We start from the raw sequence: 144,179 nt of genomic DNA, 5'->3' as shown, positions 1-144,179 counted from the left end.
TTGCCATTTCATTCCTTTATGATAAAACCTCAAGCTCCCATCCACACCAGGAAAGAGGAAAATGCCAGAGGAAATATGATACCATTTGGCTCCATTTTTCTTTTTTCATCTTCCCTGTAGATACTGGACATGTTACCAGGTCTCTGAACACTGGGTTTTACACTGACAATGTTTTTAGGATATTACCTCATTAGGACATATTTTCTTCAGTCTGCAAAGAGAGCTTGCATTCTGAGTTTTGGAGAGTTGACACATTAGGCATCTTTCCACTTTTAAAAGGGAGCAGGCTCATGTAGTAATGACTTGATATACAAAAACGACTGTTTTCTTTTGAGAATAATTTATTGTTCTGGAATTTGTATTTTCCAGGAGAAGCTAATGTGCTAACTTTTGAACCTTTGGATACATGAGTTCAAATTTGGCCCACAGTAAGTAACAAGCAACAACGTTTGGCCTGGTCTCAAACTATTCTCTGGGTTTCTGCATCATCATACCCCACGCACAACTCAACACCATTAACACACTGAAAACATCTGCTTAGATAAAGATCCCAGATTTGGGAAGAGAGGATCGCCAAATACTCTCAATACCTCACTATTGGAAACCAAAACTTACCACTGATGTTCAACAGCAAAGTCAGAAAACTATTTGAGATTCACATAGATTATCGGAAGCTGACCAATGGGTTCTAGAATTCTTTATAGAAGTCTGGATTATTATTATTTTTTTTTTTACTGCACTGTTCACTTACATTAAAACTGTTTGTCCACTTGGGTGGGTCCCTTTCTGAAGTTAAATTTGTGAAGACATATCTCTGCAAGAAATATATGTTGTAGGTTTCAAATTGGTGCAAAATGTCCTAGGTCCTTGTGGACTTAAACACAACCACAGATGTTCTGGAATGTGGAAAAGGATTGTGTTTAAAAACACCAGAGGGTAGACTGGTCACAGTTTAAAACTATGTGGAATCATTTTCAGTAACTTTCTTGTCTTGTTTTTAGCAACCCATATCCTCCACATTTTCCACCCTTTAAAAAGAAAAAACTCAAAATGTTTCAGTAACAGATGGAGGACATTTAAATTAAATATTAAGCCTAAAATCATTTCCTGAGAGAGTTTCTTTAAAGTCTGGTATTTGCCTTAAGTATGGAGCCTATCATCTTACAGAAGCCTATGAAGGCAATTTACCTCTCATCTTAGCTGCTCATAATTGTACCCATTTCACAGACTAATATTTCATTTTATATTGCTTCAAAACCCTGCAACAGATACATATATTCTAGTTTATGGATCAAGAACATTTGAAAGAAAACAATGGTCATCTTTCTTAAAAAAATGTCCCTCAGACACAACATTGTACATGAATGTGTAAGAGCAAGTGCACATGGATGTGTGTTTAGGAGCAAGGGTGAAGAGAAAATAGGAGAGTTCAAAGTTGCCAGTTTCAAACCCCAAAGGGATATGTAAAAAAAGAGAAAAAATCTTTAACAAGACAAAAAAACCTGTTATATTTGAGGGAAAAACTATGAGCAAAGGTGTAAAGGTCATGGGGAAAATGATAGAAAGAAGATTCCATATCACACTTGCATGCCAAGTTCCTTGTGGAATAACTGCACAGTCCGAGAGCCACACCTTCTTTTCCATAGACCCAGTTCAGCTTGGAATCTGTGGAGAACACAGAGCAAAGTCAGGCTGTATCAACATCTGTCCTGGACCGAGGAGACAGAAACAGAGATGCAGAGATACAGGATGCAGGAATGTAGTCCATCAAAGTGCCTTACACCAAACTCCCACTACTCCACAGCAAGCCCAGAGATGAGGCTGAGCTGGGCTCAAAATTAACTATTGCTGAGGTCTGAGAGCCAAATGGAAGGGACAAAGCAGGTTGGTGACTGTAGACCAAAACTGAATAATAGGCACCTGGTTCCTGGCACTCTGGCAAATCTCTAATTTTATAGCCAAGACATTTTAGAGCTAAAGGAGTGGAAATTTACCTAGTCCTATCTTCTAACTGTTTACTCAAGGATGCAAAGTGGTAAAAGGGCTCCAGAATCTTGTTCCAGTTCAGTCCCACTTCAGTGTAGTCCTACCACCCCATGGTGCTTGTGAGTTAGTGGATACAGAAGGGGTCAAGCCAGTGGCAGGCCTGGTGAGGCCTCCGGCTAGTGCTGAGTGGGTCCTACGTGGCTCTGTACCTTGAAGTAAATGGAGGGTCTACAGCCCTAAATACCTCACCTGCTTTTTTTCAGTTTCCTCTGTATGATACTGGAATATACCTGCCTTCCACAGCCTTCAGAAGCTGATAGAACTAGTGTAAGAAAGAAAAATATGCAGTGAATGTTGAGTGAAAAAAAAAGCCATTTCATAAAAATAGTTTCTCAAAAATCAGTTTGCCAATTAATAGTTTTCTAAGTATTCTTTAAATACATTAAGTGGGGCTGAAATCAGCTTCAGATAGTTTTCAGCTCTTTGTTACAGTGGCTGTATGTAACATCATTTCCCTGAGTATTCTACAGTGACTCCCATCTATTCCGTGGTGGTCAGGGCAACCTATTCTTGGGTAGATGCATAGCAAAACAAATGCGAGAAAGAAAAAAGGAGGCTTAAATTATCTATCTCCTTAATTATATAAATCACAGAAAGATAACTATAGAAGGGCCCTAAAACTTTTCCCTAGTCTATAATTTTTTACTATAATGATGTAAAGTCAGGAGAGGTAGCAGTTTTTGCAAAAGGTTAATTTTCCCTGATTTCAAACATCTTACTCCCAGGCAGTAAAATGTCATTTCAATTAGGAAATATAGAAGATAGTAGATGGTAGGGTTGTTTTTAATGTTACATTGGCAAAATAAAATATTAACATTTCCATTTGATGGTAATTGAGCTTCTCTCTCAATTCCTTATGCATAAATGCAATAATAATTTCCCTATCCTCATAGAAGGGTTGTGAGGATCAGTTAAAATAATGAATACAAAAGTAGTGTAAATTGATTTAGGTAACACATGTCAGAGCTCATTACCATTATGACAACCAATTAACTGTACTGTAGGCAAGAAGAAGCAATGCAAGTGTCCTAGTGGTGAAGATAAATAGCAATGTATTCGAAATAGATTTGACTCTATTGGTAAGATAAATGCTGTTGGAATTTTTTAACGGGGAAGGCTGCTTTTCAGTTAAAGTTCACATGGAAGAACTTAGAGGCAGTGTGATCTGGGAATGTTTCGGCTTTTTCTCTAGAGGCAGTAGGTGCATGCTTTTCATTGAGCAGAAACTCAAGGGGAACGATAGAGAGAGAAATAAGCAAACTCTCAGTGAAGGACCGTGAATCTGGCCAGCCGAAGGGGAAGTTCACTGTCAGGAGAAGTGGGTAATAAATTTCAATACATTAGGGGAAACCAGTTGATGATGGGCAATGAAAGTCAAACTGTGACACTGGTACGTGCCCTGAAAAACATTAAGGAGTCACAACTGACCAAGGAGTCACAACTGACCCAGGAGTACAAAGGGAGGAGGGAATTTTTCAAGATAAGAATTCTATGCTCAGTCCTCATACACAAGCCAAAATAACAAACTCTTGATATCTGACTTCTTTGGTATATTTTTATAATAAATGTATTCTTTAAAATACCATTTATTTACTCAGATGAATGAATATACAAATCTTGTTAGCATCTTTTTATTAGAAGAGTATTTGGAAAGGATACATATATGAAGGACTAAATTATAATTTTCTTGAGTCTTTTCATCTCATTTAATCCTTTTGCTTGCCAGTAATGAGAAATAGCAAATACACCAGCAGAAACACTGAATTGGAAGGCAGAATACCCAAAATCCTGTCTGAGTTCTGCCACTAATTAACTGAGAGGAAAAATCATTTAATCTTTCCATGTTGGCTTCCTCCTTTTTAAAATTATGAGGTTAAATATGTGCATCTCTAAGGTGTATTTTTAAATTATGGGGTTAAAGAAGTTAACCTCCAAGATTTTTTTCCAGCTTTAACATTTTCCGATTGTAATTTCTTAGTCCTGTGATATTGCAGTGAGTTGTCGACTACCTGGCCTAAGCTGTCATAGATAAAAGTACTTTGGGAAAAAAGAAAGGAATCTGTCTATTAAACTTTGGAAAATGGGATCTGTTTTTTCACTTTTGTATAAAGCTATTTTTACAGATTGGTTTCAGCATGATTCAGGAGATGGAGCCTATGGAATTAAATATTCTAAATAAAAGAAAGTACTAAATCTCATTTGAATCCATGGGGAAAAATGTTAATGGAAAGAAAGAATATTTAAAATAAAATAAAGTACAACTTGTAAAACCTAACCTCTGCGAATGCTATAGAGTCCTTTTTTCCACAAATTCTGTTTAGAGAACATTTTTCCATTAGGGAGATATACATATAAGCATGTGTCTATGTACATATAAACACACAGATGTGCAGAAACTGCACACATACCTAATGTGTATGTGTGTGTGTGAGAGAGAAAGAGAGAAAGAGTGATATGCACATATTGTAGAAAATAAAGTTGAATAGAGTATCCTTCATCCTTGGAGCTATCAGGCCTACCAAACTACTGAATATAGAAAGAAATATGGTCACTAATAGGTTTCATCTACTTAGAAAAATTAAGTCAGTTGTTTGCATCTTGAAGGCATTATAGTTTTAAGCTCAAACATCTACTTGATGGTTCACCTTACTTTTAAAGAGAACTTAATACGTTTCCCAAATTTAGAGTCTTAAAAATGTATATTAATGCTTATTGGCCCTTGGGAAATTGTTCTAGGAATATGACCTATCAAAAATCAGAGACTATAGTTGATAAAAAACTGAATTCAAAGATGTACCTCTGTTGTTATTTTTTGTTTGTTGTGATTGTTATTTAAAGAAAGAAAGATGACACTAAAATGTTTAACCAAGAGCTGCAGTTTGTAGGAACTAAAAGGTAAGTACATTTATCACACTTATTTCATGTCATGGGATGCAATTCTGAGCTGTGCAATTTAAATTGATATAGATTATTTACATTGGGTTCAGAGGAAACAGCTGCAGGCATCTGTGGAAAAGACAGCAAAACAGATTCATTCACCAGAGTGTTCCACTCTTCAGCCATGGCACACTAGGGTGTCACCGCTTATTGGCATTCCCGGATATTGAGCACCCAGGTTTCTCAGCAGCAGGTTGAGCCTGAGCTTTCAGTAGGTCAGGTCCAGCCTCAAACAACTCCATCTGCTCCCCCAACATGCCATACAAACATCATTTTCTATGTGTTCCATCTGCAGAGAGCTAGGAAGTACGGGTTTCATTTATACTTGAGAAATACACATTACAACCTAGAAACCCATATTCAGAAGAGAAGCAAAAAGTACCAATCAAACATTCATTCGACTTCCTTCCAAACACCTTAATATCCTGAACATTGACAAAAAGTAAATGTGCATTTGGAGTAGCTCCTAAGTACCTACAGACTCCAAATGTCACATAGTAAATAGTGGGACCAGCTGTTTTCATCATTTCACAATATAAAAACCGTAAGCCCATTTCCCAAGTGATTTTTGCAAATCCACACAGAGACATCAAATTAGGCAAGGTCTTACGGAATCTAACCGAAAGCATCCTATGAACTAGAAGCCACTGGGGAGATGCGCACTGAAACCTTGCCCTCATGTGCCACTCTGCTGCAGGAAAGCTATGATTCAAAAGCCCTCCCTGTTTGCTCTTTGGGAGGGCTGCACACCTCATCAGCTAATTATTGGAACTCTGATAGGGAGTAATATTGGAGTGGTAGTTAGAAGAATAAAGATCTGACTTGTTTTCTAATGACAAACTAGTATCCTGAGAATGTAGAGCACTTACTAATAATGATTACATTATAAGAGCATATTTTCCATTTCTAAATCAGAAAGATTTATGAAGCTGTGTGGTCATGCCTTGTAGCTGATGTTTCCAATGAAGAATAATATAATTTCCTAGGGCAAATCACACTGATGTGACCTAGAGACATTTCTGTTTTGTCACAACAGCATTTAATTTGAACTGAAATTAGCCAGAATTACACCATGTTCCTGGCAAACGGTATGATCCAAAAATATCACCATGGCAACATGTGTATTCTATCAACAAGCCCCCCTTCGTATTTTTTAAGGTCTCATTCTATGAGTAATTCTGAAATGCATGAAAAAAATGTTCAGAATGCCTACCTGGTGCTATAAGGTATTTGTAGTTCAGTTTAAATGACATGCAAAGTTTTTGAACAATGTATTTTCTCTTTACTTAAAGAAACATTTACTTGCCCATTTAGGCCAGATCCACTTTGTAGATGTAGTGAGAGGTCCCAGAGATGTTTTATATGACCAAGTGCTGAAATTCATTTTCTTTTTACTGTTTCTTTCACCACCTTCTAAGAAATTACATGTTCATTCCAAGGAGTTAGGTCTCAACTGACCATGGGAAGGTAATTTTTAGAAGTTTACTTCTTTAAGCTAAAAGAAATCATAGAGGAAACAGTGAAAGTTCATATTCTCAAAGAGGCTTTAGTTCTCACTTCAGTAATCGAAAGAGAAATCTCTTTTGATTTTATATATGAAATGGTTATAATCGGCTATTCATAGTTTTGAAGCAGTTCATTTCCTGCCTTCATCAACTAGGTTTATTAGATGTTTCTAGAAATAACAATTTTTACAGGGACGAATTTGAAAAATGATAATTAAATGTATTACACCGTCCCATGCAGGTTGATGCATGGTGATTAAAAGGGAAAGAAGGGGAGAAAAAAGGAGACAGAAGGTAGAGGAAGGGAGATGTTATACAATGGGCATTGGATAATAACAATTGAGTCTCACAGAAAAAAAAAAACACTGATTTTCCTGAAAAAAGAATAAGAGTTATATGATGCTGGACACAAGTGTTTGTGGGTAAAAGATAAATAATGATGATAATAACAATGATGATGGGAAATTGTTTCAAAAAGTTGTAACTTGGTAAAGACTTGAAATGTTCTCATCTGAAGTAGTGGCCATGTGAAGATCATATGTGGACACTTCAGTTTTTCTGTGTATAATAGGTTTCAGCTTGAGACCCTTAGGAATGAAAACAGGATTATTTTGTATGAAAAGAGTACGTCTGATTTATCATGTTCAGGGTACAGCATAGGAATAATGACCTTTTCAAAGATGTTACTTTATGTTTTGTCAGTAGATTAATAATCTAGAAAGCCAAACGCTATGTGTAAAGTCATTTATTTTTCAGTTAGAATTGAACTTCTTAACTGTATTGCATTTTCACTTACAACAACCTACTTCTGGGTTCTATGGCCTCATTGGAAATAACTTTTTGTTTGTTTCTCTCTGTTTGTGCTTGTTATCTTTCTGCTTGTTTGTATCTTGTTCCATTAAGTTTATAGCAATGAGGACAGTGACCCATATTTTATTTCCTTTAGTAGAATGCTTCTTTATTCTTTGATAAACAATAATTCATAACTTGTGGGAATTTTTTTTCACAGATGGATGGAACTATTTTTTGTTTAAACTATGACAACTGAAAGACTTTCTTCAGTATAGCATTCATTAACTCAGCAACTATTTAAGTAGTAACTCTACTATGCTAAGTGTGATGACTGTCAGGGGATAGCCAAGTGTAAGCAAAATACACATGGTCCCTGTCCACCAAGACATATATCATGCAAACATATAGTGACACTTCTAATGACAAAGATTGAATAAAGGCTGTAAACAAGGGATGGGGCTAGATGATAAAAGTATGGGGCACAGTTGGAAGCTAGCAAAGGACTCCCTAAAGTTTAACCTGATAATTGAAGATTAGTCAAACTTATTCAAAGAAAGAAAGTGGATAGGATGGTGGCCAGTAAAGAAAGTGTGTAAGTAGGGGAGTCAGGGACCTGTATTGTTAAGAAATAGGGGAGAACAGCGAGAGATGAATTCAAAGAGAGATGGTCAGGGGTTGGAACGGGAAGGGCTCTGCAGGCCTTAGGAAGAGGTTTGGATTTTATTCTAAGAGTGAAGTGGAATGACTGGAGAATAGTGAGAGTGATATAACATGATATATATATTTTTTAAATCACTCTGGCTATTCTGCAGAAAGGATTAGAAGGGAGCATGAGTATATACAAATAAACCCAATTAGAAGACTACAGTCCAAGCAAGATATAATTGTGGACTCAATTAGAGGCGTGGCAGTAAAGGTGGAGAAAAGTCAACAGATGTTAGTTATCTTTTGGAGATAAATCAACAGGACTTGATGTGACGACAAATCTGGGAAGAATAAAAACCAAAGATGACTCTCAGGTTTCGTGCACTGGTAGGCAGTCTTCCTTCCTCTTGGCATCCACATTCTTGTGTGATTCCCTCCCACACTGGAAGAGTGTTGGTCTGTGTGAGCAGCAAAAAACAGAAGTGGTGGCCTGTGACTTCCAACGCAAGGTCATAAAAGATGCCATAGTTTCTGCTTCACTCCCTCCCTCCTGGATGACTTGCTCCTGGGGAAAAGCCCTATGAAGAGTCCTATGTGGCAGGAAACTGAGACAGCAAGGAACTGAGGCTTTTTGCTAAAATTCACGTAAGGGGACGGTTTGGAAGCAAGTCTTCTAGGCCTACTAGAGCTTTCCAACAATTAGCCCCAGCCAACATCTTGACAGCTACTTCATGAGGGAGCCCAAGCCAGAACCAGCCAGCTAAGCTGCTGTTGAACTCCTTATCCACAGAAACTGTCAGATAATAAATTGTTCTTTTAAACTACTAAATTCTTGGTAATTTGTAACACAGCAAAAGATAAGTAATACATTTGCTTAAGAAATTAGAGGTTCTATTTACTAAGCCATCAAGGACTAGGGAAGAAACACATTTTTAGGAAAAGATCAAGTACTGGCTTTACACATACATATAGAACTGTGTGTTCTCTGAAATATTCTAGAGTGGATGCTATGCAGAAAGCAGAATAAATGAATATGAAATTCAGAATTGTAATCTGAGCTGATGCTAGATATATTTGGGAATAAAAGCATACAGATGATAATTACAACCTTAAGAGGAGAGGCAATCACTTAGGAAGAGTATGACATACTAAGAGAGAGGAGGAGAGGGTCTAGGAGCACCAATACCTAGATGTCTGTATATTTGCACCTCTTTTGCACCACTTTAGTCGATTTGACTTTCCTCTTATGCCAGCCACTGCCAGGGTACCCTCTGCATGAACTCTTCTCCAGCCTTTGCACAGTACAAACTGACAAGGCCTCTTATCAGCCCACACTGGAGCTTCTCTGCTGCACTGCCAGGAACCACTCAGCCCTCATGCAAGGGCAATGGGGAAGTCAGGAGATGTTATTGCCCATGGGATCACCAATTGGAGAGCCAGAGATGACAGGTAAATGCTTCTCCTTGCATTTCTGAGGCAGACGTCCCGAGATGCATTTCAGAGGGCTCCTACAGGGTCTAGGACTAACTTCCTGAAGTGGTGGCAACTCATTTCTGCACTGGTTTTCCATCTTTTCCTACGGTCTTCTCCTGTCTCTCAACAGTGCTCCCTGGGATCACTACCCAAATAAACGAGCTGCCTGCCAGCTTTTATCTCTTTTCCAGGAAAGCCAGGCCAGGATTGTCTGGAAGAAAAGGACCAACTGAGGTAGCTCAATAGATGTTAAAAAGAAGCCAAAGTGGGAACACCAGGAAATGAATGTCACAAACAACAAGAGAAAATGAGGGGTCAATTCCATTGAAGGGTACTCAGAGGGCTGGTCAAACAAAGGAAGTTGCACACTTCACTTTGCATCAAATTTTCATATCACCTGACCTTCATGGCAGCCTTATAAAGTAAGCAAGACAAAAGTTATTTATCTCAAGATCTCGGTAAGGCTAGCACATCCAGAAATGTTAAGTGATGTGTCCAAGCTTACGTGTTAAGGGTCCCCATGTTCTGATTCCAGTTCATTTACTTCACAAACCATCGCTTATACCACAGTTGTCGGAAATCAGCTCCACTGAGTATGTGTAAACCTCATCATTTATAAGATTTAATTGCAGACACATGTTGGCAACATGTAAGTAGCTGAAATTCTAGAAGTTCTCTGAGAAATTTTATATTGTAGAAAATTGAAGTTTTTTTTAAAGGACTTAAATCTGACAAAATAATCAAAAGGTGTTACAAACGGCAACTATTTTACAGCTACTAAAAGTTCACCTAATAAAAATTGTAGGAAAGCAAAAGAAAAAACTGCCAGATTCTTACTGAAGACTGAGGCCTCAGCAACTGAGATTTATTTCAACACTCCGTTACTTGAGAAAATCTCTAGACTAAGTAAATCAGATAACTTGAAAATTTAGATTACGGTTGTTCACATAATTGTTGGGGTTTGAGGATGCCCAGTAAATGACACTCCTTTTCCCTGAGTTCTGAACAATTGCCTGAATTCTGAATATTTGAAAGAGGAAGCAGTCAATCAGAGAGCAAAGTGCCAACAATATGTAATAGCTAAATTAGAGGACATGGTTTAGATAGGCAGCCACTGGGCATTTTACCAGTCAAAGCCCCCACCAGCCTGAATCTAGGCCTTGTGAAAATATGTATCCGCAATACACACAGTATTGCTGCTGGACAGGTCAGGCAAGGGAGAAAAGAGAGAAACCCCACTGTGTACATTTTACTAGATTTGCCTTCCCAATGAAGAAATGTTAACTAATAGATGTCACATGCCAATCAGAGGGAGAAAGGGACAAGGAGCAGGAGTGTGTAAGGAGTGTGCAAGGAGCAGGAGTGTGTAAGGAGTGGGGCAAAAAGCCAGGTGCGCTACTCCACTGCACAGCATTTTCCTTTGCAGATGAAACTAGTAACAGGGAAGGATCCCAGGCTAGTCCTGGTCATCTGGAACTCTACCTTCAATGAGAGGGTTGAGTTAGGAGGAAACATGCGGCCGATTGGAGAGAAGGTGGCATAAAGAATACGGCATAGCCTTCAAGGGAAGTATAATTTCGATGCACACAGTTGCGGGCACAGAAGCACACACCTGTTCACCCGGGAGTCTCTGGGGAGTAGACAGTTCATCTCCTACCAGGTGCTGACCAGCAAGCTGAATGTCCTGCACTTTGCTTCCTTCATGGCAATAAATTGCCTGAACATGCTTACATCCTATCCTTTTCCATACCACAAAACCTATCAGCCTCACCATGTTTATAACACCCTTCTTGCAGGTAGCCAGTTCTGATAGTCTGAAACAGACACTGATTTAATCCCTGCTAAACCTTTGTTAATCAGAACAAGAACTTTATTTCTAAACAAAACTCCTTTGATGTTTTTAAAAAGAAGTAAGTCTCTTACCCAATTCTAGAAACTTCACCTAGAAACTGCAAGGTGTGTTCCATGCAACAAATGCAATATAAAATAACCATAAAAAGGGAGTGAGGCACATGGAAACACGGGGAAATATCAGAGCAAATAATTGAAATAAAGAAAACCATGGGGATAAAAATTCACTCTTCACCCTTCATAATTAATAGTAAACCTGTGATCATTAAAGACAGTGTTGCTTTATCCATGCAATGAAACACAAATCAGCAAAATGTCTCTTCCTATACAATTTACAGTGTTGTCCCTTTAATTCCGTGAGCAAAATTCTGACTCCAAGAAATACATACTAGTGATTTTTATCTTTGAGGCTAACCACATTTGCAAGCTCCCAATACTAATAGCAACATTTAATATATGCTTGATACTTTTGATACTTTCACCTTTCCTTTCTCCGGCTACATTCCAGGGCAACCAACATAGACCATGAAAATTATTTTAGGTAAAACATTAGAATAAAATATACTTGGATGCCTAAATACAAGTGAGGAAAAACATCAGGGTAAATCTCTAAACCAGCAAAATCTGTTATTATTATTGAGAATCTGTTCCTGGGACTTTTTCCTGCCCTTTGAGTTTTAATACATAGCAATATAATCCATGTACTTCAAGTTGGCCATAGTTTATTGATGAAAGAAAAGATTTCATAAATCTGTGTTTATTAACTACACTGTATTTAAATACAAAACTTTCCATACATATAAACACCCAAAGAGTTGTTTTTGCTGGTGCTGGCTTATGTGTGTTGCTCTAACGACCCCCTTCTGTAGCCCTGGTAGCTATTTTTAGTGAGTAACTGACAGAGAAAAGCTATGCCTGTTGGACTTTACAGTTGCTAGATAGTCTAATTGATAATTTGGAGTCAAAGATAATGAGCAAGAATGTTTTACTTAAACTATTTTGAAGAACACTTTGTGTATAAACTGAGCATTCTTTCTGAGTGCTTTATCTGCTGGTTTGCACTCGATTTCATCCCATGCAGGATCCTGCCTACATACGCTGAGTAAGTGAAGGCTACTGAAGACCTGCCTCTGTCCTCTGTAGCTGCTGTGTCCTGGGATCATGACATGGTGGAGGCAACAGTGCCCCACACTGAAGGAGCTTGCAATTCCTGCTTCCTGAAGACTGACTTATTCTGCAATTTCTCAGCATGCTATGTGCACATTTCAATCTGAACCCTCTTAACAGGATATTATTTTATTCTTTGCTCTGTTTCAAATCAATCAAAAATTCTATTCATTTCCATCAGGTACCCTACATTGAGTGGGGCTCTGAAGGAGACCTGAAAGCCCCTTCAAACAAAGCCCCTGACTTTAAAAAAATCTACAGTCCAGTTTTGGGAAAAAGACTCATGCATAAATGAAACACAAAGCAATAGAATTGCTGTGCTTCTGTATATATGTTACTGGTACCGATCACATCAACTTACTGAGCAGCTTTTCTAGACTCTGTGCCGAGTGCTTTCCAAACTCTATCTCATTTAATCTTCATCCCAACATGGTAAGGTAGGTTTTATTATTATGCCCACTATACAGGTGAGCAAATGAGACTTGTAGGAACAATCCTGCCTGAAGTCACGCCATTAATAAACACAAAGAAAAGACTGGAATTTAAGCTTTCCTAATGCCTCTACCCATACCCTCAGCCACAGGGAGATGGAGGCTGGCAGGTGCAAGGCAGACGTTGCTGGGGTCCATAGTAAGCAAAACCAAAAGAGATTTCATGTTAAGACTCAAGATCAAAATCCATTTTTTGGCTGGAAGAGGCAAGGCTGGGCCAGGTTAGTGTGAATCGAGGCACAGTTCTGAGTCGTTTTAATTCATTTAAAAGACTTAACTCCTGAGGAGACAATACTGAACCTGTCTCTGACCTGTCAGAGGGGTCATCTGGCCCTTGAATGTGTGAAAAGGAGGAAGAGAGAAGCCAGGAGCAGGCAAGGTCTGGCATACTGAGCCCCTCTTCTCAGGATTCCTGGGTCGGGGAAGCAGTAGAGCAGCTTGTTACCCTGATTTTATCTACACAAGAACTTAATAGGCTGAGTGTTCACTCAATGAATGAATGACAGGGCTGTCGTGATCTAAATGATCACCGTCTGAGGTCATGACTGTATCTCTCTAAACTCTATAGTGGGTATAAATGAAAAAAAAAAATGAACTGAAGGCTTTTCAAGCATGGTGTGAGCTCCTTGTTATGACTGAAGGTTTTTTAGGACAGGAAATGGGTTTTTCAAGGTTTCAGTAATGTGAACCACCTACATAAACTGCCCTGGAGGAAACTGCATGGGAAATCATAGGTCTGAGAGCCACTTTCCTTTTTCTTCATCATCACTGACCTGAGGACATCAAAACCTGCCATTGCTGTCTCATACTGCAATGGAAGTATTCCAATAACCAGAGGATTAAATACTTTTTATGTTGCCATCTCTTCGCTTATCTCTTAACCTTCCTTTAGAAAGAGATGGCTGGTTCTGCAAAATCACGTTCCTATCACTCTGAGGTTTAATCACATTCCTATCACTCTGAGGTTTTCATTTATGTCCTGCAGAATCAGGAAGATCATTTAGACTAATGCGTTTAATCCACTAATCCAAGCAATGCTCCTCTGAGCATGTTCAGGGTCTGAGAAGATATTTGTTCTTTGCGAGGTATTATTTTGTGCATCCTGTACTTGCTTGTAGACTGTGCTTCAGAGCTGCCAAGGCAGGTGGGGTTGGTGGCGCAAGCCTCCCTGAATGCTAGAAATACTTGGTGGGAGCTCCAGAGGTAAAGGTGCTTCTCTGTGGGTGACACTGACGACGGGACCCCTTTCACTGGACACAGCCAGATTTACCGCCGGTTTCTGGAAAGCACTAAAGCAGAAAGAGAGTCCCGGCCTAGCAGTCAAGGGGCACGCAGGCCATTCCTAGCCTACTGACTCAGTATTTGACTGGGGACAAGTGGTTTAACTGTACTCAGATTCTTCAACCCTAACGTCAGATGAAAATAGTGATTAACATGTTTTAGTGCCTTCGGCATCTCATCTGGTAAATTAGGCTCTTTCTGATCTAGAGAAGTGAAACGACCTGTCCAAGGCCAAAAGTTCCTTAGTACCCAGGCAGAGAGGGGTTCTCAGGATTCCTGTCTTGTAGCCCTGTGCTCTGTTTTCTCTACTGTCAGCATGGCACTGCTCCCAGCCCTGGTTGGAGGAAATGCTTTAGAGCAGTTTTTGAACACAGTTTAAAGAACACGTGCTTTTGCTGAGTGTTCAATTTCGCATTTTGCAAAGTTATAGACCAATGTTTCTTTTTAAGACAAATGTTAAAAATATATAAATAAGCTGCTTCAGGCTTGCAAATAAAGCTTTGTAAACTTGAATTTCATCCTTGTTTAGAAGCTGACTCGGGCTGGATTTTATTCAAATTCCTGTTCTAACTCAAAAGGAAAATGGCTCCCAAATGTTAGTCTCTCAACGCCTGTGTTCCACAGCAGCCAAAAGGTCTTGGGATTTCAAAGATCCATTCAACTCCGAAGCGGAGAACAGTGCCTTGAATATGCAAAAGTTCACATTAAGTTCTCAACAGCCATTTGTCCATTTGTTTGTAAATCTCTTTGAAAATCCAAGTTGTCTAAGATCGTTTTAAGCGTGTAGCTTTCCACATATTTTCACCTAATAGAAGTATGAATTTATCTTTATATCTTTAAAACCAAGGACACTTTTCTTTGCTGGCATAGGATATACCAGGCATCTTTTCCAAGAGTCTGGTATTGTCTACACTGACGATCTGTTAGGGAGTTCACTCATTTTGGTAATCTCCACAAGCTGGAGGCAACTCCTTAGCCACTTTGGTGTCTACACTGGCTGCCTTGTTCCTATGTTGATGTCCCAATGAAGAAACCAATCAGCAATACCCTCAACATGTTTAGTTTTTCAGTCCTTGAACCAATGGCTAGCCATCTCTTGAGTTAATATTAGGCTCAGAGGCACTGTTACTGGTCCTGATCGTGTAGCTGTGTGCTTCAAGTTTTCCATCGTTTCTCTGTAGCAAATATGATTGCTTGAATTTACTCCCCACTTCTTCATCCATAGCAGAATTCTAATTCATCCCACATATTCATGCCTATGTCATGCAGCCATGTATCTTCCAGGAAGTAAGACATTGTCTCACTCCTGCCACCCCAGTTTCAAGAATGGGACTGATTAATATATTCACACTAAGTGTTGAGACTGATTCATAATTAGACATGGACATAAAACATAAAAGAAGTATGAATGAAAAAACTACATTACAGACCAATGGGTAGCTCAAAACTCAAGAATTAAACACCTGCGTAACTACTAACATCTGTGTTGACTGGCTTTTGTTCCTGACTTGAAGGGTCCTAAGAAGAGATCTTTGCATATTGTTCTTAGCCTGTTAATGAGTTTTTATGAGGAGCGTAAAGAATTTTTACCCCTGGATAATTCACCTTGCCCAGTTTATATCTCTTATCTTGTAGAGGAGAGAATGAAAAGCTGAACTCTTTGATCATATATGGTGAGATTGGCAGGAGGGATTGATTGCACTATAGAGTCTGATACACCTTAAAGAGTACAGGTTCCTATACCTTAAAACTGCTGAAATATTCACAGGATGTTGGGTCCATTACATTGAAAAGACATGTAAAAAAAATGTAATTGTAGAGAATAAAAGATGAATAAAGAGAAAGAAAGAAATGTATATGTATATATATATATATATATATATATATATATATACCCATAGAAAGAGGCCATTCCAAACAGAAATAGTGATTTTGTTTAGCAAAATTATCAGAGAAGAGCAACAATATTTTTGTTTATTTGTTTTGGAGCATCTTTGATGAGATAGCATTTAAACGCTGAATATATAAAATAAAATGCCATTTAACAATATTAACCAGTTCACTCCCCGCACACAGCATTTCCTGTATCCCTTTGGTCCTCCACCGCTTCAGGTGCTAAGGTTTGTCTCTAGAACTTTTTGCCTCAGGGAAGGAATTTGACAACAAAAGGCAGAATGTTCTTTCTGCCTCTTTCTGGCTTTTGAGTTTCAAAACACTGAAGTTCTCAGTGACTGGAAAGGACTCCTAGGGTGGATAAAATATTTTGGAGAAGACATCCTGAGTCAGAGCAAATATTCCTCATCCCTTATTTCCCACCCCACCCTGGGCTTCAGACTAAGGGCAAACAAAATCCTCAGGTTGAAAGGGAAATGAGCATCAGAGATAAGCTGTGAAAGAAGAAAGCTGGGTGGTTTTAAAACATGGCTCCAAAATTCTCTGACAGTTCTCCTATTGAGAGGTAAGAGTCTATGTCCCCTTACCTTGAACCTACGGGCATTTGATTTCTTCAACCAATAGAGTATGGCAGAAATGACTTATGTAACTTCTAAGGCTGGGCCATTAAAGGTAATGCAGCCTCCACCTTATGTTTTAGAAAGCCAGCTCTTGGTGCCAGGAACAGCCATGTAAGAATGCTGACTACCCGGAGGCAGCCATGTTCAAGGAAGCCAAACCACACGGAGAGGCTGTAGTAGGAGCTCCAGTCAGCAGTCCTGGTGTTCAAGCCATCCCAGCCCAGGCCGCAGACATCTGAGTGAACGAGGCATCCGATGACCCTGGTCCACGGCCACTGAGTCTCCCCAGCTGAGAACTAGACATCAGAGAGCAGAGCCACCGTATCTGCTGTGCCCTATGTAAATTCCTGAACCACCAAATTCTATGAGATAATAAAAGGCATTTAACCTGCCAGATTTTAAGCTAATGTATTATGAAGTGATAGTAATTAGGAAAGAGGAGATTGCTTCCCTGTCTGAACAATTCCTCATGGAGGATAAACCTCTCAGATCACAGCAAAGGAGACCATGTCCATCTCCAGGATAAAGACACAGGAAGATCAAAGTCCCCAGTGAAGAAACACCCCAGTTAAGTATAGGCACACAGGGCCCGATATCGGGTCACAGAATTGGCCTATTCTCTATGTAACAAGTACCCTAGAGTGACCCCCATACAACTCCCACAGAATCCCAACAAATTCCTACTCATCTATCAAAACCCAGTGCCAAAATGACCTTATCTGTGAAAGTTTTGCCATTATGCCCAGGCCAAGCAGAGTGAGTTCTTTCCTTATCAATACCTCTATAGCTTTACTTCATGCTTCAGTTCTGACACTTCTTATGCAGTGGTGTAATCATTTATTTATATGTCTCCGTCTTAGAATTCTGAGCTCCTTAAGAGCAATGTATTCATCCAGTATAGCGTAGTGATTGTTAAAATGCTAGCTCCCAATGAATCATGCCTCTCCACATCCATGATCTCATTTAGTTCTCCCACATTGACTCTAAGCTTGGCTATACGATTTGTTTGGGGCAGTAGAACACTGGTCCCATGTGCAGCATGCAGAGGCTTTAAAAATGCTTATGAAGTAGGGCTTGCCTTTCCTCTTGAAAAAGTTCAAGCAAGCATGCTGGACGCAAGGCTCAGCAAACAGCCAGCATCGACGGCTGGACTTGTGAGAGAGGCCATTTGGGACTGGCCAGCCTCCACCTGACTTGCAAACTGAACATGAGCCCTTGAGTGAGCGTAGCCAATGTTTTCTGGAGAAGAGATGAGCCATCTCAGCAGAGCCCTGTCCAAACAGTAAGGACCACTGCGGCATGTAGGAGGACCACACAGATCTCACACAGGCTAGTTGGGCAAACGGAAGGCAGGATTCGGAGACAGTGCTCTTGGTTGGGAATAAGGCACTGTGGGCAGAGACCAGGAAAGAAACAGAGTGGGACAAGTAGGAGTGGGGCTGCTTAGACGTATTCACTGACACACTTGTCCACTAGTGCATATCCTAGACATTTTTCCTTCAACATTGCCCTTAAGGTGTTTTAGGGTGCACTCTTTTAGCTTAATTTTAGACTGTACCTATGACATGAACTTGCCAATTCAGGGGAGAGGAAGTAATCCAGCTTATTCAGGGAAAAGAGTATTTACAGCATGGATATGTGGTTTGTATAAAGGTCTTACCTTTGACTGGCTACTTTGATGCTGTTAGAGACGGTGACAATCCACTCCCAGGAACATTTGGTATTAGGAACTGTTTGATGATACCGGTGTCACTTTGAAATTAGAGGCCATCCCTCATTTTCTCACTGCTCAATTCCTTCTCAAAAGAACTCGACAGATCAGATTAGCAGTGCATTGTTTCTCTATAATTCTCTGGTTACTCTAACAGAGTCAGGGCAAATTTGAAGAGAAGAAATGCAAACCAGCTTGAGGCAGGAGTGCCCAATTTGATCAAAATGAAATGCAACCATCGTGGGTTCGAGTTTGGTGGTCCAAACCATTGGAATGTTTCAAAGACATCTAAAATGCAATGCCAGTGTTGTTTTATTTGGTTTGGGGTTTGTTATCCTTTTATGTTAAACAGGAGTTTGGAAAAATTGCATGAAAGACTCACTGTCTATTTTCATGGATGCCTACATACCAAGTAGCCAGTGTTACTGATAAAGGAAAACTTCAAATGTACGTGGACAAAGTCTCTACTCACCTACCTCTTGAACTTGGAGGAAGCCAAGGATGAATCACATCTGATCTTCATTTAGCCTTCTACCTCACAGGAGCAATTCCTTCTGAGGACTAGATTCAGAGCCTTCAAACTGCACTTAAAACCGATATTCGCCTGGATCCTTCTGCAGTGTCCTATGTAATACCTTTGTTGAGTCCTTTGTGCATCAAGGTAACTCTTCTTGAGGCTGGACCAAGGGTTGAGTTTAACACCATCCAGATCTTCTTAAAGAAGACAGAGGAACTATACCCTGTGTTTGGACCCTAGAGAAATAGTACACCATAATCCAGGCTTGGAGAGGGGAAGTTAAGTTCCGAATCCAGGGCTACAAGTTATAGCTTTGTGATTCACCAAAACATATTCTTTCCAATATATTTTTTCAAGTATTTTATTTTGTTTGTTTAGCTCATATAGCAAAATAAGTCTTGTCAGTCAAGACAGACTTCAAACTGCCTGCGCCTGTTAGAAACGTTTCATTAATAACATGTGTTTACCATTGAGAGACGTAGACTTTGTGTGCTAAGATTTTGTTTGTCAGTCATTCATTGGAACCCCACTGTTAATAGCATACAATGGTTTGTGGTTATGCCACAATTCAACCCAGGTTTAAAAATACAAACTAGAGCCCTGGTGGTCTAGAAGGAACAGGGAGTAAGGGAAGGTATTGGCTCAACCTGCTTTGTGGGCTGGTGGCTTGGAATGCTTTACAAACTAATCAAATTTATTGACTATGATCCTAAGGAAAAAAAATATCACATGCTGGGGTGTGCATCCTGGTTGGACTGCAGTTTGGTGAGGTTCTGAATGTCTGAACGGGGGGAGACAAGGCAGCTATTTGGCATTCCTTTCCACAAAGACAAATTAGAAACAGATATCACAGAATATGAGATTTTTATTCAACAGTCTAATAAGAAAAAGAGATTTTTCCCCTATAGTTTTCATTTAACTGAATGTTCAGATAAGTTAACAGAATTAATACTGTGCTAGGCCAGATAGGCAGTGAAAATTCTATTAATTCAGTAGTTTGAGCTGTAGTGTTCCAAATGAAGCATGTCGAAAAGAATCGATTTTGCACATAGTATCATTTTACCTTCATTGGGCTGTCTGAAGGCTAGTTAGGATCAAACACTGCTAGCTATATATGCACTTAGGGCAGATTTATAATCCAAGGGAAAAAAATTATATTTTGCACAGATCTACATGTAAAATGTTCACATAGAATACAAGAAAACATAGCTATCTGCAGTAATGGACAGAAAATGTCCTTGTGTTGTGTTTAATAAGCCACCTCAGTTATACACTGTGTACTGAACCATTAATTGTTGCTATATGATGTGTTTATGAAATCTCATAGTCATGGAAATAACACCATGATCCTAAACATTTGTGAAATCTTTTATCACATGTGCTTAAAACCAATTTTCCAGTTGCTTACAATGTATGCTTCAAGAAATATTTGTATTTCAAAATAAAACAAGATCACATTTTGAGAAAATTTAGCCCATTAAATGTATGTTAAATTTAAAAAAAGTTATATTAGCCCATCCTCAAATTATGTCTTTACAATTCCTAGAAGCGAGGAGAGATTTCATAACTTTAAAACTTTAATGCTTTGAATTTGTTTTCCTTCTATCACTTTTTTAAAAAGAAAAAATAAAAGAATGTATCTAGAGAGACAGTTTACTGCATCCATTTTCCAAGTTCTGATATTTAGAAAATGAAGAATAGGAGACAACATCTGTTAAACTCACACTTCACGTTCCAAAGTTAAAGTCAACACCCCCTTAGCCCCCAAGTATGACTTGTGCACATGTTCTCTGTGCAGCAATATGCTAGGAAAATGAAGGACACAAAGGTGAAAAAAACAGACTACCTCTGAGGAACTGATCATTTAGCAAAGTACAAAAGTCCTAGTGGTTCTTAGACATATTCTTCAATATCTGAAGGAGGAGCATTTCTGTCACTTACTTTTACTCATATGTGATTCTTGGAGGTATTGTATTGACACTTTGATTTTAATAGGACCTGTGTATGCAAACATTTTTCTGTAATTACCTATGATGGAAACATAAAACGGGAACAAATAGTATTCAGGGTAAATGGTCCTTTCCCAGGGATGAGGGGAGGCAGAACACATAGGTGATGAATATGAGGCTGGCTGAAGGTGAAAAATAGTTGACCCAACCTTGACATCCACACCGAAGGAAAAATTTCTAGAAACTGTGTCCCCTGCTTAACCTCTGACCATGTCATAATACAATCAGCTTTAATCCAAACTTCTAGTTGGTCCACTATAAAACAACATTTTGGGGTTGTACAATATTTAATAATATGACAAGAATTTATTTTGTCTTGTGAGGAAAGTAATCATTTCACCAAATCACTTTACAGCCAAGGTTTTTTTAAAAAACATGCCTTATTTATAAGATTTCACATAGTAAATTCCATTTTCCAGGGAGTATATCTATTCATTCATGTTATTGTATAGACAGCTGTAATCTGCTGTGTTTTTTTCCAACATGAATCTTAAGTTGGATTTAAACCAATTCTAGATTAATATAATAAATAATACAATGTCATGTATTGATTTTGTTTAACTAAAAATATCCCTATTATAGAATCTTGCGACTCAGTTCTTGAGAAGACTCTTAAAGGTAAATTTTAGACTTAAAATAGTACTGTTTATCACCATCCTCGCTGTGTTGTCAGAAACTGAAAATGATTTTTCTGGCTTATTATTTTCAGAAGACTGACAGTTTCCTGAAGGAGGCCATGGCTAATGTCAACTTGACATTGAAAACTATACAGTGCTCTTACTGTTGTAACCATCTTTGCTAAGATTTTCACATTGTTTAAATCTGCAGATGGGAATCCTTTGATGCTAGTATGATTTCAAAAATCTCTCCATTATTCCTGTGACCCCTGGGGGCAACTATTGCTTGTCCAACATTATGACTGGGAAGAGTAAGTTGCAAAATGTTCAGTGATTTCTGGGAGTTTGATACTTAGATTCTATTTATGGAATCACATTACCTCTTTTCAAAGCTTAATAGAGCATCATTCTTGCTTTATAGTTTTGCCTAATTAAAATTAAGAATTTCTCTTAATCAAAACATAATATGAAGGCCATAAAAGGACAACTCACTGAGTGAGAAAAGATATTCACAATATGTGTAGATCATTAGGGACATACACAGAGCTCCTACAAATCAATAAGAGAAATGCAGAAACTCAATAGAGAAATAGGTTAAAAGATTAGAAGAGGATATCCAAATGGCCAGTAAACCTACGGAAATATTCTCAAATTCATTAGTCATCAAGAAAATGTAAATTAAATGACAATGAAATACCACCAGTCTGGCTAAAACAATAAAGCCAAAAAATTCCAAGAATTGGCAGAGATATGAAACCAATAAATATATGCATGTATATTTGTATATAACAAAATACATATTTGAATTTACCAAATGACGAAACTAGAATGTTTGTAGCAGCACTATTTGTAATAGTCCCAAACCAAACTGGGTCTATATAGATACTCTATCAGTGATAGAGTATTTAAATAAATTGTGGCATATTTACTCAGTAGAATTTTATACAACAGTGAGAATGAATAATCTACAAGCATACACAGCAATAGGGTAAATCTTGCAAAAAAATATTCAGCAGAAGTCATCAGACCAGAAGAGTATCTGGTGTATGATCCCATTTGTATAAACTACAGAACGAGGCAAACTGAGCTCTGCTGCCGGAAGTCAGGGAGGTGGTTAATCTTATGACTAGAAAGGAACATGGGAGGGTTTCTATGGTGTTGGTTATGTTTGTTTTTGATCTAGGTACTGGCTTCACAAATCTGCTCAGTTTGTGAAAAACTCATCAAGGTATACATTTAAGATAAATACACATTTCAATATATGTATTCTCTATCAATAAAAAGCTTTAAAAATAGCTTTGTCTTCATATTGCCTAGGAAAACAATTATCATATATCTTTTCTATTGTCAAAGTAATCATTATGAAAGGTGAGCTTGATAGTTGACAAAATCAAACATATAGACTTCCAGTTCATTTCATTTTAACCAACCAGTGAATGGGAGATCATCTCTTTTCCTTCTTTCCATTCCTCCTCAAACTGGACCCCATTTCATAAGTTATGAAATCCTTCTTTCATCTCAGAGGACTGGCCTTGCTTCACAATGATGATGAGGAGGAGGAGGAGAGACAGACCAGTCTTTCAAAAAAGAGATGGACATTGATATAATCATCTACCCAAGTGTGGACCCTTCCTTTACAATCCATGCCATGTTTATACTTTCAAGGATCTGTTTGGGAGAACCCAGAAGTTCATGGCTATGTACCACAGTTTGAGGGCCAAACTTCCTTCCTCCACTTCTTCCTGTCTTTCCTTCCTTCCTTGATTTTATTTATTTACTGAGTGAAAAAGAAACATTAAGCAAATTTTGTCTAATTCTGGGAAACAACATTGTACCAATTCTCCTACCTAGATTAGTGTCATCAGTAAGTCATTCATGTACCAGTTGCTGTTTCAAGCCAGGGAGGAAGCGAAGGCAATCCTTGTGGTGAGGGATATGGCAAAGAAGAAGCAGAGCTGGAACATAAGTATTTCTGCCATTTCTACACCTTGATAATGAGACCAGGAGAGCACCCTTGTCCTGTAAAGAGTTTTTAACACCTTAACACAGGGAACCTGCCAAATCAACACTTCCTTTCTCGATGGACCTAATTAATCTGCATAAAGATGAGCAATAATTCCTCTCACTGAAAGCCAAGGCATGATTATCAGAAATTTAATATACTTCCTTTCATGGTTTATAACCAAATTAGTGGCAAAACAAATGGAGCAAAGCATCTTCAACACTATCATTATTAAACTGACAGCTGGGTTCTGGGAAGCATCCCAGACAGCGGAGTCCAGTGACCTCAATCACATGTCAGAAAATGTTATTCATATGCCCTTAATCCCTGGAAGCATAAGACATAATGTCACAAAGACAAGAGCTGGTTGGCCTGATTAGAGATTTCCTACCACCCACAGAAGTCTTTATCCACAAATTCTCCTTACTTGACTCTTGAGTGGATAAGTAGGGACTTGTTTGTACATCAAAAAGGCAAGAGTTGTACTGATGTGTTTTAAGAGATTACTCTCTTAAGAGTACTATAAACCTAAACAGTGAAAATTGGAAAAATAAAAAGTATCTTTGACATTTCTTTTACTCTAGAATGATTGCAAAATTAGTTTGAGATTTCCACCAAATCCCTATCACCTAAAATTTTATTCAGCTATCTATAAAAACATGTAACACATATATTAAGGCAAACCCTCAATTTACAATGACTTAATCTAATACAAATTTGTCTTCCTACATTTGAAATGTTGATGTTCCCCCTAGAGTTAGCAGGTGATTGTCCCCCATGTGGTGATTCAGAGACCCAGAGTCCCTCCATCTTTGGATCCACCATTCCTGGGACCTGTCCCCATTATCCGCATTGAGCTGGAAGAAAGGGAAAAATAGTAGAAGGCATACCTGCTACTCAACAAGCCAACTCTGAAACTTCTGTTCATATTCTGTCATTGAAGATCAACTGTATGGCTGCCTGAGATGGAAGGAAAGGACTTGGGAACTGTAGTTCTTGGCCAAGCAGTCACCTCTGAGTGATAATACCCCATCTTGGGAGGGGAAAGATGGGTTCTGGTGGACGCCTGACCATCTGTGTCACCACTATCTTCACCAACGTTGGTAGTAAATTTTACCATCAGCCAGGGTAATGAGTAAACTTGTTATTTCAGTTAAAAATGGAAGAGAGAAGTGGATTAGGGAAAGGTAGAGGTTAGAATCAGAGATTTGAGGCTGATCATGATTTTTCACCTCTACTTAAGAAATAGCCACAGCAACACACTTTTTAATTCATCAACCCAACTAGTGCGGAGAAGACATCTCTTAAATTCCAGATCTAGGCTTTATGGACACAGCAGTGAACAAAACAGAAAGCCTGCGTCCATGAAGCACCCATTCTAATGTAAGAGTCAAAGAAGAAGCAAATACACAAACAGATACATAATGTCACATAGGGATAAGTGCTGTCAAGAAAAGTAAGGACCACAAGGTGGCTGCTAATGGCAAAAGTCATATTTTCAATGGTGAGGTCGAGAAGGTCTCTCTGGGAAGGTGACAACTGAGCAGAGATCAAAAAGAAGTGAGGGAATGGCTCATTAGAACACCTGAGGGAAAAGCAAGGCCCTCAGGCAAAAGCAAGCTTGACTCCTCCAAGGAAGAGCAGAACGGCCCGTCCCTCTTACCAGGGCTGCGTGGGCCGATTTATGCCATTCATGCAGGTCGGCTTAGGAAAGAAGCACTGGGGAGTGGGAAGAGAATGACTTTCGAATCAAAAGACACGGATCGATCAAAAATGGAGTAAGCCACTTAGAGCTGGTAGTAGTTTTGGCAAATCATTAACATATTTGAGCCTATGTTTTTTTCATTAGCAAAGTGAAAATTTTTTTCACCTGTTGCATTGAATTGTTATGAAGCTTCTATGAGATAATGTACATAAATTACTACTACATAGAACATGGCAAGCAATCAATAAATATGAATTACTTCTACTTTTACACCCAATCCCGAAGTTAGTGAATGGGAGATGATCTCTTTTCCTTCTTTCCATTCGTCCTCAAACTGGGCCCCATTTCCTAAGTTATGAAAGCCTTCTTTCATCTCAGGGAACTGGCCTTGCTTCATAATGATGATGAGGAGGAGGAGAGACAGACCAGTCTCTCTAAAAAGAGATGGACATTGATATAGTCATCCACCCATGTGTTGACCCTTCCTTTACAATCCATGCCATGTTTCTATATTTAAGGATCTGTCTGGGAGAACTCAAAGTTTATAGCTATGTACCACAGTTTGAAGGTCATACTTCTAAGTAGGCCTCCTCTCCTTCTATTCTATCTGTGCTCAGTATTCATTTACTTAAAGCTCTGGGAGAGACTGTTGTCCTTTGGAAAAGTGTTGGGGAAAGATGAGATTAGGGTTTTGGGGGTTTTTTTCTTCTCAGACTTCCTTTTGCAGATTCTCCATTTGCCTTGTGACTTGACTACGGCCAATAAATTTCTGCATTTGTTGGCATGCTAATTTAGTTTGCTTTAGCACAAATACAAATCTAAAAGTCCTACTATGCTTCCATTGGAACAGAGCTATATTAGCCCACCAACTACAATTTGAATTAATCTGTGTGCACTTCTTTGTGTGCCATTTTGAGAGTACAGTTCCCACTTCTTTTAGGATGGGAAAGCGTATACATGTACTTCTGAATTTGGCTCTTTGACTTAGTCATTTGACAGCAACCTCCTCAAGTCTCCCTCACTAGTAAGTCTTCAGCTTTGTAAGACAGAACTCAGTGCTTCCTGACTTCAAGGAGGCACCTAGTTGTTCTCAGGAGTACAATGCACCACAAGTTATTCAACATTTAATACCTATACCCTAGAGGTTGTGAGTCTCTTTTTCACAGTGGCCGTAGCTTTACTATATGAGTAGCACTTTCAGATATGTTTACGGAGTACTTCTGACTAGATTTTATAATCACGAATTCATTTTACTTGCTTGGAGTCAAATTAGGTCTTCCTTCTTCCTGGGACCTACCAGTCCTTTTGCCAGCTCTCCTGCATCTCGGGCACTGAGACATATTTTGGTAACTTCGTATTTGAAAACACTCATCAATTGAAATTGAGTTGGAACTCCAATCCTAGGACTTCAATGAGACAAACAGAACATCCGCAAGTATGGCAATGGGGATATTTGCATTTTGAGAAATTGAAGACATACTAGAGCATCCCTGGCCTCTGTACCAGCAAGAGCCCATTCTCTTAAAAAAGTGAAGCTGGTTCCTAGAGAACGGCTATGTTGCCTTAGCCTGAAAAGCTCTGCCCAGCTGCCTTCCTCCCTCGAGCCCCAGGAGCTCCCCTTGAGCTTTGCCCCTTCCATCAGGATCTTGCTTCAAGTGAATCTATGCAAAGATGCTTTCAGAAACATCTGCACTCTCTCATGCGGGAAAACAAGCAGAGCGGATATCCTGCAGAAGGAAATACCAGTAAACATTAAAACATCAGGAAAGACATTTGTTGGGGTATCTGCAGACACTTCTCAGGACTAAATAAATCCACAAATATGCCCCACTTCTTGTAGAAGCTATTGAAACTCTGTAAATGCTGCAGAAAACTTCTGTTTTTGTTTTACATCTCCAAATGCCAACCTCTGGTGCGTTGGGGCAGGGCCTAGATTTCATGGTGCAAGTAAAAAATAAACATTTGCACCAACTTTTCTTTCCAAAAACATCTTCAAATTCCTCATGAATCTTGGACTGTAGTACAGTTGACTAAGAAAGCACTGTGCCTTGTACATACTAAGTATTTAATAAATATCTGCTAAAAAACCAGTGAATTTTAGAATTAGAACTTTCTTTAGAGATTATCTAGCCTAGGCACGTATTACCTTTGATAAAGTGGGAAAACTGAAAACCAAAACCATCTTAATGATCATCAACAAAGAGGCCTGGTAATTACATTTGATTTTCTACAAAATACTTACTCTAGGAAACACATGGAATTGTTTGAAAAGAAATCAAAGGATAATGTCTTGATCCTATACTTAATTCGTTGTACTAAATGAGTACTCAATATTTTTTTAACCAATGACAAGTTTTATTTGAACATAAAAATAATTAATATGGAAATCTCATGCATTTTTCTGAGGTTCTTTGGCATGTATAAAGAACATAATGAATAAAATACATGTCAACTACAAAAATTTTTAAATAAATATCAAAGACTATAAAAAGGAAAATAAGAACAAATTGTTGTAGTCCTGCAACAAAGATGTACGTAGTTAATATTCTGATGTCTTCACATTGTCTTCTTTGCATTTTTTGAATAAAGTCTCTTTATATTCTCTATTCTGCTCAGTTAATATTTTATCGTCAACCTTGTCTGACTGTGATAGCCAGCATCCAAGAAGTCCCTCAATTGTCCCGACCTCCCAGTGTTCACACCTTTGTGTAACCCTCTCTCATACTGTATCAGGATCGGTCTGTGCGATTAGTAGCATATGCCAGAATGTCACTTCTAAGATTAGGTTACATGTGGCTTCAGCTTCCATACTGAGCTGGTTCTCGTTCTTTCTCTCTCTCTCTCTCATTGCTTTCTTTCTCTGGGGAAAGCAAGCTACCATACTGTAAGCAGCCTTTTGACGGCATCCACATAGTGAGGAATTGAAGCCTCCAACCACCAGCCAGAAAGTCTGCTGCTAACCATGTGCCTGCGACTGGAAATGGCTTCTCCAGCCCCAGTCAAGCCTTGAGAAGCCCCAGTCAAGACTTGGTGAACAATGTACTGCCCGTTGAGACTGGTTAATTTCCACACTTTTCACGGGAGCCTGCTAACTGCTCCCTGCTACTTTCTCCTCCTCCTCTCCCTAATCCACCTTCTCTCACAAAGCGCCTTATGTTTTAAACGTATAAATCAGAAGACATCATTTTCTCAAGCCCCAGTCAAGCCAGCAGCCCAACTGAAATCTCACGAGGCATCCTGAGCCAGAAACACCAAATAAGCCACTCCCAGATTCCTAATCCTGAGAAATTGGGTTAGATTATATATGTTTGTTATTTTAAGTTAATATGCTTTGGTGTGATTTGTTGTGTAGCAAGAGAAAATTAATGCATCCACATTTTGAAGATTTTCTAAGAGAACTATTTTTAATGTTTTTTACTAGATGTATAATGGTTTATTTTATTATCCTATTTTTGGATTTTTAGGTTGATCTCAATTTTTTGCTCCTTTAATTATTGCAGCATACATCTTTTTCCACATTGTCTATATATTTGTGATTAGTTTCTTAGAACAGACTCTTAGAAGTAAAATTATTCAATAAAAATATTAATATTTTCATGGAAAGCAATATGGAGGTTCCTCTAACAACTAAAAATAGAAATACCATTTGACCCAGGAATTCCACTCCTAGGAATTTACCCAAAGAATACAAGTTCCCAGATTCAAAAAGACATATGCACCCCTATGTTTATCGCAGTGCTATTTACAATAACCAAGATACAGAAGCAACGTAAGTGTCCATCAGTAGATGAATGGAAAAGAAAAGGTGGTACATATACACAATGGATATTATTCAGCCATAAGAAGAAAACAAATCCTACCATTGGTAGGCAACAACATAGATGGAGCTAGAGGGTATTATGCTCAGTGAAATAAGCCAGGTGGAGAGAAAGACAAGTACCAAATGATTTCCCTCATATGTACATTATAACAATAAAGCAAAACTGAATAAACAAAACAGCAGCAGACTCACAGACTCCAAGAAGGGACTAGCCTGTTACCAACAGGAAGGGGGAAGAGAGGGTGGGTGGGGAGGGAAGCAGAAGGGGATTAAGGGGCATTATGATTAGCACACATAATGTAGGGGGGTCATGGGGAAGGCAGCATAGCACAGAGAAGACAAGTAGTGATCTATAGCATCTTACTACGCTGACGGACAGTGACTGCAGTGGGGTATGGGGGGGACTTCATAATATGGGTGAATGTAATAACCACAATGTTGCTCATGTGAAACCTTCATAAGATTTTGTATCAATGATACTGTAATAAAAATAATATTAATATTTTCAAGGCTTTGATACTTGCATTTTGTTTTCCAAATCTACTGTACTAATGAATAGTATTATCAATTTAAATTTTATTGACTCACAAAATGTAGATCCATGACATGACTGGAATATGTCTATTTATAATATGAAATGTTCTTGATGTATAATGCTCTATAGTTGATTGCCTTTTATTTTAAATGCCCCTCTAGCATTTAATACCTATTTAATCTATTTACTATCCTCTTTCTTACTGGTTAGAGCCGAGGATTCAGCCATTCAATGCAAACACATCATCTTTCCCTCCGTACTTGTTCTGTTCTTTCCCATCTCATGCAATAGTTCTCACCATTCTTCCTGTCTACCAATCCAGAAACCTGCGGGTCATCTGAGACTATTCCCTCTTTCTCACCTCTCCCATACACTCTACCCCTTACTTTTATACCTCCCTCTGCTTTCCAGACCCACTGCTACTGTCTTCATGCAAACTTTGTTCATCTCCCTCCTAGACTGTCTTCCCCAGCTTGATTTTCAATCATCTCTCATCCTTGCTCTACTTTGCCATAATGGATCTGTTATTCTTGGAAACACTGATGATGATTAGATTTTTTTCAGCAATAGGCATTTACTATTGTCCCCTAGTTTTATGACTGCATTATTTAACACTCTAATGGCAACATTTTGTGTACCAAAAAGTTATATTTTTATGAAAAAATCACCAGGACAAATTATACCTGCTGTCTGTGGCAAGACGTGGCCTTCAATGACCACGTCAATGAGCCATCTAAGAAGATTCTGAGAAGGCAGGTATAAACCTCAGCTCAGGACAGTCTGCCAGGAGCAAAAATCATTCCTCCTTCCACCCCTCTCAGAACATTCACTCTAGTTGGGGTTTTGTTTTGCCTTCTTTTAGGAAGTCTATCCTCCAGGGTAGATTTACCATCGATTTGGTAGATCTGAGCCAGAAGCCACACAGGCAGCACCAGAGTTCAGTGTCTATAATGAGGAAAAGTAACTCATTGGAGATGATGCACCATTTTCCCCATGTCTTTCAAGTTATGTGCATTAGAACATTTTGGTGTTCAGAGGAAGGCAGAAAGTAGTTGTTGCAAATATTATTAACAAAATATCAAGAAGTTGTTAATTATCTTAAATTTTTTCTTGGGGAGAAAATGGATGGTATCTTAAACTTAGCTTTGGATTATCTGGTAAAATTCCCACATCAATTCTAGGCTATCTATTGAGTTACCAAACAGAACTAAAAGCAGATCAAGTCTACATTTGAATGTATTGTACAGATATTTACCAGAATAGAGCATTTGTAGTGCAGCTTCTCTAGCAACTAGTATCTAATCAAATAAATACATTTTTAAATGAAGCCTTCTCCAGAGCTAAAAACAAGCAGCATGTTTTAAGTTGTGTGGACACAAAGACAATTTGCACAGTTTAAAAAATGCATCTTCTAGGTTATGGCTGTCTCCACTTAGTCTAATGTAACTATTATTTGAAGAGACATTCAAAGAACATATTACAATAAAATTCCCCCCCTTTTTTTGGTTCTTGTTATCTAAGCAGTCATTTTTCATTCTCAGTTAAAATTAGGACAGAACATTCTTCAGGACAGCCCCTGCATTCCTAGCATTATTTCCACAAAGGGTCCATGGTTGGAGGTCCATATCCTTATGATAGAATATTTTTATGTGTATCTTATTAATAATATTATTCATAGTTATAGTTACTTATTATTTGTTGAACACAGTGCTAATATCATTACATACATCTTCTCATTTAATCCTCACACACATGCTGCAAATGTATTTATTATTACCTCCATCTTCTAGATGAAGAAATTGAAGTTTATAATTTGAGCAAGTTGAGAAAGTCACAAAGTAAGGGGCAGTAACAGGCTGGTTTCACTCCAAAGCAAGTTCTCTCAGGCTTGATTCTGCATCTTCTCTCGTGACTCATTGCCTAGTAATTCCATATCAGATTGACTTATGACCTTGATTCTTCCAAGATATCTTCTAAGACTTTGAATAAGTCACTGTACATTAGGACCCTGACTTATGAAGAAACATCCCCACGGAGTATTAACTTGGACTTAATGAATTCCAATTGCTTCCTGCTCACAGACAGGGCCCGAAGAGATTCTGGCCTCTAGTGACTTACACACTCAGTTTCTATTTTCAGTGCTCCCTCCAGGGTACCCCATAATATTTCTCTCAGGGCACTAAATTCTCAGGGTCTTCCCTCAAGTACTGTCCACTTTTGCCAGGATGGACTTACAACTCAGGCGGCACAATTTAAGCTTTTCCTACACATACATGGGTCCAGAATGGCGTCCTGCTTCTCGAAAGTGCGTCTTCAGCTCAAAATGATCAGCCTTTTCCAGACCTACTTAGTGGTATTTGCTAAATTATAGGTGTCAAATAATTGTGTCTTTCACAATAAACATTTTCAAATGGCTCTCCATCCTTTAAAGTAGGATCACAGACCGTATTCCATCACGCATGGGGTAGAGTGTCCACTGTCCATTTTCCTTACCCCATCCTATGTATTTTCTTACCTACCTATGGAGCATTTTGGTGTTCAGAAGAAGAAAATGATAGTTATTCCAAATAATGAAGTTAGATCTTTGTTAAATTATGTGATTTTTTTCTTGAGAGGAAATGGATGCTTCCTCAAATTTGGCTTTGAACTATCTGGTAGAATTCCTACCTCATTTCTAGGCCACATATTTGTTGAAGTTCCCAAAAGGAGCTAAGTACATATAAAATACTGGTTAAAAATAATATTAATGATGACTGATATTTGATTAGCACTTTGTAGTTTACAAAGTACTTGGACAAATATTGAGTCATTAACTTTCAGTGAAAGGAAACAGACTTTTAGTAAACATTTGTTCCAAGCTAGACATTATGTTAGAGCTCTATATTTAGATGCTCCCTTAATCTTTACAACAGTCTTCCAAAGTATGCATTATCTCCATTTTACAGGTAATGAAATTGAGATTCAAAGAAGTTGAAGAACTTGTACAGGATCACACAGTTTTAGGATTCAAGCTGAGTGTCCAATGCCTGCCCTGTGCGGCTTCTGACATTCCAGCCTAGTAAGGAGGTCCCCAGGTCATCCCGGGGAACACAGTCAAAGCCATGGGGGCCTTGGCATCTACCATATATCTCATTCTGTAGCAACAATTTCCATCTAGGAGAATGAGTAGAGAGGTTTACATATTTTTACCCACATCAACACTACCTCTCTAAATTCTCTTCTTTAGAGTTTCTTCCCTAAACTTCGCAATTACAGACAAGTAAATAAAATCCTTTCTGCTTTCCTTCAGATGTCCATGGGAAGGTAAAGAACTGATGCAGGAATGAAACCTCCTGTCTCCATACATATGAAGAGTTTTTATTCCTCTCCAAAATGTTCCTCAAGCCCATGAGTAACTCAATTGTTCCAAGTTCTTATGTGCATCATTCTTCAGATTATGTCCAATAAGTATATTGGATTTGTACTTTGGCAGGATCAGACTTACCCGAAAGAGAATTCAGCCCTTCTCAATGTCCTGAAAGGTAACTCACAATTTTTGCTACCCAGGCCATGAACTGCCCCCAGGACACTCTGTCCATGACCTGGTATAACATAAATTTGCTATTTTCTTTAATAGAGGGAAGTTCTACTTTGCAATTTAGATAAAGGAGGATGACTAAGTGTGTGAGTTATCACAAAAGAGATAAATGGTACCTGGGTGGGCTGAATTTAAAATCTCTAAAAAAGGAATTTTCTCTTTTAATATCTTCTCAGATAAATTTTATAAATACATCAGTAATTCTGTTTTTGTGCCAAGTAAGTTCATACATACATGCATAAGTATGTGTGTGTGATTGTGTATATGTACTTCATTATTAAATAAAATTGCCTTTATAATAGTGAGAAAAATAGTTCCATAAATCTAAAGTATAATAAAATGAAGTAAAATTAATGAGTGTTTGAGATATGCGTCTGAATTACTTTATAAATACAAATACCAACCCAAGTTTCTAGTAAATTTTAGAATACAAAGTCTGTGAAATTCCAAAAAAGAACCATTTTTCAGTATAAGATCTCCAATATTAGAATCCTTATATAAATGTTTCCTTTAAGTTAATAGCTATTTCATAGTAATAGTTTTAAGACATCATTCACTACAATCTATAGTTTTTTATTTAACTTATCTTTTTACAAGAATCATACAACAGGTTCCCAGCACCATGTTTTCAAATGTGTCTACTAAGATATAGTAGAAAATATGACTTATTTACAACTTTATAAATAACTCAGTGATGTGAAGTGTTTTAAGTAGAGCAATGTGCTACTTTAAACAAAGTAGTAAAAATATATAATTGACTGTCTAGTTGTTTTCACTTCTTTTAAGGTTTAGAGTTCCTTTGCTGGCCTGTCCGATTTAACTTATAAAAAAAAAAAACTTATGGAAAGTGGGAACCTTGGATACTTCAAAGTTAACCAAGATCAAAGTCGAATGAAGTACACTGAATAAGGAACAAGCCTGAATGCACGTTGATATTGGCTTAAAGTCTCTTAGTTTATGGCTTGTACGAAAACCTTAACCTTGGATTTGTCAGTCATCGAAGCCCTGCGAGCTCTTCCAGAAAACAATGGCGTGCTAGTTTCCCTGGGAGACTGACTCCACCACAGATTCATCTACATGACCAGGTAACTGATTTCCGTCTGGTAATTAAAACTGAAAATGTGAGAAACTCCCTCTTACAAGCATTTTGTCCACAGTATGTAACTCCTACCAAACACACCTTCCACATGCTGCATCCTGTTTAGGGAAAACTCATCTTTAAACATGAACTATACCTCCTTGAAATGGGAGATGCTAAAGACATTGAAATTAGTTACTTTGTCATTCTTCGCTTTGATGAACCCCTCGCAATGAGACTGTTTCTTTGAATGTTCGTAGTAAGTCCAATCTGGTTTTTGAATCCTGCCTGTGTTTCCGTAATTTTAGGGTCTGGGGATTTGGGTTTCTGTTGAATTCAAGAAATGCAGAATCATTAACATGCAAAAAGGTAGTGTGGTCTGTTATTCAAAAGATGCAATGGGTGTTCTTGAATGTTCTGCTTCATTTAAGGCCTCATATACCACACATGCTACCAGTAAAGGCACAACATTTTTTCCTTGAAATGGTCCAGGCTGTTCCGTTTGAGGCAGTGTGAGCTGCTGCTGGGGGTTCTGTGGTCCTGTTTCAACACACACTGCTCAGAACTCACATTCAGCAGGTATCAGCCAACAGGCCCTTTGGTATCAGAGGAGGAAATAAATCACATTCTCCAGAAACACCCAACTGTTCTGAATAGTCCCATAGATAGATGGCTGTCTGTTTCAGGGAATATTTAATGTTAAAAAAAACTAGTCCAAACAGTTTACTCTCCTTAAGACTAGGCAGCAAGAGGTCTTCCAGTAAATGCTTCAAACCTGCCTAATAAGAGAGGCCAGAAACATCCCTCAGATTAAAAACGGGAAAAAAATTTCTAGTAATCCTTATGACTTTGGTGACCTCTAGTGATCAAAACACAGAACAAACTTAACAATTTTTTTTCCTTCTAGAAAAAAAAAGGATCTTCCAAAATCAAAAAGGATATATTTGTTTTGAAAATTTTCTATCCATTCTTTAAATAATATAACTGTATCTGATTTTTCTTATTAGTGAACAGCAACATATTCACATGGTAGAATACTTAAGAAGCCAAAGGAGAAAAAAAATTCTCATTATTTGAGAGTATATTCTTTTCAGTTTTATTTCTATGTAATTACATACAGGTTCCCCACAACACATAAAAGTAGGTAATTTTCCACAAAAGGATAATACAGGACACTTATTTTGCATTTCATAGTTTTTTAGAGTATATCAAACTTTTGTATACTATTATGTAATTGTTACATACTATATATACTAGTTTGTAACTTGTATTTCTTAACAGTATATTTGAATATCTTTCCATGTCATTAAATGTCCTCCTATCACATTATTTTTATTGGCCATTTAATATTTCACTAAAACTTATTTAAATGTTTATTTATTACCGCCTATTTAGGTTGTTTTAAAATCTTTCTATTATTCTTGTACCTAATTCTTTGAACTCCTCCAACATTATAACATTAAAATTAAGTCTTGGAAATGAAATATCTGGTTCAAGAAATGTGAAAAACTGAATGGTTTTCAATACATTTTATCAAACTGCCAGCTCTCACCTAGACATCATTTAAGTGTCATCCAAGGGAACATGGGGTAAGCCAGAAACCCTTTGGCAATCTGTATTTGTAGCTACAATCCAGGCATTCCTTGAATGGGAAAGTGTATGCTGAAGGCATATATACCCTTCGTTCCTTAGTACCAACTACAGAGAGTAAAAGTTAATCAAATCTCCTGGATTGAACAAGACTGAGGAAGGATTGAATGGATGAGTGATAGGAACTTAAAAAAAGACGGAGAGCCATTGCCTCAAAGCCAGGGAGATATACCAGATCTTTGCACTGGAGCATCATTTGGTAAAGCTGAAGGATGTGTTACAAGGTCCTGGCACCACGCACTTGCTTTCAAGTCACACTCTCAAGGCACTGCTGGCCTCCCCAGTAGCTACAAGTAACCAGTCGGGCTTCTTCCCAAGATTACATAACAAAAGCAGAAGCACAACTTCCGCAGAGAGAAGGGCTTCCCAGGCTGTCTCCTTAGTCTTCTCCCAACACAGAGACAGAGATGCCACAAAGACACTGATGCTTTGGTTAGAACACCTAGGCTGTATCTGTGTGGTCTGGTTCCCAGGAGTGGTATTGCCTCAGATTCTGAATTTTGGACTACTTTTTTCTGATTATGTAGACCTTTTCCTGTATTAGTTAGAGTCACATGACCACAGGCAAAATAAATCAGTGCTGGCTAATGGAAGCCAATCAAACAAATGGAAGAAAAGTAGCTCAGGGGATCTAGGAAAAAGCCTTAGGGGGGCAGTCTCTCCTGGGCCTCATGAGAAAGAACCAGCTCAAAGCACAGTTTGTGTTTGAGTCCCTCTGTGAGGGATGTACGTAGGTACCTCCTCGGCCCTGCTCACCCAAGGCGAAGACTCTGTATAGAGCCAAAGAAATGTTTCTTTACTAAGTAATATATATTATCAAAGTGAGACATTTATTCTGTGCTTTAATATTCTCAGATAAGTAATGATATCAAACAGCTGTCTCAATGACAGTCTTGCATTTTCCTGAGGAGTAAATTTTATGTTATTTCTAGGTTCTAATATTTTAACTACCTATGGCATTTTGTGGCATCATCTATAAAATTTGAACAGATAAGTCCCTGAATTGTTACTGAAGCTATTGAAATATTACATTACTGAAACCTTGTTTTCTTTCTTATTGCATAGTTTTTTCCTGGATATTCTTTTTAAACTCTATCTAGTATCTGTCACAATTTTTGTATTGAAGGTAGTGCATTAGAGACATTATCATATGACTCATTTATTAAATCATTCTGGCTAATAGAGTATGAGGCTAGTAACATAGAAATCAACTAAGTATTTGAAAATGCCTTCTTCCATCATTTCTTATTCTGAGACCTTTTGTCCTATAAAGATAGACATCTAAGTTTTCCAGTAATTTCTTCTCTATTCCCCCCATGTCCAAGGTCTGAGTAGAATGAAATAAAACAAAAGGATGCCAGCCTTCTGTGCTGTCACAATCTATGAAGGGAAAAAAACAACCCTGGGGCTTTGGCTGAACCACGTAAACGAGAAACAGATTTGTGCAATATGAGTTTGCTCCAAAGCACAGAAGACCAGCACCATCCTTCGGCACATTTTTAAGGGTAAAGGGTAATTGAATCCCTTCTACACTAGACAGATAGTAAAAGAAAACCAGCAGGGTTTGTCTGAAAGACAGAGTGCTGGCTCACATGTCCCTTATGGGAGCGTCGTGGCAGGACTAGAGGCATGAATATTTGGATGGTGCCAAGCAGCCCCACATGATTAGCCGCGCACAAAAGGGCCCGTTAGTCATTTGAAGTCAAATGATCTGCAATGGCTTGGGGAGTGCCATCACTGCCCTCTTCAATCCTGTCACAGAAACTTGTAGAGCCGCCTACCTTGGTCCCCAGCCAGTTCAGCTCGGCTTCAGCCTTTACTTCATTCTGTTAATGACTCCGTAATTAGACACATCAAGGCCTATCCTAATTAAGAGTCTTGGTTACAAGTATCCCAAAGCCACTTCAAAATAGCTTCAGAGAATGAGGAAATTTATTGGAAGGACACTGGGCTTACCTCACAGACTCCAGGCATCAGAAAGGGTGGGAACCCAGGCGGTTCAGTGCAGTGCAGGAAATTTTTGGTGATTTCCACCTGAGAATGCCATCACTACTAAGTGCTTAACTTCTAACTCTCAGTCATCTATGTTTCTCAATAAAATACTCTCCAGAGGGGAATCCACTGGGTTCAAGTTGTATCAGGTGTCCCGTATGAGCTAATGAGCTAAGGTCAAAATTAATGGTTGAATAGTAAGATATATATCAACTGCAGGCCCACCTCTAAAGGGAAAGGGTGAATTCTGGGCAAAAGGTATCTTTCATAAGGCTCCAGTTGGATACTACAGGAACCTGGAACTTAGTTGAGAGGATATAGCCTAGGTGGCCTCCCTGTCTCCAATTCCCAAGGGTAGGCTTAGAGAAAACCTGGGGCCTATTCATCCATTCTGACAACACTACAAACTTTCCCTCTTCTCCTAGGTCAATCATCCACGTTCTCTGTGTACAGCTGATGACTGGGAAGGAGAGAAATGACCAGGAGTGTTGAGAATGTTCTATGTCTTGATCTGAGTGGTGGTTTCAAACACACACACACACACACACATGTACGTATGTGTGTACAACTGATTCATGAAGTTATACACCTAAAACCTGTGTGTGTTACAACTCAATAAAAAGTAAATGTAAGAAATTACTATATATTCTGTATCTTTTGTGGCTGTACTTCCCCTAATACTTCTTCATGCAAAGAACAAGGGTCAAATTCATGTTTACAAAAGGTAAAGGCAGAGTGGATTTGGATTAACTAGACATTCAAAAGCAGAGATGTGCACATTTGTGTGTGTGTGTCCTTACACTTTGTTTTGCAAACTACACTTTCTCAAATTCAGAGTATCACTTACACTTTTTTCTCTGCCTGAAACGTGCTTTCGTCTCCCTTGACATGGCTACCCGACCTCTAGGTCTTTCCAGAAGTCCCTTTAAGTTAGGACGCGCTCTTTTGTGCTCCCACAGAGCCCTTTGCTCACTGTTCTAAGCCCCTGGGCACTCCAGAACCCGGTTGCCTTCCTGCCTACTTGCCTTCAGGTGAGCTGTAAGTTCCTAGGGTAACTTGACTTACTGAAGGTCTTCTCTCTGGCACTTGGCATAGCGTATGGTAGGTGCTAATTATTTGTTGAATGATTAAATAGATGCAGGACAAACTGGGCTTATTCATCCTTACTGGAAACATCATGCATGATGCCTGACTCCAGGAGAATAACACAATGGAACTGGAGGCAAACTGGAGCAGTTGTTCATTGCCTACTCACCACGTAGTCTTGAGGGTTTCTGACTTCCTGGGCATTATTAAGCACATTTCCAATACACAGCACATCATGTGATAACTGTAAAGAAAGGAAATGGGGACCCACATTAAATCTTGACTCTGAAAGACCTTGAACAGTTCTCCTATCTAAATTCAGCTTGTAAATCCAATGCAGAAAGGACCTAGGCAGAAAGTATAAATGAATGTGGGTGGTTATGTTATTGTTCTCAATTATTGCCTACTTGTCCATGTGCTCACCACTGCCACCTGCTTGCAGGACTTCCCTTGGGAGGAAGTATGCTTCCTTGCTGTGTCTATGTCAGCTTGGCCTGTGATTTGCTTTGGCCAACAGAATGTGAGCAAAAATGCAGACACCAGGTCTGACGAGAAGCATTCGAAGTCACTGCCACATATGGCCATTTTCTTTTCCCTCTGCAACAAAAACAAGCATATTGCAAACAGAAGTTTCTCCTTCCGTCTGGATCCTAGAGCCTGTAGCCATTACAGACTAAATGTAATGTGAGTGGGAAGTGAACCAATGTTGTTGTAGGATCCTGAGGTTTTGAGGTTTTATCACAGTATAACGTAGTCTAAGCCAACCATCGCAAGCATTCAAGGTGGAGGACTCGGCTAACTCAAGAAAGCCTGTGTGTCTCCAGGGATGGCCAGGGCTCAGCTCCGGTGGACCACTGCCATGTGGAAACACAAGCTCCCTCGTGGCTGATCTTCCTGTTGTTAAGGAAGGGCCAATTTGTAAATTATATCCCCTCCCGACGTTTAATTAAAATATGCCTCCTTTTAAATATGGACAATTAAATCAGTATTTTAAAAAACACAAAGAACCAGATCAAATCAAGTAACATATTTGCAATCTCTTATCACTCCTTAGCTTTCTCATGCGTACAATAAGGATGATAACGTCTGTTCTGCTTCTCTAACAGCATTATTTTGAGTGTCAGATTTGTCTAAACTTGTGCTTATTTTATTTTAATTTTGAAGTGAGAAGATAGCAAAAAAAAGGTCAAAGAAAGAAGTGAAACCACTCTTGGGAAGCGGTTGGAGATTCCTAAGGCAGCAAGATCCCAAGGAGGCCAATAGCACAAGCAAGTATGGCTCAACCTTCCTGTCCCTCCCCTGTTCCACAGTCCTCCGTACAAAACATAAAAACCAGACATTCCCACAGGCAGGTCAGAATAGCCATCTTCAGGAACAATCTGATCCCCACATAATTGGGCCAGAAGAGATTGGCAAAAAGAAGCGGTTCCTGGTGGTGAAATGAGTTCCAGCTAGGCTGACAGATCCAAGTTGACTTTTCTAGTTGCCAACATTGTAATTCATCCTTCTTGACCAATGACAGCAGGAATAATATCCTAAAGACATAAAGTACCAAGAAGTTGGGATAAGATTTCTGTGTTAGATTAAATGTCTCAAAAGTATTTGTTTTACTTTAGGCATAGACTCAAAATTCTCAAGAGATATGTAGATTTGTCAGACACATTTGCATGATACATCTCACAGGTAGGATTTTTCATGGTGATCTTGAATGTGTGTTTCAGTAAGAATATAAAGAAGATTGGGGAAACGCCTGAAAGGGAAACGTGTAATCTGATGTCTATTTTTTCCTGTTGCGATTTTCAGGTTTCACATTTTTCTTCCAACATACAGACACACCACTAGAGGTCACCACACAGCTCTGCTTCCACACACCCTGGCCGCCTCTTCCTGTGGGTGGCTGCCTCTATCAGCTGGTCGCCAGCACTAATGATTATTTACTAACTGCCCCTCTGCCTCTGTAGTGTATTCTGCCAGATACTGGAAATACAACAAGGGAGACAAGACCTTCAAATGCAAGGACAAGGATCATGCAGGACAACAAATGACCTAGTGCACATATGTGCTTTAGGAGCTCCAAGAATGATTCATGAAGGGATGCTCTAGGAAACTGGAGGTCCCATGGCAAAAAATGTTTCAGAGGCCATTCAATCCAGGCTGAAAAGGGTATGAAAGTTAGATTTTAGGCTGACATTCCTATTCTCCTTGCCTTAGTGGGGGATCTCCATACTGGGGGCAACATGAAGCTAAGATATGACATAGTGTGTGTGTGCATATATATACATATATGTATATATATGCACACACATATACATCTGTGTGTTATATATGTAATACATATGATGTATATATATGTAATATATATGTGACATATATATATACACACAAACACACATACGTAAAGATCAGCCTCCACTCCCCCAAGAATGCTTGAGAGAAGTCACTTTCCTCTGCATTGCAATATTCATTTTTCATTTATTGATTTGATAAATATTTATTGTCAAATGTGCCCAGCATTCAGTGCTAAATAAGATATCCATGAGTGGGGCATGCCCACTTAGAATTTACAGTCCAGTGGGGACACAAAGATGATTGCAATGCATTATGATAAATCCTAGGATAAGGGAAGAACAGGGTACAATATGAATACAAAGCAGGGGTCCCTCATGCAGAGGAGTCAGGAAGTCAGGGAAGGCTCCCTGGAGGAAGTACTATTAAACCAAGATCCTAAGCAGAATAGAAGTAGACCATGTAAACAATAGAGGTAACCTCTGCACCAGGCAGAGGCAACAGCACAGAAGCAAAAAGAATCAAATAGGATTCTATTTTTGTATACACAGTTTGGGATCTTGCTGTTTACCACCTACCTATTTTATCTTGAGTGTCCATATCAACTATTTTTGAAAATATGATTTTTAATGCTTCTTAGCAGTCCATAATGAGTATAGTGACTAATTTATTTACCCATTTTCAAAGGGAAATAGCAATTTTAAGGCTATGTTAATTGTTCTCCCTTTAAAAATATCAGATCATGTGAAATACCTTTTATTGATCATACCAATATCCAGAAAATCTCCTGTATTTGGCTATCTGGTGAGAACAAGTTCCACAACCCAATCTGATACACAGCCACAGCAAATACATTCCTGTTGAACTTACATAAGTTATTGGTTTACTAAAATTGGTAACACTTAACTCTTTGTAAATGTTGCTGTTTTGCATGAATTCGCAGAGCCTTCAGAGGCACTCAAGGATTCCGCGGCTTTAAGGTTCCTGCAGTGTCGCTCGGAGTCCCCCTCTGAGTCCCTCAGTCTGAGTCTCTCCCAGGTCGTCTGCATCTCAGCTCCCATCTCTCCCTCCGGCTTCTCCTTCCTGGGATGTTAGCTAGTATTTATCTCCTTTTATCTCCCAGCAAATGATTTGTCTCCCCTGTGGCTCAAGCTTCTGAAGCTGTAAATATTATGACATAAACAATTTTTACTAAACCACATTTTGGATAAACGTGTAAATTTATTAGACAAACTGCTGACTTGGCAAACTGATTTTCTGGGTCAAGAAGAAAGATTCTCACGAACAATTCCAACCGTAAGAAAGATTTAGATGGAGTATCCAGTCACCTTCTTTTGAGCTCTGTCAGCTCTAATTCACACTGTTTTTGTTCTGCCTCCCTTTAAAACATCTTTTTCAGACTGCCATTCCCCTCGTTTTAACCTGCACTATAACTTAGTTTCAGTCCAGAAGGTTTTGTTTGTTTTTGAGTGTTTGCATTTATTGTCTCGACATTAACTTCTGGCGTGTTTCGGAGAGAAACCACTCACTGTGCCACACAGCCACAGCTGGTGGGACACTAGCCATTGTGTCCCAACTTCATTTGGAATTAAAGGTTGCTTGTGTCGCTCTTCGGCTGCTGCTGCCGGGACTCGAACTTGGGCTCGTGCCGCCCAGCCCACAGCTCCGCCACCGCAGGGCATGAGAACAGCACAGCCGCGAGAAGGAGCGCGCAAAGGGATCTGAGCCTAACGCGGGCAAGAATCCACAGGATGGCAGCGAAATGTTTCCTGGAGGCTTGAGCTGGGATACAAAAAAGAGAGATCCGACTGAATATTTGTCTCGCTTTGGGGAAGTTGTAGACTGTACAGTTTAAACAGATACAGTCACTAGAAGACCAAGAGGATCTGGATTTGTGATTTTCAAAGATGCTGCTAGTGTTGATAAGGTCTTGGAACTGAAAGAACACAAATTGGATGGCCAGATGATAGATGCCAAAAGCACCAAAGCTTTAAAAGGGAAGGAATTCCCCAGAAAAGGGGTTTGTGAGCAGACTGAGCACAGATACTTTGGAAGAACAAAGGGAAGAATAGTTTGGAGCCTTTGGAGAAATTGAAAATATTGAACTTCCCGTAGATACAAAACCAAATGAAAGAAAAGGATTTTGTTTGTTCACATGTACAGATGAAGAGCCAGTAAAGAAACTGTTAGGGAGCAGATACCATCAGATTGGCCCTGGGAAGTGTGAGATCAAAGGTGCACAGCTCACAGAGGTGATAGGCAGCATCAGCAGATGCAAAAAGGAGGAAGAGGTGCTGCAGCCTGTGGATGAGGTGGTGCTAGGGGTCAAGGCCAAGGTCAAGGCCAGCACTGGAACCAAGGACTGAGTATCAAGGATATGGAAATTACAATACTGCCTATGGTGGTGATCAAAAACTATAGTGGCTGTGGGTAAAACTGTAATATTTCCAGAATATCTCACCTGGCTTTAGTGCATCTGCATATCAACTGGCATTCCTCAGGGTTGTGTAATTACCTGGGCAACCAAGGGCTTATCTGAACCTAAGAGGTTAGGGGGAAGTCCGGTTTACTCCTGCCAGAGCAAGAAAGAAAACGGCCCTGGACTGCAGTTTGTAAGCAATAAACGGGTTTTAAACTTTATTTCTCCCTTTAACTAATTTTGGTTTTAGAACTTAACTCCTCTCACCAGAGTTACAGTGGCTGGGGGGAGCTGTGATTACTCTGGGTAGGACTATGGGAACCACAGATATGAACAGATGTGCAGACTACAATGGCCGACAGAGCCCTTACGAGCAAGGCATCTCTAGGGGGTGCAATCCCCAAGACAATTACCAGCCACACTAAAGGAGAATGTTGGAGAAAACAGGCGAGTGCCAAAGTACCCCATCTTGCAGGCCAACACTGAAGATTGGTCTTCTTTTGAGCTAAGATGATTATTTTGTAAAAGACTTTCTAGTGTACAAGACACAACTGTGTCCACCTATAGATAGCCGCCAATTAGTTTTTTTGTTTTTACTTTGTCTTTTGCTATCTATGTTATGACTCAATGTGGATTTGTGTTTATCCAAATTTTATTTGTATGGTTTCATGTTAAACCTCAAATAAATGCTCCCTTATGTGGAAAAAAAAAAAAAGATTGCTTCTGTCTCATGTATTCTGCCATTGCTGTGTGACTTGTCATGACTTTGAGGTTTTCAAACCTCAGAATACTCAACAGTAATGAAAGTTCTCAAATACATTCATTTCACATGTAAAAAGTCATTTTCATCCTGGCCAGCAAGAATCTCCACATTATAACTGAAAAGTTTCCTACCTCCAGAAGAGCTACGTCAGCCTGTCTCAGCCTCTAGCCTGAGGCCTTCACAGTCTAATTCTTGTTTGTCCAGTTCGGAGCACCAGACTGCTACGACCTTGCCATGTCCACTTAATTTACGCAAAGTAAATTGAACATGTAGCAGCTGGTTCTCCACAGTGAAGATTTTACTTAACACTTCAACAGTCCCAGTTAAGCACATACCTGTGCATCTTTATTGACAGGCGTTTAAACTTTGCATAATTTAAAATGCCACCCAGGCGTATCAGCTGATGCCTCCAGAAGGTGGGCCTGAAAGATAACAGCGTCCAGGCTGGGCCCACAGACTGCCACTTTCAGTCAGACGTGGTGGTTTTCTTGCACTGACTTTTGCGAGCAAGCTTATGATCTCAGGATGTACGAAAAAATTAAAATTGTATTATTATTGTCAGGTAAGTGGAACTTTTTTTTAGGATGATGCTGTTATATTGGACATAAGATTATAGATTAAAATATAGACTACTCCATTTCAGTTCTAACTTACTTAAATAAATTAATAAATGACAAGTATCTCAGATCCCAGCCTGGTGGATGGATTTTGGGAGGACCTTGTTGGTAAGGTAGAGGAAATGGCACAAGGGAGCTCGGTAATTGTGGATGGATCACAGTGTTCCAGTATGAGAAGTGTGCTGGAATTCTAAGCCTAGCTAGAATTGAAAGAATTGTATCAAATATTATGAGAAATATCTCTGTGTGAATAAATCTGTTGCTTTGTGTTTTAATAAGGTCAACTTAAAGAGTAATTAATGAAGGTGATGGTGGAATTAGGTCCTCAGTTTCCAGGAGTTTTCCAAAAATTATAATTTTCTCTTAATAAACGTACAAGCCACAAGCATGGATTCTGAATCCATGGCAGTGGTTTCCCATTCTGTGGTCCGTTACTGAGGTGTGACACAGGCAAAAGAAAAAAACACCTCTTATTGACTTAGGTGTTATGCAGTTTGGGTAGAAATTGAAATCAATTTATTAAAATAAAGAAACTTAGGGACATTAGTAAGTTGTATTAAATTAGCACTATTTTCGGCTTCTTCCTGAGAATATTATGGCTAATATCTTCTCAAATGCAGTGTTTATGTGTTAGAAACACTAGTGCCCAGCACATAGATAAGCAGCAGGTAGTTACCTGAAATATATTTAGCCCTTCAGATATTGCTCTAACTCTAATTAGAGCAAGTATCAAGGATCTACTGGACCTCTGTAAGAAATAGGGAAGGGATTCGGCATTTTCTAAGATACATTAGGGGATAAAATAGTGAAATGGTTAAAGCGTAGGCTTGAACTCCATTCAAACTTACTTCCACATCTGAAAAGCTGGGAACATTAAGGCAAATTACTTTCCCTCTCTTTGCCTTAGTGTCCTTGTCTATAAAATGCAGACAATTTTGGTCCCTGTCTCACAGTTATCACACACAGACTAAGCAAAGTACCATATACGTATTCTAGTGCCTGGCACAGAGTGAAGTACTGAATAAATATTTAGCTGTGAGAACTAGGGAATTATGTCCTAACCAGTACCCCCTAAAAGTGTCCTAATTTCACTTAAAATTATACAAATTGCATTTGGCTGTCATATACTGATTAATTAGAAGACCCCAAGGGAAAAGTATTATCATGCCTGGTTATTCATGTCTCCATAATCTAACACAGCTCTTGACATGTAGTAGAATATTGGTTGAATCAGCAGGGAAAGAAGTGGAGGGAGAGAGGAGAAGGAAAGGATATTTGTTGTTATTTGTTTAGGCAAAATGAGAGTTCCATGGAGACAGACTATGATTACCATGTGGGTCTTGCCACATATGCCTGCAGGTATGCCACTTAGAAAGGCCATGCTTAGAATGACAAAGAAATAAAGCACCTCCTTTCTCTTCAGTGATCCAAAGAGAGTCTTTTTGTCCATTTAACTGTTAGAGCAAAGAATTCTGAACTGGGCTTAAGGGGTCACGAGACTATACATTTCTTAAAAATAAACCCTGCGTCTTTGTTTATGCATTCCACACATTGCTAGGAACACAGTAGGCACTCAATAAACAATACTTGCAAAAATGACAAATGACCAGAATTTTTATATCTGGTCTCATCTCAACAAAAGATGAGAACTGTGGAGAATCAGTTGAGTTTCCTTGCGTGTATTAAATAAAACACAGAATAGATGATCTCTAAAATCCCTTCCATTTCTAAACTTCAATGAGCCCTCAAAGGTGAGCCCGAGATAAGCTATAAACTAGTTCTCAAAACTATAAATTCCTTTAGCTCGGTTTGAATTGGGGTTTTTAGAATGAAGCGGACACTCCATAATGAATTCCTGGAGAAGAATTTGTAAGACAGGAGAAAAAAGGAACAGTATCTCAAAACTGACTCACACTGATTTTAAATGGGAAAATTTAATTTAACATTCTGGTGATGCATCTCTTTTTACTGTGGTTTCTAGAGGATTACTGAACCTATTTGAGAAGCACATTTGAAGTAATTGCCCCAACTTGTCTTTATAGGTTGTATCTCTGTACAAGCTGTAGTCACCTCACCTATAGAAAATGAAGCAACATATGGCGTTACTCCAGGTAAGTTACCAACAAAAGCAGATGAGTAATAATAGGCTTCCAGCCATTATTATCATATCTATATATTTAATACATTCCTATCTGTGTGGTTTTCTGTGATAAATGATCTAAATTAAAACAAAAGAAACAAAGCTGTAAAGAAACATCCGGGGTTGTTTGTGGGTGCTGGTATTGTGGATAACATTTTTTTCTGCATTTAAACACTTTCTAAATTTTCTGCAAAGGGAATCATTAGATATAATTAGGAAAAGTTTGCCCTTATCTTTATTGACATCCTCCTTAATTTCTATAAGGTGTATTTTGCTCCTCTTTGCTCATTTCATTTATTATTATGTTTGGCTTAATAATAAACTAGTTGAGGCTGAGTTTTGCAAGCTTACTTTTGCCCATCATCACTAAATTTTGATGAGAGGTGTTCTCTTTGTTCATTTCAAAATCAATAATTATTTCATCAATGTCCTATTTAACTTAAGGATTATTTTAGATGTGTGTGTGTGTGTGTGTGTTTTAATTCCCAAATTATTTCATCTGAGTTTCTTTGTTAAATTTTAATTTTTTCTTTACTTTTTTGCCATATAAATTCCTCAGACACTATGACTTACGTAATTTCTCCTTTGGGAATTCCATTAAGAGCTTCTTTGTAACTCAGATTATTATATGTGAGCCCTGGAAAAAAAGACATCATCTTTGCTTTTAGTGTACAGATCTCTATAAATAGTTACTTAATAAACTTAGGTGCATCCATCTCTAGGTTCATATAGTATAGCTTAGTTTCTGTATATAGTAAGGTTTTAACAAATAATATGCAGCATTCATGTAACACTTTGTGTTAAGCTCTTCTCTACATGATGTACATACATTTTTTTTTTTACTGTGGTGAAATACATGCAAAAAATTCACCACTTTAGCCATGTTCAAATAGGTAACGCAGTGGTATCTAGACCACTCACAATATTGTGCACTTCTGGCCACTATCTAATTCCAGAACATTTTCATAAGCCTCAGAGGAAACCTCAGATGCATTAAACTCTCCTTTCCCCTTCCCACTAGCCTGGGCAACCACTAATTTACTTTCAATCTCCATCAGTTTGTCAATTCCTTCATTCATTTAACATAAGGTTTTCAAGGTTTATCCATGTTATAGTATGTTTCAGGACTTCATTTCTTTTGATGGATAAGATTCCACAGAGTGTTAATCCACCCATTAGTTGATGCACACCTGGGTCATTTATACACCTTGGCTTTAGTAAATATTATTGTTACAAAGATTCTTGTACAAGTTTTGTTTGAACACCTATTTCCAGTTCTCTTTAGGGGCTTATCTAAGAGTGGAAAGTCGGAGTTACACGGTGTTCTGTGTTTGACTTAATCGAGGAACTACACTTTTTTTAGCATGAGCCGCACAATTTACATCCCCACCGAAGTGTATGAAAGTTTCGATGTCTCACGTCTTCACCAACACTTGCTATTTCCCATTATTATTATTATTATTATTATTATTATTTGCATGTAGTGGGTATGAGGTAGTATTTCTTCGTGGTTTTGATTTGCATTTTCTTAATGACTGATGTCAAGCACCTTGTCACATGCTTGATGGCCCTTTTACTCTTCTGGGAAGAAAGATCTACTCTGGTCCTTTGTTTATTCCTAAATTGGATCATTCGTCTTTTTGTTACGTGTAAAAGTTCCTTGTCTGTTCCAGCTACTAGAACCTTATCAGATATATGATTTGCTTATAAGATATAATATTTTCTCTCATTCTGTGGATTATGTTTTTCTTCTCTTAACAGTGTCCTTTGATGTGCAAAAGCTTTTAACTGTGATGAAGTCCAATTTGTCTATATTTTTTATTTTGTTGCATATGCTTTTGGTGTCATATCTGAAAAAAGAAAACTACTGCAGATGAAGATTTACCCCGTGTTTGTCTTAAGAGTTTGATAGTTTTAGCTCTTATATTTATGTCTTGATCCATTTTTTGAGTTAATTATTTAAGATGGTGTGAGATAAGGGTTCAAGTTCATTCTTTGCACTAGGATGCTAGTTGTCCCAGCACAATGTGTTGAAGAAACTATTCTTTCACCACTTAGTGGTCTTGGCACCCTTGTTAAAAATAATTGACTATATATATATATGTTTACTTCTAGAATCTCAGTTCTATTTCATGGATCCTTTGTACTTTTATTTACACATTTTGTATTCTTCTGTTTTATTTGTGTTCCTTGTGATTTAATATATATTTGTTAGGGGTTTTTTTTCCTGCTATATTGATTCAATCTAAAGGTCTTTGTCTTTTAGTATAAAACTTTAATCTATATACATTTACAGATACGCACCTAGCATTTAGTATCTTTTTTGTCATTTCTGATCTTTTCTCATTTCTCATTTCTGATCTTTTGATACATGTATTATGGTTAATTCACCCTTATCCTTTTTTATGTTTTGAAGGTATATAGCCTACTTGTAATTATCCCATCAGCTAACTTGATGTTTTTTAAAGGCATTTTCTCTCTGAGCTCTCACACCATTTTAATGGTGCAGTACACACAGGAACTCAAACTGCTTCTATGGACCTTTTATAGGCTGGACACAGTTGTTCTAGGACGGAGCCATCTGGCCAACAGATTATGGGTACTTGAACGGATTTCAGTTGTCATGGGCTACTGATTTCCTCAGCCCCTCTGGAGGCCAAGTACTCAGGGTACAGCCAGGTATATCAACCTCAAGATACACTCTAGTACGATTAAGACACAGTGTTTGTACACCACAACTCATTACACACAGAGACAAACACCTAAACATATACATATATACATATGTGTGTGTGTGTGTGAAACAAAATTCTAAAATATATTACCTACCCTTACTATGTGTAATGCACATTGAAATACTTCTTCTATTTTATACAATTTATTTTGTAATGCCAGTGATAACCCAGCAAACTGATTTCATGGTCCATTACTGCAGGAATGAACTATCCTAACTACATGTTGGAATCTGAGAGACTCTAAAAGGTACTGATGATTGAGTTCCACATCCAGAGATTCTAAATACACTAAAGCAGGGACCAGCACACAATACACCCAGTGGACCAAATCCAGTCCACCACTTGATTTTGTATAGCCGGCAAAATAAGAATGTTTTTTATGTTTCTAAGTGCTTAAAAAATAATAATAATATTTTGTGATGTGTGAATATTATGTGAAATTAAAATTTTAGAGTCCATAAATAATTGGAACACAAGCATACTCATTCATTTACACTTTGGCTTACATATTATCTATGGTTACTTTTACACCTTAATGACAAAGTTAAACAATTGTAACTAAGACAGACAGTAGGGCCCACGAAACCTAAAATATTTATTATTTATCCTTTCACAGAGAAAGGTTACCAAATCTTGTACTAAGGGATCCCAACATGCAACTCAAAAACTCAGTTTTAGACTGAGGATCTTCCAGCTAAGTTCTCCTGGGTGGCTATGGACACAGAGTGTGAGGCTGGAAGCCTGTAATCCACGTTTCCAGGAGCCATTCTACTTTGCTTTACACACTAAGGAGCTCACCCTTGGACAGGGCACAGAGTGAATCAAATGTGGGGGAACAGGATATTCTAAGACAAAACCACAGGAAATACATACGACCACTTAATATGGAAAATTGCAAATGTTATTATTTCTCAAGCAAATCAGGCCAATGTCTCATTGTTTTCTGAATCTGTTTGAGCTCTGGAGAAAGGCAATACCTCAAAAAGGAAAAGACTAGATCTCAAAAGACAGAAAAATGAAGTCTCTATATGTATATCTGATCAGGAGCAATGGTTCTCACTGTTGGCCGCACACAGAATCCAATGGCTGGGACTCACAGACGATTCTAATTTGCAGTCAAGAGTGAAAATATTCATCTGCTTTCTATTGTTTCTATTTGTCATTGTTTAACCAGTGACAGGAAGTATCAGTGGTACAAGAACTTTGGGATGAAGCTTTCATTTTAATCAGAATTTTTCTCATCCAACCTAACTTCCTTAAGACCAAATCTAATGTGTGTAGAGGGTTCAGCTACAAAAATACCAATACCTCAAAATAAAGCTGGTATCCCTATAGTACGTGAAATCCCCTTTTGATCCAAGGATTTGGGATAGGCAGGAACAACTGGATTGGAAGAGTTTGGGCTAAAAAGAGTGAGATTTCAATTAACAGACTGTCACTAATCAGAAACATCTGTCCTTGCATAACGTGGCAATGATACTAAAGGTCACCCTTCGCTTCTGTGTTAGAGGTGCAGCTCCCACTCAGGTCAGGCACCAAGTGATCTTTTGTGTTTTTTTTTATCTTTTTAGTTAGCCCTGATTTGTTGTAAGTGAAGGCTTGCTTGAGAGTTTGGTGCTGGAGAGTTCACATAGTTCGGTGAGAAATTAATCGTTCAATGAAACTTATTTGGCGTTCTCATTCTCTTTATTCTGCAAAGATGATAGTAGGCCTTGGCAGACAGTTCTCAGGCAAATCGCTCTGAAGTCAAAATCCAATTCTGCCACTTATCAGCTGCATAATCTTAGACAAGTTAGGAATATTTGTGATCCTTGCTTTTCTCCTCTACAAATAAAAATTAATATATGATCATAGTCTCTCAGGGAATTTCTTTAAAAATGGCAAGATACAATGCCTGGAATGGAGTAAATATACAGTATGTTAACTGTGAATATTTTTGCCTCAGACATATAAATTTCCATGATTTTGGAATGATGGAGTACCTTAGAAGACATCTTTTCCATTACTCTCGCATTAGGAGCAAGAAACTGAGTCCCAGATAAGTTCAGTGATTTACTCAGATAAGAAAAGCCAAGACTAGAATGCTGATCTCCTTTCTCACTCAAACAGTAGACAAAATATCTCTTGCTTTCTTTGGTCTACACTGAAAAATACACAGTGGCTGGGGTGATAGACTGGCTTTTCTCTCTATCCCTGCTGCCTCGGTACTGGTTTGGGACAATGAGGATGAACAGAAGCCAGGTAGTCCACGGCCAGGCTATAAAGTTCAGGATTCCCTGAGGGAAGCTGTTCTCTTCCTAAGTCCATAACAGCTTCAAGTCAGACTCCATGAGTTGTTCTCCACCAAGATAAGGAGGGAGAAGTGTGACCAACTGATGGCTTAAGAATGACCAAAACATGCCACTCTGTAGTGACCCCTGGCCCCACTAATGGCACCAGTTAACAGGCTGCGCCCTCCTTTAAGAGCTATTGACTGGGAAGTTCAAAGGAAATACTGAGGGCTGTTCAAACCCTAGGCTGAAATATTATCACACCAACCACTTTAGAAAGTTCAATTTTTCTAAACTGTAATTGTCTACCTTGGCTTATTAAAACCCTTCCAAAAAAGAAAAATGAATGACCGCAGACAGGGTGGACATCTAACTGAATTATTACAACTTGACTCAGACAGTCAATTGTTTGGTTCAAAAGTGAAAGTGAATATGCCTTTGAAAATACCATTTCAGGGCAATAACCTTCTCCAGTGGTGAGATGATGAACAAGCAAGAACCCACTTATACAGTCATTCTACATAAAAAAATAAAATAAGGACTGGCAGAAAAAACAGGAAGCTGAAAGTCAGCAGATAGGAGTTTTTGTCCCAGCTGTACCACAAATCACCTGTACAGAACTTCCACAAGTCAATATATCGGTCAGTTTCATGGTCATCACAATGCCAAAAAACTACAGCACTCAGAAATTAGTTTTCTGACTTAGAAATTATGTAAAGCATTTCATAGGCAGGGTGTATCCTCACAAGAGTTTGCTTCTGCAAGATAAGACTTCTGTCACCTGGAAGTTAGGAGGGAAGCGAGCCCAAAGCAACAGCCACAGGAGCTGCCTTTATCACATCAGGACAGAAGCTCAGCTACTGCGAGTTCTGGCACTGAGCAAAATTGCAGGGTATCTGTGCAACAGGGCATCTTACTGTTACTCTCTCTAATAACTATCCACATTAGAAATGTCAACTGTCAGGGAAAGCCGTGTGGTTCACTGGGTAAAGCATAGAGTAGGATGTTAGGACACTGGACTTCTGCTCCCAGTTGTGTTCCTAATACGTGCTGGGCCCACCAGTTGCCCCCACCCTGCTTGGCACACTGGGAACAAGGGCAGAGGCCCTCACATGCTCCCTCCCCCAACGCACGTCTACCTCAGGCTGGTAGAGTTTTCATGAGCAACTGTAAGGTCAGAGCACTGAGGATTAAGAGACAATAGAGATAAATAATCTGGAAAAATTCAGATGGTAAGCAAGTGTGAGGTGAAACAACCATGTAAATTTGGAATGTTTAATATTCTGGGTGGTATATTAATTCCTTCCACCCTTTCCAAACTTAAAATTATGTGATTCAGTTCAGGTCACAAATACGTACTTCATATAAAGCACCACAGCAAATGCCAGTTCAGTGTTTGGGGGCTAAAAAAAAATGTTTTAAACTGGGAGTTTGACACCTTGCTAAACCTACTCCTCTATTTTATTTTGCACTCATTTGCCACTAGAATACTGAACTCTTGTCAGTCTGAGAAGTCTGCCAACCTTTGCCTGCCAGCTGCCCTTTGGCCTCCCTAAGAAGGCACGCTGTGCTCTCCCTTCTCCATGTTGTAGCCCATGCTATTTCTTTACCTTAAATTCCCCTCCACATTTCCACCTAAAACTTTACCCATCCTTAAAGGTATAGCCAGTGATTCACTGCTAGTAGGCATGGGGTAAGGACTTCAGAGTAAGTTTTCAGAGTCCAGCACAATGAAAGAAATATTCAGTGTTATCCCAAGACCCATCTTTTCTGGGCAGCCAGATTCTGGACACATCTTCCATAAGCCCTCAGGGTAACTATGCTTCTCTTGGAGAGAGAGGTGGAATTTTTCAGGGATTCCTTCTGGAAGTAAAGGCATTAAGAAAATGTCCTTCACATCAGTATTGCTAGAGCAGGGAACAGCTTCACTTAGCGGCTCTAGAAAGGCAGGGGGTGGGAGCTAAGACCTTCAATGTAAGTAGCACAATAAGTTGGTGTGAAAAAAATTAAGTGGAGATTACATGATTCTTATGAAAATCTTAGCCCTTAGGATATCTGAGAATCTCAAAGAATTTAGTTAGACTTTTGTACAGTGCACCCCAGCGTTCACCCACTAATATGCTAAAACATCAAAGAAATCTTGCTAATGAGATTTCAGCCAGGTAGAGAGGTGGGCAGCCTGATCATGGGCAGGCAGCAGAATGAGTCTCCGGTCCATTTCTTACTAGCTGTGTGAAACTGAGCCACTCTATTAATTTTTATGATAGCAAATTTCTTGTCTGTAGAGTAAGGAAGTTGGATTATATGTTCCAAGAGACCTAGTAATGTTAATTGTAAAAGTACATTTCTGAATTAGGTAGGATAATATTTAAATTGACTTTTCATGTATGAACAATGCAACAGACTTGTTGAAAGCTGATTTAGCTACAGAAAACTAGAGGTTCAGAGCGTAGGAAAAGAAAAAAGCAGCAAGAGAGAGACTCCTCATAATCCAGTCCCTTAAAGTTTTAGGCAAACCATGTCCATAGTTTTATTGGTTAAAAATCTGCTCTACGCTTTCTGCTTATGTGACTCAATGAAGATTCTATTGCAAAAAGCCCTGTTTAAAATTCGCTTATTCACAGAAATTCTACAACTTTGCCTAACTGAGTATGTCCAGACTGGTGTCTGTGAGCTGATTAGAGCCTTAGGAAGCTGGGAGAGCCAAATAGACTTGGGGGCTATTGCTGTCAAATGTAACATTAGAACATTCTTGGTGGTTGTTAGACGTATGTATCTGGGGATTTTGTTTCTCCACCCCGAATTTGGAAAATAACTTTAGCACCTGAGGATGTACAAAAAGATATTAATTTTGTTTCTCTCAAGCATCATTTTTCAACCAAGGGCTGGATACTGAATTTGACGTGGTGATAAAATTCCTTAAATTGTTTCATGTGAATCTTGGAATAACCGGCAAGTTCTTAAAAATTTACTTAAATGCTAGAAAATATGAAAGTTGATTTGTGTGATCGGAACTAATGCCTTTCAAGCTGACACTCTGAACTGTGGACTTTCAATAACAAGTCCCTGAGCCCTCCTCATACCACTAAGCAAGCATGGGTATTAATTCCTATTCAGATACTTATAAAGTTATCTCTTTTTTTTTCAGAAAAAGAAAGAAAAACTAACTATGACAAAGATCGTTTTGTAGATCAGGTACAGGTATTAGATTATTGAGGAAGCGATGTTTAAAAACATTTTAAATCAAGTTGTTCTTAGGGCATTTACTGACCTACTGTAAGTGTTTAGGTTCTTACGGCATTGGTGGTTTTAGGTGACAATTGCTAAGAAATGGTTCCAAAACAACTAAATATGGAGAATTAAAGCAGGTGCTTCTAAGAACACAAGTGCAAATTTTCAGCCTCAAGTCAGTTTGGCCACCAATAAGTTTTTGTAAGGGTGCAAATAGACCATGACGTTCACAGGTGGGACTTGGATAAAGTATATGCAGATTTTGGAAATGGCCTTAAGGATGACGTTCTCCTAAATCATGTGCTGCCTGCAATGTTACATGTTCCTGAGTTATAACTACTGTTTAGAGTTTGGGGCTTTAGCCTCTACTTCACAACACAGTTTCGACGGAATGTTCTTTTCCTCTGAGGAATAGCTGAGATGAAAGACATCTATCTCTGTCTCTTTGCTAAAGGGTAGAAATGGCTTTGAAAAAGCTCAAAACTTACTTCAGTGTGCTCTCTGTCCCTAAGCATTTTCTCTTTTCAATACCAAAAAAGTTACATATATTGTGCTTATCCATTTAAAGTACTTTTTTCCTCTTCTCTGACTTTGTTTAAAATTAAAAGCTAAATTTTTTCTTCTTTTTTTCTTTTTATTAAAGTATCATTGCTATACAATCTTATGAAGGTTTCACATGAGCAATATGGTGGTTACAACATTCACCCATATTATCAAGTCCCCCCACACACACCCTTGCAGTCACTGTCCATCAGCGTAGTAAGATGCTATAGAGTCACTACTTATTAAAAGCTAAATTTAAGTGCCAGTTTCAAGAGAAGTTGGATCCTGCTGTTGGGTCTTCATCAATTCTTTTTACAACTTGCTGCAATTTTCTGCCCTTTAAACACTTAGACTACAGGCCTTCCCCACCAAAGGCCATGTCAAGAAATGATAAGGACCCTCTGTAAGAAGGAGTGGCTTGTTTGCAAAGAGACTGCTTATCTTGGCTCTCTTGAACACAAGGTGGATCCTCTTCTAAATGGTCTGGGCACGCTCTTTTTTCCCCACATCATACTCTGTACTCGACAGTGATCTTCCCAAAATGATCATCTGGTTTGGGCATTTTATTTTCTTTGCATTGCCCAAAGAATAAAGTCCAAATGGCATACCATGGCCACCAATGATGGACTGGACTGCCCCTTCAGCTTTTCCCTTGTTGTTTACCAATTTCTCTATTCTTCTCCTGCTCACATCTTATGCTGCAGCCACACAGATGCTTGCAGTTCCCTGACCTACTCAGATGTCTCAAATTCCAGGACATTACTGATGCTGCTGACTCTGTATTTAAATGTCTACAGTCAGCCTGTGAAATCCTAACCTTCTTTCAAGATGAGTTCACAGAACACGTCCATGAGATCTTTCCACCTCCTCTTCCTTCAACTAGAATTGGCCACTGTCTCCTTTGTGCCCTGCTCCACCATCACCTTAAAATACTTTCTTACACTTAGATTAATTTTTTATTGAGATATAATTGATACACAATATTATATGGGTCTCAGATGAACAAGATAGTGATTGACAATTATATAGACTATAAAATGCTCACCACAGTGAGTATGCTTATCATCCATCACCATACCAAAATAGTACAATATTATTGGCTATATTCCCTATGCTGTATTTCCATCCCTCAGACTAATTGATTTTATAATTTGGAGTTTATACCCACTTAGATTAGATTTTTGTCTCTCTTTACTAAGCTGGAATTTCCTTGCTGGGAAAGCCATGAATTATGTATTCATTCATTGTGTTTCCAGTTCATAACACAAAGTAGGAATGCTGAAAACACTTTGGTAAATGAACATATGAGCAACAACCCAAGGTTCCCAGACCAGGAAGGCCTATGGAACACATATCTGGATTCCAGACAGTCAATGATAAGATTCCACTGAGCCCTCACCACACTATACCAGGAACAGGGGACTTCATGGAGGTTTTAGGCTAATTCTGAGGGAGGTCAGGGAAGACCTCCCAAGGTAAATGACAAGGAGCTGAGACCTGAAAAGCAGATAGCTAGGCAAGATGCATGTGAAGGGAACATTTCAGGCAAAGGGAAGAGCAGGCTCAAAGGTCTGAGCATGGAAAAGAGTATGATGTATTTGACAAACCAAGAGATGGCCAACAGAAGGTAGAGTAGCAGGCGGTGAGGGAGGGGATGCAGGTGGGAAGACTGGATCACATGGGGTCTTGTCAGTGTTCACAAAGAGGGGGCATCAGCCCATAGACTGCATGCACCTCCCTTAGTGACCCCAGCAGGTCTTGACTCAGGCTGTCCCTGTGTCCTGCTGAAGATTGGAAGCATATGTGGGGAGTATTTGCACTCATAGTCAAAACTCCTAGAGGACCTCAATTAAACTTAACATTTTAACTCACTTAACACTTTGAGACTTTAAGTATGATGTGCTCTTGTTTGGTTTTTTGCTTTTAGATTTTTGTCTGTTGGTCGTAAAACTGTGTGCTTGTTATTGACATGTTGAAAATGTTGGGTCGGTCTTCTATGGATGCACGTATCTCATTATGCTCGCACTCATTCTGTACATGCTGCTTTGCCATGTAGTTTGTTTAATTCATTGTTCTGTGTAGTTTAGATGCAATCTGGGAACTCACCTAGTTGCTTCTCTATACGAAATTGGCCAAATGGTTACAACTATTAGTATTTCACTGAATACCTGTTATGTACAAAGCACTGTTCTAATGCTAAAGAGATTCAAAATGAACTAGGTGTGGGAACTTGGAGCCCTGGAAGCAAGTTTTGTGTTTCAGAAGAGCCCATTTGGTATCCAAAAGGGATTATAAATACATGACCTAAGTGTAAATCAGTCATACCGAACTGCAAGGTATGAAGGAGATGTAACATTGACCAAGAGATGTAGGTAATTTTGTTCATTAGTTATCCTTTTTTTTGTAATTTTTACATATTTTCACTGATTCTTAATAAACATACATCTTTCCATATTTTCAATCTTAATATTTGCTGAACCTCAAAATCCTTGCCATCAGTTTATTGTTAAAAACCATTTGTTTGTATATTATCTTTTAAACCTTCACGTCTGAGTGTTGAAGAGTGACTTAGAAATATATTAGTTGTTTGTCATCAAGTAAATCTTCATTTGTGTGGCATTGTTTACACACAAGTGAAGAATTGGGTGATAGGACAAGTCGAGGACTGGGGTGAAAATATAGACAAGAAAACACTGCAGACAGTCTGGGGATGCTGATCCTTGCCTGCACAGTTGGGGGTGAACTGATCAGCTGACAGCTGGTAGAAAGAGGCAGGTCTTGGTACTCTGTCCTTGGGTATACTGACCAGAAGTGCCACAGACATTTTCAGTTCTTTGTGGATTCTCCAGGAAACCTGGAGGGTTTCACTAAAGAGCCAAAGTGACACTGTCTCTGGAGAATGTCTGCATGTGCCTTTCTACCCCAACTGCATCATATTTGGGCCCCATTTCCCTCATTTCTCAAAGGAATGAGCAGAGATACATCCAGAGTTTAGTATACTGATGTTTACCTCAGAATGATTTATAACTCTCATAAAAATGAAAATAACATGAATGCTTAAAGTCAGAGATTGGGAAATATATAACGGTACATTCATACAAGGGAATACTATGCAGCTGTTAAAATCTTGTCATGGAAGTATATTCAACAACATAGGGTTTATGTATGTGGTATACATATTTTAATCACTGCGTATACATTTTACATATTTGAACACAGTGATCTTATATTTAGATGAAATAGCTTCAAGTTCAGACAGCTATAATCAAAATATTTAATGTCTATTTCTGAGTGGTTTGTTGATACATATCTGTGAGTGGCTTGTGCTTTTCTGTATCCCTCAATTTCTTGTCATTGAATCTAGACTACTTCTGCAATAAAAAATCTTACTTAATTTTTAAAATTTTATAAAATAATTTATAAATTTTACATATATAGAATTAAAAAATACAATAAAATTGTTTAATTATAAAAATCAATGTACAATGTATTTAATGAAATTTTGAAAGGACATAGGAGAATACATGCCCTGTATTCACATTTGTGTGTTTATGTTTATGTGAAAGAATACCATGATGTAGAATTCATTACATCACTTGATTAACTAGATCCTCAACTAGTAATCTTAGACTACAGTCAGCATTTCATGCAATTCTATTACAATTCTGAAATGCTACTTTTGAAAGAGAGAAAAGAAGTATGGATAGGGAACTTTAGAACTGACTCACTCTGTAACAAGCTAGAAGAGATTAGTGATACTTTGTTTTCATTTTTACCCAAGAAATAGGATTGTACCTAGAAATGGAGACGTGGAGCATGGGGCAAAACTTTAGTCCTCACATAATAGCTGTGACTCTCCACCTTTTTTTAACATCAGAAATTTTTCAAAGTTATATAAAATGCTATGCAAATGAGCTTCAAGTCTCCCTTTATAAAAATGATAGCACTAATAGCAAATATGTATGTAATGCTCACTGTGCGCCATATACACTGTAATTAAAATGTATATGTATACACATACACTCACAGACATATACGTATTAAACTGATTTCATCCTAATAGTGACATTCAAGACAGGTAGTATCATTTTACCAATAAGGAAACCAAAGCATGCTTTCCTAATCTGTAAGCCCCTGCTTTGTAGAAATTCTGGAGCTGCCACTAGGGAAGACATGAGATAAATTTATATTTTAGGTCCACTCAATCACTTCATTCTTGATATCTCTCTCAACTTCTATTTTATACAGGTTTGGCTACTGCAGTAAGAAAATCACATCTCACTCCTAAAATGACACAAGAAGTTTCAGTTCCTCTAGACCATCCCCACCCACAAGGTCAGAAAGGTTTGTTCATATTTTAAAATAATTGCTCCAGAATCACTGTTATGATACAATTCTATTTAATTGGACATCATTGTGAAGAATCTGTGACACATACTGAGAAATGGAAGCTAAGCAGGCCTGGTTCCTACTCCAGGGGAATTCTCACTTCTGGAATATCTCACAGGAATAATACCCTGTTCTAAAGAAATTTTAAAAATCTAGCAAAGCACATAAATGACGACTGTGACCGTGAAATGATGGGCTAGATAAAAGGGATCCAATCATGCAGTGGTACAAGGAGAGCCTGTGGTCGAACCAAGCAGGACTCTGTTGTCCCAGCTGCTGACCCTGAGGAATTTACCCATGAGGCCACTGTCCCCTTAATTTTAAAATGGGGCCATAATACTTATCTCACCGTGTTTCTCGAAAAGTTAAGTGTAAAACTGCTTAACTCAGGGGCTGCCACATCATAAGAGCTTAATAAATGAGAACTCGAAGACGAACTGCATGCTGAGATAAGGGTGGTCAGTTGGCACTCACTATCTTTGGCTATTTTTTCTAGGGAGAAAAGACAACTTTACAAGGGAGAGCATCTTTTGGAGGTGCAGTTGAGGCAGGATACTCCAGATTTAAAATAAAGCTTCAGAGAAGACGTAGAGTAGCTACGAGATCATTAGGTAATAGAAACATTAAGAAAATGCATTGAAGTAAACAGAAGCAGTGGATTTTAGGAAGAACAGAGACCAGGGGAAAAAATTAGGCTAAGTGCTTGGAAATAATTATTAGGCTTCTGGCTCTAATTAAACAATCTAATTTTCGAAACGACTTCAGTGTGAAGCCAACATGATTGTGTCAAACCAGAAAGCATTTAAGGGCTAACTGTGGACACATCAGTACGACACGCTGTGAGTCCTACAAATAATGGCTAGCCTGGTAAGGCATTGTACATGTTTTCATGCGTTATCTAATTTTATCCTCATGGGAACCCAGAGATAGGTATTATAACCTTCATTTGCCCAAGAGATTAGTCAAGAGCAGAGAAATTGAGGACCTTGTCCAAGGACACATAGCTAGTAAGGGACATACTCATGACTGAAACCCCATTGTTTCACCCCAAAGCTTACACACCGACCACAACTATAGACTGCCATGAAGAAAGAGAAGACAAGCCCTCATTAACCATTCTACATAACTGCTCAAACCAAATTTAACGTTCTTGACTGCATGATAGAATATAGTATGTTATTTGTAATTATTAAATTCAAGAAAACTGTGTGACTGTGGTAGTAAGAGAGCTTCATGATGTAAAGTGGCTCTGGAGACAGAAGAGAAGGAAATGTAAGATGTGGACTGACCAGGTTATCTCTGGCAGGGCACTAAGGCAGCCATACAGAAGACCTCCGGGTCTGCCGATAAGACACAATAAGGATCTCAAGTCAGGTGGTTCTCGTGGCTTAAATCTGAAAGATTGATAGCAAATTGCTTCTCTTTGGGTTGGACTGAAGTCCCTGTGGGGTGATGGCCCATTGTGTCTCCTTTATACTCATTATTTTTACGTTTTTAAAAAGCTCACTGCTTCTTGAGGAAGTCAATAGGTGGTTCTTCCAATACTTTCCATGCCTTTCCCTTTAGTTAATGAGATAGTTTGCTAATTTCTGACTCGTGATTACTTGTTGAAAGTAGATACTGGAATTATTAATGTTAAGACTGACACATTACCTCATAAGTTTTACTAGCTAGCTTTTCAAAGTTGAACAATAGTTCCCAAACACAGTTAAAAATAAAAAAGACACTAAGCAATTTAATTCCAAAATGGTATTTTTAAGACACACCTATTTATCCTAATTTTATTTTGAAATTTTATCTTTTTAGGAGCAAGACAACGAATTGAACACATTTTCTCAGAACCAGGTATGCTAATATTTGATATGGAATGACGGAATTATTCCGTTTTGAATTATGCATTGCTAGTTCCAGATGCCTTAGGATAAGCATGAACTTTTAAAACAGAAAAACATATGTTATTAGCTATGCACAAAATTGTAAAGGCAAGCAAACTAAGCTCTTCTTAAAATGAAAGTATGCATTTCATATTTTCTTAAATATTTTGGAACTAGCAATATATAATTTGATAATAAATTTTCTTCCAAGTTAGGTTTTTTTAACTTTCTACCCAATCGTGTGTACTTGAGAAAAAGTGTCTTAAGAGCGTATAAAACTATTGAATTTCCTGTTCCCTACTTGTAAAGAGAGCAAGGAACTTAAAATGATCTGAATAATTGGCACCATATTAAGAATAACTATGAACCCCTCATATCTCAATCCTGATTCACTTTTGGCCCTATACGCCCCCATTGGGATTATCCTCAACCCTCTAGGACTGGGACTCTCACTAACCCATTTAGGTGCTGCTATAGATCTGGTTTTAGTTAGTTTATGTGCTCATTTATTATTCTGCATTTCTAAGCTTCCCTTCACACTTGGCCTGTGTCCATACTTCACACAGGAAAAATGGATTGTAGAACTGAATCACTGTCTCATAAATTAAAGCTGAGTAGACAGGAAGGCTGTGCAATACCAGTGGCAGGAAAAGAGACTTTTATTTTTTTATCAATGAGGCTTTTAAATATACATTAGGCAAATAAATGTGCCATTTTACTCATATATCTTGCCTTCAGTTCTATTTACTTCATTCAAAATCACTACAAATATGCTACGTATATGCAAGAGTACCTCTAACTTAAATTTTGTTTCATTCAAAACATGTAAAAAATTTGAAAAATATTTCAGTGATTATGTTATGGACTCTGTAAAGATAACATAGAAGGAACACAAGCTTAGAATATCAGTGATGTGGATTATAGTTATAATTGTACTGCTAACTAGTTGGTACTCTAAGTAACTTACCCTGGTTAGCCTTCTTTTTCTCATTGTTAACTGCTTATGTCAGCTTTTTTCCAAGTTTCTGATTCTATGATCATTCTAATGCCCTTTTATCTATCAAGACATTATTTTCTCTCACAACTTTGAAACTAGGAAAGCGTTCATTTTTTCCTGTATCAAAGCACAATATCCACTAGCTCTTACCCATAATTATGACCATGAGAGACTGTAAAGAACAATGAACTTGAGTCAGAATCTTTGGGTCTTGGTTTTGTCATTAGTTTTGTGACCTTGAATATAGACTTTACCATTCAAAGTTCCATTTTCCCACATGGTTACTGTGAAAAACCTAATTTTTGAAAAAATATACATAAAAGTATGTTAATGTACTTTCTATAAAAAGGCAAAGTGATATTACCCTGATTTTACCTATTTTATTTTCCAATTTTGATGTGGTAATTTATTTCACACTTTTGTAATTTTCTGCTTTTTCTCCAATAGTGATAATAGGCATTATTTATGGGGTGATGGCTGGCACCGTTGGAATTATCCTCTCTATTTCCTACTGTGCTCGTTTACTGAGAAAGGTAAAAATTCCATTTTTAATTTTGATGTAAGTACTGGTGTGAAGAACTGTAGAGGGTTTCTTCCTCTGACTTCAACTAAACTCAAAAGAGAAATAAAAATGCATAAAACTTCATCTTTTTCAATTGGACACAGAGAAGTCACTGAGTTACTAGTAAAAATTACTAGGTTTTTATTTTTTGCATTTGCCGTATTTAAAAAACCCAAATATAAATCTATCCTGAATTTTCCAATGAAAAATCCTCCAAATTATTTGTCTAACTTGGTTTAATATATTTTGAGGAATAGAAGTGAAATAGTCAAATTTCTAATTATGTATAATGTACCTTAATTTTTATGTGAAAAATATTTAAAATTACGATATACTTACGCATGTTGGTAACTTTTGCTTTTTCTTCATTCTCTTATTTCCTGAAACAAATTTTTCAAACCCCACTCATGAATTTTCCAGCATGAGTGATTTTATCATCACTTAAGCTGATTTTAAATCCATATGGCACACTGTTCCAAAGCACATAGCCTTTACTATAGCCTTCTACTTATGATATTTGAGACACAACATTGGTGTGTTTATGATGCTGTAGTTGCAACTATAATCCTAGATAATTAAATCCCTAGTCACAAAAGAATGGTACAGGTGAGTTTTCATTCATAATCTATTTTTTTAAATTGAAGTAACGTTGTCATATAGCATAATCTATTCTTGATCTCTCTTGTTATCTCCATACCATAATCACTATTATAATCTTTTTCCATTTTTCATTTTTAATTGAAATATAGTTAATATACAATATTACATTGGTTTCAGGTGTACAACATGGTGATTCTACAATTGTATACATTACTAAATGCTCATCACCATAAGTATAGTTGCCATCTGTCAACATGCAAAGTTACTACAATATTATTGACTATATTTCCTATACAATACTTTCATCCCTGGACTAATTTTTTTATAATTGGATGTTTATACCTCTTTATCCCCTTCACCTATTTCACCCTCATAGTCTTTTAAAAAGGCTTATTTAGAGGGGTAACATTGCAAATGGTGGGGTTATAACAACAGGATTGATAATAAATCTACATTAAATTTCTTCACACTTTTTTTTTTAACTATTTCTATTAGGTGACTTACGATATGATTCAAACCTATGAGTGACTGTCATTACTCCATGTAAATGTATCTTTTTTAATACCTTCTTAATAAACATAATTGAGTGTGCCTCTTTTAATATAAGAGATTTTGAAAGGACTTGAATGTAAGATGACTCCTTTTATCTGCAGTATAAATACTGGGGAAAAGACATCTTCTTGTGTTTGTACAAAGATAGCAAACTGAGTTGTCTTTTCTCTTGTTTGATGATCTAAAATCAAAAAATGTCAAAGAATACTTAGTTGGCAAAATTCAAAGAAAATGTGTGTGTGTGTGTGTGTGTGTGTGTATACACACATGTATATATAACATCATATATTTGAATTGGGTCATAGTCAATATGCTAAGAGATTTTTTAAATGTCCACTTTAGCTTTTCATTATAGCAGGTAACTATGACAAAGTCAATGTTTGGGGTAAGAGTTACCCCATGGAAATAACAAATACTATGTAGAGGACAAACACGAGTTTAAATCAAAGTTTGTAAATATCTATGAAATAGAGAGTTCTTAAAGAAAAACTCTACAAAATTCATTTTAACCAAAAGAAAACAAAGTCACCAAAAAATTTCTTTTAATATGAAGTATATTTTTCTTTATAATATCTTAAATTTAGAAAACTGTGGTACTAACATTTGTCTGGTTTTTATTCACAGAAAAATGCATTCAATGTCCAACCTACAGAATCAGTTGATGCAGGAGATCCTTTAAGTTCTGTAGAAACAGAAAATCCAGGTGGGTGCTAGTATCTTACTGCCTTTTGTAGTATCTTACTGCCGAGGAATAATGTGCATTTCCACATTAGCAAAAGTAATGCTTTGGTTCTCCATTCATGTCTCAAATATATTGAAAGGCAGTGGAATGTCAGGTGAACTAAAGTTTAGGCTCATTTCAATTCCCCATATTTGCATAAATGAAGTTATTAATTGTGTCTTTGTTAAGCTGGTGAAATGAGTTATGAAATCTGATCACACCTCACAGGAAACATTGGAAAACAAGTAAGATATTTAAAAATGCTTTAGTCCTACTTTTATAGAATTCTGTTCTGGAGTAATTTCCAAGTCAAAGGCAATAAGAGATTACAGCGAGCACGCCATCTCAACAAGAACTAGAAATGTTAGGGTGTAAGTATGAATTGCTTTAGCCTCCTTGAACATGCCCATAATTTATGCACAATGGGAAGTGAGCACACGTGAGCCTGCGTCAGCTGTCCACAGTGGGCCACAGACAAATCCACTAGCCCATTTCTCACAGGAGAATGTTTTGGGATATACAGTCCTGTGATGACCAAATAGAGAAAGTCTGTTCAGTATCCTCTGCTTCCATAAGAGCACCCATCCCTTTCACACACTCTCCAAGAGTACCATGTCTCCGGCCTTCCAGCCAAGAAAGGTGGAGTGTCGGATTTGATGCAGGGGACCAGCCCAGTGCTCTTTTAACACATGCTACAATCAGTAATTCAACAGTGAGTTTTTCTCCTTGCTTATCCATGAAAAAAGATTATTCCTAAAAAAGATTATAGACTGGGGAACCTGCCTTAAATTCAAACACATACATGTAATTCAACTCACTTATTGCCTTCCCACTATATTCTGCCCAACACAAATTCTCTGTCAGTTTCTCATACCTGAAGAAATTAGGAGCTGAGTAATTATGTTTGTCCTTTACCTAAGAAATTCAAAATAGATTTTCTAAGAAATTCTTTATTTTTCTGTACACATAATTTCAATAGAGCTAATCTTAAAATAAATTCTATTTCCTAAAAATTACATTCAAAGATGACTGTAAGAATGTAGAATTCTGAAATTTATTTTATTCATTCATTTCCTGTTGTATTTAAATAAAAGGATGTCCCATTCTACTGTTTTTTATTTTTGCTCTCTAATCCTTTGCAGAAGTTTGACAATGAAAATCTGCTCACCAAGCCAAAGTTTGGAAGAACTCAAAGACACAAAACTTGAGTCAAGTGAAAAATGAATATGTTAATTGGACATCCAATATATTGAATATCTTTTTAGGTTGTACAATTTGGGGATGAATATTCCATCATAATGAGCCCAGTAACTCAATGATAGAAAAGAAAGATCTCTACTATTTATATTTCAAAGAAAATTATTTCAAAAGAATATTTGAAGAACTACTATTTTCTTTCAAGCTTGCTTTTGTGCATTAGCATAATTTTTATTTTTATAGTTAATTGATTTGGAATTCTGATCCAAAATTTCAGTTGGCTTCACCTGCAGCTCTTTAAGACTGACTTATTCTCTCCTATTGTATTTGAATAATTGTGCTGTCAAATGAAAGGCTTGTAACATGTAGATGAAATCTAAGTTGTCTTCTCATTTTAAACTTCTGAGTCTATTTTCATTGTTTTAAATAAATTAAGGGGACACTGAAATGCAATCATTTCCTTTATTCCTGAGGAGGCAAAATATGGTATTACACTAATAATGATGATATTTTAGCCATACTAATGAAGTTTGTTCTTGGAAATGCCTTCCATACATGCATATAGATAGATAGATAAATATAGAAATAAAAATGATAGATTCAGTCTTTAATGCGTAAGTCAATAAAAGGTTTTTCTCATTTAAAAAAAAGTGAAATAGTAGACATGTATAAATGACCCATTTAAAAGACTCTGTCTGAGTCGAGCATTATTTCTTTCAGAGCACTGACTAATGCATTATGTTCCACTGGAAGAGTTTTTCATATAAAAGGTGAGAGTATCTTGAGAAAGAAAAGAATTTATGATTTTTTCCTTGCAAAGAAACTTAGTATATCTCTGTAAATGCAACAAGATGTACAAATTTAACATGCAGGTCAATATTTTAATAGTTCACACTTTGTTCTCAATTAAATTCTTTAATCCACTCAGTCCTATTTTCTCTTATTCAGAAAGCTTTGAAGATTGGTTTAAATAATCTAAAAGACATTTCTAGATATAAGACTAAGGCTTTGTAACTATGCAGCTATCACTCATTTATAGTGAAAGTTAAAAAGCAATGTGAAAACAAAGATGTGCCTTCCATATTCTATTTACAAATTAATAAATATCTACATGGCTTTCTATTGTTGTATGATAGTAAATAATGATGTACATATTTGGGCCTGGCAGCTTAAATTTATTTTTTAATTCTTAACTTACTTGTACGTTCAGAGAATGCTCTTGTACTAAGTTGACTTATTTAAAATAAAGAATAAGAATAGCCCATTTCTGTTGGTATATATTTTTTAAAGTTGTTTTAACAGTATTATTGGGGTGTACTTAACCAAATGAATAACCCAAGCACAAAGGCAATTTTAAATGTACTTTTTTCAATAAAAATAAAATGTTGAACCAAAAGAGAACATGAGACTAACCTTGTCTCTTAAGTAATTTACAAGTCAAAGACAACAGGGGACTAGAGTGACTCTGCCATCTTGACTGAAGCAAGAGAATTTAGATAATAATTAAAGTAGGAATTGTTGTAACCTCCTTGAACTTTTCCAGCCAATTTTTCTGTACTTCCGTGGACTTTGCACATTTAAATTAAATGTTTGTGGGAAGAAATGACCTTTGCTGTCTTCATATATTTTTAATCAAATCAGCATAAAATTAAGAGTTAAAGAAATCTTAGCTTATAAAGCCAACATGGCCCAGTATATGGCTCATATTGAAATTCTCCTTGTCAACAAAGTTCTAATGGGTTTAAGCCCTCAGCTCTATTTTTCTGGAATATATGCACTGGCAACTGATAAACCACTTTTGGCCTCTAGATTGAAACTGTCCTCTGAATTCTCACAGCACTTGTACATATTGTGCTGCATGTGCCATGTTCTGAATTCCATCCCTTGTATAACTGTTACTCTTTGAGAGCAGGGACTTCAGTTCATTTCTAAAACTCCCTTGAGGTGTCACAAAACTTGTTTCTTACTTCATGAAGCTTTCCTTAATGTCTGAAATGATATACATAGTGATATCATACAGGTTTAGTGTGGCAAGGTGTGAAAACACAATCAATTTGGGAGCCACAGTTTGAGCTGTTCAAACTTTAGGTTTGAACTTTCTACCTATAACAGAAAAAGCTTGACATCTCCGCTTCCATACTGCATTCATCTCCTGTGCTGCTCTGATCTTTGGGCCAAAAGAAAAGAGAAAAGGAAAAGGGCTTCTGCTCAGCTCTCCAGCCCTGCATGGAGGTTTTCTAATCATCAAAAGGAACTTCTGCAGGTTGATATTTCTGCAAATAGCCCCCCTACCCAAAGCTTGTGTCCCCCAAAGAGATAGGGAGATATGTATGAACATAATGATCGTCCTGTCAGAGATACATGGCAACCTTGTGAGCAGACCTAGGCTGGCGAGAGTCAGCTAACCAAGGACACCCAGTTTCTCAGCTCTTCTCAGACCCTGGCTGGCACCTCGATGTCCACAGCCTTCAGTCACCCCCTAAACTGCTCCCCCTTTCCCTATCATAAAATAAGGAGCTTGAAATCAACCCTGGTGCTTTAGGACATCAGTCTTCCATCTTCAGTCTGCTGGCTTTCTGAATAAAGTTGCTTTCCTTGCTCCCACACCTTGTTTCTCAAACTGGCCTGTCCTGTGGCACTGGAAAGACCTTGAAAGCCATAACACACCCTTGCTGATTTATTCACATAACTTCAGTTGTCTTATCTGTAATGTGAGGATAAGAATCATTGCTAAAAACTTGCAAAATTGTCTTGAGATTTGTGTGAAATATGTAGAGTGCCCAGCACAAAGGAGAGGTTTGATAAATGGCAGCCCTTATTAACATCACTTGTGACAAATTCTTCCTTGCTACCAGCAATGTAGCCTGGAGGTCTATAGCCAAGTCATTTTAAATGTCCTGTGGAAATATTTACCCTTTAAAGGCTGTTCTTAGGTCACCTCATTTTTGGAGTTCAAAATAGAAGAGCCAATATTCCTTATCTTTTGTGAATGGAATATTACAATATGCTTTTTCACTCAGTTAGATGTATAAAAAGAAATCCTTTGCCTTTCAACATTTCAGTTCTCATTAATCACTCTTTAATATGTTACTTGAGGTTAAATTGAAAAAATAAGCTTGTTTTGAACACAATAAGTTAGAAAAAATGAAGATACATGATAAAAGGAAGTAATCTATTGAAGTTTATCAATTTTTTAATATCCAGCCCAATAACTTATTGTGGGCATTGGTAATTTGAAAAAAGCTCTTCCCTCTTGTAATTCTGACTTGTCCTTTTTCCTCTTTAAGAGAATTAGTTGGAAAACATGCGGAGATGGAGGATGTTAGGAAAGAAACCCTTGTAATTTGTGTTTAACAGATAATAACGTAACCAACAAACAAAGAGTTTCCTTGGGCTTTGTATGGGCCATGTGGAGGTTGGGGGGAATGATGGGCACATGAGAGATGACTTCCTGGAGGGAGAAACAGCTTTTAATAGAAAGCAGAAGTGCTGCCAGAAACCTAAGGACCAAAGAAAATGTAGGCAACCAGTCAAAACAGAGATGAATTTATAAAAGCTAAGAGAATAGTAGCTGAGAGGTTACCATCAATTGGGAAATTCTGGAGAACCTACAAAAGCACCTACAAGAGAAAGATTCAGATGGAAATGTTTTCCAAGAGTAGAATGCTGGGTCACCGTGAAGACACTGTTCTAGTCAGACGTACTCTCTCACCTAAGTGTTCCCTTCATGAGTTCCGATGACGGAGGGGTCAGCAACTTTGGGTACCAAGAGGAATAAAAGCTCTAGGTAGGGTGGGGGTGGGGCAGAAATTGAACATCCTTTTGCTGATTCTAGTGGGAGAGTGAATAAAAACAACAATTTAAGATCAGAATGGAAATTTTAGTACTGCATTGGGTAAGTATTTTAATTACTAACTGAAGGACCATTTTATTACCTAATAGAGACAAGAACAGAAATGGAGTCTACCCTGGTTTCGACAGAGGAACAAGGGAAGAATCATTTTACAGAATGTATTTTAAAGGACACAGGAAACATAACTAAAGCTATTTTCAATTATTTCCTAAGTCTTGATCATTCAATATAAGCATTTTATTGATAGAACTGTTAATATAGCAAAAACACCTCTTAATGAAAATAGATAAGGCATAATGAAAAAAGAACACTTATACATTGTTGGTAAATAGACTTTCCATAAATGAACTCAGAAACAGTAGAGCAATTATCCCCAAATTCGCAAATTGTCCTACACATTTCGGTTGAGTAGCTCCATTTTGAAAAATGACAAATAAAATGACACTCCAATAAAATGGCAAAAGAGCAATTTGTAATTTATTATTTTGATTTTGTATATTCATAGCAGCAGCTAATAGCAAAAAGAAAGTAGAAAATACCAAAAATGCCTAACAACTCAGCAATACCCATGTGCTATAATCTAATTAGTACATTAACATATATTATATAGTATTATACTATATACCATATATTAACATATACTATATATATAGTATTAACATATACTATATATAATATATATTATAATACATATATAGTATTATAACATATAGTTATAATTTAATTAGTATATTAACAAAATAGACTCTCATATAGCCATGAAAAATTCCAAGTATGTTGACTTTGTTTACACATGGAAATGGATGTATAAATTACATTTAGGTGAAAAGGTAGAAAACATAGCATGTTTACTCTTAACTAAATAAAAATATAGGTGCATACACTAACAAGTTCAAAAAAGAATGTGTGTCATTATTCAATAGTTTCCCTTTTCTTGTTAAGTGTCACTCATTTAAAATGAAGTGGTACTGATATTGCAGGTTCCTGTTGACTATCTCTAAGCTAGAGCTCTATTTCAAAACTAAACACCAAAGACATCTTGGTACTGCACCATTATCCGTATCTCATGAAACATATTTTTTGGGTGTGCTCAAAATGTGCCGTGACTATGCAAAAATAGTCCTTGAAAGTTGAAGGATAATGTTTCAAAGAAAGGATGAAACAGAGATTTCTGCTCCTAATTCATCAATAAGATAACTTAGTCTGTACACATTAGAAGGAGTATGATCCTATTTTTTTCAATGAGTCATAGTCTTAAAAAGTATTTTTTTCATAATTAGTTTGGTTCAATGTTAGGAGCAGGTGTGCACATGATCTTTCACAAGCTCAAGACATTCTACATCATTTTAAGTTCCAGCTTGAAAGAAGCAGGCTACTTCTCTCTCTTAAATCCCAGCAACAGAAAGCAAAAATCATGCGTCTCTTTTCCCTTCAAACTAAGTCAGCTTCAGGAGAGTGTGTATTTCCAGATATCTAATGGCCACCCATACAGCAGTGGCCAGGAGTAACCAGGGCTTTTAAAGAAAACCCAAGAAGAAAGCAAATGAACCCTCATTTCTCTCACTGGGACCATTGGAGCAAAAGGTATAGGAGATTATGTTGCCCATTTCCCTTGACATGTAACAGTTCTTGTTTGCTTCTAAAGCCAAAAATGATCCTCTAAGAAATGATAACCATGTACTAATAAAAAAAAAACCTTAATAATTTATCTGACCTACTTACCTTGCAGTTTTAAAAAACTTTTAATGTATGAGGACTCCAACTTCCCAGACTTCTTCCCTTATTCTTGTTTCATATAGCTCTATAGATGAGCCCTCATATCGTACCCCTCTCTTCCTTCCAGTGTACCATGAGAGTTTCAGGGCAGTGACAGAGTATCTTCACATCCTAGCTCCTCCACGGGGCCTAGAATAGAGCCCACCAAAATGACACATTACCACATAGATGACTAGTAACTCTTCTTGAAATCAAAACTAGGGCATACCAAGAGTTCATGTATTACTTTTTCCCCAAGCATTATGTAGGTAGATAAACAAAAACAATGCTGTGTTTCCTGTTGTTTGTAAGTTTCTTAAAGCAAATTGACCAATATTAATGTTTTGATTTAGGAGAATGGCTTTTCCCACAATTCCTCTATCAGGATTGGAAAATGGACTTGAATCCTAACTCTTCCCTCCGGTTTCTGACACTAGAATAGCCTCTTATCATGAGTAGATACTTCTCTGTATCCTCAGACCCTGATATGGTTATTCTAAACTGACATTAATCCCTCCCACTTAATTATATATGATCTTAATTAAAGCAGTTTAAGACCCAAAGTATAATGATGATAACACATAAGGAGTTTATTTGTTGCTCAGGTAATGGTACAGAAATATTCCAGGTCAGTGGGAATAAAGATTACCCTTCACATAGTACTTTGTCAATCTAAGCTGATGGCACCTCTGTCATCTTTAACACAGGGTTTCCAAACTTATCCTGGACATCACTATTCCAGTCAACCAGAAAAGGGAAATGGAGCTTATTAACTAGGATTGTCGTCTCTTCCCTCACCAGTAATGAAACAACAGCACAAGGGTAAAAGCACCCAGTGAAGGGCCTGATTTCCCAGTGAACTCCGGACAGTACCGGCCACCCCACGATGGGACAGATCCTGGGTCAGAAATCTCTGAGGGATTCCACGAGGCCCACATGCCCATGAAAGGAAGTTAAAATGAGAAGATCTAGTGTCACAAACTGTGGTACCCCCTGTCCTCTTCACATACCCTGGCCACACTATGACTGCCTCCCCCTGGGAGTGGGTGGGTGGGTGGGGGTCTCAGGTTTCTTCTCTCTCTGCCTGAAAAACAGGGTGTGGCAGGGCCCTGGCCGTATGCCACATGCCTTCCCTTGATCCACAGTAAGACTGTCACAAATCTCTGTTGCTCAGGATCAGCACTTGAATCAATGTATATCATGACCTCCTATATAATTTCTAGAGTATTTTGGAAGCCTCAGGACACACATACTGAAATCTGTTTGATTTAATGACAAGCAGTGGGGTTTGTTGTATGTTTAAAAGGTGGCTCCTATAATGAGTCCATTGTTTATGTGTGTGTTTAGGTGATGTTATTACAGCTAATTTTAGTTTTTTTTCTCTATTTTTCTACCTTCCAGATTTTCTATAATAAGCCTGTACTACATTTCCAAAGAAAAAGAACAATAAAAGTCATTAACTCATTCATAGTTAAAAAAGAAATCATGACAAGACAGTTGTTAGAACCACATTTCCCTAATGGACAGACTACATTGGTCTACATGTACATTACTTATAATTGATTAAGATAATCACCTAAATTTATTAGTTCTTTGATTCTGTTGCATGTCTAACATGTTCCAGCTCCTGTTTAAACGTGGCTTACTGAGAACCATGACTGTCAGTTCAAATTAGAGACAAGAATTTTAGCCCTGTAGTGAGTATCCAGAAAGTTACTCAGTATGGATGGATTTAGATACAGAATTTGAGAGGATGAACATGTGTTAAGTGGTTCCCATTTTTGGAGCTTGATCTTGAACTTATCTTCCCCTTGGAGTCATTCTTAGAATTGATCTCATGCTCAGGTCAATAATATCACAATGAAGAATATATTATACAATTTCTCAAACTTCCCTCTTTCCAAGTTTCATGACTAGAGTTCAACCTGAGTTCACATTATCAGTTGATGAACATAACTTAATGGAGCTCATTAACTAAGATTGTTGTCTCCATCTGGGTCTCTTCCAATTGTTTTGCCAAATGCTATCAGTACATCATGTGCTAGGAGAATATGGTATTTCAGCGTCTGTGTAAGTTACTCATATGATGTCCTTGACCCTTCTCATGGCCTTTCTCTCTTGTGGGTGGCATCATATTGTAATAAGATGTGCTCTGAGGAAATCTAATAAAGTAATTTTTAGACCTTTTTCAACTAAAGTTTAGTAATTATTTCAAATATTGCCAACCATGTGAAAGTAATTTCCATTCTTGGTTAAAAGATAATATCTTCAAATTAAAAGCCATCAGTTTAATGTAAGTTTTACTTAAGCTAAATAAATTAATGATGTACTGTTAGCACCTTTGAGGAAGCCATAGCCATGCTTTCCAAAGACAGTCAGGGACAGGGAAGTATATAAGTCATCCTGAACCAAGGAGAAGGGGGTAGGGGTCTGAGTCTTCAAAGGAAAAGAGAAGCAGTTCACAGGAATACAAAAAGAATAGATGTTTGGCAAACAAAATACTTGATGGCCACATAAAAATATGGGCCACAGAGAGGAATCTTAACAGACTTAGCCACATCACTGTCTGCCACCCCTACAGTTTACATTATAACGTACCTCTTTATGGCGATAGCCTGGAGTAGTTTCTTCATCTAAATTCTTTTCATGCAGTTGTGTGTGTGTGTGTGTGTGTGTGTGTGTGTGGTAGGGGGAGTGTGTCAAGGCATTCTCTTGAGTCTTTTGGGCCTTGATGGTTCCCCACCCTCAAAATAATCTGCATGTCACAATGGCACATCTTGGGGCAGCCTTCCCTTGGTCCTTACATCTTCTATTGTTAGACTTTAAAGTCATTTGCGAAAAATGTAAAACAAAGTCATTCTGAGGATTTAATAATGTCTATAACTGTTGAATCACTATGTTGTATACATGAAATCAATATAACATTGTGTGTCAGCTATACTTCAATAAAAAAAAAATCAACAAAAAATAAAAGTGTCATTCTCCTATTTGTGTGTGTCTATTGGAAATATAGTTATTTTTCCTGAGTGTTTTTTATGTTAAAATGTGATGGGTTTATTATTTTAAGTGACAAAATTTTTGTTTTAATCTCTAATTGCAATTATCAATAGATACTACACACATAAGCAAAAGCTCTTTTAGAATCCTAATTTTTAAGGGTGCTATAGTGGAGGAGAAATAATTTTCTCTCTACCCTTACAGGTTTTTGGCTGACATCCAGCCAAGAGTAAAAGATTAACAGGAGAGAAATTTAATTACATTCTCAATATGAACATATGGGAGCCGCACAAACATATGAGACTCAAAAGCAGACAAAGGATTGAGATTTCTATGAGTTCCTGACCTGAAAGATCTGGGGTGTCTGGGGCTGGGGGAGGTAATGGGGGCAGGTGAGAAGAGGAAATGATGGGTAAACAAAAGTTGTCCTGTGACAAGTCAAAAACTCTAGAGACTGAGAGATCTCTGAAATCAAAGCGTTTATCCAGTTATTACAGATGCAGCCAGAAAAAGTACTGAGTCCCGGGACAGGAAGTTTCTGCTTCACCAGCAGCAAGGCCTGTCTTGCATACTCAAGAAACAGGTCTAAGGGAGAGAAAGTTGATTGAATTTGAGACAGGGACCATGGGCTTAGGCAGAGGGTGAGGGCCTCTGGAAAAAGCAAGGCAAGATATTTACAGTCAAAGCAATGTCACAATGCAAAGTCCCTATAGAAAGTCTGTGTTCAGCATTATGTAAAGTCAAGGTCACACTAATCCTCTAGGGTAAAGATACTAGACTACATGATACATGCCAGGAGGGTACAAGAGAGCCCGGGGTGGTGTGTTGTCTAGGTGATTTATAGGCAGTTGAGGACTTTTGGGAATTGAGGGCTTACGGTGTGGACTAGTACCACCTGCCCTGCCCTAAATATCCTACTACTCTTAAATATGTGTATGTATATATATATATATACACACACATATACAATGGGTGCTATTAAAGCCAGATGGGAATTCTGGTCAGAAATTTCCATTTTCTCTACATGTGTATTGGAGAGAGTCCTGAGATAGAAGTTGTTAGTCCACAGAGAAGGCTGGTGGACTAGTTGTTGATGATGGTCAGACACTGCTCATGTGAAAGGGGGATGTGGTTGTCTCGAGGACCTTCTAGATGCTTATTGAAATTACTTCATCCAGAAATGTGGAGTTTCTGGTTATCTGTGGTCCAAAGATATTGACTGATGACCTTTCCCTCATTGTCTGGCCCTTATATAATTTAAGACATCACAGAATTTTTCCCTATCACCTGCCATGTAGGTAAGTCTCTCAGGTTCTTTCTGGTCATAGCTCTCTGCCTGGTTCAAGCTCCCTTTCTAATGTGAACTTCTCTTACAAAAGGTTAACTTTTACTCTGTTTTCAGAGATTCTCTTGTGTCTGAATTTTTCAAAGTAATCAGCTCAAAATAGTCCTCATGTCAACCTCAAAATATGCCTCTTTGGCATAAGGATTATCTTGAGCTGGCTATTTTTAAGAAACTGCAGACACAGGAGAAGCACTGAACACCTAGATGTAACCCTTTAGTAAAAGATATTTACATGCACAAGAGAAATCTCCATTTGTAAGGGTGTCTCCCTACTGTACCTGGAGGAGAAGGATGACCAAATCTCTAGAGCCTCTTATCAAAGCATAAGGCAGGGACTTAAACCTGCATAACAACCTAGCCTTGTCTTGATCACCTCCCATAACTACCCCCACTCCAACATCTTCTCTTGTCTTTAGCTGGAAATGGTATTTGAGGTGATGGCTTAGGCCATTTGGGGGAGTTACTCAGTTTTCTTGGGTCTCTCACATGTATGCAGGATATATACATGGTATTAAATGTCTATTTTTCTTCTGTTAATCTTTTATTAAGAGGGTGGTGGAATTAACCAGGAATCTAGAAGGAAAATTATTTTTCTCCTATATGTGAAGTGGTCCTGAGATTGAAAGTGAGACCCACTGCCTTAAGGTTTAGAAGAGGATGGGATACAGATTGTAAAAGGAATATTTGGCCTTTGACCTGGGTAGGTAACTCCTTGATTTAAAAAGAAGGCAAAGAGGATGGATGGGATAGGATTCTGACCTTATAAATTCTGAAGGATTTCCCATCTGATAGCCTCTGTTTTTCATCTACACATTTATATTTTTATCTACATAGTTACCCATCTGAAAATTCTTTTTCTTGATATAAGTTAGTATAGATGATATATATAGTTGTGTGGGTTCTGGCTTGAAGTCATGTTTAGAAACTCATTTCCTATACGAAGATTATAAAAATGGTCTCCAGTATTGTACCTTTATGTAAAGGTTAATTTCAGATGTCAACTTGCTGTGGGGTGCCCAATTTAAACATTATTTCTGGGTGTATCTGTGGTGTTTCCAGGTGAGATTAGCATTTAAATTAGAGGCTAGAAATACACTGACCTCCCAGGGGTGGGCATCCTCCAATCTGATGAGGGCTTAGAACACAAGGCAGAGAAAGGGATTTCACCCCTTTCTTCCCCTGCCTCAAGCTTGGGCTGCTCCGTCTCATCTCATCTGCCCTGGCGCTGGGTTTATACCTTCAGATTCTCCCTTTCCCCCTTCTCAGGCTTTGCATTCAGACTGAATTACACCACCAGCTTTTCTGCGTTTCCAGTTTGTAAATGGCACATCATAGGATTTCTCAGCCTCGTGAGCCAGTTCTTCATGATTAATCTCTCAATAGATATACAGAGATAGATATAAATATAGATGATAGGGATACAGATTTTCCCTAAATAACACTAACATTTCATACATGTAAATAGTGTTATGGGTTGCGTTTGTTCTCCTCAGTTCTCATCCCTGCCACAACAAAGATTTGAAGGCAGAGACACAGTGAAGCAGAGTGAAAGTTTTATCTGAATACACTCCAGGAGAGGAGTGGACCACAGTCACGGTAGACAAAGGCCCCAACCTTTTGTGGCGGGGTGGGGTGCGGTGTCTATTTATCACAATCTAGCTGGGAGGCACCTCTCTGATTGATGGGGTGAGGTCTTTGATTGACAGCTCTAGCTATACACTCATTCCTCTTGGTGCTCATGCTTTTCCCAAAATGCCCACAGGGAAGCCCATGGCAGGGGAAGCAAAACCTGTTTTATTTAAAGATTATGATGAGGTGTGGTTTGGATGGTTCTTAGTTTTGTTCAGTTGTACCCTGTTGGGACCTGGTTGGGAAGTTTGGCCCAGTAGGCAGGAAGTTATCTCCCTGCAAAGCCCTTGGTGTCTTCACATGAGACCCCCTACCTGAGCAGTTTGGGCAGGTTTTTTTTCCCTTTAACCCTATCTTCCCTGTCCCAGCTGCTCATGTCTATCTTTCTACCTAACATTCCCCCCTCATGCAGTTGGGACCCAATTCTTTGGGCCCCAGGGCGACGACCTCTCTGGCTGCTTCCTGCTGATAGAAAGGCAGTGTACAAGGACTGGGTTCCAGTGCTCGCTGTTGATTGGGGTTTCGGGTTTATGCCTCCTTGGTTAAGTCCTGAGGGGCCCGGGATCTGTGACACTATGCCCAGATAAAGGTTCTAGTCGATACAGAGGTCCCATATAGATGGAGGGTAAGGACGCCTGAATAGGCTGACAGCCCTCTTGAATCATCATTTTTAAATGTAGAGCCTGAAGCCTGGAAGAGAGACATTGAATAAAGAAGTTAAGCAAAGGGGCCCAGGAGCACAGGCTATGACTAGTAAAACTAGGGGAGATGCCAAGGGTAGAAGGAGGGATGTTACCCATGATTTCACATGAGACTGCTGTGCCCAAATTTGAATCTTATCTGTGGAGTCTAGGTTCTGGCCACTGTCTTCCTGTACTTGGCCTGACCGACTGATGCAGAAACAGCAATCCTCCCTTAGATACGGACAGGTTCCTCGCTGGCGGTGCGGAGGGCTAATGCTCTGTAGTTTTGAGGAGCCACCCCAGCAAGTGAGTCTAACTGGCTCTGAAGCCCTGTCAAGACAGCAGCCATTTGCTAGAAATTCTCAGCTATTTCCTGGGAAAATTGGCATTGAATCCCTAGGGAGGAGCCTCTAGTATCTGCCCCTCAGTTCCCAGGAGAGCCGTGAGCCCTATTGCTCATAGGAGAAGGGGACGCACCCTTTTGGTCAGCTTTGGTTGGTGATATGTTGGATAAGGCAGGGACATACTGGCCATGGCCAAGGACACGTCTGTTACTATAAAACCCAAAGAGCAGCAGCCAGTCCACCTGGGAGGGAGCTTAAAATAGGCTCTATGTTTACACACCCAGTGTAATACCAAAGAGGGGGACAGGTGGGCAGAGAAAGAGGTGAAGAACAGGGGAGTGAAGGGCAGAGAGGTTGGCTTGCCAGTAAGTCCCAAGACAGTGCAGGCCCTTGAGGTAAGGGGTCCAGAGAAGGAAGTCAGAACTGAGTAGGTGTACCCAGTATCCAAAAGGGAAATTACTGTCCTACCTGCCACAGCCATTGGTGCCCCTGGCTCCAGTCCAGTGATGGTGGTCTCTTGCAGTGGGGCCGACTGGATGGGGCCACATCAGCCCTGGTTGAGCAGTTGCAGGTCTGGGGCTGCCTCAGATTGCTGTTCCCTTTGGTTCAAGGGGAGGAGGGCAGCCCAGTGCCCTGCCTTTCCACATTTTGGATACACAGTGACAGGTGACCTGTCCCTTTAGGGACATTCTCTGGCCCAGTGTCCTGCTCAGTGGAGATACAGCACCTCGTGGGTCTGTCCTTGAGTGTGGTTGGGGCACCAACGGGCTCTCCTCTGCCCTGCAGGGCCGCCATCATCTGGGCACGCCTAGCTTTGCTTTTCTGTTCCTCCTATTGGTGCCTCACCATATTTTTCCTTTCATTCTCCTGAGCCCTGGCCTCCATTACCTGCTCTCAGTTATAAAAATATGAAGTTGCTACAGTGAGCATGTCACCTATCGTGGCCTGAGTCCTGAACCGTCTTTTGGAGTTTCCTCCTAATGTCTGGTACTGACTGGGTCTATCTATCTTTCAGGATGACCTTGTTCTCATATAAGTCCAGGTCTAGACTGGGATGTTTAATGAGTGCCTCTTTAAGCATTTCTAGAAAGGTGATTGGGTTCTCACTGGGCTCTTGGGTCACAGCAGAAACTGCTGATAACCTTCCGCCTGTTGGCCTTAGTCCAGCCTTTATGCAAATTAAGTAATGGTCCCTAAACCAGCATTGATAAGATTATAGTCCCATCTGGGATCCATGGAGGGGATAGTTGTGTTCTCTGTGGGATAATTAGGATCTGTTAGGTGTAGGCCATTCGCAAATTCCTTTGCCTCTCGAGTCACTCTAATTCTGTGTTTGAAGAGTCTGAGTCAGGATGACCCAGAAATCTCTCCCAGTCAGATCATAGGCAACTGTTACATATTGGAAACTCCCTATATGACCATGAGGATTGTCAGTGTAGCTTCCCAGATCTATTTTAAGTTAAGTTCAGTGAGAGAGAAGCACTTACGGAGAAGCTGAGGGCCAATTCCCCTGCTGTCTCCACAAGGGGGAAGACCCTCTGCAGAGGTAATAGTTACTGTCCCATAGTGGGGTGCCCCTCCAGATCAGGGGAACATCTGCAGGCATCAGGGAGACGTGGAATATGGGAAGATTTTAGAGTAGCAGGGTACTTGGGTTGGGTTGATGACCCCAGGGGGTTGCAGTCTGGTGAAGGCCCAGGGTAAGTGGGCAAAGTGGGATAGAGTAGAGGTTTCTCTGAGGGCATTGGTTTGTTTGGATCCCTGCCCTCTGTAGAAGCTTAGGTTCTGGGGTGTTGCTTCCCACGGAGGGCATTGATTAGACCTACACCCTCTGCAGAAAGCCTAGGTCTAAGATGTCACCCCCTGTAGAGGGCATTGGCTTGCTGAGACCTGTACCTTTCACAGAAGGCTTAGGTTGTGGGGTGTCTCAGGGAGGCCTGAAGGGAATAGAGCCAGTGCTGTTCGTTTGCATTTATGGAATAGATCTCCACTCTCCCTGATTTCGAAAGAAAGCCTGGACTTCAGGAACCTCTGGCTATTTACCATGCCATTTACAGAACAGGTCTAATTGCAGGGTGGTATTATAATTTAGGTTCCCTTCTGGGGGTCAAGTTTCCCACCAGGGAGTTTGAATGGGGGTCAAGCTGTCATGCAGAAGAATTTGAGCCTTGATCCCCTCAGGTTCTAGGGGTCAAAGCACTCTCAGTGTTGGGAGGATGAAACCCCAGGGGCTATTACAGAGAGTTGGGTGTTGGTTCCCCATCTAGAATGAACGGGAAGGACTACTGAGTGAGAAAGCCCAGCATCCTGACGTTGTGACTCAGTGGCCTAGTATACATCTAGCACTAAACAGTCCTCTGGATGGGTATCTCCACCCATTGGGTTTGTGACAGCCAGTGAAATGGTACCTTTTCATTGCCATCAGTTCTCATGTAACTAGGTTAGGGCAACTCACTAGATGAGGGCAAGGCTCATGATCAATGATGGAGATTCCAAGTGGTGCCTCTTAGACATCCCCATGGTGGGGGACCATGTAAAGAATCTGGCGTGCCCTAGTCCTTGAAATCTGCTGGAGGGACAGCATCCTCAAGGAGCAACACTCCTGGCTCCAGGATTCCCTAGTGACCTCACACATTAAGCAGTAGCATTGTATTGAGTGGGTGGTATCTGGGATTGTTTGCCCTTATCAGAAGGGGCAGGGGTGGAGTCACCTCCAATCATATGCACAGGAAATGGGAGAATAAGATTCTAGGGGAGTCACCCTCAGGAGAACTTTGGTCTCTATTGACTGTTTTGGCAGCAGACGCCATGGTAAAGGGGGAAGAACAGGAGGGAGGCAGCATTCAGCTGAGATCCTAGAGTCAGCAAAAGGCATAAAGGGAGGGTTATGCCAGACAAGCCTCCCGGAGACCTAAAAACCTCATCAGGGGCCAACAGCAAGAGGCCTGAGTCAAGGTCTGAACCCAGAGAGACCGCAAAATTAGTTAGGAAAGCTCACCTCTGGTTGCCTAATGGACTAAGGCAGCCATGAGAAAAAAAGCTGATGTGACAGGGAAGAGGTTTTGGCCCTTGGCTATGTTGCTCCTGCAGGCTGGTAGGCAGGAGAGGCAGATTCTCAGTGGGAGGCTAGAGTTGTCAGATCAGCAGATCCCACTGAGAGTAAATATTTCCATTCTCCTCTAAATAGAAAAATAGAGCAGACACAATAATAGAAAAAACTCTGAGCATGAAAGGGACCGAGTATCATAGAATCAAGGAGAGTGAGAATGCTCTTAGCTCCCACAGGGAGCTGTTTTAGAAGCAAGTACAGGGAGACATGTCAGGACACTCTGGGCAGCATTCCTGAGAATTGAATCATGACCTGACTCCTAGAGAGGTGTTCCCAAGGTGAGCACAAGTGGGTACTGCCTCAGCAGTCCGGTGGATATCTCACAGCCGAAGGGATCATGAGATGAGTTGCCCCGGAACAGGTCAGAGGGAAGCCTGTCACAGGAGTCTTAAGATCAGTGGCCATCCTACTGACTTTTAACTGACCGTCTCATGCCTGCAGTGCAGTTGTTTTATCCCTGAGAGACAGAGAAGGAAGGGAAGGATTTCTAGAGAATAGGTAGGTAGTGAGTGTCTCCAGCTGGGGGCTACCAGGAGTAGCGATCTGAATCACGGCACCAAATATGTTACAGGTTGAGTTTATTCTCCTTGGTTCTTGTCACCGCTACAACAAAGAATTGAAAGGTAGAGACACAGTAGCGAAGCAGAGCAAAAGTTTTATTTGAATCACTCCAGGAGAGGAGTGGGCCAGAGTCAAGGTAGAAAAAGGCCCCACACTTTCAGTGTGGCGGGGGGAGGTATATTTATTGCAATGTAGCTGGGAGGCACCTGATTGACAGTGTGAGGTCATTTGACTGACAGCTGTGGTTCTACACTCATTCCTCTTTGTGCACACGTCTTTTCCAAAAATGTACACAGAAAAGCCCGTGGAGGGTGGAAAAGCAAAACCTGTTTTATTTTAATGAGGTTATGATGAGGTGTGGTTTGAGTGGTTCTTAGTTTTTTATTGTGCCCATGTTGGGATCTGGTTGGGACCAGTTTATCCTGGTTCCAATAGGCAAGCAGTTACCCCCCTGCAAAGCCTTTGTTGTTCTTACATGGGACCCCCTGCCTGGGCAGTTTGGGCAGGGTTTTTTTTCCTAAACCTTATCTTTCCCTTCCCTGGATGCTCATGTCTATCTTTCTACCTAACAGTAGTACTTAAAATACATTATCCTTTTATGGTTACATTTTCCACAATTATATATACATTTCTCACACACTATTTTATATATATATGGAGAAAGATGTGTGTGTGTGTGTGTGTGTTCTGTTTCTCTGGAGAAACTTGATTAATAATATACTTTATGCTTTTAAAAATAGAACTATATAATGAATATATGCTCCTTTAAGAAATTTCAACCTTTTTAGTAATATATAATAATTTAGAAAATGACAGACTCCCTTTGCCCACAAAAACAGCCATATTTACTTATCTAACAGGTTGGGGTGTAACCTCCACTGCCTTTATTCTTATACAAGTTAAACACGCATATACTCTAAGGCCAAAAAGTTATATACAACTTATAAAAAACAGCATTCTCTATCTTTCCCAACTCCTCTCCCTTCAAAGCAAAACTACTTTCAATTCTTAAGAGTAATCTCTTTTCATCTCCACATCTCTGAATAACAACCTTCTATTGCTACTGTTTTTTTTTTTTAAGGTTTGGCCATTATCTACCATCCTTCCACCTCTCCATCCAAAGCACACACATGCAGTGTTCCCATGCCCCAAACCCCAGTTACTTTTATTATAATGTTGGTTAACTTGCTATTCAGTGTTTAAGACATGACAGTGAATGCTCATCCACCTCTGATCACTTTGCCTTTTCTACTCAACTTTTAATTTTTTCTCATTAATATTTTTTTCTGTGAGCTTAAGCTCTATCTATTATTTATTACTACTTGTTAATGCAAATCCAACTGCTGGTTCTCCTTCTCTCTCAGACATTAAGGATGACCCCCAATTTTTTTTTTTTTTTTGCCTTGAACCAAGACAAGGATGCACTTGCCATTTACTGAAATGAGGAAGAACGTGTGGAGCAGGTTTGGGGTAGCAGAGATCAGGAGTTCAGGTTTGGAAATGTTAAGTTTGAAATGTTTATTGGATATTCAAGTGTCAACTAGGCAGTTGGACAAGCGGTTCTGGAGTTCAGGAGAAAGAGTAAGACTGATTATATGAACTGGGAGGTTATTTAAGGCAATGAAAACTAGAAAAATCACAAAGGAGTGTATGAAGGAGATAAGAAGGCCCAGGACTGAGCCCTTGGGCTCTTTGACCTGGAAAATCCTGGGAGAGAAACTTAGCCAGTGCCTGGTGCAGCATATCTCTGCCACTGATTTCAACTAAAAAGCTGAAGAGCTACTACCCAAGGATGCCTGAAAAAGAAATCCCCATGCTGACTGGGAGGGAAGGCACAACTTGAGGAGAAACCTGTAGGCGGTAGTGAGTTCCCTAGGCTTTTCCTCCTCTATCTCCAAGCTTTGATCAGAGACAGATTTATCTTTTTGATAAATCAAAAAGAGCAAAAAAACAAGAGCAATTCACCCTAGAGAACCAGGACAAGGACCCTTAGGAGTGTGAGTTCTTGTTTCTTTTTCCTCTCCTACCTCTGCCCAGAGACACCAGCTCTATTTCCATATGGGGAACAGCGCCAGAAGGCAGTGGGAACTAGGAACACAGAACCCTATGTGCAAGGAATGGGGGAAGAGGCCTCTGTTATTTTTTCACTTGTGCTTCTTTTTCATTTTTGCTTCTCAGAAGGGCAGACTCAGTTGCTCGGAACTGCACAATAGCATGATTGGTTAAATTTTCAAGAAAACCCATCTTTATAGCCACAGGTAATTGGAAAGGGGAGTCAGAGAGTGGGGGAAGAGTGGGAGAAGCAAATTCTGTAATTCTCTGTATAGCTGCAGGCACTCCCCTAAGTTGCAGATAATGGAACAACCCTATGAAGTACAAATGCTTTGAAAAACAAACTACTATATAAATCCTATGAAGTCCCACACAAATCCTGAGTGGCTCAGGTGAGGGGCATGTCCAAATATATAAAGAACTCTTGAGAATCAACAATAAGAAAGCAAACAACCCAATAAAAATGGATAAATGATTAAAACAGACATTTTATCAAAGAAGAAAGATGGCAAATAAGCACATGAAAAGATGCTCAACATCCTAGCCATTGGTGAAATGCAAATTTCACATGAGAAACTTCATTAACTGAAGAAAGCTGACTTTCCTTTTTTATTAAGGTACCATTGATACACACTCTTACGTAGGTTTCACATAAAAGATATTGTGGTTACTACACACACACCCATTCAAGACCCTACCCCACCCCGTTGCAGTCACTGTCCCTCAGCGTAGTAAGAAGGCACAGAGTCACTACTTGTCTTCTCCGTGCTGTACTGTCTTCCCTGTGACCCCACACACACCATGTGTGCCAGTAATAATGCCCTTCAATCCCCTTCTCCCTCCCTCCCTCTTGACCCACTTTCCCACCTCTTTCCCTTTGGTAACCGCTAGTCCCTTCTTGGAATCTGTGAGTCTGCTGCTGTTTTGTTCTTTCAGTTTTGCTTTGTTGTTATACTTCACAAATGATGGAAATTGTTTGGTACTTGTCTTTATCCACCTGGCTTATTTCACTGAACATAATACTCTCTAGCTCCATCCATGTTGTTGCAAATGGTGGGATTTGTTTTCTTCTTATGGCTGAGTAATATTCCATTGTGTATAGGCACCACATCTTCTTATCCATTCCTCTATTGATGGACACTTAGGTTGCTTCCATGTCTTGGCTATTGTAAATAGTGCTCTGATAAACATAGGGGTGCATATGTCTTTTTGAATCAGGGATTTTGTTTTCTAGGGTAAATTCCTAGGAGTAGAATTCCTGAGTCAAATGGTATTTCTATTTTTAGTTTTTGGAGGAACAGCCATATTGCTTTCCACAATGGTTAAACTAATTTACATTCCCACCAGCAGTGTAGGAGGGTTCCCCTTTCTCTGCATCCTCACCAGCATTTGTGCTCTTCATCTTTGGGATGTTGGCCATCCTAACTGGTGTGAGGTGATATGTCACTGTGGTATTACTTTGCATTTCCCTAATAATTAGCAATGTAGAGTGTCAATTCATGTGCCTGTTGGCCATCTGAGTTTCTTCTTTGGAGAAGTGTCTGTTCATATCTTGTGCCCATTTTTTAATCGGGTTATTTGCTTTTTTGGTGTTGAGGCATATGAGTTCTTTATATATTTTAGATGTTAACCCCTTGTCAGACATGTCATTTATGAATATATTCTCCCATACCATAGGAGGCCTTTTGTTCTTCTGATGGTGTTCTTTGCTGTACAGAAGCTTTAGTTTGATGTAGTCCCATTTCTCTTGCCTAAGGGGGTGTGTTCAGAAGAAAGCTGCTTATGTTTATATTCAAGAGATTTTTGCCTATGTTTTCTTCTAAGTTTTATGGTTTCATGACCCACATTCCAGTCTTTGGTCCATTTTGAGTTTACTTTTGTGTATGGAGTTAGACAATAGTCCAGTATCATTCTCTTACATGTAGCTGTCCAACACCAGTTGTTGAAGAGGCTGTCATTTCCCGATTGTATATTCATGGCTCCTTTATTGTACATTAATTGACCATATATGTGTGGGTTTATATCTGGGCTCTCTATTCAGGTCCACTGTTCTATGGGTCTGTTCTTGTGCCAGCATCAAATTGTCTTGATTACTTGTGGTTTTGTAGTAGAACTTGAAGACAGGAAGTGTAATTCCCCCAGCTTTATTCATCATTGTCAGGTTTACTTCGGCTATTCAGGGTCTTCTGTGGTTTTATATGAATTTTAGAACTATTTGTTCTAGTTCGTTGAAGAATGCTGTTGGCATTTTTATAGGGATTGCACTAAATCTGTAAATTGCTTTAGGCAGGATAGCCGTTTTGACAATATTAATTCTTCCTATCCATGAGCATGGGATGTATTTACATTTATTGGTGTCTTCTTTAATTCCTCCCATGAGTGTCTTGTACTTTTCAGGGTATAGGTGTTTCACCTCCTTGTTAGATTTATTCCTCAGTATTTTATTTTTTTGATGCAATTGTGAATGGAATTATTTTCCTGATTTCTCTTTCTTCTAGATCACCATTTGTATATTGGAAAGCAACAGATTTCTGTGTGTTGATTTTGTATTGTGCAACTTTGCTGAATTCACCTATTGGTTCTAGTAGTTTTGGGGTGGATTCTTTAGGGTTTTTATGTACAATATCATGTCATCTGCAAACAGTGACAGTTTAACTTCTTCCTTACCAATCTGGATGCTTTTATTTCTTTGTGTTGTCTGATTACCATGGCTAGGACCTCCAGTACTATGTTGAATAAAAGTGGAGACAGTGGGATTCCTTGTCTTGTTTCCGATCTTAAAAGAAAAGTTTTTAGCTTTTCACTGTTGAATATGTTGGCTGTGGGTTTGTCATAGATGGCCTTTATTATATTTGTTTATTATATTGAGGTACTTTCTATAACCATTTTGTTGAGAGTTTTTATCATGAATGAATGTTTAATTTTGTCAAATGCTTTTTCAGCATCTATGGAGGTGATGATGTGATTTTTGTCCTTGTTTTGTTGATGTGGTGGATGATGCTGATAGATTTTCAAATTTTGTACCAAGGTTGCATCCCTGGTATCCTACTTGATCATGATGGATGATATATTTGTTGCATTTGTGAATTCAGTTTGCTAATGTTTTGTTGAGTACTACATCTATGTTCATCAGAGATATAGGTAATTTTCTTTTTTTTTGTGGTGTCCTTGCCTGGTTTTGGTATTAGAGTGATGCTGGTCTCAAGTAATGACTGGAAGTATTCCCTTCTCTTCTACTTTTTGGAAAACTTTAAGGAGGATGGGTATTAGGTCTTGATAAAATTCAACAGTGCAGACCAGAGGTTTTGTTCCTAGGTGTAATTTTTTGATTACTAGTTCAATTTGTTGCTGGAAACTGGTCTGTTCAGATTTTCTGTTTCTTCCTGGGTCAGTCTTAGAAGGTTGTATTTTTGTAGAAAGTTGTCCATTTCTTCTAGGTTATCCAATTTGTTAGCATATAATTTTTCATAGTATTCTCTGATAATTCTTTGTATTTCTGTGGTGTCTACAGTGATTTTTTTCTTTCTCATTTCTGATTCTGTTTATGTGTGTAGACTCTCTTTTTTTCTTGATAAATCTAGGCTAGGGGGTTATTTATTTTGTTCATTTTCTCAAAGAACCAGCTCCTGCTTTCATTGATTCTATTGTTCTATTCTTCTCAATTTTATTTATTTCTGCTCTGATCTTTATTATGTTCCTCCTTCTACCAACTTTGTGCCTCATTTGTTGTTCTTTTTCTAGTTTCATTAATTGCAAGTTTAGACTGTTAATTTGGGATTGTTCTTCTTTCCTGAAGTAAGCCTGTATTGCAATATACTTTCCTCTTAGCATGGCCTTCGCTACTTTCCACAGATTTTGCAGGGTTGAGGTATAGTTTTCATTTGTCTCCATATATTGCTTGATCTGTTTTTATTTGGTCAGTGATCCATTGATTATTTAGGAGCATGTTGTTAAGCCGCCGTGTGTTTGTGGGCTTTTTTGTTTTTTTTGCATAATTTATTTCTAGTTTCATACCTTTGTGGTCTGAGAAGGTGGTTGGCAAAATTTCAATCATTCTGAATTTAGTGAGGCTCTTTTTGTGGCCTAGTATATGATCTATTCTCAAAAATGTTCCATGTGCACCTGAGAAGAATGTGGATTCTGCTGCTTTTGGGTTGAGTGTTCTGTAGATGTCTGTTAGGTCCATCTGTTCTAATGTGTTGTTCAGTGCCTCTGTCTCCTTACTTATTTTCTGTCTGGTTGATCTGCTCTTTGGAGTGAGTGATGTGTTGAAGTCTCCTAAAATGAATGCATTGCATTCTATTTCCCCGTTTAATTCTGTTAGTATTTGTTTCACATATGTAGGTGCTCCTATGTTGGGTACATAGATATTTATAAAGGTTATATCCTCTTGGTGGACTGATCCACTTATCATTATGAAATGTCCTTCTTTGTCTCTTGTTACTTTGTTTTGAAGTCTATTTTGTCAGATAAAGTACTGCAACTCCTGCTTTTTTCTCCCTATTATTTGCATGAACTATCTTTTTTCATCCCTTCACTTTTAGTCCATGTATGTCTTTGGGCTTGAAGTGAGTCTCTTGTAGGCAGCATACAGATGGGTCTTGCTTTTTATCCATTCAGTGACTCTATGTCTTTTGATTGGTGCATTCATACCATTTACATTTAGGGTGATTATTGATAGATATGTACTTATTGTCATTGCAGGCTTTAGATTTGTGGTTACCAATGGTTCAAGGGCAGCTTCTTTACTATCTAACAGTCTAACTTAACTCACCTAGTATGCCATTTCAAACACAATCTAAAGGTTCTTTCTTTTTTTCCTCCCTTCTTTTTCTTCCTCCTCTACTCTTTATATATTGCGTGTCTTATTCAGTACTCTCTGTGCATCCAGCTGACTGACTTTTGGGGTAGTTGACATAATTTTGCATTTTCTTAGTAATTTATTGATCTACTTCATTTACTGTGGTTTCATTTTCTCTGGTGACAGCTATTTAGCCTCAGGAGCACTTCCATCTACAGCAGTCCCTCTAAAATACACTGTAGAGATGGTTTGTGGGAGGTAAATTCCCTCAACTTTTGCTTATCTGGAAATTGTTTAATCAGTGCTTCAAACTTATATGATAATCTTGGCAGTTAGAGTGTTCTTGGTTCAAGGCCCTTCTGTTTCATTGCATTAAATACATCATGCCACTCCCTTCAGGCCTGTAAAGTTTCTGCTGAGAAGTTTGATGATAACCTGATGATTTTCCCTTTGTATGTGATCTTTTTTCTCTTTCTGGCTGCTTTTAATACTCTGTCCTTGTCCTTGATCTTTGTCATTTTAATTATTATGTCTTGGTGTTGCCTTCCTTGGATCCCTTTTGTTGGGAGATCTGTGTACTTCCATGACCTGAGAGACTATCTCCTTCCCCAAATTGGGGAAGTTTTCAGCAAATACCTCCTCAAAGACACTTTCTATCCCTTTTTCTCTCTCTTCTTCTGGTATCCCTATAATGTGAATATTGTTACATTTGGATTGGTCATACTGTTCTCTTAATATTCTTTCATTCATAGAGATCCTTTTCTGCTCTGTGCCTCAGCTTCTTTGTATTCCTGTTCTCTAATTTCTATTTCATTTACCATCTCCTCTACTTCATCTAATCTGCTTTTAAATCTCTCCATTTGTTAAGTTTCATTTTAGATACTGTATTTTTCAAAATTTCTATCTCTTTTTTGAATCCCTCCTTGAGTTCTTGAATATTTTCTGTAGCTCCGTGAGCATGTTTATGATTTTTATTTTTAAATCTTTCTCAGGAAGATTGGTGATTTCAGTTTCAGTTGGCCCTCTGCCTGGTGTTTGTGGGACTTTTGTTTGCACCAGGTTCTTCTGACGTTTCATATTTGTAATGAATAATGTGGAATAACAACTTTGTGTAGACAGCGCCCTCTAGTGCCCAGAAGCTCTACTCTCTTGAGCTGCTCAGCACCTGGAGTGATGGCAGGGATCGCAGGTGAGTGGTGCTGTTGCCTGCCGGGAGGAAAGAGCTCCTTTCCTGTTTCCTGTCTGCAGTGCTGGCCTCCATAGCAGGGAGCAGCCCTTATGCTATGCCCCTGTAGATGCCGTAGATGGGCCACCCTCTGCCTGGCCTGGTGCAATAGTGGGGACAGCAGGTTTGTGAGCCGGTGATGGCTGGGAGGAAGTAATGGCAGGCTGCTTATCACGGTGGGGGGCCTTGGGACTGTGTTGCCAGCCAGGGGGATGGAGCACCTGAAGCTCCCAGAAGTTCCAAACCTGCCAGGTTGAGTGTACCAGGACAATTTTGTCCACCTGAACTTTCTCCTGAGCAGCAAGCTCTGTGCAATCCTTGCCCCTTTAGCAGCCCTCTCGCTGTTAGGAAGTCTCTCAGACTGCCCACCTTTCTTCCATCCCAGAGTGGCCAGTTTGGGTATTTGTTCTTCACAAGGGCTGGAATCTCCGTCTCTGCAAATATTCTGCCCATCTAGTTTTCCAACCCCATTAATCTCTAGAGCACCATGTAATGTAGGTTCCTGCTCCCAGAACAGATCTCCAGGGATGAAAGTTCAGTAGTCTTAGGCCTCCACCCGCTTCCCACTTCATTTCTCTTCCTCCCACTGGTGAGCTGGGGTGGGAGTATGGCTTGAATCCCACCAGATCATGGCTTTCCTTCTTCATCCTTTTCCATGAGATCTTCTCTTTTCCCCAGATGTAGGCAGTCCGTCGTAGTCTTCTGTCGCTCTTTCAGGATTAGGTGTATTTGCTATATTTTCATATTATATGTGGTTTTGTGAGGAGATTTCTGTCTCACTTTTCATGCCATCTTTTTCCAATCAGCTGCCTTTTCTTTTTGATGGTGTTAACCAATCCTCTACTAATTAGACACTTAATTTGTATTCTCATCTTGGCTGTTACAAATCACGCAATTAATGCTTCATCGTAAGTGAGAATATATCCCTTGGATAAATTCCTGGCTGTCAAAGGTCTTGTGCTTGTGACTGAATTTGCCTCCGCTGGGGGCCATCTGTCTCCAAGCCCTGAGGGACATGAGAGCTACCAAGCCCTTACTCACACAGTGTCTGTACTGTTACCTACATGGGTTACACTCAATATCAGGCAACCCGTACTTCTCCCATGACTGGGGCTTATCATCTTCTCAGGGCTCATGAAGCATGTGTGTCCTCCTCTAGCAACTGTGCTCACATTCTTGGCCATTTTGGCAGCAATTACCTTTTTCTTAGGATTTATAGGAACTTTTATATCAGAGAATTTTGCTCTTGGTCTGTGTAAGAGACAGACTCTTGTCCCTGTGTTTCTCCTCTGCTATCAATACTCCACTACAGCACCAATTCACTTGTGATGTCAGACAATGTGTGGGTTTTGCACACATCAAACAATTCTGCAACATTAGCTGGTGATCTACAATTTAACCCTTCTGAAACCATCTCCTGGGAAAGAGTGTCAGTTCCCACAGGCTAACTGTGTGCCACGGCTACCTCCCCACACAGTTCAAAAGCCAACCACAAGCACAGGCTGTTACCAGTGCTTCCCACCACCCCTCCTTGGGTTTAATTTCCTAGAGTAGCATAGAACTCAGGAAAGCATTTCACTTACTCAATTACCATTTTTATAACTCAGGAACAGGTAGATGGAAGAGATGTATGAGACAAGGTATGGTGAAGGGTCACAGAGCTTCCATGCCCTCTATAGGTATACCAACATCTCCCCATATTCAACTGTGCACCAAACACACCTGGAGGCTCTCTGAATCCCATCTTTTTTTTTTAAAGGAGACTTCATTATAGAGGCATGATTGATTAAATCATTAGTCACTGGGGACTGATTTAACCTCTAGCCCCTCTCTTCTCCCTGGATGTTGTAAATTCTAACCCTCTAACCTCATGGTTAAATTTTCCAGGCAACCAGCCCCCATCCTTAGAAACTTTCCAAGTCACCTCATTAACATAAAACTTAGGTATGGTGGAGAGACTGGAAAAAGATGGCAGAATAGGAAGGCAAAGTGGAAACGTTCTCCCCAAAACACATAAAAGACAGCACAAATACAATTAAATCTGAAAACAATCTGAAGACTGCAGAACAGAGCACCTACACCTGAGGAAGAAGAGAAGACCACACAGAAAAGGGTAAAGTGGCAGACCCAAGATCGAGAGTGGGACCCAACCCTATCCCCACACCAGCCTACAGGCAGGAGAAAGAGGTCCAGAAGAGGGAGAGAGCAGGAGCCCAGGAGTGCTGCACATGTGGCCCTGGAGATCTGCCCCAGGATCATGGACCAACATTATATTGATTTCTGGTGATTGGCGGGGAAGGAAACTGGAGACAGGTGGAACACTCTGGGAGGTCATGACTCCAGCCATTAAGGACAGGTGCACTCTGCCGGTCCTGAGAGCCAGAGCAGAGGCAGTCGATTGAAAGACTTGCCAACAGTGGGACAGGGGCAGAGGGGCAAGGGTTGGACAGAAATCTCTCCCAAGGAGAAAGTGCAAGTGGAGGATACCGACCCCTCCTTCCTCGGCCCAACAGACCTGGAACTCTCAGAGGTCACAAACACTCCATCCCCCTTGCTGGCAGCTCAGCCCCGAGGCTCCTCCCTGTATGCACTGCTTGGCCCAGCAGCAGCCTTGGACTTTTCAGCCTGGCAAGCAGTGGGAGATGCTCCCAGCTTCCATGGCTCTGTTTCAGCACAACTGGGGAGGTGCCTGCGGGAGGCAGCCCCAGAGTCTCCTTCCTCCCTGTGGGTGTCCAGGCCCAGTTCTGCCTCAAGCAGAGCTGCATATTGGCCCACCCACCCCATTATACCTGCAGCCCCACCACTGCTGCAGGCTAGGCAGAGGGCAGCCCCTCCCACAGCAAGCACAACAGTCTCCTGAGATGGTCACAAAGGTGGCAGCTACAGCAAACAGCCAGCACAGAAATAAAAATGTCCCGTCCACTGCACACCAAAATCTGAGGCCCCTGAAAAATAGAACCAGGCACTAAAGAGTAAAGAATATTGAGCTTTTGGGCACCATAGCACACTTTCATAAAGCTATTACTCTTTAGACCAGAAAGCATAGCAGAGAAATCTAATATAAAGGAAGAAACACAGAATCCCTGACAAAATGAGTTGGCAGAGGAAAATGATCCAAACAAAACAACAGGACAGAAACTCAGATGGCTAAATGAAACAGAGATCACCAATCTTCCTGACAAAGATTTCAAAATAAAGGTCATAAACATAATCAGATTTACAGAAAGATATTTGAGATCTCAGGGAGGATTTCAACATAGACAGAAGACCTGAGAAAGAGGCACTCAGAGATGAAGAATACAGTATCTGAAATGAAACATACAATGGAGGTATTTAAAAGTAGATTAGAACATGTAGAGAAGATGGCAAATAAAATGGAAATTAAAGAACAGGAAAACAAAGAAGCTGAGGAACAGAGAGAAAAAAAGGATCTTTACAAATTGAAGAATGATAAAAGCTATGTGACCAATCCAAATGAAACAATATTTGCATAATAGGGACACCAGAAGGAGAAGAGAAAAACAAAGGGATAGAAAGTCTCTTCAAGGAAATAATTGTTGAAAACTTCCCCAATCTGGGGAAGAAAATAGACACTCAAGTCATGAAAGTGCAGAGAGCTCGTAACAAAAGGAACTTCAGCAAAACAACACCAAGACAAATATTAAAATGGCAAAGATCAAGGATAAGGAGAGAGTGCTGATAGCCAGAAAAAGATAAAATACTACTTATAAAGAAAAGCCCATCAGGCTAACAGCAGACTTCTCAGCAGGAACTCTAGAGGCCAGAAAGAAGTGGCATGATATATTTAACATAATGAAAAAGAAGGACCTCCAACCAAGAACCCTCTATGCAGCAAGATTATCATTTAAATTTAAAGCAGGGATTAAGCAATTTCCAGAAAAAGAAAAGTTGAAGGAATTCACCACCACTAAATCAGCACTACAGGATATATTAGAGACTTCTGTAAATGGAAATGTCCCTAAGGCTAAATAGCTTTCACCAGTGAAAATAAGCTCAGAGTGAAAATAGTAGGCCAACTACCTACCAAAAAAGTATGAAATTAAAACAAAACAAAACAACCAAAATAAACTACATAGATTATCAGTCAAGGGACACACAAAAAGTGCAGATTATGACATCTAATATGAAAAAAGTGGGAGGAAGAAGGAAAAAAAGTACTTTGAGATTGTGTTTGAAATAGAGTAATCAGCAATTTAAGGCAGACTATTATACAGTAAGGAATCTATCATTGAACCTTTGGTAACCACAAGATTAGAGCCTACAATAAATACACACAGGCACTAAATAAATAATAAATAAGTAAACAAATAGATAAATGAATAAAAACATAGAAGTCCTATAACACCAAAGAAAACCATCAATAACAAGAGAAGAGTATAAAGAGAGGAACTATTAAAATAACAGCCAGAAAACAACTAAGAAAATGGCAGTATGCACATAATATCTATCAATAATCAGCTTAATGTAAATGGACTGAATGCACCAATCAAAAGACATAGAGTGACAGAATGGATAAAGAAGCAAGACCCATCTATATGCTGCCTATAGGAGACTCATTTCAGAACCAAAGACATACACAGACCAAGAGTGAAAGTATGGAAAAAGATATTCCATGCAAATAATAGGGAGAAAAAAGCAGGATTAGCAGTATTTATATCAGACAAAATTAATTTCAAACAAAGAAAGTAACAAAAGACAAAGAAGGATATTACATAATGATAAAGGGATCAGTCCAACAAGAAGGTATAACCATAATAAACATCTATGCACCCAACACAGGAGCACCTAAATATGTAAAACAAATACTAAGAATTAAAGGGGGAAACAGATTCAACACATTCATTTTAGGAGACTTTAACACACCACTCACATCAATAGACCAACCAGACAGAAAATAAACAAGGACACAGAGACACTGAACAATACATTAGATCAAACAAATTTAACAGACATCTACAGAACACTCCACCCAAAAGCAGCAGTGTACACATTTTTCTTAAGTGTACATGGAACATTCTCCATAATAGATCACATAATAGGCCACAAGAAGAGCCTCAATAAATTCAAAAATACTGAAATTATATCAAGCAGCTTCTGAGATCACAATGGTATAAAATTAGAAATAAGTTACCCCAAAAAAATGAAAAAGCCTTCAAATACATGGAGAATAAATAATATGCTTCTAAATTATCAATGGATCAATGAAAAAGTTAAAACAGAAACCAAGCAATACATGGAGACAAATGAAAACAAAAACACAACAACCCAAAATCTTTGGGAGGAGGCAAAGGCAGTTCTAAGAGGAGAGTGCACAGTAGTACAGGCTTACCTCAAGAAACAAACAATCCCAAATTAACAGTCTAAAATCATACTTAAAGAAGCTAGGAAAAGAAGAACAAATGAAACTCAAAGTCAGTAGAAGGAGGGACATAATAACCACCAGTGCAGAAATAAGTAAAATAGAGAAAAATAAACAATAGAAAAAATCGACAAAACCAAAAGCTGGTTTTTTGAAAAATTAAACAAAACGGATAAACCCCAGCAAGACTTACCAAGAAAAAAAGAGAATGTAAACAAACAGAATGAGAAATGAAGAAGAAATTATCACAAAGGATAACACAGAAATACAAAGAATTATTAGAGAATACTATGAAAAATTATATGCTAACAAACTGCACAACCTAGAAGAAATGGAAAAGTTCCTAGAATAAACAGAAAAGTTCCAGGAATAAACAGAAAATCTGAACAGATCAATTACCAGCAATGAAATTGAACTGCTATTCAAAAAACACCCCAAAAACAAAAGACACGTCCAGATGGCTTCACAGCTGAATTCTATCAAACATTTAAAGAAGAACTAATACCCATGCTTCTTAAAGTACTCCAAAGAGCAGAAAAGGAGGGAAAACTTCCAAACTCATTCTATGAGGCCAGCATCACTCTAATACCAAAACAAGACAAAGACACCACAAAAAAAGAAAATTACAGACCAATATCCCTAATGAACATACATGAAAAATTCCTCAACAAAATATTAGCAAAACAAATTCAAAAGTACATCAAAAAGATCATCAATCATCACCAAGTGGGATTTATTCCAGGGATGCAAGGACAGTACAATATTCATGAATCAATCAATGTCATACACCACATTAACAAAAGGGATAAAAATAGATGCTGAAAAAGCATTTGACAAAACTCAACATCCATTCATGATAAAAACTCTCAACAAAATGGGTATAGAGGGCAAGTACCTCAACATAATAAAGCCCACATATGACAACCCATAGCCTACATTGTACTTAAGAGTGAAAAGCTGAAAGCTTTTCTTCTAAGACCAGGAAGAAGACAAAGATGCCCATTCTCACCACTTCTATTCAACATAGTACTGGAGGTCCTAGCCACAGCAATCAGACAACACAAAGAAATAAAAGGCATCCAAATTGGTAACAAAGAAGTTAAACTGTCATTATTTGCCGATGACATGATATTATACACAGAAAACCCTAAAGAATCTAACAAAAAACTACTAATAACTGAATTCAGTTAAGTTGTAAGATACAAAATTAATACACAGAAATCTGTCACATTCCTATATACTAACAACAAACTAGCAGAAAGAGAAATCAGGAAAACAACTCCATTTACAATTGCATCAAAAATAATAAAATACCAAGGAAAAAACCTAACCAAGGATGTGAAAGGTCTTACTCTGAAAACTCTAAGACATCCATTATAGAAATTAAAGAAGACACCAATAAATGGAAATCTATTCTGTGCTCATGGATAGGAAGCACTAATATTGTCAAAATGGCCATCCTGCCTAAAGCAATTTACAGATTCAATGCAATCCCTATCAAAATACCAACAGCATTCTCCAATGAAATAGAACAAATAGTTCTAAATTCATATGGAATCACAAAAGACCCCAAATGGCCAAAGCAATCCTGAGAAAGAAGAAGAAAGCTGGAGGTATTATTCTCCCTGACTTCAAGCTCTACTACAAAACCACAATAATCAAACAATTTGATACTAGCATAAGAAAAGACCCATAGATCAACAGAACAGAATAGAGAGCCCAGATATAAACCCACACATATATAGTCAATTAATATATATTAAAGGAGCCATAAATACACAATGGGGAAAATACAGCCTCTTCAACAACTGGTGTTGGCAAAACTGGGCAGTTATATATAAGAGAATGATATTTGATTATTGTCTAACTCCATACACAAAGTAAACTCAAAATGGATCACAGACCTGAATATAAGTCATGAAATCATAAGACTCTTAAAAGAAAACACTGGCAAAAATTTCTTGAATATAAGCATGAGCAATTTTTTCCTGGACCTGTCTCCTCAGGCAAGGGAAAAAAAACGAACAAATGGGACTACAACAAACTAAAAAGCTTCTGTACAGCAAAAGACACCATCAGCAGAACAAAAAGGCAATTTACAGTATGGGAGAATATATTCATAAATGACTCACCTGATAAGGGTTAACATCCAAAATACATGAAGAACTCATATGATTAACACCCAGAAAAAGATAACCTGATTAAAAAATGGGTGGAAGATCTGAATAGACATTTCTCCAAAGAAGAAATACAAATGGCCAACAGGCACATGAAAAGATACTCCACATCACTAATCATCAGGGAGATGCAAATTAAAAATACAATGAGATATGACCTCACATCAGTTAGAATGGCCACTATCCAAAAGATAAGACATAACAAATGCTGGGGAGGATGTAGAGAAATGGGAACCCTCCTACACTGTTGGTGGGAATGTAAATTGGTGCAACCGTTGTGGAAAGAAATATGGAGGGTCCCCAAAAAACTAAAAATAGCAATACCATTTGACCCAGTAGTTCCACTTCTAGGAATTCACCCAAAGAAAACAACATCTCAGACTCAAAAAGATATCTGCACCCCTGTTTATCACCGCACTATTTGCAATAGCCAAGGTATGGAAGCAACCTATGTGTCCATCAGTAGATGAATGGATAAAGAAGATGTGGTACATATACACAACGAAATATTATTCACCCATATAAATAAATCCTCCCATTTACAACATGGATGGACCTAGAGAGACACTGAGAAGGGACTAGTGATTACGAAGGAGGAAGGCTTGGGGAGGGTGTAGAGAGGAGGACAAAAAAGGTACATAATTCACAATCACAATATAAGTTGATCATGGGGACTGTTGAACCACTGTGATATACATTTGAAACCAACATAAGATTGTGTAGTAATGACACTTTAATAAAAAAATAAAACTTAAGTGTGGTTAAAAGGGGCTCATGATGAATAACAACACGGCTTCTTTTATTTCTATGGCTCTGCAGGTATTTTCTGGAACCAAATATTGTAACAGAAGATTTTCCCATTACTTTTACTGGTTAGGAAATTCTAAAAGTTTTAGAAGTTTGTGCCAAATATATTTATTATTAATCACAGTAACAGTATCACAGTCTGTCACCTGACTTGTAAATATTTTTTACCAAGTTTCTTATTTGTCTTATAACTTTCATCTTACTCATCTTATAAGGGGAAATTTTGCCAAGGGAAGATTTTAATTTTTATGCAGTTAAATATATTATGCTTTTCATTTATGGCTTCTATGCCAATCTTATAAGAGTTCCTTCCCTCTCAAATGATTGAAAACCTGTCCCCTTATTTATTTCTAATACTTCAAGTTTCATTTTAAATTGTAAAATCTCTGAATCCACTAGAATATAGTAGATATGAATTGCAAGGTAGAAATATAACCTGTCAACCTAAATGAAAAGGTAAACTGAGACAAGCTCAAATTACAAGAAATTGAGTTTATTTGGGAAAAGCAGAGGAATTGCGATTCAGGAGACAGGCTGTAGCAAGCTTCAACCAGGTCCATTGAGAGTCTGGGGTGGGCTGTGGTTATGGGCAAGGAGCACAACACAGGGGACGTCTAGCCAGAGCCCAGCAGTAAGTTCACTGCCTGCAGGGTGGAAAGAGAGTCTTGGCGGGATCTCATTGGTCAGGAGGTAAGTCTTGGTCTATCAGCCAGGCATTTAAAGGAAATCAGATTTCTCATTTCTTAAATTCTGTTCTTCTGAGGGCACATTTGTGAGATTTCTCCATTTCATAACCTCCCTTTCCATCTTAGACTGAAATCCTTTCAGAAACCTAATTTCTCCTGGTGATTTATTTAGTTGTCTTAATACCACTTCATAAATGAGCTATGTTTTCTGTGGTGGTGTTAATTGGTACCTTTTATGTACCACATTCCCATGTACACTTTGGTCTATTTGTACATTACCTATTTTGTTTCATGGACAGTACCTTGCTGTTTTAATGATTGGTGTTATTATAATAAGCCTGATACCTTAGCATTAACCCTTCCTCAGGGACTGGCTGATGCCATGTGCATGATGCCAAGGCTCTGAGGACATCTTTTTCAAGTCTTCTTTTGTGACTTTCAGTAGTGTTTTTAAGTTTTCTTCAAAAAGACCTGGGTATTTCATCTTTTCGGTTATTATAAATAGGGCTTTTTCTTGAAATGCATCTTCTAACTAGTAGTTGTATAAAGCAACAGATTTTTATTATTAACTATGCACCTAGCCACCTTACTGAATTCTCTTACTCCCTCTATCTTTTTGTAATAGTTTTTCCCGTAGGTTCTTTGGAATTTTCTGCATATTCAGCCATATTATCTACAAATAATAGTAATGTTATTTTTCTCTTTCAATCTATATAGCTCCATATTCTTTTTCTCATCTGAATGTTTTTTTATAACCTCCAGAAGAGTAAGTATGGACATTCCTGTCGTGTTTCTGATGTCAATGGGAACAAGTCTGATGTTTCTTACTTCTTCTGCATTCTTTTTCAAGATGAAAATCTTATATGGGAATGCTTGACTCTTACACTGTTAATACATTTCTTACACAGTTTGTTTTATTCTTAATTTTGTATATATTACTTCACATATACATCTATGTCAGCACATACAGATAACTTTCTAATCACTTGAAACTATTCCAGTATATATATTATCAAATCCACTTATCATGCTGAGATATTTGCCTCTCCCCTATTTTTCACTATTGTAACACTATTGCCATGATTTTACACGTCTTTGTGCATTTGTGTATTTTGCCAGATAATGGTTTTACATTTTTTTACTTTTAATTCTTGGCTGTATCTCAAACTGATATGATCACATTCTAGTGAGGGGAGTGAGAAACAAAGTAAATAAGCAAATAATATCATAGGTGATAAGCATAATGGAAAACAAGTCAAATGGTGTAAAGGCAGAAAAATTTTCCCTTTTTCCCTTCTAGGTTCTTTGGCTAGTCTAATAAAATTGACATAAGACAGACTAACTAGAGGAAAAAAAATTTTTTGTATGAATGGGAGCCACATAAAAAGATGAGTCTCAGTGAAGTGACCAAAGCAGGAAGCCTTTATACCTTTTAGACAAAGATACAATAAATTTGCGAAGAATTGACAAGACAATAGCATTTGGGTAGCAAACTGGTGAGAAAGGAACAAGATTTGTTTACACAGCCTCTTTGGCCCTAAACTCCATCTCTGACGATAAGGATGCCTTCCACCCCCTGGTAGACGAGGGGGTACATCTCACAAGGGAGATCTATCTCCTGCTTTCATGGAGAAAAAGAAGGGTAAGAGTTCCATTTTGCACTAGTTGTTTCTCAATTAAATTTAATTAAAATAATCGATATGCCAAAGTGGCGATTTTGGGGTGATACATTCTGAACCTCTGCAAGGGTAAGGAGACAGAAAGCACTGGGTGTGGGGAAGGCCGCAGTCTCAAACTGGTCAGAGCAGGCCTCACTGAGAAAGCAGCATTTGACAAAGACTTGAAGGAGACAAAGGATTCACTGGAACTGATCGCTCCAGGCAGAGGGAATAGCAAGCACTGAAGGCCTGAGGTGAGGATGTGCCCCCCAGTCCAGAACAACAGCATGACTGAAGCAGAGTAAGCAAAGGAGGGCAGGCAGAGATAAGTGGGGGCGGGAGGTGGAGCAGGTCTTCCAGAGCCCTGGAGGTCACTGTCAGCACTCTGGTTTCTGCTGAGATAGGAAGCACCAGGGTAGCATGAACTGATGAACATTTTGGAAGGATCTCTTTGGCTGCTGTATTAAACACTGATGTTTTCTGTATGTGGGGGTGGAAGGGTAGTGGTGGTTGTTTCTCTATTAAATTTAATTAAAATAATCGATATGCCAAAGTGGCAATTTTGGGGTGACACATTCTGAACCTCTGCAAGGGTAAGGAGACAGCAGGTGCTGGGTGTGGGGAAGGCCGCAGTCTCAAAGAAGCCAGTAAACCACTTAAGAGACTTTCACGGAGCACAGGAATTCATGTGAAGATGATGGGTCCTGGATTGATTTTAAAAGAAAAGCCAGCAGGTCTTGCTGTTAGATAGTATGTGGGGTGTGAGAGGAAGAGATGCTACCATTATGGAGACGGAAAAGGCTGCGGACGATAGCTTGGCTTTGGACACACTATTTGAGATGTCCGTGAGTTATCTAAGTGGAGACTGAGAGGGGTCCGGAGTTCAAGACCTGGCTGGAGACACACATTTGGGAGTTGCCAGCATGCAGACTGTATCAGAGCTATGAGACTGTGTAAGACCAAGGCAGCTAGTGTTAGTGGAGAGGCAGCCCAGGGGCTGAGCCTGGAGCACACCAACATTAATTAGGAAGGTCTGAAGGAGACAAAACCAAAAGCCAGTGAGGGCAGAAGAAAACCAGGAGACGGTGTCTTGGAAGCCAAAATGAAGAAAACAAATCATGGAGGGAATGACTGGTGAGTCAAAAGCAACTGATAGGTTAGGAAGATGACACCCATGCATTCACCTCTGGCTTAAGCAACATGGAAGTTACAGGTAATCTTGACAAGGACAGTTTGGGTAAAGAGCTAGACTGGATTAGAGAAAATGCGAGAAGAATTCAAGGTAGGCTTCCTTGGTTTACAAAGGCAACAATTTTCCTCAGGAAAGCTAGGGAATGTTTTGATATTTTTATGATCTGTGACTGCCATATATTCAAGGTTTGTTTCCTTAAGAATTCAAGAGCCTACCAAACGGAAATATTATATTCAAGACTTATAAAAGCATCTCCAATCAAATTGGGAAATCACCAAAAGAACAGTTTTTTTCTGTAAAATGGACAAAGAACATAAAATTAATTTCATTTGCCATTTGATTGTCTGAATGGTTATAACACATAGAAGTTGAAATTTTTCAGTAAGTCATTAACCTAAGAATATTATTCCATGAAGTCTAATTTATAGAATAATCAAATTTACCAAACCCAATGGATGGTTTATTCATCTACCATGTTCACTACCATCTTCCCTCTACTCCCAACTGCTGCCTGCCATTGTGAGAATGCAGACAGACTCCATGAGAACAGGGACCGTCTCTGTCTCACTGGCCCCTGTATTCCTGCACCTAAAACACTCCTTGGCACATGGTCAGCTCTCCATTAAATGTTAAGGGTTACATGAAATGAAATGCATGTGTATGGAGATATTTTTTTCTGGTCATGACTAGGGGTAGCTAGGGGCATCCTTGTGGCCAAAAATAACACTAAATATCCTATAATTCACAAGATAACCACCCTACAACAAAGACTACCCATCCCGAAGGGCCAGTAGTACCAGGGTTGGGGAACCATGCCTAATGAAAAAAGGACAAAGAATTAACCTGATTCATAGAAGACTTTGGTCTGAATCCCTGGAAAAGGAAAAAGGGGCACCAATAGAAGTCTATCAAGTCACTCAAGCCACACAAGAAGACATCTGATGTGGCTTTAGGGATTCACTTGTATGAACTTTTTCACCAATGCTGAGGGAGAAAAAATCTAGGCTGCAGTGTTTGAAGAGAACATGGCACAAGAACCCAAAACAAACTAGGAAATATTTCCAACCAATATACACTGAGGACTATCTGTATATATATATATGTAGAAAAGAAGATTATGTTTGTTAAAAAAAGAAGACTATCCCAGGAGAATTAGCAAACGACTTGATAAATACATGCCAGAAAAGATTTTTAAAAGGCTAAAGAATACAGAGAAAAATGCAGAATTTCATTAGTATTCAAAGAAATGCAATTTGACATATCTGTTTTCTATTCATCAAATGGGCTAGAATTAAATAGCCTGATAACACCCACAACCGGAGAGACAGTATAGGTCAACCGACAGCATCTGTATAATCCCTCGGTAGTGGGATCTCAAATAACTTTTTCTGTTTTTCAATATTGCCATTAAAAAAGAATGAGCTTTGAACTTAATCAATCACAATGCTATTGTCATGTGAAATTAAATCTCAAAATTAACAATACAGAAATACATATCACACATACAAACACACACATACATTTGTGACAGAATGCTACTATGCCTGCCCCAGTTCAGAGTCTGGCACTTTGGCCTGATCCTCCTGAAGGCTGATGCTGTCACCTCCCTGCCTGAAACTCTTCTGTGGATCCCATTCCAGGCAGCCCTCGGCACGGACAGCACCGAGGCCCTCCAAGTCCTGCCTCACACTTCTGATCAAGCTATACACAGTGCTGGTGATCTTTTGTAGCTGTTTCCCTGGCTTCTTTACCCATAAAGTCCTAGGCACTCCACCTTGGGCTCCTGTAGTACTTTGGGCCAGCCTTTCACAGAGCATATAGCCTAGAAATGCTAGTCTCCTTCTCCCAAGTCAGGATCTCTCATCAGTTCCTGTACACACGGTGCACGGTCCCTGGTGAACAGAGTGCTTAACATTTAAATTACTTTGCTCATTCTTCTGTTTTCCTAGTTCTGATACTTAGTTTCACTTTTCACATATACTTTGAAATGTTCTTTATTGAGTTTAGAAGAGTGCCGGTGGTTATACAGACTTTATATCAGAACCTGCTCCTCCTAACTTCTTGACTATACCTTTCTCTGTAAACCAAACTGCATCTCATAAACCTTGGGAAATGATTATAGACACAAACTGAATTTAAAAATAAATAACTAGTTATCTATCACTGGTATTTTCCTTTAAAAAGGCAAACAGCCAAAGTCTGTTAGAGGAGGTCATCCAGAGAATATGACCACTGGTTGACCAAAATCGGGGGCTCCTTGTTTTCTCCTCCATCCTTGGGATGTAGTTCTGCCCACCATTCCCACCTGGGACTGTTCCCAGGATGCAGCCCTGACAGTAAGGTGGTGCTGAGACATGTGGACTGTGTGGGTGACCGAACCCAGCCCTCTGTATAAACTTTAAGATTCTGAGGGGTGATGCAGAGATCTATTTGTTTTGTGGCCACTCAAGACAAGCCTGATATTGTTTCCTTCCTTGTAAACCTGCCCCTCTTTCTTTGTCTCTCCCTGGCCTCCCTTTATGGGGGCTGGTTTCATATTTCCCCTGGGAAACTCACAAGGTTGTGAGCCACCGAAGGTCAACTTTAAAGCCTCTTCCAGAGCAAAGGAATTTTCAGAATAGACAATGCCTTTGAGATACACTTTTTAAAAATAAAGCAAAGAAAAGAAGGGAGGGGGGAATAAGTCAGGAAACAGATACAATCTGAGTTTTAAAAATACAATTTTGCCTTTAGCTTGAGAATGTTGTCATTCAGGGGATTCCATGGGATTTCTTGCCTGCAGGAGACACCCCATCACCTTTACTGTATTAGAAAACTTTTTGAAAACCCCAGCAATGGCTGTGTCTAAAGGAAACAGGCGGTTGCCCTCCATAAGTAATAGTGGATGTGACCAAGAGAATACATCACTTGCCAGATAGTTATGTATAGCTTAAGGGCTTTCAAATCTAATGTTGATTATTCAGTTAATGACCAACATACAAAATCACAAATTATCTGCTCCCTTCCTTGTAAGCTTTCAACCAAAAGTCTTTCTAGGGAAGTATGTAAAGGTGCTAACAGCACATTGATAAATTAAAGGGGTAAACTAGGAAAACTGGGGAAATAATGCCATTTACTCATAGAAATGCTTTTACTGGAGAATTAGATTATGTTTAATACCAGTATTCAAGTTGACATTTTATTTCCATCATAATTTTTAAGTATAATCCAATGCTTAAAAAGCTGTCCCTTTTTTTTCTTTTCAGACAAACTTAAAGCTACAAAGATCCCTTTCCTATAACTGAACTTATTGATCCAATGAAGGTATAGTCAATACTGAAATATACAGCAACTTCTTAAAAGTAGGGCAGAAATAGAGAAAGTTCTGAAGTCTTCTCTAAGTATTTCAGCTATTGCCGATGGAAGGTGCTTCTATGGAACAAGCATCACTGGTTAGTGTAATACTGGTCCAAGTCATCTTCATTCCTTATTTCTGGAGTAGAAAACTGTAGGGGTTTGCAGGATAAATCACCTACTAAGACTTTGGTCCTACAATGAGAAAATTGTTCATAAAAGCTACACAGGCCAATACCACACAAGCATACAAAGTCCATGATAAAGCTCTTTGGGAGTAAAAAAAACATTAATCACAAGAAATAATGTCTTCTTTTATCAATTTAAAAGTGGGAATAACTTATTTGATCAAACCTTGTTTAAAATAGATTATCATGTCAGACTTCCTCTATAAATAGCCAAATTACTACAGGGTTTTAATGTCACATGGAAGAAGTTTTGGCAAGGTTATGTTTAAACCATACCTTTGATCTTTGGATAAACCAACAAATAATTTCAAAACACGGAAAACAGATATTCTCCTCAATTTATCAAGGCTCTACAAAGTTCCTTTCAAATTATCCGCAAGCATATTAAATAGCCACACAAGTTAAGAACCAAATTCAGGTTTCCAATACAAATTGTAAAATGTTACCTGGCAAAAGCTGCAACTCCCTATGGCAGCTTGTCAGGTAATCAGTCTTAAATTACTCTGGGTTCCTCTGCAATTGCTATCTCGACCTTGAGCCTTTCACCTTCTCTGTGACTGAGAGCCCAGGTCAGAAGAAGTGAAAGCCAACAACCTCTTACTTAGCAGGGCATTGTGTCGCTTCAGGTATACTATTATGTCTCCTTGCTTTTCAACAATTTCTTCCAGGCTTGAAACAGTCCTGCAAGGAACGAAAATATCAATGGGTTGTACACACTCACCCATACGCATTGGTCTCTTTGCAAATGGGTCCCTACCAGCTCTCAGTACAGTATATTGTATTTGCTACTTTATCCTAGGTGTCAGAAGCCAAGACAATATTCCAAAATGAGACTCTGTTATTAGACTTGGCTTTACACAGCTGAATGAAGCAAAACAAGCATAATTTTAAAGGTGCATATGGTCTCCAAGCATTAGAATGGTTTCTAGATTTCCAGGGAAAAAGAATTTTCTTTCTCTAATCTTTTACTCCCCACCCAAAGCTTACCTGAATCCAGTCTCTGACTTAATATTGCTGGGGTAAGCATAGATTTTTTCTTCTTCAAGTATATCAGGCTGTGGTTTGGCTTTATTAAATTTTCGAATTCTCACTAAAATAATAAAAATCATTATTGTCAGGTTGACTAACAATGAAAAATTTTCTATTTTCACTTATTCAAATTACAGTAACTGGCTCTTCTTTTCAAATAAGTTAATATGCAAAAAAATGCTTCATAAAGTGAGTAAGCAGGTCATTTACTGATGTCTCAAGAAATTGAAAGTCTACCACATGCCAGGCCTGTACTAAGCAAGGCAAAGGCAGAGGTTATCGTTATCACTGATAATAACAGCCATTGTTCTGTGCATTTCTTTTTTGTGCTTGAAACACACACTAGGCACAAGTGAACTGTTTTACATGAATTGCTTCGTTCGGTTCTCAGAACCACCCCATGCTGTGGGGGCCCTTAGTATTCCTATTTTCTACAATTGCATAAACAGAAGCCCAGGGAAGTTAGACAAGTAGCCAGGTTTTAACAGAAGCATGACTTCAAAGCCTCCACTGTTGACACTACCCTATAAAAAGGGCTACTAGTCCAGGGATAAGTACAGATGATAAGCCTACATTCCATGACAGAGAACAGTGATAAAATGACCCTAAATCAGAGCCCCACTCTAGGGGCTGTGGTAGCCCTGGAAAGCTCTTACTCAGCAGCAGTGGGATGGGAGGCATGTTGAGAGGGGAGGGAGAGAGCAGGGATAGGGTCCAGCATTAAGGGACATACAGGATTTAATCCCCAGATACGGGAATGGAGAAGAAGGGTGCTGTAGTGCAGGAAGGTCCTGAACAAACACTTAGATCTTGAGAGGGTGGGGGGGGGGCACACACAAGGGGTGATGCATGGGAGGTGGGCAGGGAAGATGTTGCGCTGGCATGCCATGCCATCGCACTTAGATTTTGTCCTGTGAGCGAGCATCAGTCATCAAAAGGGTCTCACCATCATCTCTCAAGAGCAAGGATAGGTAGGGGCCAGTTCATGGAGAGCCTTTTGCACCAAACTAAGATTTCAGTTTCTTCCTTAGGCCATTAGAAAACTGAAGAGGGAAGTTGTTGATGATTCAAGTTACTTGTGAACATGACGTCCTTGGCACAAGCAAGGATGTGAATGAGAGGACAGAAGGTAGGAGAGCAGTGGTGAGCCTACTGGAATGACGCATGCAAGACGTGGCACGCATGTGGCTATGGCGATGCAAATGAAGAGGCAGACTGGAGAGGCAGGCAGACCGAGCCCGACCAGTGCCTGATGGAGGGGGAAGAAGGTGGAAGGAAGAACCAGGGATGACCCTAGGTTTCCAACTCACAGGCAGACTGGCACTGCGCTGCCAGCTGAGATAGGGGCGGAAGGATAGCATGGAGGAAAATTTTGTAGAAGGAGAAAGATGCTCAGATCAATTCTGATCTTGTTTGTGTACCTGTGGAACACCCAGTTGGAAGTGATAGAGCAGATGACTGTTCCTTCGGGGACTGCCCACTAGTGTACAGATGGTAACTGAATACATAGAATAAAGAAGGATGAGGGCTGGTGAGGGAATGCTGAGACCCACCAATGTTAAAGAGGTAGTGAGAATGTGCTGAAAGGGAATGGGAATGAAAATAGAAGGAGTGTGAGAATAAGGAAGGCACAGCAAGTGCTCATAGCCAGGAAGGTGAACACATGCAGAGGATCTGGGGAACCTGGTGTTTTGGGGATAAGCAGTATTATGGACTAAATTGTCTTCCTCCAAATTCACACTATTATGTTGAAGCCCTAACCCTCAGTGTGACCATCGCTGGAGAAGGGGCCTTTAATGAAGTAATCAAAGCTAAATGAAGTAATAAGGGCAGAGCCCTGATTGGTTGGAGGAGGAGACCCCAGGGACGCTGGCAGAGAAAGGTCATGTGAAGATACAGCAAGAGGGTGGCCACCTACAGGCCAAGAAGGAAGGCCTCAGGAAAAACCAAACCTGGTGATACCTTGATTTTGGACTTCTAGCCTCTGAACTATGCGAAATAAACTTGGGTTGTTCTGGTCTGAGATTTTGTTAAATACATCCAGCAAGTTAACATTAAGTGGGCAGAAGGTAGAAAAGCTGAAGTAATGAAGGCTGCTGCTCTCTCTCAATTTCTCAGGCCTGACAACGGAGCAAAGCAGAGTAATCTGCATCTCTGGACAACAGCTACCATACCGGGGCCCTGCCCATCTGAATGACAACTCTGCGACCTGGCTGGAAAGCGCAGTCTCCACCAGATGCTGCAAGGGCGGACAGCCAGGACTGAGCCAGGTCTCAACCAAGGCAGTGACTGACAGCCCAACTCAGTGTGAATATTACAGGTGCAACTCCGAAGCAGTCAGAACGCTCAGCATGTGGGTGAGGGAGGGAAATGGGTTGAACCCAGGCACCAAATTTTTTTAAAGTTCCACATATACTTCCTTCCTTTCTTATAACAACTTTTGAAAATATAATCCACATATCATGTAATTTACCCATTTAAAGTGTACAATTCAGTGGTTCAGTATATTTAAAAGGTTGTGCAACCATCTCTACCATCAGTTCTAGACATTTTTATCACCCTAAAAAGAAACCCAGTATACCCAGTATGGGTACATTAGCAGTCATTCTCCATTTGGCCCCTGCACCAAGGTCCAGGCAATCACTAATCTATCTTCTTTTTCTATAGATGTGCCTGTTCTGGGCATTTCATATACATGGAGTCATACAGTACACAGTCATTTTAGGTCTGGCTTCTTCTCCTTAGCATAATGTTTTCAAGTCCCATCCATGTAGGATGGGTTAGTACTTAATTCCATGCATTCATTTTTTTCTGTGGATGAATAATATTTCCAAGTATGGATATAGAAAATTTTGTTTATCTATTCATCCATTCATCCTAACATCATTGAAAGCGGTTGTCTGCACTTTCAAGCCTATTATAAATAATGCTGCTGTGACCTCCTGTGGCCACGTTTTTGTGTAGATGTTTACATGCCTTCGTTTCTCTTGGATGTACACACAGAAGTGCAATTGCTGAGTTAAATGGCAGCCCTACATTTAACCATTGGTGGAGCTGCCAGACTCCACATGATTCTAATGTGCATGCTCAGCTGAGAGGGAGGCAGAAGAAGCTTAAGAAAAGAGGTCAAAGAGGAAAGTGAGAAGGTTGGAGATTTGCAGAGGGTTCATCAGAGAACCAGCAAGGGGCAGGCGGTATGAAGGCAGGAGAACAAAGTAAGGATATGTAACTGGGAGCCCTTGACTCTGGGGTGCAGCAAGGAAATGTGAAGCCTTATGGCTTCAAATGGCACAGCACAAAACCTGAGATGCCACACCTCCTGGGTCGCAGGAAACTGACAGACCGTGGGGCTCCACCACCACAGGCCAGGCAGGAAGGTAGGAAACCAGGAGAGTGAGGGCGCAGTCCAGTGAGGAAGGCATTTCAAGGAGGGTGTGATCAGCTGGGTCAAATGTCATCCAGTAAGGTTAAAGCTGAGAATGAATATGTCTATGAGGGCTGCCAAAGAATCTGAGTTGTTTATGTCCCTATCTTACATCCCCAATGGTATCTTCCACATAGGAATGCCTAAATAAACAAAGAAACTCATAGCAAATATGTTTCTTGAATTAGGGCACAGGAGATAACACACGAAAAGAAAGTAAAAGAGGCAGAAATAAAGGACACACAATAGCCTGACAATATGAAAATGTCCATCTCTCAGACTCCTCTTTGCAATGTTAAAAAGGAAATTAAATTGAATGCACTCAGCATTTTTTAGATCAGAGGTAAGGCAATGACACCAGTACAAACCACATAAACAAGAATCTCTTTCCATCATAAGCCAAGAAAAGCATAGAAGCCATAGAACATCACAATACTAAACACACAGATTGACCTGTTCATATACATTTTCTTTGCTCCTCCACTGCACCCCTTACAACTTCAAGGCCGTTTTACCAGCTGCTGGAAAGCTAATAACTGAGTGGCGTTTGTTGACTCTTTTGCTTTTTTTTAAGGAATAGAGAAAGCTAATAAAATTTAGTATCTCAAAACTGTTTTAAGTTTTATTTACCTAGTTTTCCCTACAGAGGTAGTCAAGCAAATTAGTGCTCATTAAGAAGAGTTCACCTGGTTTTCAGGAGGTTAACTACTTTTGATATAAATAAATCAAGTTTAGGTTAGGATTAGCATATCAAAGAATCATGTCCTAAAGAGTCATTATCAACATTATCAAAACTAGCTATCCTTTTAGTATAGAAAAGCAAGAAAAATGCATATATGAGGGAATCAACCTTAAATTTTCTTTGACATTGAACAAAAGCAGTATTTGTCCCTAGAAGCTACTCCCTAACCTTATCCTGTTGGAACCTACAGTATATTTAAAGAAACATTCTAAGTTTAAAAAGTAAGCCTATTATTGAAGGAGTGGTGGCAATACAGTCATATTTGAACCTTCTAAAGAAACTCAATATTTGCAGAAACCCTACACTATGTAAATGTAAAATTATGATCATTATAAATCTCTCCTACGTAAATCATGTATTTATTTTGCAAGTCTGAATGACCAATTATCAGTTTTTCTTAAAACAGGAAGCATATTAGAGATTTTAAAAGACAATATTTAATGGTGTATTTTATTCAGATAAAAAATTAAAAATTAATGTAAATAGACATGAAACACGCTTCTAAGTCTCTGACTATAGACCAAAGCAACTCTTTTTAATTAGGAAGACAATGAATTAAAATAAATGGTATATGCTAAAGGAACATTCTTTTTGTCCAAGTTCAGGTGTCATGTAACTAACATATTTGTGCCTAACTGTAATAATTAGTTCCTCTCACTGTTCTTGGAACATGCACTTCCTCTGCCAGCTTTGAAATGGTCTCAGGTTTCTGCCTTTTTAACATTGTCTGCCTTATTTATAAGATCATTAATTCGAAATGCCACATCCAGTCATTAAAAATAAAAGTAAATCTTAGAGAAATAAATGTTGGCCTACATTTTTAACAGTATTAATTTCCCCTTATTTCCATGATAGCAGTCACGTGATTGCTGGAGTATTGTGGTCACCTCCTTCTATGTCACACAGCGTTCCACAGGTATTACAGAAAATACTTTCCTGAAGGCTTGCACCCTTGTAGTAAATAAAAATTGTAGGGAGAGGTATTATAAAATAACATGGTAACTGAATTCTATGCTTAGATCTCAACTATTAACTCCATTTAAAGCACTTGACAGACATGTCATAGAATGGAATTGATCTCAATTAACAAGACAATTCAATGTTGATTTATGTCCATGAGTCACTTTAGTAATGAGCTGTTTCCTATATACTGAAAAATTAGGTTTCTAGGATGTTAAGTGGGTTGTATATCTTTTTTTTAGAGTAAGTTACAAGTGCAATCCTCTACCTAATTTAGCCAATTGCTAGCTGATAAAAACAGAAAAGTTCATGAAAGCTGATTAGGAATATGACATACACATGTACAAACTAGTTACTCCATTCATTCTAAATATTCCAGACTTCAAGGAGACACATAAAAAAAAATCAGTATATTAAACACAAGCTAAGACCTATGTGACTTCCTCCTTCGTAACTAAACAAATGATCTCTTTCAAATGGATAGATAAGGTATTTTATTGCAACTACCGTTGCTCAATGACACAAAGTGAGCTACTGTCATGGACAGATTATATTGCATGTCAATACTGCAGCAGGAATGAAATCTAGATTTCTCCAGGGCTTGAATTTCTTTCTGTTCAAGTATCCTTAGGTCTATTTACCACACTAACATTTCTGAGGCTTATTTTAATTTTCCATTCAGTGCTAGGAGAGAGAAACAGAAGACAGACCAACCCTCAGACAGCTCTGAATTTAGAGAGAAGTGGGTTCTTAAATGGTTTATCCCAAAGCAAGTTTGAGCTAAATGCAGTTATACATGCTTTATTTATTTACTTACATACTTATTTTGTATTTTGTTATTTTTAATTTTAAATGGTAGACTCACATTTCAGTTGTCTTTGGGGAAGCAAAAGTTGTGCCTTTTTGATTTGTGTTTTTATTTTTGATGAAAAGCCTTAACTTTTGTTGACAAAAATTTGTTGATGACACAAATTTAGAAATGTGACTCACTGCTATCTTCTTGGTAGTTTGGAATTAGAGAAGTCTGGATGTGGTCAAGCAACGATGGGTAAATAGGTGCTAAATAGCTCTCAGCAACAAAGAAAATCTTCCCTGCCTCAAAGGACCATGGGCCAGGCTTTCCATTATCAGGGATAGAAGAGGCAGTTAAAGGTCTTTTACCAAAACAGCCTTGTGGTATTCTTACCTGCGTAAATGAGCTGACAGGTCAGCGAACAGACCAGCTCCACGGCCAGGATGGCCAGAATGAGGTCCAGATACAGTCTGCTGGGCTCCGGGAAGGAGTGCTGCACACACAGCGTGAGGAGCAGCGCCGTGTTGCCTGAGGGAGAGACATGTCAGCTAGCGCCCGTGGTTACACGCCCAGGTGGTGCCCTGGCGGCACCCAGCACTTGCAACCATCCTCCCAAGTACCTGGCTGCACGGTTCAAGGCAGCACACCCACAGGGCACGCACACACCCACATCCACTTACACTTGGCAGTGGAAGAAGCTAATGGAGAAAAACCAAAACACTGCTAATCTTTTTTGGAAAAAGAGAAAACACTTCTAAGAGTTAATGGTGCCTTACAATACAAATATATAAGGATCTGGACTTTAAAAACTAAGGAATGACTTCTTGCCTTATAAAATTAACAATGACATTCTTTTGGGTCCCGTGTGCATTTAAAAAATTATGCAGTTTTTAGAAATTTGCATTACCCCAGTTCTTAAGTTTCCAGAGGCACCCGTGAACCTTGTGGCCCATCCTGATCCCATGGAACTCTTAGGGTTAAGCGTGCTTCCATGAGCCATGCCACCTAGTTGAAAATCTAGGACATGCTGCTAACCTTGGGTAAATGACCTAACACTTCTGCTCTTCCACTTCCTCCTCTGAAAAATGGGGGTCACATTATTGCTCACAGGGCAGTTATGAGTACATCTGTGAAAATATTGAGCTGGTGCCCAACCTTTAAGCAGTCAGTAAATATAAGCTATCCCCCTGCTCGGCATACCCAGTTTTTATCATTGAAGACCATTTAACCTTGTTCTGCCCTTTTATTCTGAAGAATGTCAAAGAAAAGTTTGGGGCAGAAAGGATTCCTATAGTGTCCTTAGAATTTCCTAAAACTAACACATTTATCGAAGTCTGATCACAGTGTTGGTGGTGTAGGGGTGCTTGCTGACTTTTCTTCTGTTTCATGGTACAAGGGGATGACCGTGAGCCAAAATAGCCATGCTTAGTGAACCACCAGAAGTCTCTACAGGATGCGATGTTCTTCCAGGCCCTAACTGTCCTGTGGCTAACAAAGTCACAATGTATTAGCATGTTGACAGACTGCTGACTTTGTACATTAGTTTTGTGAATATGTACCTTTTACAACATTTAGGGGAAAGAAACTAGGAAAGAGCTCTGCACCGAAAGTGAGCAGTTTTCCGAGGAGCTCTGACATGCTGAGCAATACCCGCATCTCTGGGCCGGGGGCCATGAGGCGTGCTGTGAACCAGGTCCGCCACATGGGGAGACCACGGTGAACAACACTCCCCTGGGTGGCACATGCTGTGGAGACCCTAAAAGCAATCTGAGCAAACCCTGCCCAGCAGTCAGAGTTCAGACTCATAGCATCTGGTCTGGGTTCCTGAGGCACCTTCCCCATTAGCTGTGCTCTAACCAAATCCCCCCGTGTGGGTAAAATTGCAGTATTTCCAGAATCTCTCGCCTGGCTTTAGTGCATCTCCATGTCAACAGTGTTTCCAAGGGGTGGAAAGTAGTTCATCTCCATATCATTGGGTAATTACCTGGGCAACTGAGGGCTTATCTGGATCGGATAGGTTGGGGGTTGGATTCGCTCGCTTCTGCCGCAGCAGGAGAGTGAGAGACATGGGCCAACTGCTTGTAAGCAACAAATGGGTTTTAAACTTTATTGCTCTCTTTGACTGATTTTGGTTTCAAAGGTATTTTGCCCCAGGGTTCCCCCCCTGGAGTTACATCTGGCAGTAGTCAGCAGGAATTCTAAACCTGAACTTTGTCTACATGGGCACGGCCCTTGGGCAGGCTGCCCCTAGAGATGGTGGGGAGAGGCCCATAACTCCCTCTGTGGATAGTGGGGAGGCCCCAGTGGCTGCAGTGGCAGAGGGCGCAGCTTCACCCAGGAGCCCCCTATCTGTGGGGCTCCCAATCTGGGAATGCCTAGTGGGGAACTGGTCTCTAGGGTAAAGTATCTCCTAGAGGGGTGGGGCCTTCCCCAGAATTGGGAAGTGTGGAGACACCAGAAGCTACAGAATTACCCCTCTGTGAGACAGAAGACTGCTTAGAGGCCTGGACGGGCCATGCAGCAGCTGGCATTATAGGGTCTCTTTTCTTCAAGATAATGGAAAATGTTATCCAGGAGGAAAAGAGGGCTATTGACGAGAAAGAAAGGGTTGTCAAGGAGAGAGAGGGACTTCGGCAAAAGAGAGACACACTTCAGCATCGCTTTCGCTTGGAGGAGCTAGGCAATGACCTATGGGAAGCCCTTAGGGAAGCGAGACAGTTATTGAGAAAAAGGGTTGTACTTCTGGAAGATTCCTTAGCAGAGGTGAGGGGGGAGGTGGCAGGAGAGGCTGCACTGCAGGAGGCCATGGGGGATGGGGAGGAAAGAGCAGTGCCTTCAGCCCTGGAGATGGTAGAGAAGCCGGGAGGGAGATTAGGCGGTGGGGCCAAGGGCCGATCTGCTGCCGAGGCCACCACCCAAGGCACCAGCCTCTCCTGTATTAAAGGCCCGCTCAGCTGTAATTAAAAAAATAAAAACGAAACCACCACAGGCTCCTCAGGGGAAGAAGCCGCCCCCTCCCCAGGTTGTAGAACACTCCATGCTCTGCCCATACACCCAGGAGGAGCTGGTGGACATGAGCATCCGATATAGGCAGAAGCCATCGGAACCTCTGCCTACATGGCTTTTGCGTCTCTGGGATACGGGGGTGGAAGACATTGTTATGTCGGGTTCTGAAATGAGTAGACTGGCTTCCCTGACGACTCACCCTTCCCTCCAGCAGCCGTTGCAAAGTGCCTGTCATGCCTCAGGGAATCAAACATTTCTGGATTGGCTGACAGCTGGATCAGGGCAGTTCCACCTAATCAGGGTGATTTACTGTATTTATCCACTAAGTGGAAAAAATTGGGCATAAAAAATATCATCTATAATATGGACCCCCCAATGAGGAGTTGTTCACTATAGGAATGAGAAATCTGGTGCTGCATATAGCTCCCACATGTGTATCTCACTAGGGGCCCCTAGTGATTATTCTTGCCCCCCACATAGAGCAACCAATAAGCGAGGCTACTTGTACTTTAGCAGATTTGGGGGAGGTTGAAACAATAAGGGCATGGAAGGAAGTATGGGCTACAACTGAAAGGAGAGGTGCATAGGGCCCCGTGAAGGTCTCAAGGACCCAGATGGGTTGATTTGATAAAGGCTGGGGTAGTGAAAGAAAAACTTGATGGGCAGCCCAATAAAATCTTGTCAGAACTGTGGCACCAATTAAAGCCAGAGCAGCAGTTCTAGCCGCTGAGGTCCGGGACACAGAAACTGGAGTCAGAGTCCATGTCTGGCCTGTGTCCCTGCAAGACTTCATGGGGGACAGTATTCAGTATTGGCCTGGGCCCGCACCCCCACAGGAGGATGATTGGTTATTGTAGTTTGACTGTGGGGGGGTCAAGGTCCCCACCTTGGGGGATGTGGCGGGGACCGGAGGCCACATGTAGAATTAGCAATTCATTGGTTCCCTGTGAATGTACAACGTGTGAATGGACAAAGGGGCTGGTCAGTCAAGAGAGTATGGGCTCAAGGGAGAGGTGGAGAAGACATCCATTCTCTCCTCCCCAGCCCCCAATTCCTGGCATGTAATTGGTTGGTGGTCTGCCAGTCACTACAGTGACCCACCCACAGGTTTCCTCCTAGGGCTAGGGGTGGGAAGAGTAGAACTGAGAGAGAACAAAACAGAGTGGAGGAGAGCTTAGGGGGCCCACAGAGCAGGGGAGAGAGACTGCACAGTCCCAGGGCCATAAGCAGAAGCAGCAGGGAAACCAAGCCACCAGCAGGAGGCAGGCTGGGGAGCAGAACCTATAGCCAGCCTGGGGAATGCTTTCAAGTCAGCCACGTATACATAGCCCGGTGACAGCAGTAAGAATAAACGTGATATTAACTCCTTTTAAGCCCCCAACTTGCTCTTCTAGGTCTCTGAGAATTCATAGTGAACTTGCCCGGAGAACCCCCTCCTCCCAGAGCAACACCTGGGGTCCGAGAACTCCTACTGGGACCTGTTTTTATTCCTTCCAAAAATCCATACTGGAGGGAAGTTCCCTCAAGCTGCACTTGACATGGCCTCAGTCTCTGCACCACCCTTTCAGGCCGAAGAACTTCTCTGGGACGCCCTGACAGGTTGAAAATTACTGCTTCTCAGTGAAAAGTTGAGTTTTCATTCCAGTGAAACAGAAACAACAGCTAAATATGCAACTTGCCATGTAACTAATAATATCTGATAGATATATTTGCACATCTAAGGGAGAACAGATAAAGCAGATTAATATTTTCAACTTATTTGGAAGGAAAGCAAAGACCCTTCTCCCATCTCCACAAAACAAAACAAAATGAATTAATTTTTCTATTTTCGGCATGAGGATTACTTTAAGCTGATTATTTTTAAGAAACAGCAGATACAGGAAAAGCTCTGCATACCAAGCTTATCGTTTGGTAAGAGACAGTCGCGTGTTCAAGGGAAATCTCCACCTGCAAAGAGTGCTCCCTCCTCTCTGTACCCGGAAGGAGTCTCTTACATCTCCAGAACCTCTTAGCAGTGGAGAAGGTAGGGATGTAAATCTGTATAACCTTATCCTTGTTTACTCAGCTTTGCCTGGTAACCTCCCAAAACTGCTCTATTCCCCCACATCTTTCTTTTGTCTTTAGCTGGAGAAGGTATTTAAGGTGGTGGCTTAGGCTACTTCAGGGTGTTTTTCTGGGTAGTTTTTTAACTGGGTAAAAAACAGTCGGCTTCCCCGTGTATCTCCCATGTGTATATGTTACTAAACTTCTGCTGGTGTTTCTCCTGCTAATCTGTCTTCTGTTATAGGGGAAGTCTCAGTCAAGAACCTGAAAGGGGAGAGGGAATTTTCTCTTCTTCCCCTACACTAACAAACATTTTCAGAAGAAAATTAAAACTGTATGTATCACAAGAAAAGTATCATGAATTTTAGTGGCCAAAACACACGTGCTCTCACAAAAATATATATTTGAGTATTAAGTCAAACTTCATGTTTTCTTTCTAATGTCATTTTTGCCACTCAACAAACCACGGACAAGCTGATCAAGACAAGTAGGCTTACCAGCAGAGTGCACCATCAGCGCTAGTCTTTTGAGATGCCGTGTTGATCGGTAGATTGTGGTATAGCCGTGGTTTCTCACTTTGCTGTGGTGATACTGCATGTAGCGTTCAAGAAAGACGTGCAGAATCCACAGAACAACTTTTCCAAGGATTATGACTGTCTGAACTTTCAGGGGGTTGGTATAGTTTCCCGGGCACTTGTCCTCAGTTGGATTAGGGTAAGAACAAAGCACACCTGTTAAAAATGCTAAAATCACAAACACAACCTGGGGGAAAGGAAAGCAGTGGGGTTAATATTTGTTATTTGAATTTAAGAAACAATAACCACAATCCCAGCACATACTCTTGCACCTTTGCCATCCTATTTATATAAAATGTTTTTGTTTGAAAAAAATCGCATTTTTTGAGTTTAAAAACATATTTTGTGCATCTTGACCAACTTTTTAAACAGAAAATGTAGAGCAAAATCTACAGAAAATTTGGAAAACAGATACAATCACAAGCAAGAAAATAAAAATCACCCCAGATCCCATCTAACAGAGGTAAGTACTTAATGTTAAATGCAGTTTCCTGCCTGCTTCTGTTTTATAGAAAAGAGTAAAAATAATTAGTTTAGCACCTGAAAGGTAACTAATAAAAATCATTTTAAGGCTTATTCCTAGTTTCAGTTTTAAGAGAACAAGAGTAACTATCCAATTAGATTAACAAAATGTAAAGCATTGGTGCCAAATTACAAGCAAACATTCTCGTATTGCTGATTGGTCTGGGAATTGCTGTTGAAAAATAATTTGGAAATATTTTGACCTAGATGTCCTACCTGAGGGACTCTATTCCTCACAAGTAAGCACCTGTACCTACGGTATATAATCATGTCTATTTACTACAGCATTCTCTGTATTTACAAAGAACTGAAATTGCTGAAGTATATGTATCTACCCATAGCAAAATGCTTGATTAAATGTACATACACCCCCCATATAATAGAATATTATTTGTCTATAACATAATTAACTAAATCTCTGTGTATTAGTTTGGCTAATATCTATAAGTGTCTGTCTATATTAAGATTAAAAGAAATAAATTGTAGAGTAGTAGTTCAAAGTGTGGTTTTCAAAACCAGCCGCAGTCAGCAGCGCCTGGGCACTTCTTAGAAATGCAAATTCTCAGGCCCCACCCAGACCAGCTCCAAGTCTCTGGGGGTATGGCTGAGCAACCTGGGGTTTGACCAGCCTGCCAGAGTCTGATGTATGCAGGGTGAAAAATTCTGCTGCATAGTAATAAATACATATTATCCAATTCTGGGGGGAAATGCAGAGGAATCCTTTTATATATGTATAAATCATTCTCTATATATTGGTATGAACTTCACAAAAGACACTGAAAGATATACAACAAACTTTATTAACTCAGGGAGAAGGGCTGAAACAGAGAAAAGGAAAGGTTATAATTTTCTTTGTACATTTCACTAGTATTTTACTTGTTACAGTTAGAAATATTCTATAATTTAAAAAATCAAAGAAAAATTTTAAATGCTTTGATTAGCATCCGTCACCAAGTATCCAAAAGGGGACAATCTTAGCATATAGTAAATCTACTTACAAGATAATGTGATTTGCCAAAGTGATTTGTCACCGCAGCAATATTTGCTATTGAAACTCAAGATGCATCTGACCATAAAGCAGAAAGTTGAAAAGTCAACACATTCCCTATAACACACTGTACACTGAACCCAACAGATCCATTTTACATAAAGTAGCACATAAAGATATTAATCTGTGTTGTTCTTTAACATGTAAGATTTTCTTAGTCCTAAATTTAGGGCAATCAATCTCATAGTATCAAAGGCAGGCAATTAAGTATAAAAAGGATTTTTAAAGTGATGTGTGCTTGGTGTATATACATAAAAAGTATGTCATATAAATTAAAAGAGTATGTTATGCAAAATGTAAAAGGAAATTAGAAAACAGGCCATGAACGGGACCAGGAGTTCTCTGCATGTGGTGGCACCAGGAAGGAAGTGTCAGTCGATAACCCATCAGGAAGCCACGGCAGAACCATGACACACTTACTAGAGCTACACCAGGAGCGTGGATGCATCGCTCTCAATGCATGCAGCTAAGTTCCAGTCTCCCACACTGTCTCACTGGAGCAGCAGCTGAGCATGACTGTTGATTCGATATTTATATATTGCAATACAATCACCTCCTTAGCATTAGCTAATATCTCTATCACATCACAAAATTATTTCCTTTTTGTGATGGCTACAATTAGACATCTACTCTCTTAGCAATGCTGAAGTTTACAATACATATAATTGACTATAATCACAACGCTGTGCATTAGCTCTCCAGGATTTCTTTACCTACTAGCTGCAACAAACCTATTTTTAAAAATCCCCAGATATTTATAATTTTATCATCATACAAAACATGGGACAACAATGTGCATATTGTTCAGCTGCAGCATGATTTCTCTATTTAACAATGCTTTCTAAGTGTTGATAAATTGATAAATTTCTGCGTCAGCATATATAGACTTATCTAACCTACATCTTTTTTTTAAGAAACTGAAAAAGTAATACATACATATGGTAAACAAACAAATAAAAATCAAACACCACAAAAGGCAAACAGTAAATAATGCCAGGTGTCCCCTCCACTGAGGCTCTCAGTCCTCACCTCAGTGGCTAGTGTTAAAGGGTCTTCTGAATACTTCTGGAAATACTCTATTCTGTACTGGAAAACATGCCAACCCTAGCCCTCCCCATTCCCTGTTAAAATAGGCAACATTCTGTACACACTGTTGTAAGGCTGGTCTTTTTCCACTCAACAATGTAACCTTCAATGCCAGTCTCCCATTAATACATACACATTTTCTTAACAGTTGCAGAGTTAAACAGATGGACATACAAAGTGTCCTCTGAATGGTGGCCACAGTCTCTAGATATTACAGACAATATTACTAAAATCAACCATATCTTACACATAAGCAAAGATGTCTACAATAAATTCTTTGAAGCAGAGAGAGGAATTTAAAAGTACATTTTAAATGTCTGCAGATGTAGCCAAATTCCCCTCTGAAGACCTTATATATTTCTTAAGAACATTACCTCTGGATGGATCACCTCCACCCAGCTAACTTACATGTATTAACAGGAGAAGATTTGCTATGATGACGGTAGGAAGAGGGTGGAATCTGGGTCTAAAATGCGCATGTAACAAGTAATGTGGGAGATGCTGGATGTCCAGAAGGGGGTCATCCTCAGTACTTTGGGTGAGATCCAAGGAACCCTGGGGTACAGAAAAACGGAAGCTATAATCAACGCTTTTTGGATTATGTTTCCAAGACAAATCTGCTAAACTATAAGCTTTAAAAACAATTACTTAAATCAAAGGCAAGAAAAACACAGTCCCTACCTAAAGCCAATTAAAAAATACATATATCATCAATCTCTTAGTAACTACTGTCTAGAACTTGGTGAAAACAGGTATTAAAATGGGTACAGGAAATCTTAATTCAATCATCTGCAAGTGAGGTAATATGTACATATTGAGATTAAAGAAACAATTTTCTCTAAACCCTCAAATCTTAAGTATTGATTTACTTAATACTATTTATATTACTGATGAAACAATTATATATGGTTACAATTCTCAAACTACATCTTGGTGTTCTACAAAATTCTGGAAAGTTGGTGGAAGCTTTATTAGCCTTTTAGCTATGACAGAAATATTTTAGAGTACTAACTGAAACAGATCACCCTGATAGACCCTTGAGGAGACTTCAGTTTATAGACACCAGATTCTCAGTGAAACCAACCAGTGGCAATGTCACTGAAGTAGCTGACGAAGGTTGAGCTGAAACCTGAAAATTCGGCTGGTCTTGTCTAAAGGCACTGACTTGACAGCAACAGTACTTCTGGTCTGTAGTGAACATGACAATCTCACAATCTCAGACTCTTAACAAAAACTATTACATAGAAGATGCTCTGCCCTAGATAAGAGAATATAAAACAGTCCCTGTCCAAGAGATTACATTTTCATTGTAGAGGTTAGGGATAAAGGCATGCAGGATGAAACTGCAATACCAGCAAATATGATACAACATAGTGCATGAATACTACACGGAAGTAAGTAATAAATTATCAGGTGCACAGCACAGATGACGCAGCAGACTTAGGTTAGCTAGCTGCCCTAGAGTGAAATGGAAAAGATTTCATAGGGAAAAGGGAAGCCTGAGAATTGGATTTGGAGACAGAGAAAAAGGGCTCTTAACTTCGGCAGGGGTCAACAGTGGGACAGTGGGGCAGATGGTGTACGGGATGGCTGCCGGGCACTGGGGTTGCAAAGATAAATACAGCAATCTGGGGCAGGACGTTACTTTGGATGGTCTTCCCGATTCCCTATCTCAGACGTTCATTGCTGCTCTGCAATTCTTTTTAATTCAATGCCTAAATCGCTTCCTGTTTAGTCTGCCATAATTTATGGTGTGATTCTGATTATGTCTGCTCTCTTCAAGACCCTTCTGCCTCTAGCTCTCTGTCAGCAGATGACTCAGCCTCCAGTCTATGTGGAGCTAACGTCTGTGCATCCTCCCAGGCCCAGTGGGGGCAATTCCCACAGGTAGCCTTCCTGGGCGCCCAAGCTTGCAGATCACGTGGGCCTCAGTGCCTTCCAAGCATTTTGTGCTCAACCCCTCTATCATACTATTCTGTGAGGACCTTACTAATGTTCTTCCAGTAGACTTCATGAGACCCACTAACTCACCACCCCCTATGTGTCTTTGTAATCCTAGTGCCCAGAAGTGCTCAGGGTCAGTACCCAGCAACCATACGATGAACGAAGGAGTGTTCCAGACCTCTCCTTGCAGTGTTCCCTACCAAGGTTATGGTATCATCGAAGACCGGAGTAACCAGGAGAGACTATCAGGCTTGTGGGGAGAATCAACTCTGACCATGCTATGGAGCAGGTGCTGTGGTTAAGGGCAGGCTCCTAAGTAAACTGCCTGGGGTCAAATATAAGTTCCACTGCTTCCTAGCTGTGCCTCAGTTTCCTCACCTTAACAAGGAGAATAAAAAGCAGCTGCTCCATAGCTCTGCTGGGCAGTTTAAATGGTTACACATACAAGCACTGCAGCACTGCGTGGCACAGCAGTCCATGCGTATCCGCCTCTGTTATCTCTACCTCTTGTTTCCCCTTGCTCCCCACAAAGTAGTACACAGTTCTAACTCTGTTTATTTCTCTCTATTCTATTTCAGCCCAGGCCCTCATTTCTCACGGCCTCTCCTAGTGCCTTTCAGTCTCCAGACCTCAGCAGCTTCTTTGCAGTCAAAGGTCTTCCAAAACTAACATTCACGTTTCTCTCCCCAAAACCTTGGGTACCTCCTGATTACACTCAGGACAAAAAAGTCCAAATCCATAGTCTGGCTTCTGCCATACAACCCATGCCCAAGGCACTCTCAGGATTTGCCTCGCACCACCTCCTCCTTCCCCATGCTACGAGTTGTCCCCATCTCTCTGGAAACCCTTCCACTCCAGTGCCCCTACTTATCCTTTCCCACCTGCCAAATGATTGCCTCTCCTCTGATGCCTCAACACTGCTCCACTGCCCTTTGCACCTGACACTAGTTTTCTTCTCTACAAGTTTGACTTGAGTTCATTTTACATCTTCCATATGTCTTTTTAACCTTTTGAACATACTGAGAACAGTTGTAATAATTTTCAATGTCCTTGTTTGCTATTTCTATCATATCATTTCTGAATCAGTTTCAGTTGACTCATTACACATCATATTTTCCTACCTCTTTGCATGCCTGATAATGTTTTCGACTTCACTGAGATGTAACTGACATAGAGCATTGTGTAAGTTGAAGGTGTACCACTAGTTGATCTGGTATACCTATATATTGTGAAATGATTAATACCATAGCATTAGCTGACACGTACATTATGTCAGGTCACCTACATGATATCACACCTACATCACATCTGGGATTGAATGCCAGACTTGGAAAAACTTAACCTCTTTGGGTCCTGGACATTTTTACATTCCTATACATATTCTTGGGATTTGTTCTAGGATACAGTGAAGTTACTTGGAAATGGCTTGATCTTTTTGGTATTGCTTTTAAGACTTATTTGGTGGGCCCATAGCCATGTATAGTCTAAGGTTAATTGTTCTGCACTACAAAGGCAAGAGCTTTCACAGTACTCTACTTAAAACCCTATGAATTATGAGGTTTCCAGTCTGGTTGTGGAATAGGCACTATTCCTGGCCCTGCATGAGCACCAAGTACTGTTCCTGCCAATCCTTTCAAGTGGTTCTTTTCCTAAAATCCTAAGGGATTTTCCTCCAGGCATACATGGAGTGACGCTCTGCTAAATTCCTAAGAGGACTGAACCTTCTCAGAGTTCTCCTTCTGTGCAGCTCTCTCTTCTCCAGGTACTCTGTCCTGTAAACTCCAGCTGCCTCAATCTCCCCAGACTCTCAGCTCCATCTCCTCAATCAGAGCATCTGCTGAGCTTCGCTGGGGTCTCCTTTCCTGGGCCACAGCCTGCAAACTCTGTGAGGTGGTGAGCTGGGGCACTTACATGACTTACTGCATTGCTTCCCCTTCTCTGAGATCATCGTCCTTTATTGCCTGATGTTCAATATCTCACAAAGGGCTGTTGCATATATTAGATACAGCTTTTTGGTTATTTCAGGCAGAAAGACAAATCCAGTCCCTGTGACTCCATGTTGGCTGGGAACAGACATTCCTACTGCACTCTTACACACCTCTGTTATAAATCCCAACACGAAGCACAACATATCAAAGCTGCTGGAATAGTGCGCCTTGTAAGGACTATGTACCTTTACCACCTAATACGTAGCAGGTGCCCAATGTGTGTGGGGGATGAAAACCTATCTGCCCAACTTCTTGAACACTCGAAACCTGGGAATTTAATCAAAGCTAGCATTGAAACCTTAACTGTAGGACAACAGTCTACTTTATTTAGCCCCCACTACTTTCCTTTCACACACCTCTCCCCAGCCTAAGGGACCTGAAATGCCCCACAAATAGCCTCTCATTTTTTTTCTAGATCCAACTCACCTTTCAAGGTCCAACCAAGACTTCAGTTCTCTACAAACTAGTACTGCCAAGTGTTTTCTTTCTACTTCAAAACTCCTATAAAATATACTGCCCCCTAATAATAATTTGGAATATTTTTTATGCTAGATTATATTATTTCCTTTTTTTATGTGTCTTTTTGTTTCTCCTGTCTACACTGAAGGGGTTGGAAGTATAATATGGCTCCTTCTCTATGTCATTTATTAGATCTTCAGTAAATACAATGTATTTGGTGGCTCTATCAAATATATTATCTGATGGATAATATAGGAAAATGTGGTATAACCATAGGAACACCTTGTCATTCTTTGTAACTCACCACCTGCAGATGAAAGGTAAAAGGTAGACCACTCCTGAATCCAATTTCTTCACTTCCACTGTTAACAACTATACTGCTCCCTGCAGAAGGTCTCTGTTGTTTTGCCCACCTGGTATCTCTTCCCTCTTCTTCTGTAATAAGACCCACTGTCTACCTCTACAGTAAGACTCACCAGGGACACCTTCAATACTCTGCACCCTCCTTCATCCCGGGGTGGTCACAGAACCGGAGAGGGCAGAGCCAATCCAAGTCTTACTGTGCACAGCCCAGCACAGGCAGACCAGGGGCAGGTTCATCCCCAGACAGGCCCTGAAAGAACCCCTGTTGCTTAGATCCTGTGAGCTGCCCATGTTTGGTCCTTTCAGAGGCCTAGGTGTTCACCCACCCTATATCCTTTCAAATAAATCCTTTTCTACCTTAAATGGGCCAGAGCTGATCTTAAAGCTTGCAAACAATGAACCCTAACTAAAAAGCCTTTGCCTCTGTGAACTCAATGAAGCGTCTGGGCCCGTGAAATGCACTATAAATTTTAGCTTTTCACTGAATGGTAGAAATCATGTCCACAAAATACCAAAAGCAGGCAGTTTGCTCACACCTAAAGTTATTTACCTATGTAACCGTTGCTGAAACATTAATCTCCAATTGTTTGGTGAAACAGATTTCTAGGATTGTATTCACCCTGAAGCTAAAAGAATGCTGGGGGCGGCTTAGCACCAACCACGAAGCATTCACTGCACACATTTTTCTAAGTCTCATTTTCCTCTTAGATGTTCATTTGTCCCATACATTCTCAGCTCATAAACTTCACCCTTAAAAACTCAGGAACAATGAATGAATTTTTCTTTAAAAACATACGTCTCAAATCTACTTCTAGGTCTTAAAATTAGTTTTGCATTTTCTTAACTTAAAAAAATTGAAATTTTTAGTCTTGTCATTAGAAAGTGCTGGTCTTTATTTAACCACGATAGTTTAACTATGGTCTCCTTTTGCATAAGAACTTAAGCTCTTGTAGGGCCAGATGGTGTTTCATGTGTCTTGCCTCATGCACCTCATTCAGTGATAGGACAACAGTAATACTGGTTTTGATTAGTCCAAATTAGTGCTTTAGTGTAACTGTCAACTTTGCATTTCTCAAGAGAAAAACTTTATTATGCGCCAGTGAGGCAACCCAGTTAATTCTAGGCACAAATACATGTTCTCCCTAAAAATGTTTTAATATACTTAATTAAAAACTTTTGCAATCATCCTATTACTCCATGCTATATATACATCGTACAGTAGGCCACTGGTTTCCCAGAAATCTGATAGGGATCCACTAATACGGATAATTAAATATCCTTTCATGCTGACATTCAAAACATCATGACAGTGCTTTTCTCCAGTGTGGGTGATGGCAGTGACAGGTACGGTCTGGGGACTAGAAACTGGCCTGTATGTTGCCGCCCCTCCAGGACCACAGCCTTCCAGAGCCCTGGCAGGGGAGCAATGTGGAAGACCGCAGGCCCCCGGGGAGTCGGCCGCAACAGGGGACCATAAGAAGGCCGGGGAACCTTTGCACCCCCGGGGTCAGCCACGACAGGGGACCCACGAGGAGGGCGGTGCGCCCGCGTCCCCTGGGTGTAAGCCAGGACACGGGACCCACGAGGAGGTAGGTGCGCCGTGCAACCCCGGGCCGTCGGAGCGGACCGGCGCCCGGAAAAGCCGCGGGCGCAGGCTGGGGGCCGAAAGAGCCTCACGGGAAGTTCCCCGTTCCGGGGCCGACGACGCGCGCTGCTCGCAGGCCGGGCGCCCAGAGACAGCAGCCTGTCGGGCCTCCAGCAGGGAAACATGCCGGCACCCAGGACCTGCCCCCCAGCCCCGAGCGCCTAGACGCACTACAGCGAGAGCAGCTTTCCCGCAGTCTCCGCCCAGCCACCCGGCACAGGAAGCGGGCTTCCAGGACGGCCGCCCGCACTTCCGCGAACTCACATCCTCCATCCGGGCCCCCGCCGCCATCGCCTGACGCCCGAGGCCGAAGCCCGCGGGCTTCTGCACCTGCGCCGGACGCGGACGGCACCAGAAGACCGCCGCCTCTGGAGACGGCCGCCCCGCGTCCAGACACACTCGCTCCAGGACCCGCCCCGCCCCTAGATACACCCTCCTCCGCACATGCTCCGCCTCCGGCCCCGCCTCGGACACACCCTCTTAGGCCACCTGCCCCGCCTCCTGTCGCCAGGCCCCGCCTCCGAGCTCCCGATTGGCCTAGACGGGAGGGGCGTGCCCCACGCGGGACCCAAGCTGAGTGTCGCGATCCCCGCTTAGACTTCCCTAGTCCTGTGGGCTCCCGTGGTCTGCTCTCGGTTCCGCTCTTGGTCGGAGACTCGGGCATCGCAGCATGCTTTCCAAGTCCAAGAAATAATGTTTGGTGGCTACTTGCCTCTGTTTAAAGCATGAACTCCTTTTGGTCGTGCTTAGTTTCGTCCGCAGAGGCCCGCCGCACCCAGGGCTCCCCGCCGGAAACGCCGCCCGCGGGGCGCGGACGGGACAGATTCCGATTTCCGCGGCGTGTTTACAGATTGAATATACATAGTGAATTCCGCCACCCCTCACATTGATTCATACATTGGTAATATCATGCCACAGTTGCTCTGTGTGTGTTGTGTGCACGCGGGACTGTTAACACACAATTTTTAAACTGAATCATTTGAAAGTAGGTTGACATTGTGAAACTTCATTCCTAGGTACTTCACTGACTGAAAGTAAGAACAATTTCCTGCTTAAAGCACAATATCTCTATCGTACCCAAGAAAACTTACAGGAATTCTATACTCGCTTATATAATCAACCCATAGCAAAATTTTCCAAATTGTACACCAAATGTCTTTGGTAGCTGTTTCTTTTTTAATATCCAAGATTCAAACAAGCTTGACACATTGCATTTATTATGTAAAGATGTATTTTAACAAGTAAGTATACTGGTTAAAACCAGGGCTCTGGAATTAGTCATGAAATTTTGAATTCTGCATATTACTTAGTGTGTGATCTTGGGCACCTTATTTAAGTATTCTAGGACTCAGTTTCCTCATCTGTAAAAATGGAACTGTTACTAGTTACAATTACAGAGATTTTTGATTAAATGAAGTAATTTGTGTAATGCTCTTGGTGCAGTGTTTTATCTACTTAAGCACTCAGCAAATTTTTGTCTGCCAGATGTAGTGAATCATTAACATACAGAATAACTGTTTTAACAATACATTAAAATATTACATTGTTCAAATTGTTCAACAAGTCCTTTTTTTCAGAGTTGAAATTTTTCAAAATAAAAAGGTGGGGGGACATGATGATTGTGTACTTGGTGGGCTAAAAGGTTTGTTGCCACATTTGGGTAAAAATAATCTGTGATTACTTTGTATAGGCCAGAAGGGAACAATGGTGTTAGGAAATAGAATTCTGAACTTTGCAAGGTTTGATAGAAGCGAGTTGGTGAGGGATTGAGGTTGCCAGCCCCGGTGATACGCTTCAGTAGGAGGCCTTGACTTCCAGGGATTAGAATGGGTGAGAGAAAAAGGTGCTCTATGGAAAGGTAAGGGTGAATATTTAGAAGGAAGAAGACCTGTCTTTGCCTTACTATTATTTAGGCCTAGTCATGCAAGTTTACGTGCTATGATGTATTTACTATGCCCAGCTCAAAAGTTAGAAATAAAGAATATGTAACTGCCACTAAAAGTCACTAATATTCATAATCAGGGAACATAAGTAGAAACAATGAGTTAGGTGCAGGAATACAAGTCTGTGGAACTCTGTCCAAAATATACCCTCTAAAAGGAATTTTTATAGAAGTCAGGCCCAGATGACATATATGGTGAATGAAAACTTAGTCATTATCAGGAAAAATGATTAAAATCTTATGTCCATATAATGCTTTAGTAATAAAGCAATTTTAATAAGCAAAGCCTTGTAAATAAATTATATTTATAAAGGTGTCTGACACTTCACTTTTGCATGACTGAAATATTTTTAGTGAAAATTCTTGCATCTGTTTGCCAATGAGGAAGAAGAGGAGATGTAGATAACTTGTTTTCCCTGCAAACAGTTCACCTTAGAAGATTTGGGTCTGAAGCTCTATTGTTCTGTAAGTGTTGTCACTATCAATAGTATTCCAAGAACAGTGCTTAGCTCAATCACAGATTAAAATGTTAATAGTATTTCACTGTTTTTTCCCCACCACAATAAAAATGTGTCCTTCATTTACTTTGTAATGTTATAAATATAACCTCCATTATTCAGCCTACCATACGTAGTGTCATGTGTCATGCGAACAATAGTTGCTTAGTTAATATTGATTGATTGATTTTACAGTGGGATCTCCTTAGCTACTGATACTGATTTTAAGTTGCCCTTTAAATCAAATTTTAGATTGAATTGATCTTAGCTAGACCTGTCTACAATTCTCTGAAGCTTCCCTGAACCTCAGTCAGAAATGCATATATCCCAAACTCTGGCTTTTGGCAATGCTTTGTAGCTGAGTCTCTCTTAGATACCAGAGAGATGCTGCTGAAAATTTCCCTTTCAATGAAAGACAGAAAAAGTAAGTCAACAGTTATTTTAGTATATCAAATTATTTTTGGTTTATATACTTTTCTAGAATTTTTTTTCTAGAAAGAAACTTAAAGATATTGTGAGCAGTTGGAAATGTTCTACAGTTTCATTTACTTGTCCCATAAATTTTTGGGTCTTTCAGAGTTCCATCTACTACAAATAGAATCCAGTTGTAACCAAACACTTCAAATTTGGGTGAAAAATCTATTAGAGGTCCTCAGAACCTGTGAAATTTCAGACTTGTTATCCAGCACCAACTCCCACATTATTGATACGTATTCTCTTAGAGTCCCTGCCCCTGACATTTAAAAACACAGCTGCTTTTGAAAGCAGAAAAATTTTATTTTGGTTTCAAGGACTAATTCAGGAGTGGGAGAACAAATTTGTTAAAACTTCCAAAAATAATTTATCTTTGGATTGATAGCAAATATGTGAAATTTCAGACCCAAAATAAAATTTCTCTGAAAGTTTTAGAAACACATTTGCAGAAACTATGGATGAAAATGAATTATGTAACCTTCATGAAGGTCAAGAATACTACTTAGTAATTCTAAAGCTGATCTTCTCTCATCTCTTCTCACATTTGATTCTACTCTAAAGCTAAATACCAGGCTCTTGGAATACAGCCAAGTTAGTTTTCGGCATTTTCATGGGATTTCCTTATTTCAGAAATAACCAGAAGATGGAGCTATTGTGCATGACTGAAATATTTTGTTAAAATTCTTCCATTTGTTTACCTATAAGGAATAAGAGGAGATGTGAAGAACTTGCTTTTCTGCCAAACAGTTCACCTTCAGAAGATACGGGTCTGAAGCTCCATCTTTCTGTAAGTCTTGTCACTATCAATATCATTCCAAGTTAAGTGCTCCCTCCAACCACAGATATTAAAGTGGGTTTTTCACTCATGTCTTGAAGGTGTTCTGCAGTGAGTGATGTCTCATTAATTAATTCTAGAATTTATGAAGTAAAATTTTTCTTTTAAAATACAATTTATAATTCTGTGGGCTGAGGTTTAAAATACATTTGAAAGTGTCCCCCAGTAACTTATAAAATAATTATATTGATTTTCCAATATTAGAAAAGTCTGTATTTCAGAGTCTGAAATTGTTTAGACAAAGGTTAAATAAACTAGGACATGAGATTATTTATTGTTTATAACACCTTTGTTAATATAAGAGATATAGATTTATTTTTAAAATAAGTGAAAATTAAGTTGCTTAGAGTGTCAAAAAAGGAAAAACAAAAGTTAACAAATAATATGTAAATTTTTATGTGTGTTTATGTGTGACTGTGTGTGTGACTCGCCTCTTTCCTAAGAAAGATCCGAGGTACTGGGTCTATGTAGACATGACAATTTACAAAGCACTTAACACATCTTAAAACAACATACTATTTTGGTCCCTGTGACAATCCCTGAAGGTGGGGTTGTGCAATATTATTATTTACATTTTACAGTTGATAAAAATGGTAAGAGAATTTAAATGACTTCCCCTAGGTGACCTGTTAATAATAGATAAATCTGGAGTTTGGTTTCATGTTCAGCACTTACTTATTCACTTATTAATAAATATTTACTAACATCTTCCAATAGGGGACACTGGTAGGCATTACAAGAAACTAAAAAATCAGTAGGCCCTGTGTTCCTTTGCTTCTATTTCCTGCCTTCTGGCTGGTCTTTGTCTAAGTGCTGGTCTCCGACATGCCGTTAAATTTTGTCTTTAGGCTTAACCTCTTCATGGACTGAGTAAATTATGCTCACAAGTTCCCATCAGGCCTCAGCTTTCTCCTAATTGTACTCTTAATATAATAAGCTGGTATCAGACTAACTCTGGTATCTCCTGTCAGCCTTTCCCCATCTCCAGCTTTCTGTCCTCGGAGCTGACTGTTGAAAAGGATCCCTTTCCAAGAGCAGGAGAAAAAACAGAAACTTTTGGAGAAAAGGGGATACTTCATTATGAATGAGTTGGCAACGGAGTTGGATTTCGCAGAGAAAAGTGGAAAAGTGGGGATACTTGCAGTGAAGGGCCCAAACCAGAAGCCACAGCCTCCACGCTGAGCTGAGCAGGAGCTCCCAAATCTGGTTCTCCTTCAGTTCTGAGTGGTAAGTAGGCTTTCTCCTCTTTCAAGCAACTCACTCTCCTGAGTCTGTCTGCACAAAAAGGCCTTTGTCCTTTTCAACACGAACTTTATATTTCTTTCAGTACTCCCCAGTTGGATTATTTAGTGCATGATGTTGGGAAAATGAGCTAGCCATTTGGAAAAAAATAAAGCTGGGTCATTCCCATACTTCTTAAGCCAAAATAAATTTCTAATGGTTCAAAGATTTAAACATACAAATAAATCAACAGAAGTTTTAGAAAAAAATTTTTAATGTAGCATTAAAGTAAAGAAAGAATTTCCATGCATGACCCCAAACCCAGAAGCACCAAATTAAAAAAATGCAATAAATTCGACTACATAAGAAGTTTGAAACTTTTACATGGGGAAAAAAAAAAAGACAAGTTAAAATATAAATGCCAAATGCCAACACCTGGAAGCAACTTAAATATCCATTATTGTGGAATAGTTAAATAAACTATGGTATCCATACTTAGAATATTACCCAACAGTTAAAAGAATGAGCTCAGTCTATATATGTTAGCAAAAAAAAAAAAAAACTTTCTAAGTGTGTTGCAGGTTGCAAAATAATGGTCATGCTGTAATTTTTTAAATGAAACAGGAATACACATATAATTCAAAACCCAAATATTTTGATATGCAAATATATGCTATGAAAGTATACATATCTAGAGAAATTAGGCTAGTAAAAGAAAGAAAGGCATTCAAACTGAAAAAAAATAAAACTACTGCTATTCATAAAAGACATGATTTTATATCTAGAAAACCTTAAAAAATCCACAAAACACTGTTAGAGCTAATAAACATGTTCAACAGTTTCAGGATACAAAATCAACTCACAAAAATGGATTGCATTTCTATATATTACCAATGAACACTCCAAAAAAAGAGTAAGAAAATAATTCCATTTGTGATAGCATCAAAAAGAACAAAATACTTTGGAAAAAATTTAACCAAGGAAGTGTTAAATTTATTTGTACACTGAATGCTAAAAAACATTGCTGAAAAAAAAAAGACCTCCATGTTCATGGATTGCAAGACTGCATATTGTTAAGATGATAATACTATCCCAAGTGATACACAAATTCAACGTAATCACCATGAAAATCCTAGCACATGTTTTTCAGAAGTGGAAAACTCATATGGAACTTCAAAAGACCCAAAATAGCCAAAATAATCTTGTAAAAGATGATCAATTCCTGATTTAAAATATTCCTGCAAAGCTATAGTAATCTAAATAGTATAAAACTGATATCCCAAAAACAGGCTTATGCCACTATAATAGACTGATTTTCAACAAGAGTGCCAAGATCATTCAGTGGGGGAAAGAATGGTCTCTTCAACACATTGTGCTGGGAAAACTGAATATTCCACATTATATATAAAAATCACTCAAAATGAGTTAAAGATACAAACTTGAGAACTAAAACTATAAAAGTTAGAAGAAAATATACAAACAAGTCTGCATGACCTTGGACTTGGCAGTGGTTTTTTTAATATGACACCAAAAGCACAGTCAACAAAAGGAAAAAATAGATAAATTGGACTTCATTAAAATTTAAAAATTCATGCATCATAAAATGCAATCAAGAAGTGAAAAAACAACCTACAGGATGAGAAAATATTTAATATCAAGAATATATAGAAGTAGGGGGGTATTAAGATTAGCATGCATGGGGGGGGTAGGAGAAAAGGGAGGGCTGTACAACACAGAGAAGGCAAATAGTGATTCTACAACATTTTGCTATGCTGATGAACAGTGACTACAAAGGGGTTTATAGGGGGGACCTGGTATAGGGGAGAGCCTAGTAAACATAATATTCGTCAAGTAAGTGTAGATTAGTGATACCAAAAAAAAAAAAAAAAAAAGGCAGTTCCTGTGTGGTAACCTCCAATGAGTTCTACACAAGGGTATAAAAGGCATATAAAAGTGTAGGCAAAGGATCTGTTTGTGTTTATACAGAGGATCAAAGCCTAATTGGGCTACCCCAAAAATGAACTAAGATACGATATGAAAAAGAACTTCCAACATCAGCACTCTCTGGAAGACTCATGCCAGAAGATGATCATCAAAAAACCCCAACAAAGATCCACGCACTGCTACAGCTGTAGATGCACTCATCCCACCAGCTCCTGGACTTGCCATGGGAATGAGGAAGGAGATATCTAAGCTGGCCTGTGCATACAGTAAAACAACAAATTTGACTGGATCTATACTGTTGGAACTCAACCAAGAATTAGGAGAAGTGCAAATTGTAGCACTCCAAAATCTTACAACTACAGACTTTTTACTGTTAAAAGAACATAAGGGATGTGAACATTCCCCAGGAATGGGTTGTTTTAATTTGTCTGATTTCTCTCAGACTGTTCAAGTTCAGTTGGACAATATCCACCATATCATAGGTAAGTTTTCACAAATGCCTAAGGTGCCTAACTGGTTTTCTTGGTTTCACTGGAGGTGGCTGGTAATTACAGGGATGCTTTGGTTATGTAACTATACTCCTATTATGTTAATGTGTGTGCACAATTTAAGTAGTAGCTTAAAACCTATACATGCTGAAGTTACTCTACAAGAAGATATGTCAAAGAAATAATCAATCTTCCCATGTTTTCTTCCGCCTGCTACTTCTATAGCTTTTCTTCTTCCTTCCTAATTACAACCCTTAAATAGAATTCGTGCCTCATATCAAATTTACCGAGTATCATAATTCTTCCAAGTGGCAAAGATACCTCAAGACAAATGCTGGGCATAGAAGCTACAGGGCATAAATATGCAAAGAAATAAAAAGCTAACCATTTCAAACAATAAGGCTTCTCTCTCACTTACCAACTTTACATTTCCCTGTATGGCCCCGGAAGATGATTGTTAGCCAGAGACGGGTAAGATTCCTCAAGGGAGGAACAACCTAAGACAGGCACAGTCGCAGGGGGACCATCAGGTGAGAAATTGGGGATCAACAGAGGTGAGGCTTAGAACCTCACCCCCTGTTCTGAGAGAAATCTTCTGCATACATGGATGTTTTATTGCCCTTGTCTAGCTCGGATTAACACATAGTCTACAGGCACACACCTGATCATCTACATTTGCTCTCTTACAACACTAAACTATGTTTTCTACCTTTATCTTGTATCTACCTACCACTTCAGCATTTTATTAAAAATAATAATAATAAAGAGAGAAATGTGGTATCCACATATAAATCAAGTATAAAAATCAAATGAGTATTCATATTTGAACTGACTGTTTATAGTTCATAATGCATGAGCAAAACCGAAGGTTTCTGTGATGGCTGCCCTTGTACTGTTTGTTCACCATGTAAGAACTTGTTTGTTATGCCTCAGAAGATTGGAGACTGACGAAAATTAGGCTTGGGGTGGATTAATGATTGTGCATTGAGCATTGACTCCCCTATACAGAATTTTATTGTCGTTAACAACCATTTGATCAATAAATATGAGAGATGCCCTCACAAACAAACAAACAAAAAAAAAGTACACACTTCCAATGGTAAAATAAATAAGTAACCGGGATGTAATGTATAGCATAAGGAATATAGTCAAGATATTGTAACAACTTGGTATGGTGATAGCTGGTACCTAGAATTGTCATGTATATAAATGTTGAATCACTGTGTTGTACACCTGAAACTAATGTAATGTAATACTTTGTGTCAACTACCCTTCAATAAAAAAGAATTATCTACAAAAAAAAATAATAATAATAATAATAAAGAGAGAAATGTGGTATCCACATATAAATCAAGTATAAAAATCAAATGCATATTCATATTTGAACTGACTGTTTATAGTTCATAATGCATGAGCAAAACCGAAAGCTTCTGTGATGACTGCCCCTGTAATGTTCACCATGTAACTTATTCACTATGTAAGAATTTGTACTCCATGTAAGAACTTGTTCGTTAAGCTTCAAAAGATTGGAGACTGATGAAAATTAGGCTTGGGGTGGATTAATGATTGTGCATTGAGCATTGACCCCCCCTATACAGAATTTTATTGTTGTCAAAAACCATTTGATCAATAAATAAGAAAGATGCCCTCACAAAAAAAATATCTATATCTATATCTATATCTATATCTATATCTATATCTATATATATATATATATATATATATATATATATATATATATATATACACGCACTTCCAATTGTAAAATAAATAAGTAACCGGGATGTAATGTATAGCATAAGGAATATAGTCAAAATATTGTAACAACTTGGTATGGTGATAGCTGGTACCTAGAATTATCATGTATATAAATGTTGAATCACTGTGTTGTACACCTGAAACTAATGTAATACTGTGTGTCAACTACCCTTCAATAAAAAAGAATTATCTACAAAAAAAAAATAATAATAATAATAATAAAGAGAGAAATGTGGTATCCACATATAAATCAAGTATAAAAACCAAATGAGTATTCATATTTGAACTGACTGTTTATAGTTCATAATGCATGAGCAAAACCTAAAGTTTCTGTGATGACTGCCCTTGTACTGTTCACTATGTAACTTATTCACTATGTAAGAATTTGTTCTCCATGTAAGAACTTGTTCGTTATGCCTCAGAAGATTGGAGACTGATGAAAATTAGGCTCTGGGTGGATTAATGATTGTGCATTGAGCATTGACTCCCCTATACAGAATTTTATTGTTGTTAACAACTATTTGATCAATAAATATTAGAGATGCCCTCACAAACAAACAACAAAAAAAAGTACACACTTCCAATTGTAAAATAAATAAGTAACCGGGATGTAATGTATAGCATAAGGAATATAGTCAAAATATTGTAACAACTTGGTATGGCGATAGCTGGTACCTAGAATTATCATGTATATAAATGTTGAATCACTATGTTGTACACCTGAAACTAATGTAATGTAATACTGTGTGTCAACTACCCTTCAATAAAAAATAATTATCTATAAAAAAAAAAGAATATATAAAGAACCCCTACAACTCAAAAACATTTAAAAATAAACCCAGTTGAAAAATGGGCGAAGGACTCAGACATTTTTCCAGAGAAGATACATAAATGGTCGATAAGCACATGGTAGGGAAATGCAAATCAAAACCACAATGAGATAGTGCTTCATTCCTACTAGAATGGCTATACTAAAAAAAATGAAAGAAATGTTGGTAATGATGTGAAAAAACTGGGACACTCTTACATTGGTGGTGGGGATGTAAAAAGATGTAGCCAAAACAGTTAGACAATTCCTCAAAAAGCTGAAAAGAGAATTAGCATAAGACCCAGCAATTCCACTCTTAGGTATATAGCCAGAGGAACTGAGAGCAGTCACTCAGACAGGTACTTGTATGCCAACATCCATTACATCACTGCTGTTCACAGCAGTCAAAACTGGAAACAACCCAAGTATCAACTGATTAATGGATGAAAAAAATGCGGTCTCTATATGTGATAGAATATTATCTAGCCATGAAAAAGATTGAGGTTCTGAAACTTGCTACAACATGGATGAACCTTGAAAATATTATGCTAAGTAAAATAAGCCAGATCCAAAAGAACAAATATTATATGATCCCACTTCTCTGAAATATCCAGAAGATGCTGAAAGTGGATTAGAGGTTACCAGGGCTGGGAAAGGAGGGAGGAAGAAATTAATGTTTAATGAGTAAAGGTTTCTGTCTGGGTTAATGAAAGTTTTTGGAAATAAATAGTAGCGATGGTTGCATAATATTTTAAATGTAATTAATGCCACTGAATTATACACTTAACAATGATTAACATGTCAAAGGATATGTTAGAAATATTTTACCACAATAAAAACCATTTTAAAAAATCTGGCATACACACACAAAATTGCTTAATGTGTAATTATGAATTATTTCATGATCCTAACTCTAGCTCGTATGATAAAGAGATAATTTCCTTATTATACAAAGAGTACTTCAAATCAACGTTAAACAAAAAAAGGTGAAAAAATGGGCAAATGGTAAGAATGAAGAGTTCACAGAAACAGAAATGCAAACAGCATAGGAAAAATATATTCAACATCACTCATAATTTTAAAATGCAAATTAAAACAAAAGATGTCATTCTACTTATCAGATTAACAAAGACGAAAAGTATTGGTGAGAGTATGGGAAACATTCACACACTGTTAGAAACACTGTGAATTACTGCAACATTTTTAGAACAATTTGGCCAAATCTGTCAGATTTACCAAATCAACATTTGTCCATGTTTTCATTTTTATCCTTTGATGTAGGAATTTTTCGTGCAGACATACTAGAAAAAGTAAGAAAGATATTTGTTCATGGACATTTGTTGCAATACTGTTTCTAGAACCTCTTTGATACTAAAACCAGTAACTATCTAAATATCCATCAATAGGGGCCTAGTAAATAAAATATTGTACCCATGAAACTTGCCACTAAAAAGCATAGAAGTAGATCTATACACACTAATAATCTCTATGTGCTGCAGAATGATGTAGCTGAGCAAAAAATTTCAATTTGTGATTATACACTTTTCCATTTGTGGCAAAATAGCTACTCATATATTTGCATTTGTATACTAACGAAAACTTTCTGCAAGGATATGCAAGAATCATTCATGGTTGCCTCTATAGAATAGGACTCAGAGTGTAAAAAAATGTTTTCTTTGCAGTTTAAATTTTGTGGCACTCTGAAATTTTTACTATGTATGATTTTTTAAAAAACAACTTAAAATTTTTAATGAAACAGATAATTCATGACTGTCCAATGAGCAGTTTGGTGGGTTTCTTCCTCCAGATGGTTTTCTACATACCTTTATGCATATATTTGCACATTAAAATATTTGTTTTTTGTAGTATGCTTAGATTTTTTTCATGAATAAAATTATGTAACTATGTTTTGTACATTGTAGAACTGGGTATTTTTGATAATGTATATAGGGCTACTTAATTTCTTAAAAATTGCTTCATAATATCTAATTATGAATTCCATAGTTATTTAGCCAGTCCTGTAATAATGGATATTTAGCTTACTTTCAGTTATCTGATATTTCAAATAATGCTGTAAACAAACATTTTTCTACTTTCTTTATTATGTACACCTGTGCCTCCTGGTACACATATCGAAGTATTTTTCTAAAACAGGTACACTATCTTTACACTTAGAAATTCAGAAAAGAATCATGCTTTGGAAAGTCAGAAAAACTTCTTTTAGACATAAATACCCAAAATAGAAATAGAGTGTGTATTTAAAATATGAAGGTGTCTGTGTATCACTGGAAATTAGATAAAAGAAATAAAATTGGAATCATAGTTCATATGTCTGAAACAGTATCAGTTTTTGAATTATATATATTAAATCAAACTTGAGGAATTATAACTGAAGAATTAAAGAACACAAACATAAACAGAAATGAGGGACGAGACAAAGGGTATAAATGTGTCTTCAGCTCTGAGGGGCCTGTGGCTCCTGGGGAAAGACTGAACTTGTTCATCGGTGTAGGTAAAATTGCAACATTCCCAGAATCTCTTGCCTGGCCTTAGTGCATCTCCTTATCAATAGGTGTTTCCAAGGGGTGGAGAGAAATTGTTCATCTCCATATCGACAGGAAATTCTAAGGGGGAGTGAGGACATGTCTGAACCAGAGAGGATGCACTGGGGTCCCTATTTGCAGCTGGGTCATGAGAGGCACAAGTGAGAAAAGTAGATGACTGCTTGTTAGCAATTAATGGGTTTCTCCCAATTTATTTCACCCTTTGACAGATTTCAGTTCAAAGGTATTTTGCCCTTGGCTGGGAAAATATTTTCCCCCAGAGTTTCATCTGGCAATAGTTGGCAGGACGTCTGAACCTGAAATATGTCTTCATGGGTGCGACCCTTGGGTGGGCTGCCCCTAGAGATGGTGGGGAGATACCCAGGACCCCCACTGTGGATGTTGAGGAGGCTCCAGTGACTGCAGTGGTGAAAGGTGTAGTTTCACCTGGGAGCCTCCTACCTGTGAGTCTTTCAGTTGGGGAGCCCCTAGTGGGGAATTAGTCTAGGGTAAAGCACCTCCTAGATGGGTGGAGGCCTCCCCAGAATTGGGGAAGGGTGGAAACACCAGAAGCTGTGTAATTAGCCCTCCATGTGACAGAAGACTGCTTAGAGACCCTGAGTGGCCATGTAGCAGCTGGGATTGTGGGATGTCTTGTACTTGAAATAGTGGGAAGTATTATCAAGGAGAGAGGGACTTCGGTAGGAGAAGGACACACTAGCATCGCTTGAAAGAGCTGAGTGATGACCTATGGGATGCCTTTAAGAAAGAAAGGAGGTGTTGAGAAGACAGGTGGCGCTCCTGGATGATACATTATCAGCAAGGGAAGAGGCCTCAGGAGAATCCGCGTTACAGGAGGCCATCGGGGAGGGAGAGGAAAGGACCATGCCTTCAGCCCCTGAGATGGTAGAGGAGATGCCAGGGGGAGTGGGAGGGCCGATCTGTTGCTGAGGCCACCACCCAAGGCACCAGCCTCTCCTGTATTAAAGGTCTCCCTGGTTGTAATTAAGAAAACAAAAACACAACTGCAGGCTCCTCAGGGGGAGGAGCCGCCCCCTCCCCAGGCTGTGCAGCACTCCATGCTCTGCCCCTACACCCAGGAGGAGCTGGTGGACAAGAGCATCTGGTTTCGGCAGAAGCCATCAGAACCTCTGCCTACATGGCTTTTACGTCTCTGGGATATGGGGGTGGAAACATTGTCATGTTGGGTTCTGAAATGAGTAGACTGGCTTCCCTGATGACTCACCCTTCCCTCCAGCAGCGGTTGCAAAGTGCCTGTCATACCTCAGGGAATCAGGTGCTTCTGGGTTGGCTGACAGCAGCCATCAATCAGGGCAGTTTGGCCTAATCAAGGTGATTTACCATACTTACCCACTAGCTGGAAAATGTATGCAGAACTCTAGCAGAGCGTGAAAATTTCATCTATAATATGGAACTGCAGAGCCCCAAAGAGGAGTTGTTCACTATAGGACTGAGAAATATGGTGCTGCATTCAGCTCCCCCATCTCTCTTTGGGTCCCTAGTGACTATTCTTGCCCCCCACATAGAGAAATCCATAAGTGAGGCTACTTGTACTTTAGCAGATTTGGGGGAGGTTGAAACAATAAGGGCATGGAAGGAAGTATGGGCTACAACTGAAAGGAGAGGTGCATAGGTCCCCGTGAAGGTCTCGAGGACCCATATGTGGGTTGATTTGATAAAGGCTGGGTAGTGAAAGAAAAACTTGATGGGCAGCCCAATAGGATCTTGTCAGAACTGTGGCACCAATTAAAGCCAGAGCAGGAGTTCCAGTCGCTGAGGTACAGGACTTGGAAGCAGGAGTCTGGCCTGTGTACCTGCAAAACTTCCTCAGGGACAGTACTTGAGCTCGAGTACTACCTGGGCCTTCACTCCCACAAGAAGGCAATTTAGCATTGTGGTTTGACTGAGGAAGGGGTCAAGATCCCCACCTTGAGGGACTTGGTACAGCCCAGAGGCCCCATGTAGAATTAGCAATTCATTGGTATGCCATGTATGTACAATGTGTCGTGGTGCTGTTGGACACTGGAGCTAAATATTCTCTGATTTATGGCAACCCTGAGTGTTTTCCTGGGACCCCTCTATGATAGATGGCTATAGGGCTAAGGCAATTCAGTGAAGAAAGCCCAAATCCCATTGGGGATAGTGTATTTACCCCCAAAGGAGTGTACATTTCTCCCATCTCTGAATATCTTTTTGGGGGTGGATACCCTGCAGGGCCTCTGGTTACAGATCATTGCAGGCGAGTTCAGACTGAGGGTACATGTAGTATAGGCAGTTCTGAGGGCACATGCTCAGCACCTGCATGTAGCTCTGCCTGTACCTCAGTGAGTGACAAATACTAAGCAGTATGACTTGCCTGGTGGACACAAGGAAATTGGAGAAACTCTACAGGAGTTAGAGAAGATGGGCATCATAAAGCCCACTCATAGTCCTTTTAATTCCCTGGTGTGTACAGTGAAAAAGCCAGACAGCTCTTGGTATATGACCGTGGATTACAGGGAATTGAATAAAGTCACACCCCCTCAGCGTGGGGCTGTCCCCTCTATAGTAGCCCTTATGGACACCCTCAGTCATGAACTAGGGACATATTATGTTGTGGACCTTGCTAATGCTTTCTTCTCTATTGACATAGCACAGGAAAGTCAGTAACAGTTTGCCTTACTGTGGGAAGGCCGCTTCCAAAGGGATACCTCCACAGTCCCACCATTTGTCACAGACTTCTAGCCCAGAACTTGGCCACATGGAAGAAACCGTAAATGGTGCGGCTGTATCACTACACTGATGATATCATGTTCACATCTGATTTTCTTGTAGATTTAGAAGGGGCAGTTCCTAGACTGCTACAACTACAGGAGAAAGGATGGGCTGTGAACAGCAACAAGGTTCAGGGACCTGGTTTGTCTGTGAAGTTCTTGGGGGTTGTCTGGTCGGGTAATACTAAAGTTACTCCTGAAGCTGTCATAAAAAAGGTCCAGGCTTTCCCTATCCCTACCTGTGTAGCAGTATTACAAGAGTTTTCGGGGCTTTTGGGCTACTGGAGAGTGTTTATCCTGCACTTGGCACAAATTCTGAAGCCCTTATTTTGGTTGATACAAAAGGGCATCAGGTGAGGCTGGGATGAGACATGTGCAGCTGCTTTTACTGCTGCTAAGCAAGCAGTCAAGGCCTTATAGGCCTTGAGCGTAAAGGACTCATCAAGGCCCTGTGAGCTAGATGTTCATGTAACCAAAGGAGGTTATGGATGGGGTCTTTGGCAGTGGCTTTAAAGGACATGCCAACCTATTATATTCTGGTCACAACTATGGAAAGGAGCAGAGGTCTGGTACACTTTAGTAGAGAAGCAACTGGCT

The 144,179-nt window shown here is 39.2% G+C and overlaps 2 protein-coding genes and 1 pseudogene across 5 annotated transcripts; 2 read left to right on the top strand and 1 right to left on the bottom strand.

Annotated features, from left to right (window-relative positions):
- Window positions 1–34,383: 34,383 nt before the first annotated feature.
- TMEM192 (transmembrane protein 192) lies at window positions 34,384–128,708 on the bottom strand. 3 transcript variants are annotated; one of them, XR_008993609.1, is made up of 8 exons: window positions 128,563–128,708; window positions 122,308–122,454; window positions 119,166–119,430; window positions 114,013–114,147; window positions 107,659–107,761; window positions 107,118–107,352; window positions 72,472–72,654; window positions 34,384–39,244 (listed from the first exon to the last, which is right to left on the bottom strand). XR_008993609.1 is itself a non-coding variant. In XM_036889063.2 (6 exons), the coding sequence occupies exons 1-6, from the start codon at window positions 128,587–128,589 to the stop codon at window positions 107,214–107,216; spliced, it is 816 nt and encodes a 271-aa protein (XP_036744958.2). In that variant the 5' UTR covers window positions 128,590–128,708; the 3' UTR covers window positions 100,087–107,213. The 3 variants fall into 3 exon arrangements, 1 of the variants encoding a protein (XP_036744958.2); XR_005025564.2 differs by lacking the exons at window positions 34,384–39,244; window positions 72,472–72,654 and adding an exon at window positions 100,087–106,678; XM_036889063.2 differs by lacking the exons at window positions 34,384–39,244; window positions 72,472–72,654 and having other exon boundaries at window positions 100,087–107,352.
- On the top strand, window positions 43,034–45,378 carry LOC118914235 (heterogeneous nuclear ribonucleoprotein D-like; annotated as a pseudogene).
- On the top strand, window positions 58,193–68,636 carry GYPA (glycophorin A (MNS blood group)). 2 transcript variants are annotated; one of them, XM_057491486.1, is made up of 5 exons: window positions 58,193–60,348; window positions 62,200–62,238; window positions 63,712–63,797; window positions 65,603–65,681; window positions 66,842–68,636. In XM_057491486.1, exons 1-5 carry the CDS (start codon window positions 60,294–60,296, stop codon window positions 66,847–66,849), a joined length of 267 nt encoding a protein of 88 aa, XP_057347469.1. In that variant the 5' UTR covers window positions 58,193–60,293; the 3' UTR covers window positions 66,850–68,636. The 2 variants fall into 2 exon arrangements, with proteins under 2 accessions (XP_057347469.1, XP_057347448.1); XM_057491465.1 differs by having other exon boundaries at window positions 65,603–68,636.
- Window positions 128,709–144,179: the final 15,471 nt, after the last annotated feature.

Source organism: Manis pentadactyla, chromosome 1 (genome assembly GCF_030020395.1).
Source record: "Manis pentadactyla isolate mManPen7 chromosome 1, mManPen7.hap1, whole genome shotgun sequence".
Lineage (NCBI taxonomy): Eukaryota > Metazoa > Chordata > Mammalia > Pholidota > Manidae > Manis > Manis pentadactyla.
The sequence above is the reverse complement of the archived record's forward strand: the minus strand, read 5'-3'. Positions and strand labels throughout refer to the sequence as shown.

Excerpts from the sequence above, each read along its gene's own strand:
- GYPA (XM_057491465.1), top strand. The coding sequence starts at position 60,294 with ATGACACAAGAAGTTTCAGTTCCTCTAGACCATCCCCACCCACAAGGT. Across the intron at positions 60,349-62,199 it reads CCACCCACAAGGTCAGAAAG|GAGCAAGACAACGAATTGAA; the intron begins GTTTGTTCATAT and ends TTATCTTTTTAG. Across the intron at positions 62,239-63,711 it reads ACACATTTTCTCAGAACCAG|TGATAATAGGCATTATTTAT; the intron begins GTATGCTAATAT and ends TTTCTCCAATAG.
- TMEM192 (XM_036889063.2), bottom strand. The coding sequence starts at position 128,589 with ATGGCGGCGGGGGCCCGGATGGAGGAT. Across the intron at positions 114,148-119,165 it reads GCTGATGGTGCACTCTGCTG|GCAACACGGCGCTGCTCCTC; the intron begins GTAAGCCTACTT and ends TCTCTCCCTCAG. Across the intron at positions 107,353-107,658 it reads AAGTCAGAGACTGGATTCAG|GACTGTTTCAAGCCTGGAAG; the intron begins GTAAGCTTTGGG and ends CGTTCCTTGCAG.